We start from the raw sequence: 144,179 nt of genomic DNA, 5'->3' as shown, positions 1-144,179 counted from the left end.
GTTGACCCCCTGTGTGTTGTTCTGCTATTTTTGCTGTGTTTTCCTTTTGTTAAATTCCAGTCTCTTAATATACTGTTATATTCCCCTGCATTATTTATTATATACCAGTGGGCCTGACCTGACCTCGTCACTACTTTATCGAGGTTAGGCTTGGCACTTACTGGGTACCGTTGTGGTATACTTATGCTACTCTTCTGCACATGTTTTTGTGTGCAGATCCAGGTACTTCTTATCAGCCCTGCTATTAGCTGAGAGTGCTTGTTGTTATACAGAGACTTCAAGGTACAGTCCGCAGACCTCGGAGTGCCCTTCTATTCTCCCCTATGTCAATTACCTTCTGTACTTCTTTTATTAGACTCTGGTGTATAGAGATATTAGTTTCCTCCTGTAGCTTGTGACTTATGATGCTCCGGGTTTTGGGAATACTGTGTATTACTAGAGTGTTGGTTATTGTACATGCCGAGCGGTCATTGCTACCAGTTATTTAGTTATATATTGCAGTTAGTTGTTAAGTTTTACTTCCATTTTTGTTATTTCCGCATTTGATAGGCTTACCTAGTTGTAGAGAGTAGGTACCATCACGACGTTTTACGGAGGGAGTTTTGGGTCGTGATAGATGCCACTTTTGTGTTTTGCTGATGTGGGACTCTTTCTAGAGTCTGGGGTGTTACAGATGCAGACTGCTCCTTTCTAAAATAAGAAACAAATAATTTCCACTTCATATGAAGTACATCTTCAGCTTTCTTTGATACTTTGTAGTACTCTAGAACTTTCATGTAAAAAGTTTGACATCTTCCTTTCTTCTCTTTACTGTCTTTTTTTTAATTTTATCTTCTCAGGTACAATATTAAGTGTCATGATTCAAAATCCGTTAAAGGTCGTGATGGCGTCGGACACCACTGTCAGGCAAGCTAACACTAAATAGTTAATTAAATTCTCATTTTAATATTCTTGAAATCGTAAATTTTCTTCAATCTTACTAGTAAAAGATGAATTTACAGAATAATAACAATGTTTTCCAATTTCAGTACTGAACCTCCCATAATCATCCCAGAACCCGGTGTCACAAGTACATGAGCATTTTCTTGGAATTTAAAATAAAATAGAATAACTGTCCGGAATACAAATTTGGACAGGAAAGAAAGTACAATACTCTAAAGGAGACTCTGCTGGCTGCGGGTCGTACATAAGACGTAGCTCACCTAAGTCCCTGCAATAACCGTGCCTCTGCGCCCACAAGGCCACTAGTCATATATGTACCTGCACAAACGTGCAACAAATGTAGTATGAGTACGTAAATCAATGCGTACCCAGTAAGTGTCCCGTCTAACCTCGAAAAAGTAGTGACGAGAGGTCGACTCCGACACTTACTGTGGCCATCAATAATGTAAGGTAAAGTAAAGACAGAGTAAATATACGAAACAAACAAGGATAAAATGCGTGGTACAACATCCCGTTTAACAATTTGCTCAAGCTCTCAACTAACGAGTTCCCTCCGTAACCGGAGCATATATATATATATATATATATAGATGTAGTGGATCTCATCAAAGTGGTGGTTGTCATAATTCAAATTAGGGAAAAACCCTCAGATATACTAGCTTCTTGCCAAATGTTACACACGATTCCACGAGGATAATGTATATATAGGAAATGCCGAGGCGAACGGCCCAATCCAACATAAAAGTAAATTGTGCACTGCCGAGGGTCGAACGGCGCAAATCATAGATGCATATATTAACCTGCCTAGGAGAACACCCCGCTCCCATGAGAGTGTGGTACATAAATCCTGCCGAGGCGAACGGCCCGATCCCATAAGAGTGGAAGAAGGAAATACCCCACTCGCGAATCATACGTGCGACGCGGTCAAATATAAATTTAAGGAATTTCCCTGTTCGCGTATCATACTTGCGACGCGGTCAAATATAAATTTAACATTTAAAATCATATCTCTTTCGTGATTCTTTTCAAAATAAGGGAAATTCAACTTGTAGCTCTTTAAGGAAATTACCCCGCTCGCGAAACATACATGTGATGCGGTTACACATAGATTTCTTAAGTTATTATGGTGTTCCTCAATTCTTTTCAAAAATACGAAGTTCAAATGAAAACCTTTAAGTTCCCAACTTTTCCTCAATTTCAACTCATTTCGAAACGTTTAATAAGCTAATTAAATCTCGCTTCCTTTCAAGGCAAGCAATAAACATAAATTCAACAACAATAGCGACAAGGCATGATGTAAGCCTAAAACTATCCGGATATAGGCATAGTTAGTAGCTACGTACAGACTCTCGTCACCTCGTGCGTACGTAGCCCCCACAAATAGAATCACATAATAATTTTGTTCACCTATGGGGTTAATTCCCTCTTACAAGGTTAGAAAGGAGACTTACCTTGCTCCGAAATTCCATAACCAGCTCCAAAACTGCTCCGACAATTAAAACTGGTGCCCGTCGCTCCAAAACTAGTCAAATATGACGCAACCGAATCAAAATATACTCTAATACTCATAATTAATCATTTTATAACAATTCTCAACTTCGTTCGAAAAGTTGATAAAATCACTCTCGGGCCCAGGTGCCCGAATTCCGAAATTTTTTGAAGATAATCATCACCCATAACCTTATAAACTCAAATATATGATTTATTCCCATTTCCATGTCCAAATTCATGGGCAAAATCGAAAATACCAAATTCTAGGTTTTTCTTCAAAATCCCAAATTTCTACAAATTTTCATGTCTAAATCTGTGTATAATCCTTGTATGTAACTCACAACTAGTAAAAATCACTTACCTCATGCTTGATGATGAAATCCCCACTTCAAAAGCTCCGAAAATCACCCCAAGTCGTGCGAAAAATGGGTGAAATGAACTCAAACCCCGCTTAAAAACATTCTGCCCAGCCTAGGTCCGCCCTTCTTCGCGTTCGCGAAGGCCAAAGATTCCAGAACCAAAATTTCCTCTTCGCGTTCGCATCATACCCGTCGCATTCCTATCATACCGGTCGCATTCACGAAGGACAGCTGCCCAGACCCATCGCGTTCATGTTACCCTCTACGCGTTCGCGTAGGCCAAATGGCCTTAGGCCCAGCTCATCATTTCATCTATGCGTACGCGATTTGCCTTTCACGTTCGCGTAGTTTCCTCAGTCCACCTCTCCACATTCGCGACCTATACCTCACATTCGTGATGAGTAATTCCTCCAGCCCATAAATCCTTATTCGCAAATGCGATCTCCTCCCCGCGTTAGCGGTGAAGGATACCAGAACAAGCATCAGTAACAGAAAAAACATGGGAAAATGGACCCGAAACCAACCCAAAACACACCGGAAACGAGAGCTATATCCCCAATCCCCTATCTAACTACTTCTTCCATAATTATTTATGCTATTGTGACTTGCTGGGAGGTTTCGTTTTGGTTTTTGGAGTGTTTTGGGACACTTAGTCCCTACAATCAGAGCTTAAGTCTTAGGATTTTGACCGTAGTCGGAACTGTGCGAAGACGACTCCAGAATGGAGTTTCATTGGTTCTGTTAGCTCCGTTTGGTAATTTTTGGACTTAGGAGCGAGTCAGAATTATGTTTTGGAGGTCTGTCGCATATTTGGGCTTGGAATGGCGAACGTCGAATTTTTTGAGATTTGGACCGGTAGTGGAAATTTTTATATCAGAGTCAAATTCCGATTCTGGAAGTTGGAGTAGGTCTGTAATGTTGAATATGACTTGTATGCAACATTTGGGGTCAATCGGATGTGGTTTGGTTGGTTTCGTCATCGGTTGTCGAATTTTGAAGTTTCAAGTTCTTTAAGATTGAATCAGAGGATGATTTGTGATTTTAGCGTTAGTTGATGTGATTTGAGGGCTAGACTAAGTTCGTATGGTGTTTTAGGATTGGTTAGTATGTTTGGTTGAGGTCCCAGGGGCCTCGGGTGAGTTTCGAGTGCTTAACAGATCAAAAAGTTGGATTTGTGTTGTTGTTGAAGTCTTCAGGAATTTGGTATTTTTGCACCTGCGGTGGAGAGACCGCAGGTGTGGGATCACACGTGCGGAGAGGCAAGCGCAGAAGTGGAAAAGTGGAGGAGTGCCAGGGGTCGCAGGTGCGAGGTGAATTCCACATCTGCGATGCTTGCAGATGCTTTAGGTTTATCGCAGTTGTGCAAGGTCTGCAAAAGTGGAAGGTATTTCCGCAGGCGCGCACGCGCAGGTGCGGCCCTGTCATCCCAAGTGCGGAAGAAGAGGGGGTAAGTGATTTGCATAGATGCGCACATTTTTCCACACAAGCGCGCCCGCAGGTGCGAGCCTAGGCTCCGCAGGCGCGGAAATACCTGGGCAGTGGTTAAAACATTTTGAGAAAACGACCCCGGAATAGAATTTTGATGATTCCAACAGCTCTATATGGTGCGTTTTTACGTAGGAGCGTGTTTGGAATTTTATTTGGAAGTCTGTAGTTAAATTTGGCTTGAAACGGCTAAAATAGGAATTGAAGTTTGGAAGTTTGACCGGGGAGTTAACTTTTTTTATATAGGAGTCGGAATCAAGTTCCGAAAATTTCCATAGCTCCGTTAGGTCATTTATGACTTGTGTGAAAAATTTGAGGTCAATCGGACTTGATTTGATAGGTTTCGACATCGAATGTAGAAGTTTGAAATTTTAAGTTTCATTAAGCTTGAATTGGAGCATGATTCATGGTTTTAGCGTCATTTTATGAGATTTGAGGTTTCAAATAAGTTCAGATGATGTTTTAGGACTTGTTGGTATATTTGGTTGAGGTCCCGAGGGCCATGATCGAGGGCCATGATTGAAGCCACGATCGAGGCGGGCTCAAGGGTCATGAGAGAAGACCCATTCTCGAGGTCCATGATCGAAGCCACGATCGAGGCCGAGGATCGAGGCCATGACTGAGGGTCATGATCGAAGTCCCATGCTCGAGGGCCATGATCGAAGCCAAGATCGAGGGCGAGGATCGAGGCCATGATCGAGGGTCATGATCGAGGGCTGCCTGGGTAGAATTATAAAGGAGGGCATTCGTCCCATACGCCATTTTTAACAAATTGGAGCTTGAGCAGAGGTGACTTTTGATAGATTTTGAAGGTAAGACATTTGGGTAAGTGATTCTAACTCGGATTTGGTCAATATACACGAATATATCATTGTTTTCACCATTTAATTAGTGTTTTGAGATTGAAATTTTGAAAAATTATTAAAATTCTCATAGAAATGAATTTTTGAGATTTCGGTATCGATTCGGAGTCGGATTTGAGTGAAACCATTATGGTTGGACTAGTAAATGAATGGGTTGTCGGATTTCATAACTTTCGCCGGGTTTCAAGACGTGGGCCCCACGGACGAAGTTTTAATTAATTTCGGATTTTATTGAAAAATATAGTATTTTCTTATGAAATTGATTCCTATAATTTTTAGTGATTGTATCGAATTATTTTGGCTAGATTCAAGCCATTCAGAGTTGGATAATCGAGGAAAAGGCCTACTATTCAATTAAATCGTAGCAAGTTGAGGTAAGTCTCTTGTCTAATCTTGTGAGCGGGAAATTACCCCATAGGTAATTAAATTAATAATTGTTGCTAATTGTGGGGGCTACGTACGCATGAGGTGATGAGAGTCCGTGTGTACCAACTATTAATGCTAAAGTCCGGGTAGTATAGGACTCAAAGCATGAATTATTTGTGCAAGTTGTATTCTTTACTTAATTAAAATTAATTGATATATATTTATATATTATGAATTGTTAGGTAAAAATCTCATATGCTTAATTTTCTTTTTAAATTAATTAATTATTAAAAACAATTGTTCATCCTCTCAAATTGATCTTATAATAAATATACTCTTCTTCCGGAGGTACATAAGAAAATGTCATCCTTTCTTGTGGAGCGGGCCGAACGCCTCGACAAGATAGATGCATCTATGGATCGCGCCGCACGTCCCTCGGCAGTGTACACAACACTCTAGATCGAGCCGTACGACCTCGGCAGAAATCGTGCCTAATAATAATAATTACACGATACTTTGATAGTTTATTGCAGCTTGTGAAGCTAATTGATAAATTGAAAATCTTTGAAATTTAAAGAATTAATTATCTCTGCTTGTTAAGGAAATTATTGTTATTCCTGTAAATGAGGCTAATTGATAAACTGGAAATTTATTAGAATTGAAGGAATTTAATTAATATATTGAGAATTGTTGCATTTGAAGGAATTTAATTATTTATGCTAGTTAAAGACAATCATTGTAAATTCTATAAATCTTGTTGATCTGTATATTACTATTTTTATTTTATTTATTGTTATTGACTCTTAGTGAGTGACAAAGTCGGCCATCGCGTCTCTATCACTTCGAGATTAGGCTTGATACTTACAGGGTACACGTTGTTTACGTACTCATGCTACACTTGCTGCACTTTTTGTGCTAGATCTGAGACAGGTACTAGTGGAGGACCTATCATCGCACTTCCACGTTATCTAGAGAAGTAGTGGTGAGCTGTCTTGCTTAGCCGTTCTACCGCTACCAGTGCCTCTCCTTGTATTTTCATTCTGTCTATTTTTATTTCAGAAAGTATTTTGGAGTTTTGCATAATCTACTAGATGCTCATACACTTGTGACACCAGGTCTTGGCACACACATTGGTAGAATTTGGAATTGTATTATTTTCTTGGATTAAATTAATCAGTATCTTTTCTAATTTCTTAATATTGCTAGTAAAATAATAAAATTTCTTAGAAAATTATTCTGAAAATAATTGATATATGTTTAATTTATTTGTTGGCTTGGCTAGCTGTAGTGTTGGGCCATCACGACCTATAGATGAAATTGGGTCGTGATAACATGGTACCAGAGCACTAGGTTCATGTAGGTCTCACAAGTTATGAGCAGACCTAATAGAGTCTTGCGGATCGGTACAGAGACGCCTACACTTATTTTCGAGAGGCTATAGGTTGTTAGGAAACTACCTTTCTTCATATTCCATCGTGCAATTAATGTAGTACTAAATATCCTTCTCTTATTCTCTCACAGATGGTGAGAACGCGTCTAATGAGGTTCCAGACCAGGGAAGAGCTACCCCCCAGTTGCTTGAGGCCGAGGCAGAGGTTGAGGGAGGGCTCCAGCCCGTGGTAGAGGGCGAGGACGTCCCAGGACTGTTCCAGTTATGCCGCCAATGGATCCAGCAGAGAACCCCATTGTTGAGGAACAAGGTGAGGTGCCTGTGGCAGAGCCAGCTCCGGTGGATTTCACATTTGCATCGGGATTCCAGGATGTTATGGGTCGTATACTGCGGTTCATGAACAATATAACTCAGCCCAGTTTATTTCTGGCAGACCCAATCACATCCCAGGCGGGCGGGGGAGAACAAACCCCTACCACATAGGCTCATAGGCAGGCAACTGCTGTATATCAGACCCAAGGTACACTACCGGTGGGTGGAGCCCAGCCAGTGGCAGTAGCTACACCTGAGCCCAGGCCAGCTGCAGTCGCTGATCCTCAGAAACTATTGGATAGATGGACTAGACTACATCCTCCTGTCTTTGGGGGTGAGCGACATGAGGATCCCTATGATTTCATTGATTGGTGCAAGGATAGACTTTACAACATGAGGATATTGGAGTCTCATGGGGTAGACTTTGCTACATTTCAGCTAGAGGGCAGAGCCCGTAGATGGTGGCAGTCTTATGTTCTTGGTAGACCAGCAGATTCTCCTCCCATGACTTGGGACAGGTTCACCCGTATTTTCCTGGATAGGTATATTCCACCCTCTCGGAGGGAAGAGTTTCGGTTTCGGTTTGAGCAGCTCCAGCAGGGTCAGATGTCAGTGACCGATTATGAGGCAAGGTTCTATGAGTTATCTCGCCATGCACTTATGATACCTCTTACTGAGGCGGAGAGAGTACGGAGGTTCGTTGCAGGTTTACATACTGGCATTTAGGCCACTATGGCTCGAGAGGTTGAGATGGGTAATTCCTATGAGTTAGTCGTGGAGATAGCCCGCAGGATTGAGGGTGTACGTCAGCGGAGCTGAGAGCAGGTTATGTGAGATAAGTGGTTCAGGTATTCTGGAGAGTTCAGAGGTGGTCCGTCTGGGGGCAGAGCTCAGTTCGTGAGAGGGCAGTCCAGTAGGCCCCCATATCCATCACCACCGCCTCCTTGAGGTGCTCCAATGCGACCCTATTTCAGTGCTATACCAGAGAGTTCTTATCGCCCACCAGCTATTCAGGGTCCTCCTAGTTCTTATCGCCCACTCATGTGGGCGATTCTGTTGTTGTGAACCGGATCTACCGGTCCTGTATTATTACATTTTATGGTAACTAGAGTAGATCTCCTATTGCTTGATATGACCAATTTTGAAATTATTCTGGGCATGGATTAGTTATCTCCATATCATGCTATTCTAGATTGTCATGCCAAGACTGTTACCTTGGCTATTCCAGCATTGCCTAAGCTGAAGTGGAAGGGTTCGTCTGTTAGTTCATTTAATCGAGTTATTTCTTTTATAAAGGCTCAACATATGGTTGAGAAGGGTTGTTTGGCTTATGTAGCCTATGTTCGGGATACTACTGTAGAGACTCCGACTATTGATTCAGTGCCTGTAGTTCGAGAGTTCTCCGATGTATTTCCTTCAGATCTTCCAGGTATGCCACTTGATCGTGATATTGATTTCTGTATTGACTTGGCTCCAGATACCCAGCCTATATCTGTCCCACTGTATCTCATGGCTCCGAAATAATTGAAAGAACAGCTTGAGGAGTTACTAGCCAAAGGGTTCGTCAGACCGAGTGTATCGCTTTGGGGTGCACCGGTATTATTTATGAAGAAGAAGGATGGAACAATGCGGATGTGTATTGATTATCGCCAATTTAACAAAGTCACTATTAAGAACAAGTACCCATTACTGCATATTGATTATCTATTTGACCAGTTGTAGTGTGCTCTCTAAGAATTATATGGATTAGTCTATGTGATCAAGTAAGCAAAATATAACACAATGTGAATTGGTACAAATCTTAAGGACTATAAGGATACAACTATAACGGTCTATATTAGATGACTAAGTGTATAAAGAGAAAAGGGGGGTCCTAAGTTTTTTATCCTAAAGGATCACCCCGTGCAACATAAATAATACTTCACAATTCCTTTTAGATAGGAGTTGCTCATATTATTCAGCGGGCACAGACTATCATCTCCTGCTACCCGATTACTATGTTAAAGTGGTTACCTAAAAGCGTTCTAATTCAATTCTAAGTCGTACCCTATGCGTGCACTACTCGGCCCATACCTATGGTCCAGGAGGTATTGGACCTCTATTTGGGTGGTTCTAGACCTCACTTAGGCTGCTCAGGAATGTCAAAACTAGGCGACATAAAAAAACACATTGGACTGCAATAGTATAACATATATAAAGCCAACATGGCCTGCTATAGCGTGCAGCCCGATCCCAAAAATATCCTCAAAATCAGAACAACCCAAAATGATGATATGATGTATCAATAAATAATAACAGAGACTGAGATATGATATGTAATGACAGTGAGAGGATAGTAAGAAAAGGCCCCTAAGGGTCCAAACAGCACTGGCACAACGCCCAAACATGGCATTCAGACCAATTTACAGAAACTGTTTCTAAAACATATAAGTATCATATAGTTTCAACAAAATATGCAACTTTACAGTTGCTATGGGACGGACCAAGTCACAAATTCCCAACGGTGCATGCCTACACGCCCGTCACCTAGCATGTGCATCACCTCCCATCAATTCACGAAATACATATATTCAGGGTTCATACCCTCAACTCCGAGATTAGAAGAGTTACTTACCTTGTAAAAGCCAAATCCAATGTCGAGCAAGCTAAGCAATGCTCCAGAAATTCCATTATGTGCGTATAACTTCCAAATGGCTGGAATCTAGTCACAATAATTTGATTCAGCCCACAAAACAATTATAGGAATTAATTCCATGTCAAAATACTAATATTTTACAAAAATCCGAAATTACGCCCCAAAAATCACCTGTGGGACCCACGTCTCGAAATCCGACGAAACTTAAAAATACGACAACCCATCCAATTACAAGTTCAACCATACTAATTTCACTCAAATTCGACTCCAAATCGGTACTCCAACTTGAAAATTTCGTTTTGTAACATTATAGAAATTTCCTTCTATTTCTCTTGAAGATTCAATAATCTTACACCAAAAATGAAGATTAATTCATGGAATATAATTACAAGGGAGTTAAGAAAACTTACCCCAAGTTGTGTTTAAAGTTTCCTCTCCAAAATCGCCTAAACCGTGCTCCAAAATCCGAAAATGGGTGAAAACTTTGAACCCTCGAATTTAAGGTTCTGCCCCAGCGATTTCCGCATCTGCGGATAAGATTTGCGCACCTGCGCATCCGCTTGTGCAAGCAAAACATCGCATTTGCGGACTCCACTCGCCTGCCCAGGAAACCATCGCATTTGCGAGGAAACCATCGCATTTGCAAGGCCGCATCTGCAGGAAACACATAGCAGATGCAAAACTCCTCAGCTTCCAGCCATCTCGCTTCTGTGCGCAATCTTCCGCATCTGCGCTCACGCAGGTGCAGAATTTCCCTCGTACCTACATCCAATGCATCACAGTCCCTGCCCACATCTGTACTTGCCAGGCTCTCTTCTGCGAGCTCGCACCTGCGATGGAATTTCCGCAGGTGCGATTGCATCAGATGGCAGCAACTTCAGCTTTTTCTCCTAAGTCCGAATTGATCTGTTAGCCATCCGAAACACGTCTCAGCCCCTCGAGACCCAGTCCAAACATACAAACAAGTCCTATAACATATCATGGACCTACTCGAGGACTCAAGTCACACCTAACAACATCGAAACGATGAATTACGCCTCAATTCAAAATCAACGAACTTTGAACTTTCAAATTCTACATCTTGTGCCGAAACACATCAAATCAATCCGGAATGACTTCAAATTTTGCACAAAAGTCACATTTAACATTACGGACCTATTCAAATTTCCAGAATTGGATTCTGACCCCAATATCAAAAAGTTAACCCCCCGGTCAAACTTTCCAAAAATTTGACTTTCGGCAATTCAAGACAAATTCCACTACGGACCTCTAAAAATATTTCCTGACATGCACCTAAGTCCAAAATCACCATACGGAGCTATTGGAATCATCAAAATTAAATTTCGAGGTCGTTTACACATAAGTCAATATCCAATCAATATTTTAACTTGAGCTTTAGACCTCACCGGACCCGAACCAATTACCCTGAAAATTCACACAACAATTGTAAAGTACAATTTGATTAGAAAAATGGAGAAACGGGGTTGTAATACTCAAAACGACCGGTCGGGTCATTATACTTGGCCAGGTGGGAGCTGGAGAATTCTTCAAGCGTTCGCGTAAGATAGGTTGCATTCGTGAGGCTTTAGAGGTTGTGGTCATTGCGTTCTTGTGCCCAGTATCGCGAACACATAGAGTATTTTGGTTGCGGTAGCATTCATGTTCTTCACGATCGCGAAGGTATTCCTGCGACTGCGAAGGTATTCCCGCGATCGCAATGAGTATTTGATTATATTTCATGAATCTATCTTCAATTTTTGCATTTGGATTATGAATTTTAAAGAGAAAATTAGGGGTTTTATCTAAACTTTTCTAAAGTGAATTTTTAGTTTTGAACATCGATTCAGAGTTGGAATTGAGTGAAATTATTATGGTCGGACTCGTAGTTGAATGGGTTGACAGAATTTGTGAGTTTTGTCGGGTTCCGAGGTGCGAGCCCGTGTTTGACGTTTTAGTTGACTTTGAGTTATTGATTTAAGATTCATTCTTTATTGTTTAGGTTTGCTTCCTATGGCACTATTTGATGATTTTGAGTTCCTTTTGGCTAGTTTCGAGCCGTTCAGAGGTCGATTTGAGCGGGATGGCACTTCTAGTGTATCGATTTGGCTTGTTCGAAGTAAATGTCTTGCCTAACAATATTGGAGGAATTTTTCCTACTAATTAATATTTTTTGCTACATGCGAGGGTGATGCATATATGAGGTGACATGCATATATATATATATATATGTGTTAGGAATAATCATGCTTGGGGGTAGATTATACAATTATTTGTGCCTTGTAGGATTAAGTCACCTTCTTGTTTTGTGTTTTACTTGATTTCTAGAATAAGATGAATATGAAGTTAAATGCTAGAAATCATGATTTAGCTTATTATAACTTGATTAAAATTTTACTGACTTTTGTTGAAATTATTGATGTGCTAAATTTGGTCATCAATATACTTAATCACAAATACAACTCTATGACCGTTATTCTTGAGATATTGAATTCTATACTTTAGTTGAAGATCATTTTTTTAGAATGGTTGAGATACTTGAACAATTAGATTCTTGAGGTTTTTTGAATTGTTAATGGCTTGAAAGCTGTGATTTATGTTCGTTTGGAGTATTCGCTTAATCACTCTCCTAGATGTTATTCATGCTTCCTACCTTGGTTGTTATTGATATAGATGTGTTTGGTAAGGAAGAGTGTAAAGCACGAAGGGTGATGCCGTGCCATTTCATATATATTACCATGAGAGGAATAGTGTAAATCACGAGGGTGATTCCATGTCATGTGAGCTAAGCACGAAGGGTGATGTCGTGCCATTTTATTTACATTATCATGTGAGGATGAGAGTAAAGTCATGAAGGGTGACGCCATGCCATTATTTTTATATTATCATGTTTTCATGGCACGAAGGGTATTTTCGTGCAGGCGAGGATAAGAGACATGCATTATATTGTGATATCTTTTCCTTGTGTATACATTCATGCCTTTATCTTGAGCTGTTACTATTGCACCTATGTTTTCTTTGTGACTTATTGTTGTTGTTATACCTTTGTCCTCTACATCAATTGTTGTCGTATTATCCATGCCTTCTATCTGTTTAACTTGTAAATAGCATGCTTTCATTCTTGTTTGTCATATCCACATCTATGTCGTATCTCAATTGTTGTAATTTTCGTATAAGTCTTTTACCATGTTAGTTATCCATGCCTTCTATTAGTTTAGCTTATAAAGATCAAGCTTTCCTTTGCGTTTGTTATATCTACATCTAAGCCTTCTACCATGTTAATTATCCATGCGTTCTATTTGTTTAGCTTATAAAGATCATGCTTCCTTCGTGTTAGTTATATTTACATCTAAGCCTTCTACCGTGTTAGTTAGTGAAATTTATGTTCTTCCATATTAATTGATATCATTACTTCTACGCCTCCCACCTAGTCTGTTACCGTTATCCATATGTACTACCTTGTTCATTATTGCTACATGTGTATTTCCCACTTTGTCGTTACGGTTACTGAATTTCTTTCCCCTGGTTGGTACTGTTATACGTATATTTGGTGAGAATAAGATAAATGCACGAAGGGTGTTGCCGTGCTATTTGATTTGATATTTTGAGTACACTTCCCACGATATGAAAGTTCTGGATTTACTGCCTCAGGTTCGATTGTGATCGTGATAAGGAAATGATTGGTTGTGATATAGAGGAATATTGATCGTAATTTCTTCTAATGATTCTTTTACTACTTCACATATTTATTCTTGTACTCTTCTCTATTATATTTTAGTATTGTTTTTATTGCTAGTCTACTGCACATGTTATATCAGTGAGTATCTTTTAATTAAAAAGTCTAGTCACTACTTCACTGAGGTTAGACAATATACTTACAGGGTACATGGAGTCAGTTGTACTCATACTATGGTTCTGCACCTTGTGTGTAGATTTTGGAGCTGGAGTTGCTGTGTATGGCGGGAGTTGGCATTGAAGATGTATATACGTTCTAGTTATAGTTGCCACTTGTGCTTGGTAGCTTTAGATTTTGCAAATCTGTTTATGTATATTTCGAATAGATGATGTATTTATTTTGTACCAACTTTGTAAATTCCAAATCTTAGAAGCTCATGATTTGTACTACTAGTCCTTGAATTATTGTATAAAAGTTGAGACAATTCTTCATTATTTTCTTATAAATCTCATTTAAATTGTGTTTATTGTTATTTGGCTTACCTACCAGGTTGGGTTAGGTGCCATCACGACTAGTTGGATTTTGGGCCGTGACAAGTTGGTATCAGAGTACTAGGTTCATAGGTTCTACAAGTCATGAGCAAGTGTCTAGTAGAGTCTTGTGGATCGATATGATGAAATACCTATCTTCGAGAGGCTACATGGCATTTAGGAAAAACTTCTTTCCTTATCGTGTGGCCTTGTTTCAACTTGAAACCTATGATTTTGATTCTTCCTATTCATTCATATACGATGTTACACACACTCGGTATCTCTATGCGCCGATGGTTTGTGATGTTGCGGATAGGTTACCTTTGGATGCTTGATTATCATCGTAATGTGTTGTCTAGTCTTGCGTAGATGTTGTGATAGATCTTTCGGTCGTTCATTTTTGGTACAAAGCAGATTCTTGTATCTAGTTGGTAAGCACACACTTGGGAAGACTGGCGGGTGGCCTAGTTGTTGTTATTATGGTGGGTTCATGGTAAAGTGTTGATTTGAGTACATCCGAGGGGGTCATCTGCCACGTGATGCATTCGAAACATGTGTTTCGTATGAGGTTTCCATTCGGTAGAATCCATATATTATCATTTCAGAGCATTTGGAGATGTTTGCTTGACTATTCTAAGTGTTAGGTGTGCACTTGGCAGAGTCTTCAGAGTGTTCTCCGACTAGTATAACATGAGCTTATGAAGTATTCAGCAAATTCGCGGTGCGGGATTGGGGCAGCTATGAATATATGGTACTATGGATTACCGAAAATATGTTCTATGGCTTCGAGCAAATTGGGGGAGTCTGTTATTGACTATCGGATTGCTGGAACATATGTGGTATTAGTTTTCGAGCTGAGGTATTGCTTGGTTATTTTATTGAATCGTCATGTGCTGGTGAAGCGCGGTTGCTCGGTGCGTATTAGCCGTGTATTAAAGATCAGAGTAAGGTGAGTGGTTATCTAGAAGGTTCTGATGAGTTCCAGATCATATGTCATTTAAGCACTCATGAATATGTGAATGAATAGGGCTTGAGATCAGTGGTGAATGGTGACCGGATTTGCGATATTTCTATGTCAAGAATGATTCTACATGGCAATATTAGAGAGATGCAAGAAAAGGCTTCGAATATGAAGAAGGTACCTTCAGAGCGAGCATATTAGATTGAGTTACTTTTGGGTCGTTAGTCTGCGTGACTCGGTTGTGTTAGGGGACATCAGTTCTGATGACTTGATTATGTGTTAATGAGTTCCAAAGAATTTGTCATGGTTATGGCTATGGCTTGGAGTTGATGTTTTCTACAGGTATAGTAAATATATTGTGTGTGGTGATGCTGCCCTGCTTTAAGTTAACTAGAAAGTTCTCATTTGATAAGGTGTTCGTCCTGATTGTCATCTAGAGTTGATTATGAGATTTTCATATTTTCTCGAGTTAGCATGTTAGTGACAGTTGTTTTGAAAGTTGTGAGTTAAAGGTTGCGGTTTAGTTTTGAAGGGAAGGTATGAGTTCTTGATGGCACGAATGACTTCAGATTTTTAAGAGAATGCTGGCACTATTTAATGTCGCCAGAGGATAGGGCACATTTTGGCATGTGCATTATGTTTGGAAGTGCGGATATTTTCTTGTATGATGATGGAGTATGACTGACGTATCATCCATTTGATTAGCGGTGTTAAATTGAACATAGAGATTCTGGTATTCATGAGGTTTAGAGACTGAATGTTCTCGTAGGCAGACTATTCCTTGATTGTGAATTGTGAAGAAATGTTGAGGATTGGGTCATTGATGGTATGTGTTATGGAAAGGTTGCAATGAACTTTTGGAAGGATATTTACCTATTTGGGAATGATCGGAATTTGGTTTAGGGGTTATTTGTGAGCCTAATAAGAATGTGCATTCTGTATAAACATAAAAAACTCTGGACTCCAAAAAATATATCTAGAAGCCCTTTCCTCCGAGCGCGGCACCCAAGCCGATCCCAAAGTGGTTCGTATGCCTCACATCCCCAACTATAATAGGACCACATATCCAAGCGAGCATGTAAACTCATATACATGCACGATCAAAGGGAACGATTTGGAAGATGACGGGATCGAGTCGGTGTTGCGTAAAAAGTTTGGAGAAACTTTGTCCAAGGGAGAAATGATATGGTATCACAACTTACCTCCCAATTCCATTGACTCGTTTGCTATGATTGCACATGCTTTCGTAAAGGACTATGCCGGGGTCATCGAGGTCGAGACCAGAAAGTCAGTTCTTTTCAAGGTCAAACAAAGGCATAAAGAGATGCTGAGGGAGCTCATGTCAAGATTACAGATGGAGATGATGGACCTACCACTACTTGTAGATGATTGGGCTGTCCGGGCATTCACTCAAGGGCTCAACCCTGAATGTTCCATGGCCTCTCAACATTTAAAACAAAATTTGGTGGAGTACCCTGCAATAACCTCGGCAGACGTCCACGACAGGTACCAGTCGAAGATTAGGGTCGAGGACGACAAACTTGAGCCCCCTTCTGTGTCTGTTTATCCTGTAAGGATCAATGATAGATAAAAAAGAGCCAAGACCGGTCCGACATCGATATCAACCATACAGCATGGATCGAAGGGGAAATGGATCCGAGAGTCACCCCGCAAGGAACAAGAAGAGAAGTGATCGAGGGCCTAGTGGCCGGGCTTGATGAGCAAGAATGGGTTTGATAGGGCGCTTGGGAGTAGGGAAGCACCAAGATTATCGGAGTACAACTTCAACGTGGATGCTTCCACCATCGTGTCGGCTATAGGGCGTATCAAAAAGACCAAGTGGCCCCGACCATTGTAGTCCAATCCTACATAGAGAGATCCTAATTTGATGTGTAAGTATCAGGGCACTCACCGTCACAGGACCGAAGATTGCCAATAGTTAAGAGAAGAATTTGCTCGGTAATTCAACAATTGGCAACTCCAATAATTCCCGACTGAGCATGCAAAAAACTACTTTAGGAACAGGGACGCCAACAAACAAGTCGAACAAGAGGAGCCTTAGCACGTGATCAACATGATTATCGAGAGAGTCGATGTCCCCCAAGGGCCAACGATAAAATGCACTAAAATGTCTATCATGAGGGAACAACGCACCAGGATTACGTTCCGGAGGGAGCTATCTTATTCAGTGACGAAGATGCCCAGGGCATTGTATAGACTCACAACAATGCACTGGTAATATATGTACTTATCGATAAATATTTGGTTAAATGTGTACTTATTGACCTAGGTAGCTCGACCAATATCAACAGATCAAGGGTCGTAAAGCAATTGGATCATAAGATCAATTCATACCGGCAGTCCAGGTTTTGAATGGATTCAATATGGTATGTGAGACCACGAAAGAAAAGATAACTTTGCAGGTAAACACCACTGGGACAATCCAAAAAACAATGTTCTACGTGATTGAAGGGGATATGGGATATAACTCTTTATTCGAAAGGCCATGGGTCCAAACCATGAGGGCGGTACTTTCAACCTTGCACTAGGCGGTGAAATTTCCCACACCGGGGGGAGTCAAAATGGTTTACGGAGAACAGCTGGCCGCAAGGGAAATGTTTGATGTTGACAGAGTGATCCTGTTTTCTGCGCTCTCTACATCGAGAAGCGCTGAACCGACCAAAAAAGAAGAGATTAAATAGTAATAATTGATACCAGCCTCAGCCGAACCAGAGAAACAGGAAGAACAAGGAGCGGACGATGAGGGCGATTATAGCATCCCGAGGTCATTCATAGCTCCCGATGACACCACCGCCACAAAATCAACTGTTTAAGAGTTGGAAGAACTTATATTAATCGAGCATGTGCCGGATGGAAAGGTATACCCGGGCACGGGGTTAACTCTTAAGCTCAAGAAAAAACTTATTGATTTTCTCAAAGCTAACACCGATTGTTTTGCTTGGTAACATTTTTACATGACAGGGATCCCACCGGAGGTGACCACTTACAAGCTATGTTTGGACCCAAAGTTCCATCTAGTTAAGCAGAAGAGAAGGCCAAAGTTCGAGATGAAACACGCGTTCATCAAGGATGAGGTATCCAAACTCCTAAAAATAGGGTCCATCCGGGAAGTTAAATACCCGGATTAATTAGCTAACATAGTGGTAGTTCCTAAAAAAGGAAATAAATTAAGGATGTGCGTGGATTATAAAGATCTAAACAGAGCATGCCCAAAGGATTCTTTCCCTTTGCCTAACATCGATCGAATGATCGACGCGATGACAGGACACGAGATAGTCAGTTATCTTGATGCCTACTCCGGGTACAACCAAATTCGGATGGACCCAGACAATAAAAAAAATCTTTCATAACAAAATTTGGAACCTACTGCTATAACGTAATGTCATTTAGATTAAAGAATGTCGGTCCCACCTACCAACGCCTCTTAAACCAGCTATTCAAAGAACAAATAGGTAAATCAATGGATGTTTATATTGACGATATATTGGTCAAGTCCTTGCGAGCAGAGGACCATTTGAAACATTTGCAGGAAACCTTCGGCATACTACGGAAATACAACATGAAGCTAAATCCGGAGAAGTGCGCATTTGGGGTCGGTTCGGGAAAATTCCTCAAATTCATGGTATCTAATTGGGGGATAGAGATCAACCCCGACAAAATAATGGCCATCAAGGACATCACCATAGTCGACAATGTCAAGGCAGTTCAGAGACTGACTGGGCATATAGCCGCTTTGGGCGGGTTCATCTTGAGGTCGTCGGACAAGAGCCATCGGTTCTTCTCCCTATTGAAAAAGAAGAATATTTTTTCTTGAACTCAAGAGTGCTAGAAAGGTTAGGAAGAACTCAAGCGATACATGTCGAGCCACCCTTTGGTGAACACTCCAAAGGCAACCGAACAACTGTTCCTCTACTTGGAGGATTCCGAGGTGGCGGTAAGTGGTGTCTTAGTCCAGGAGGAAGAAGGTACACATGTTCCTATTTATTATGTTAGTAGAACCCTAGGTGATGCCGAAACAAGATATCCTCACCTAGAAAAGTTAGCGCTCGCCTTGCTAAGCGTTTCCAAGAAACTAAAACTATAATTTCAATGCCACTCCATATGCGCCGTAAACTCTTACCCGCTGAGGAATATTATGCATAAGCTCGAGCTCTCAGGCGGCTGGCCAAATGGGCCATGGAGATCAGCAGTTGTGATATCTAGTACCGACCCCGGACTGCCATAAAATCCCAGATCTTGGCGGATTTTGTGGCCGACTATACGCCGGCCTTGATAACCGAGGTTGAAAGGGAATTGTTTCTCACCTTGGGGACTAATTTGGGGATCTGGCCCTTATTCATGGACGGTGCGTCCAATGCGAAAACGTTTGGGCTCAATATCGTGTTAAAACCACTTGCGGGCGGCGTAATTAGACAGTATATTAAAACTATTAAATTTACTAACAATGAAGACGAGTACGAAGCTACAATCGCAGGTCTAGAACTGGCAAAAAGCCTTATGGCCAAAGTGATCGAAGCCAAATGTGACTCCCTCCTCGTCGTAAATCAATTAAATGTAACGTTCGAAGTGAAAATGGAACGAATGCGGAGATACTTGGACAAATTGCAGGTAACCCTGCACCAATTCAAGGAATGGACTCTGCAGCATGTTCCAATAGATCAAAATAGTGAGGCTGATGTACTAGCTAACTTGGGGTCGTCTGCCGACTCCGATGAATTCAACTCGGGGGCAGTGATAAAATTGATGAATTTGGTGGTAGAAGAAGGTCATGCCGAAGTAAACTCGACAAGTTTGACTTGGGATTGGAGAAACAAATACATTGACTACCTGAAGATAGGAAAATTGGCATCGGATCCTAAGGAATCGAGAGCCCTACGCACCAAAGCTGCCAGATTTAGCTTAGTCGAATAGGCATTATTCAGGAAATCCTTTTTCGGCCCACTGGCTAGATGCTTAGATCCGGGAGAGACCGAATACGACATGATAGAAGTTCACTAGGGAACTTGCGGGAACCATTCAGGGGCAAAATCCTTAGTTCAGAAGTTAATGAGAGCCGGGCCAACTACTACTGGAATGAAATGGAGAAGTATTCAAAAGACATCGTCCAAAAATGTGAATAGTTCCAAAGACATGCTCGATGATTCATCAACTAGGAGATATGTCTGATGATTCATCAACTATGAGACATGCCCGATGATTCATCAAGTGGGGAATGGACATCGTCGGCCCCCTGCTATGGGCACCCGGTAAAGTCCAATACATACTACTCATGACCAGTTATTTTTCTAAATGAGTTGAGGCCCAGGTGTTAGAGAAGGTGCGAGAGAAAGAAGTCATCAACTTCATCTGAGATCACATAATCTGTCAATTTGGGATACCAGCCTAGATCATCTGCGATAACGAAAAACAATTCGTCAGTAACAAGGTAAGTATGTTTTTTGAAGACCATAAGATCAAAAAGATATTATCAATGCCTTACCACCCTAGTGGGAACGGGTAAGCGGAATCAACGAACAAAACTATACTCTTAAACCTGAAAAAGAGGTTGACCGGTTCGAAAGGAAAGTGGAAGGAAATCTTGCCCGAAGTCCTGTGGGGAACCCCATTCTCTTTGGTATACAGAGTGGAAGCCTTAATACTAGTGGATGTAGTGGAGCCGAGCCTCAGGTTCTAGTATACTACCAAAAATTCAAACAGCGAAACCCTGACCATGAGCCTGGTATTATTGAATGAAAGGCGGGAAGTTGCCCTAGTCTGGTTGGCCGTATAGAAGCAATGAGTAGGGAGGTACTACAACCGAAGAGCCAACCTCAGACATTTTCAAGTCGGGGACACGGTATTGAGAAAGGTAACACTACAAACCAGGAACCCAAATGAAGGGAAACTGGTCCCTGATTGGAAAGGACCGTATCGAGTCATCGGAATAATTGGCAAAGGCTCGTATAAACTCTAGTCGGGAAATAGTATATAACTACCGAACAACTGGAACTTGGAACACTTAAAGCGTTACTACTGCTAAGGTACAAACTTAATTCCTTTTTAATTTATTTACATTACGGACTAACATACGCAGGTACTCGACCAAGGGAGAATATGACTATTAGGTTAGAAAGCACGTGTTGTACTCTTTTTCCCTTGATCCAAATATGTCCCGAAGTGGGTTTTCCAACAAGGTTTTTAACTAGGCAATAGTAAAATGTGCTACCGGCCTTGAACCAGAACTGATAATCGTTTCCATCAAATAAATAATATTTGAGATCGCACAAGTTTGGGCTTGAATACTGGGAGCCGTTACCCCTAGGTTATGAAAAGATTTTATATGTCAAAAGCCAAGGCTTAGTGGTTAGGATTCATTGTAAGGGTAAAACGGTCATGCAAATCGTGCCCATGTAGCCCACTCTAGCTATGACACAAGAATTATGCGCCTCCGATCATGTACCCTACATATTTAACTACGCATTTTGCTTCTTCGATCCTAGATCCTAAAGACCACGGGCTACCCTATTCTGGGAGTGTCGTCCGATAAAAAATTCGAATGGTCCGGGCTAACGAATCCCGAAGGCTCCAAGCCTATTAGGTAGTACCAAATAAGAAAGGCTACGACTACCCTAAAAATGGCTTGGAGACGTCCGAAATCTGTGCTCAGAAAGTAAGTCCCTTACGTATAGTCAAAACCTTTTAAAAGGTTACCCTCGGCAAAAACATTGTCTAAGACACTTGAGCATCTTAAAAGCATTCGATTCTATTGAAATCTCGAAGGCACGAGTAACCCGGAGTTGCCATCAAAATTGGGCTCGGACCTCCGCAGAATGGATACTCTATATTACCTTTCATTTTATGCTAAGGCATTTAAAACGATGCAAAAAAAAAAACAATTGCAAATAGATGCTGGAAAGTAAAGATACGGTATTGCGAAAGGGGGGAATTTTATATATTTTAAAAATTTTACAAAGGCACGATAAATCAACCTCAAAATAAACAAAAAAGAAAATATACAAGGGAAAACCAGAAAAGAACTAAGGCATTTACGCCTGGTCTTCATCGGGGCTCAGCTCGTCACCAGAATCATTGGAACCCTTGGAACCCTCGGAACCCTTAGAGCCTTCCGGGCCCTCAAGCTTATAGAGTTCTTTTGCCTCGGCCTCGAGTCCCTTGGCTTCTTCAATCTCGGTCGGCAGGTCAAAACCTCGTGCATGGATCTCCTCGAGCATCTCTCTCCGTGATAGCTACTTAACGTACTGGATATTCGTCTTTAAGCGGGATTCGGCTATTCCACATCAGCCTTATACTAGGCCAGCATTTCCTCGATGTCGGAGGAATCAATAGAAGTTTCCTCCAATTTGGACCTCAGCGTGTTAGATTCTTGGCTAAGGGCATCCAGTTCCGTGACGGTTGAGTTCAGTTATGCCCGTAGCTCATAATTTAGTGGAGACCACTTGTCTGCCGTGTCCTTTGCACCCCGGAGTTGGTCCTTCACTGATGCCATCTCCTCTTTCGCAGCCTCTTTTTTTGAAGCCAGTAGATCCATCCTGCCCTTCCACATCTCGTTTGTGGCCTTGACATCATCCATCTCAACCCGAAGCTAGTCGATCAGGTCTACCTTCTCTTGGACCTACGAAGTTGTGTTGTTAGTAACCACGAGAAGATTCTCATTTTTAGACTCAATGATCCTTACCTTCTCAACCAGGTCGGCGTGCTCCCGCGTCACAGACGAGGCATCCTTCTGAGATTTTTCTAGCTCGGCTTGGAGAATTGGGAGGTCCTTGAGGACCTCGTCGTGTTGTTCACTGGGAGCCCTATACATGTCCTTCTTATGCACATTCTCTTTGAGCTTGAACTGTAGGTGGCTGATTTCCAAGCGGGGCCAAAGAAAGCTTTCATGATGAAGCATTGAAGCCTGAAAAACTACGAAATCATTAGAATATGTAGAGTAAAAATCCACAAAGGATATACGTCTTATTCGGTTAAGTGCCTATTGCACCTCGTTTAATAGGCTTGACCTGCCTACTTCGTTCATCTTTGCCTGGTTCTCCTTGGTTACCAGGCAATGAAGGTAGCTGGCTATGCCCATTGGAGTGGACAAGGCCCGGGCGTCCGCTGGGATAGTAAGAACGACCGTTCTCGTACGGTCGGGATCCACACTCTAGGTAAGGAACTACTTTACTAGTTTTGGGATTGAGATCGGCTCGACCGCTCCCAATTTAACATCCTTTTTTGGGACCTTCGGGTGACCAAGCCCGGAGAAGTCCTCCAGTACGACCATGTCCATACCATCAAAGAACGTGTTCAATGCATCATCTGGGGTCCCCACCGTCTCGTTTGATTTCCCTTTAACATCTTGAGCCACTTCGAGCATGGACTCAGTATAGGACAGCATTTCCATGAATTCAATGATACCAGATACCTCCTTCGGGACAGGAGCAGCTTCTCAGGAGGCCGCGACCTCTGTCTCTCCGTATGGTTCCTGAGGTAGAAGGGGATCAACCTCGTGATCACTTTTCCCGGTTGCCGCCTGCTCCCCCTCATTGAGGGTCGACTCATGAGCAATGAACTCAAGGTCATCATCCTCGGGATAATCCCTGAGCTAGTAGAGAGAATCAGAGTCAGATACCCTAAACTTGGTGGTCTATTTGCTTTTCTAGACCCGGATCGCGACCCTCTACTTCTTCTTCACCTCGGCATCCGGGGAGCCCGAAGACTTCCTCTTCTTCATCTTTTTCTTCTCCTTTGCGGAAGCCTTGGACTGTCCCAAAGAGAAGGATTTGGTGAGCAAGGACAAACCCTCTTCCTCATCCAACATCCTAAGCTCGGTTGTCTTGGTCAAACCTATGAGAAGGAAGAAGACTTTGCTATATATAAGTCAAGTGTATGAATGTAATCATTCGGGAGAGAGCCTTACCATGGGAAAGGGCCACCCACATTCCCTTCGAGATCTTGCACCATGCGCGCTCGAAGTAGGACATCTATTTGCAGAAGAAAAAGACTTATGGGATGCATTCCATTTTTCGGTGGATGGTAGAAATTCAGAGGGAATGAGGTCTTCGATTTTTACCCAAACGAACGTCCCCCGCCAAGCTCAATCTCGGTCCTCATCAATGCTCGAGAACATAGCTTTACTGGCTTGGCGAATGAGCTTGATCAACCCCCATCGGAAGATTCAGGGACTGTAGATACAAAGCATATGGTCGAGGGTGAATCGAGGTGCTTCGGTGTTGTTTACAAAATGACGGAGGAGTAAGACGATCCTCCAAAAAAATGGGTGAATCTACCCGAGAAAGACCTCATACCTTTTGCATATGTCAAGGACTAAGGGGTCCACCAGGGCGAGCATGATGGGGTAAGTGTAAATACTTAAGTTCCCCTCCACGTGAATGGTGATGTCTTCATTGGGCGTGAGGACGACCACCTCCTTACCCTCCCAGTTACAATCTACCAGGACTGTGGGGAGTGTCTCTTCAGTAACGGAGCATATGTACCTCTATTCCCCCTCATCTCGGCCCTATTGACTAGAGGCCTTCTCAATGTTGAAGTCATTCTTAATAGAGCAAACCCCGGGGACAAAACTATTCAAGGGAGGCTTCTAGGCCACCTCGGGAATGGCCACTTCGGCATCTGTGGCCAGGTTGAAAGATGAAGGGGCGGTTTGCTGAGGCACGAATTTGGAAGTTTTTTCCATCAGATTCTAGAAAGTATGAAGGTTTGAAGAAAATATATGAATATTTGAAGATGGGATGAAGATATGAAGATCTGGGTTGAGGATTCAAAGAGAAAGTATTAAGATTCGAGGATGAAGATATGAAGATCTAAGGAGCAACGTATGAAGATTTGAAGAAGTGAAAGGTGAGTGGAGAATTCAAGGGTAAGTCAAAGAGTTTTGGAATCGGAAAGTGGAGAAGTGAAAAAGGGGTTAGAGTTTTTATAGAGGAAGAACAATTAATGCGCGACGTTTCACATTTAAGGACAGCCAACCGACGTCTGACACGTGTTCAAAGTCAGAACGATGCGACTGATGAGATGTTTCATTTACCCGTCAACTTGGTCGTAACGTACGAAGGACTAAACCGGGGTTCACTTTTTGCTTGCCATCTCTTCGATAAATCTACCCTCAAGAAAACGAGGGGACAATCTGTGTATGGGTAAAATCGGGGGCAATGTCTGCCGCGATTTTTCCGGTGAGAGAACGAAGGGAAAGCATGGATCTGTGAGTTTATAATTGAGGCCGGACACACCGGGCATGGTAAATTAATGGACTATATATCCGACATCAGGCATGGTAAAGCAATGCGCCCTGGACCGAGTACAACTTCTAGACCCCGGGAGACACGGTGGACGGTTATGCATGACGCATAGGGAGCCATAATACTCGCCCTCAACCGGATATTACAGCGCGAATCTTATGCAATATCAATTATGGATCAACAATTACCGATAAAAGAATATTTTTACCTTTTTTAGACTTATACTAAGACGGAAATTCTTCTACTATATAAAGGGGAAGTCCTTCTTTAGGCTGACAAATTGTGACACGCAATTCAAAGCAACAAAAGTTTTATTTTGTCTTCTAGCTGCTGTTAAAAGCACTACTCACTTGTTCTTTTCTCCATTATTGATCGGGCTTGATCCGAGGGTCCAATCGATGACAAGTACCACTGTTCAATCCAATATCATACTTGGTCATCGTATCATAACTGGTTTGATCGTTTATTTTGTCTTTAATCCATCTATCTATTATTCGTTATTATTTGAATTGAATTAAACCATGTATCTTTTAAACTGCGTATAATTTAATTGTTACTCATTTTTTGGGTAAACAGAATTTAATAAGAAAAGTAGTATAACATTCTTAATCAACAACTTTAGACACACACCATAATGTTTTAGGATTCTAGTCAAATAAAATTCTTAAATATTACAATTCTATCCAATGCCAAATAAAAAAATCGATTAATATTTTAGGGCTATTTGGTCTATCAATATTGTATTCGTGCTTTTATAATAATAAGTTCTATAATCGTGCGTTGCACGAATATCTCAAGTCATGTTGGATTTGAAATAAAATACCATATGTAGTGTTGGATTAGGTTTTTAAATTCTTTTTGAATCGTAAAACGTTGGTAGTTTGGGCTAAAATTACACCGACCTATTTTTTAGTTGGAATTCAAAACGAAAACTACCAGTGTTTCTCCAATTTTGTAAACTGGATTATTAAGTTGATAAAATTATAATAGGTGGAATATAGGCACCGAAAACTAACACACGTTTTCCTAAGATATACTAAATTTGAATGATTGAATGCAAAAGAAAAATAAAAAGCACTTTCTAGGGCAAAAACCGCTTGTGGCAGTACCTCTTTCACGTTCTTTTCGCAAAATAATAACTCGTAAAAACACATGTGATATCAACCTATCAATCAGCATAGCAAATCAAAAGAAATATGTAAATACAAAACATAGCATACATCAAATTTGTGTATAACCTGATATAAACACAAAATATAATCGATTGCAAATATCTACAACTTGTACGTCTTAAATAAACATTAACACTAATAATACTGAATGCATAAATTATTAACCTTTAGAAAATATTTTAATTAAAATTACATATACTATCAAGATGTAATACGAAACTTCATTTATGAGTTGTGTTGGAATTTTAATTGTAAAATTTCAGCGACAAAAATAATTTTATTGTGAAAGTCCATACGTTAAAACATTTGAAATAGGTAATTGACGATTTTCATTCCTAATGGTTAGTTTAATGGAGGTCTTGCCGCAAAGATGATTCACTCCTAGTGCCTGCTTTATGGTGGTCTTAGCAGTAAATAAATTGTTGGTCCAGCTTCCATTGTATTGTTCCATATTGATTCTCCTCAATCCTGCCCCACGCCAAGATTAACATACCTATGCAATAATACCAAACCCTAAATTTTAAACCTGTAAGTTTCCTTGCTTGGATACTGTTAGGGATATATTAGATATGCCCTAGATCCAATTTCATATTTGATGATTTGAACAAATTTTTCTGAATGTTATTTGATATAAAAATATATGGCATTTGATATTCGTTTATCATAGATATTATTGATTGCTTGATTAATTTAGTGAGGTCCTTGATTAAATTTTGAGACTTGTCATCATGATGGAGACCATAATAATGAGAGTAAAGTCTCTTACAACTTAATCTAAATTTTGTTCTTGATCGTATGATTATTAATTTGGATATTAGTAAACCGGTTAGATCAATATTTATGTGATCGCCTTTATGGGATAAAGATTAGTTGATCTCATTAACTAAATCACATATATAGATGATGCATATAGATATATGATCATTGAACTGATTCATTGGATAATTCCTAATGGTTAGAATTATCATAAACTGTCAATAGGATATTCTCTTGAAGAATATGATGTAAGAGTTTCCTTTGACCTGATGTCATCATAGTAATTGACAAGTTATTTATTGTGCTTTGATACTAGACACCTATGGCCCTAGGGCTATAGTTGAAATGATATTGAGTACGATTAAATACTTGTAGAATTAGTGATTGATCAAGATGGAATCTATCAACTCTTGGTAATGAGTTTTAGCTCCATGTTGTCATGAATTATAACCGAACAAATTAAGACCTTGACCAGGGCGGTTGAATGAAAGTAGAAAAGAGTTTCTTAGGTCATTCAATGATCAATTATTTTTGACATGAACACATAGTTGGTCGCCTAGTAGGATTTGACAGTTGAACCATATCCTAGGGTGACCCAGAGCTATAAAGACAGAAGGAATTAATGCATTATTCTTCTACGGGTTCTTGAGAGTAAATTGTATACTTCATGCTATCCGGTCTTTGAGGAGTGTTGCTAGACGCTACCCTTGATTAGTATAATGATGCGATCAATTTACTACCGATTTAGTATTGAACCTATGGGGTCGCACACTAACAAGTGTTCTGATCTTTGCAAAAGGTTGAATTACTTTATTATTTGATAATTAAATTAAAGAATTTAATTTAGTTAAATAAATTTAGTTATTAGTCCAAATGAAATATTATTATATTCTTTGCTAGCACAGAGAATATAATTAATATTGTGAACTAATTGAAGATTTCTATTTTGGAATAGAAAATTAAATTATATCTCTTGATTGAAATATATATGTGTGTATATATATATATGTGTGTGTGTGTGTGTGTGTGTGTGTGTGTGTGTGTGTGTGTGTGTGTGTGTGTGTGAGATATATATTTGGTACTTATAATTAATATTTATTTATATATGAAATATATATTAAATGTTAATAAGGAGACTAATTCAAAGCCCACAAAACACCATTTTAATTCTTCCTTGGAATTATTTTTCTATAGTTCAACTTTGACTTGGAAAGGAATTAAAAAACTATTTTAATTCTTCCTTGGAATAAATTTTCTAAAGTTCAACTTTGACTTGAAAAGGAATTAAAACACCATTTTAATTCTCCCTTGGAATTATTTTTCAAAAGTTCAACTTTGAATTGGAAAGGAATTAAAACACCATTTTAATTCTTCCTTTTCCATTCACTTATATATAGAGATATATTTGTGAACTTGAAGAAGATATGATAACCTATAAGGTGTATCTGTGCCCCAAAAAGTCATGAGAAATTATTTTTGCGAGAAAATAATTTCTTGTTCTTCTACCTTTGAGTTGAGATTTTTGAGAAAATTTCAACATAATATTTTTTGTTTAATTTGTTCGTGATTTTCATTGATCAAATATTTGATAGTAAAGATCGGTCTTGGTGTGGATACGCATTGTCACGGCCCAAAATCCTAACCTGTCGTGATGGCACCTAACATGGTACTAGGCAAGCCGGTTTCTCACAAATATTTCCGACACTTTTAACAAGAATGAATTTAAAGCAGTTTTAGTAGTAAAAGTTCTAATAAACGGAATAGAAAACCCAAAACATAATGTGGAATTCCCAACTATCGGGGTGTCACAGAGTACATGAGCATCTATACATCACAAGTCTAGAAAACACGGTCTATAATAGTCTGATACCAAATACAGTAACCAAGAAGATAAGGAAAGAGAGACAAGGTCTGCGAAACACTGGCAATTACCTCGAAATCTCCGGATAATCAACTGTGCGAAGAAATCAACACCCACTGTGTCTGGGAATACCTGGATCTGCACACGAAGTGCAGGGTGTAGTATAGTACAACCAACTCAGCAAGTAACAATACTAAATAAAGAACTAAAAGTAGTGACGAGCTTCACAGCTGAGTCCAATTACAGTAATTTCTAACATAATAAGGTAGACATACTTTCAAGTTCAACATTTAAGGCCAAACAGTAATTTCATGTCAAGTTCAACTGAAACATAAGATAATATCTCTCAGAAATTTCCAAAGCAGTGATATATGACAGCTGAAGTGCAACAAAAAAGAAATCAAATGCATCCTCTCAAGACCACAGTCACTTAGCCATTCCATTTACTCAATACTCAGCACTCGCACTAAGTAGGTACCTGCGCTTACTAGGGGTGTGTACAGACTCCGGAGGGGCTCCTTCAGCCCAAGCGCTATAATCCGCACGAACAACTAATGTGCTGCACAGACAACTCACGTGCTATAGTATCAATATCTGGATCCGCACGGACAACTCACGTACTATAATATCAATATCTAAATCCGCACGGACAACTCACGTACTGCACGGACAACTCACGTGCTATAGTATCAATATCTGGATTCGCACAAACAACTCACGTGCTGCACCGACAACTCACATGCTATAGAATCAATATCTCACAATTAGGCCCTCGGCCTCACTTAGTCATAAATCTCTCCAGACTCTCGGGCTCTCAATAACCATGAAAATCAGCCCAAACAACAATGATATGATGCATCAATAATGAACAATAGAGACTGGGATAAAATAAACAAGTAAACTGTGACTGAGTACATAACAGATAATTTAGCAGATAATTTAACATGTGCATGACCTATGTGGTCCCCTACAGTGCCAACACATAATCTAAACATGATTTGTGGTTTAATTTCTCTACTACATAGAGAATGTACATATAACAACAGATTATTCGAATACACACTTCTATGGAATTTGACCAAGTCAAATTCCTAAGGTGTACGCCCACACGCTCGTCACCTAGTATGTGCGTCACCTCAAAATCGATCACATAACACAAAATCTGGGGTTTCATACCCTCAAAACCAGATTTATAACTATTACTTACCTCAAACCGTGTAATTCTTTACTCTGCTATGCCTTTGCCTCGCAAATTGGCCTCCAAACGCCTCGAATCTAGTCACAAATAATTCAATTCAGTGGGGCTCACGTCTTGGAACCCAGCAACAGTTACAAAATATGAACGCACATTCAACCACGAGTCCAACCATACAAATTTTACCAAATTCTGACATCATCTCGACCCTCAAATCTTCAAATTAAACCAAGTGTGTTTTCACAAACTTTCCAACTTAAATCACCAATTAAATGTTAAAAACAACCATGGATTCGGGTAATTTGACCAATATTGAATTAAAAATACTTACCCCGTTATTTTTCTTGAAAATCTCCCAAAAATCGCCTCTTCCCAAGCTCCAATTTGTCAAAAATGGAAAATGGGATGAAGTACCATTTTCAGAACTTAAACTCTCTGCCCAGGTTTTTCTTATTCGCGAACGCGGCCACTGCCTCGCGTTGGCGAACCACATTTTGTGCTGCCAAGAATTTCCTACTTCGCAAACACGGCCCTTGCCTCGCGTTCGCGAAGCACAAAAATCTACGGCCCCAATTTCATTTTCGCGAACGTGAGATCCCACTCGCGAATACGATGGTCAACGACCTCAGGCCTTCATGAACGCGAAGCCTCTCACGCGTACGCGGAGGCCAACGCGTTTGGTCCAACCCTAGCTCCCTCTCTTCTTCGCAAACACGACAACCCTCTCGCGTTCGCGATGCACAACCTGCCCAACCCTTCACGAATGCATCCTCTCCTTCACGAACGTGAAGAGCAAATCTTGCCTTCCCCTCAGTTCCTCTTCGCAAACGCGAGACTCCTCTCGCTAACGCGATGAAAGAAACTTGATGGTGCATCAGAAAAATTCCAGCAAAGTTTCAAGTCCAAAAATTGATCCGTTAACCCTCTGAAACTCACCCGAGGCCCTCGGAACCTCAACCAAATACACCAACAAGTCCTAAAACATCATACAAACTTAGTCGAAACCTCAAATCATATCAAAGATCACTAAAACCATGAATCATAATGCAATTCAATCCTAATGAAACTAAGAATTTTCAACTTCTACATTCAATGCCGAAACCTATCAAATCAAGTCCGATTGACTTTAAATTTTGCACACAAGTCATAAATGACATAATGGACCTATTTCAATTTTCAGAATTGGATTCCGGTCCCGATATCAAAAAGTCAACTCCCCGGTCAAACTTTCAAACTTAAATTTCGATTTTCACCATTTCAAGCCTAATTTAGCTACGGGCTTCAAAATAATTTTCCAGACACGCTCCTAAGTCCAAAATCACCATACGGAACTATTGGAATCATCAAAACTCTATTCTGGGGTCGTTTACACATAAGTCGACATCCGGTCACTATTTTAAATTAAACTTTAAACCTTGGAACTAAGTGTTCCAATTCATTCTAAAGCCTCACGAGACCCGAACCAATCACCCCGACATGTCACATAACAACTATAAAGCATAAATTGAGCTGTAAATAGGGTAACGGGGTTGTAATACTTAGAACGACCAGCCATGTCGTTACATTCTCCCTCTCTTAAACAAATAGGTGTGGATATTTGCTCCGCATCTCCCGCTCAGTCTCCCAAGTAGCTTCTCCGACTGGTTGGCCTCTCCACTATACTTTCACTGAAGCTATGTTCTTTGATTTCAACTTTCTAACTTGCCGGTCTAAAATGGCCACCCTCTCTACATCATAAGTCAAATTACCATCCAACTGCACTATGCTGAAATCCAAAATATGAGACGGATCCCCGACATACTTCTGGAGTATAGATACATAAAACACTGGATGAACACTCAATAGACTAGGTGGCAATGTAAGTTCATAAGCCACCTCTCCAATCTTCTTAAGTATTTGAAAAGGCCCAATATACCGAGGGCTGAACTTTCCCTTTTTCCCGAACCTCAAAACACCATTCATGGGTGAAATCTTGAGCAGAACTTCTCCCCAACCATGTAAGAAACATCATGTACCTTCCGGTCGGCATAACTCTTCTGTCTAGACTGCGCTGTACGAAGTCGATCCTGAATCAATTTAACTTTTTCCAAAGCATCCTAAACTAAATCAGTACCCAATAGCCTAGCCTTACCTGGCTCAAACCAACCCACCAGAGACCAACACCGTCTCCCATATAAAGCCTCATACGGAGCCATCTGAATACTCGATTGGTAGCTGTTATTGTAAGAAAACTCTACAAGCGGCAAAAATGGATCCCAAGAACCTCCAAAATCTATAACACAAGGCGATGGACACTGTCATACAGTGCAGGCGAACAATCTCGCGGATATAAATCTCATCCGACCACTCCGAAGAATAAGTAGTACCAACTGGAATAAAATGCGCGAACTTTGTCAACCGATCCACAATCACCCAAACAACATCAAACTTCCTCAAAGTCCGTGGAAGTCCAACTACGAAGTCCATGGTGATATGCTCCCACTTCCACTCTGGAATTTCATGTCTCTGAAGCAACCCGCCCGGTCTCTGATGCTCGTACTTCACCTATTGACAATTTAAACACCAAGCTACAAACCCAACTATATCTTTCTTCATTTGCATCCAGCGATAGTGCTGCCTCAAATCCTGATACATCTTCGCAGCACCCAGATGAATAGAGTACCGCAAACTGTGAGCCTCCTGGAGAATCAACTCACGCAAACCATCTACATTAGGCACGCAAAACCTGATTTGCATCCATAATACACCGTCATCCCCAATAGTGACTTCTTAGCATCATCGTTCTGAACTGTGTCCTTAAGGACAAGCAGATAAGGGTCGTCATACTGACGTTCTCTGATACGATTATAAAAAGAAGATTGAGAAACCACACAAGCCAAAACTCAGCTCGGCTCGGAAATATTCAATCTGACAAACTGGTTGGCCAAGGCCTGAACATCTAAGGCTAAAAGCCTCTGCTACCGGTAAGTATGTAAAGCTGCCCAAACTTTCCGCCTTACGACTCAAGGCATCGGCCACCACATTGGCCTTTTCGGGATGATAGAGAATGGTGATATCATAATCCTTAAGCAACTCCAACCACGTCCACTGCCGCAAATTACGATCCTTCTGTTTAAACAGAAGTTGTAGACTCCGGTGATCGGTATAAACCTCACAATGGACACCGTTCAAATAATGCCGCCAAATCTTCAAGGCATGAACAATAGGTGCTAACTCAAGGTCGTGGACCTGATAATTCTTCTCATGTACCTTTAATGGTCTGGATGCATAGGCTATCACCCTACCATCTTGATTCAGCACTGCATCGAGACCAATACGCGATGCATCATAATACACAGTATAAGACCCTGAACCTGTAGGCAATACCAACACTGGGGCTACAGTCAAAGCTGTCTTGAGCTTCTGAAAGCTCTCTTCACACTCATTCGACCACCTGAACGGATCACCTTTCCGGGTCAATTTAGTCAAAGGCGATGCAATAAATGAGTAACCCTCCACAAAGCGACGATAATAACTGGCCAAGCTGAGAAAACATCGAATCTTAGTAGCTGAAGATGGCATGGGCCAACTCTGAACTTCCTTTATCTTCTTTGGATCTACCTTAATTCCTTCACCGGACACTATGTGTCCCAAGAATGCCACTGACATAAAGTCTTTCCTCTCTCAACCTCTGTAATACAATACCCAAGTGTTGTGCATGCTCCTTCTGGCTACGTGACTACACAAGGATATCATCAATAAATAGTACGATAAATGAATCAAGGTATGGCTGGAATATACTATTCATTAAGTGCATAAATGTTGCTGGGGCGTTAGTCAGCCCAAAAGACATCACGAGAAATTCATAGTGACCATAACGAGTCCTGAATGTCGTCTTTAGAATATCTGAATCCCGAATTTTTAACTGGTGATACCCGAATCTCAAATAAATTTGGAGAATACCCTCGCCCCCTGAAGCTGGTCAAATAAATTATCAATACGCGACAAAGGATATTTGTTCTTGATTGTAACTTTGCTCAACTGCCTGTAGTCGATGCACATCCGCATAGTACCATCCTTCTTATTCACAAACAGAATCGGTGCACCCAAAGGTGACACACTAGGCCTAATAAACCTCTTATCAAGAAGTTCCTAAAGTTGCTCTTTCAATTTTTTCAACTCAGCTGGTGCCATATGATATGGAGGAATAGAAATGAGCTGAGTGTCGGGCACCAAGTCAATACCGAAATCAATATCATTGTCGGGTGGCACACCCGACATGTCTGCAGGAAATACATCCGAAAAGGCTCGCACTACCGATACTGAATCAATAGTAGGAGTATCTGCATCAACATCCCTCACAAAGGCCAAATATGACAAACACCCCTTCCTAACCATACGTTGCGCCTTCAAATAAGAAATTACCCTGCTGGGAACATAATCTAGAGAACCTCTCCATTCGAACTTCGGCAACCACGACATCGTCAACATCATAGTCTTTGCGTGACAGTCCAGAATAGCATGACATGGAGACAACCAATCCATACCCAAGATTACATCAAAATCAACCATGATAAGCAATAAGAGATCAAATCTAGTCTCTAATCCCCCAATAGTTACCACACATGACCGATATACAGGGTCCATAATAATAGTATCGTCCATCAGTGAAGATACACGAACAAGTGAAACTAAAGACTCACGGGGCATATCCATATAATGAGTAAAGTACAATGATACATACGAATAAGTAAAACCAGGGTCAAATAATATAGAAGCTTCCCTGTGGCACACTGAGACAATACCTGTAATCATTGTATCTGAAGCAACAACATCTCGCCTGGCAGGAAAAGCATAGAATCGAGCCTGACTGCCACCTGATCGGCCTCCCCCTCTTGGGCGACACCTAACTGGCTGATCCCTACCCCGAGCTGGCTGGGCGGGTGGTGTAACTATTGGTGATGGTGCCCTCAGCCGATAACTCTGCTGTGGAGCCCTACTTTACGGCCTAGGACAATCTATCTTGAAATGACCAAATTCTCCACACTCGAAACAAACCCTCATATGATGGAACCACTGCTCCTGATAACCCGAGGAATTACCTGTAGAAGCCTGAGCGGATGAGGCATGATGAGAACTCTACGCTGGTAGTGCACTGAATGAAGACCGGCCTGAATGAGCATTGTAAGAACCGTGGCTAGCTGATGCACCATGATGAGAAGTACGAGTCATCTGAGCGGGCCTATAAGGGCAACCCCTGCTGTGGTAGGATTGGCCCAAGAAGGTACCCCACCAAAACTGCCCGAACCTTGAGGGCTCTTGACCTCCCTCTCACCATGCTCCTAGATACAGACCACCTCTATCTGCCGAGCAATGTCAACCATCTCGTCAAAAAGTGGCACCAGATACCATCTCCCTAGTCATAAGCAACCCTAGCTGATACGTGAGGCCATCAATAAACCTCATAATCCTCTCCCTATCAGTGGGAACCAACCAAACTGCATGACGAGCCAACTCAGAAAACCTTATCTTGTACTGGGTCAGAGACATGCCATCCTGCCGAAGCTGCTCAAACTGTCTGTACAACTCCTACCTACGAGACTGCGGCACGCTCTTCTCCAAAAAGATAATTGAGAACTCCTGCCATGTAAGTGGTACTGCACCGACCAGCCTACACCTCTCATAAGCTTCCCACTATCTGAAGGCAGCCCCAGAAAACTGAAAAGTAGTGAACGAGACCCCATTGGTCTCCGAAATACCCGCTGTCCGAACCATCCGCTGGCACTTATCTAGAAAACCCTAAGCATCCTATGACTCACCACCGCTAAAAGATGGAGGTCGAAGCCTCCCAAATATCTCAAGTCTCCTCTGCTCATCATCTGCCATAACGGGGATTACCGGGGCCTGAGCAGTTGCAGCCTGCTGGGCTGGTAGTGCCCCTGGTATCTGAAGCCCCTGCACTACTTGCTCTGGAGTACGGGCAATAGGGGTATGAGTACCTCCCATAGACTGAGAAGAGGCTGGTGTGGCCTAAGCCGAAACCACCTGAGCAAGGCCAGTGCAAACTATCAATATCTGGGCCAAAACCTCTTGAAGGCCTGGAATCACAATAGGCACAGCTGGTGACTGAGCTGGTCGCGGCGGCTCAACTATAACTCGAATCTGCTCATGCGCTGGAGCAACTAGTGGTGCTACAAGTTTTGCTCAAACTTCTATACGAGCTACACCTCGAACTCTACCTCGGCCTAGCCCTCTACTAGGGCCCCGACCTCTCACAGCCCTAACTGGTGGCACTAGTGGCTGACCATCCGATCCAGTAGTACATGTCCTCACCATCTGTGAGAGAATAGAATAAAAAAAATTTAGATTCTGGAATTAAGAAAGTGAAATTTTTCTAAGGGTTCGATAGCCTCTCAAAGATAATTACAGACGTCTCCGTACCAATCCGCAAGACTCTACTAAACCTGATTATGACTCGTGAGACCTATGTAACCTAGGCTTTGATACCAACTTGTCACTACCCAAAATCCCAACCTGTCGTGATGGCGCTTAACGTGGTACTAGGAAAGCCGATTTCTCACAAATACTTCCAACACTTTTAATAAGAATGAATTTAAAGAAGTTTTAGTGGTAAAAGTTCTGATAACCGGGATAGAAAACCCAAAATATAATGCGCAATTCACAACTATCGGGGTGTCATAGAGTACATGAGCATCTATACATCACAAGTATGGAAAACACTTTCTATAATAGTAGACCAAATATAGTAATCAAGAAGATAAGGAAAGAGAAATAAGGTCTGCGAAAAACCGGTAGCTACCTCGAAATCTCCGGATAATCAACTGTGCGAAGAAATCAACACCCACTATATATTGGAACACCTGGATCTACACACAAAGTGCAGGGTGTAGTATGAGTACAACCAACTCAGCAAGTAACAATACTAAATAAAGAACTAAAAGTAGTGACGAGCTTCACAGATTGAGTCCAATTACAGTAATTTCCAACATAATAAGTTAGGCATGCTTTCAAGTTCAACATTTAAGGCCAAAACAGTAATTTCATGTTAAGTTAAACTGAAACATAAGATAATATCTCTTAGAAAATTCCAAAATAGTGATATATGACAGCTGAATGCAACAATAATGAAATCAAATGCATCCTCTCAGGACCACAGTCACTCAGCCATTCCATTCACTTAGCACTCAGCACTCAGCACTCGCACTCAGCAGGTACCTGTGCTCACTGGGGGGGTGTGTACAGACTCCGGAGGGGCTCCTTCAATCCAAGCTCTATAATCCGCACGGACAACTCACGTGTTATAGTATCAATATCTAGATCCGCACGGACAATTCACGTGTTGCATAGACAACTCACGTGCTATAGTATCAATATCAAGATCCGCACGGACAACTCAAGTGCTGACGGACAACTCACGTGCTATAGTATCAATATCTCACAATCAGGCCCTTGGCCCCACTCAGTCATAAATCTCTCCAGTCTCCCGGGCTCTCAATAACCATGAAAATCAGCCCAAACAACAATGATATGATGCATCAACAATGAACAATAAAGACTGAGATAAAATAAATAAGTAAACTGTGACTGAGTACAAAACAATAATTTAGCAGATAATTCAATATGTACACGACCTTTGTGGGTCCCTATAGTGCCAACAAATAATCTAAACATGATTGGTGGTTCAATTTCTCTACTACATGGAGAATAAACAAATAACAACATATTATTCGACTACACAGTTCCATGGAATTTGACCAAGTCACAATTTGTTACGACACAAAATCCCACCTCAAGCGTCGTGATGGCAATTAGTCTCTAAAACTAGGTAAGCAGATTTTAATTACCTTTTGAAGACATTTTTTTGAACCTAACAGCGAAAATAATTACAATATACAACCTCCCAAGACTGGTAGTACTGAGTCATGAACTCTAACTGAATACATGAAATGATCAGGAGGATCGAATATACAATACTGTTTGATTACAAATTAACAGTACAATGAATTAAAAAGACTCCAAGGGACTGCGACGGAAATAAAAAGACTCCAAGGGACTGCGACGGCCAAGCAGCTCTACCTTGAATCCTTATGATCGCGCTTTAACTCTGTTCAAGTTCGATATCTTCAATACCTGGCTCTGCACAAAAATATGCAAAAGTGTAGTATGAGTACGCCACGGTCGGTACCCAGTAAGTATCAAAACTAACCTCAATGGAGTAGAGACGAGGTACAATCAAGACACTCACTAGTCTAATAACCTGTGCAATATAATATATAAAATAATAGGAAACAAATAATAATAGGACAACATGAAACAACCAGTGATATGCATAGCAGACAACAAGAATACCATTAATATCACTCAACAATTAATAAACACAACTACACCCAATTAAATCAAGTCCTTCAAATAAATGTCTTTCACATATAATTCTTCCAGATAATTCTCTTTCAAATATCATTTTCTCAAATAATTATTTTTCAAATATAATTCTTTCAATAAATCTTTTCAAATATAATTTCCTCATATAAATATCTTTCAAATAAAATTCTTTAATATAATACTTTCTAAGTAAAAATCCTTCCAAATAAATATTTTGAATATAATTCTTTCAAATAAAAAGTCACCATGTAACACCTCATTTCGAAATCATAAAAATACGGGTCTCAACCCATTTTCATATTTCAACGGCACCTCGTGCCCATAATTAAATCATCATATTTTCCCGGTACCTCGTGCCCACATTTCATTTTATAATCCGCCTGGCAATAGCCAGCGGCTCTCATTTTCAACATAAAATCAGATTGTTATCAATTTACCCACAACAAGACAAGTTGCACAAGGTATAGAAATAAAAACAAAAAAATTACAACATCACATGAAAATTATCAATACCACAACCCCACATCATCACATATCGTCCCTGACAATAGCCACCCTTATCGCTCCTATTGCCACCCTTATCACTCCTATAGCCACCCTTATCGCTCCGCCCAGACAATATCAATAGCCACCCTTATCGCTACTATTGCCACCCTTATCGCTCCTATAGCCACCCTTATCGCTCTGCCCAGACAATATTCCAACATACAAAACAACAGTGAAATGCCACCCTTATACCCACATAATATCAACGGTGAAATATCACCCTTATCTCCCCAAAATAGTAACTCACACAACACAACAATTTACACGAGAAATTAACCCGACAATATAATAAAATCAATTCATATCACAATATGCCCAATGACCACAACCAAATTCCAAAGATATAACAAAATCAATTAATTTCACATCAAATAGCCAAAAGCTCCACACAATGTGTATAACACCCAAAAGCAATCAATAGAGATATAAATTACTCAACATAAAGTAAAGTCTTCATAAATATTAAATTTTCAATAATTATATAAACACCTCTTCTTAAGCTCATTTAATTAATTATTTGTAGAGGGAAAAATCCAAAATGAAATTAAATTCTAATAATTATCAAACCAGCAAATTCACGAAATTTCATAATTAATCAAATAACAATCACATCACATTGTCATATAACAACAGAGTCAACAACAAGGATTTAGGTACAACAAGTAGATGATTAAATATATGCCAACAATTATTAAATTTACTACACAATATGCTCAACACATTAACTCAATAAAATTTGCACATATAAACTAAGTATGTACTCGTCACCTCGCGTATATGATATTCAATTACACAAATTTCACATAAGACTCAATGCCTAAGGGAAAATTCCCCCACTCGAGGTTAAGCAAGACACTTACCTTTTTGAAGTTAGGCCGATATTCCAAAATAGCCTTCTTGCTTGAATTGCCTCCGGATAGCTCATATCTATCCAAATTAATTGTATAACTCCATTAAAATTCGTCGGAAATAATTTCAAATAATAATACGTCGACTTAAAAATTTATTCCAAAAAGTCAACAAAAGTCAACGCGGGACTCGCCTCTCGGAACCCGACATAATTTTCATGAAATCCGAACACACATTCCGATACGAGTTCAACCATACCAATTTTATCGAATTCCAATAACAACTTGACTTCCAAATCTTAAATTTTTGTTTTTGGAAGATTTTACAAAAAATCTTGATTTTTCCTCCATTAAATCCGAATTAAATAATGGATTCAAAGACATAATCATGGAAATTAATCAAAACTGGATAAGAATCACTTACCCCAAACACCCACGCAAGAATCTCTCCAAAAATCGCCTTCTACCGTGCTCCAAATTTGATTTTGAGTTATGAACTCAAATCCCCGTTTTTGGGACTTTTAATTCTTCACAGATAGGCCTTCTTCGCGTTAGCGAAGCACAAAAATGTGCTGCCCAGATTCCTTCTTCGCGTTCGCGATATCCTCATCGCGTTTGCGATGCCTTCCGACCTCTTCCCTTTGCGTTCGCGAGACACGAGTCGCGTTCGCGAAAGCTTAACGCCAGGCAGGCCCCCAAATCCCTTTCCTCTTCGCGTTCGCGTTCGCGTCTGCCCACTCGCGTTCGTGTAGGCTTTCCTCATCTCCTTCTTCGCATTCGCAGCTTCTTCATCGCGTTCGCGATGGGCAAAGCCCAGCCGTCCAAAATCATTCTTCGGGAACGCGTGAGATCCTTCGCGTTCGCGAAGAACAATACCAGATATCAGTTCCAGCAGTTGCAAAACAAGGAGAAATGATCTGAAACCATCCCGGAACTCACCCGAGCCCCCCAAGACCTCAACCAAACATACCATAAAGTCCCAAAACATCATACGAACTTAGTTGAACCTTCAATTCACCTCAAACAACTCGAAAACCACGAGTCATACCCCAATTCGAAATCTATGAACTTTGAACTTTCAAATTCTACAACTTGTGCCGAAACACATCAAATCAATCCGGAATGACTTCAAATTTTGCACACAAGTCATAATTGACATTATGGACCTACTCAAACTTTTGGAATCGGATTTCGACCCCGATATCAAAAAGTTCACTTTCGGTCCAATTCTCAAAAAATTCGACCTTTGCCATTTCAAGCCCAAATTGGCTACAGACCTCAGATTCACAGTCTGCACACACTCCTAAGTCCAAAATCACCCAACAGAGCTAACGGAACCGAAAGAACTCCATTCTGGAGTCGTCTTCACACAGTTTCGACTATGGTCAAAATCCTAAGACTTAAGCTTCCGTCTTAGGGACTAAGTGTCCCAAATCACTCTGAATCATTCGTAAATCAAGCTCGACCACACACGCGGGTCATAATACATATTGCGAGGCTGCTCAAAACCTTAAGTCACTAAACAGGGCGTAAATTCTTAAAACGACAAGTCGGGTCGTTACATTCTCCACCTCTTAAACAAACGTTCGTCCTCGAATGTGCTAAGAATTATTCTGCGGTTACCAAATTGATGATTTTACTTTTACCCATATACTCACGGTTGATTCCACGCTACCACATTTGAGATAAGCGTGACAACATCATCTCATTTGAGATTATTTGTTTTATCCATACTTGAAAACTTTAAGGCCATTTTCTTACGCTCCAATATTTTCAAAAGGCCTGATTTCTCACAACAACGCACAGTATTAGTCTCAACTGGCTATAGCAACTCGTCCCTATGCACACATCAATTTTCTCGATAGTGTTGAAGTAATTCAAAACTTTCTCTGGGGTGCTACATTATTCCCCGCTTAGGATCATTCGCCCTAAAACACATAACATATTTATCTCTTCTTTTGCAATTCTCAATCCTTCAAATTTTACTAACTCCCAAATCTTTCAGAAATTTTAGCAGAGTCTCCCCTGTAATTGGGCCTATCCACCTGCTAGAGTAAGCCAAAACAACTTCTAATAACACATCCACAACCCAATAAAATACCTCAAGGTATATATGAATAATACCAATCTCAGCATTACAAGCACTGCATTATCATTATGATATCAGTACATGAAGCACATCATATGCATGCTCATCACCACATCTCAGGTCTTAAAAGCTGTTCATAATTAATTCCAGCATCATCAATCAATCTCATATTAACCACCAACTCATTCCGAATTTTCACAACACTGACAATAGAATGTGAGGCATGCAGACCTCATGATTGCTTACTCGGATTAATGAGTCACATTTAACGCCACCTGGGCACTCATCTCATAGGTCAATACTCAATGTTTACAGCACCAAAATGGCTGAATATGCACAGAAAAATATACAAGAATTATCAAATAAGCCTAAAAGGCATGACTCCCCATTAATACTATTGTAAAATTAAGTTTCACAAAGGGAAAATTTTAAACCCATAAATATTTCACCACAAGGACCTCGTCCTTATATAACTTCCATCGTGGCTTGCAGCCCGGTTTAAATATTTTACACCATATCAAAATACGAGGATATCGTCCTCAACTCCGAATCACAAGTATTTTGCACATTGTGCCAACTGAAATTTCAATTTCCTTTCTTTCTTCTTTTCAATAAATTTCATAAATAGTTTTCACAACACATAATGAACCCTCATACCGGTAGGGCGTATAATTCATAAAAATTGGAATCAATTATTCTGAAATACATTAAACCTACTGTAATGAATAATAAAGAAATTACTTTTGGACTTATAGGCCTCAATAGTGTACAAAAATAAATGACAGTCACGGGCTCACACCTTCAAATTTCCCAACAGGGATAAACATATAAGTGGGTCACAAATTGACGAAGCTCACCCATAAGTGGAGCATAATAGGAGGACTCACCTCAATATTCAGAACCGAATCAAATTAGGGAAAATATCTTTTTTTTAATAGAATCAGGATCGTACCCGTAACGACACCATCTGGTGTATTGGCCTCATCCAAATCATAGCGATTATATCAACGGGTCGGGTCTCTATCTCTTAGGCGTCCACTACCCGCCCGTCCTCCGCCTCTAGCTGACTATGCACGTGGAGTATCAACTGGAATGAAGCTTGTAATTGGGGTGTTTTGATGAAATCCATCCCTCCCAAGTCTTGGACAATCTCTCATGATATGCTTAGTATCACCACACTCATAACAACCCCTCTGAGGTCGCGACTGCTCGTACTGAGTCTGTGCCGAATAACTGGAATAACCACTGTAAGAATCTCGTGTCGGTGGTGCACTGTAAACTGGAGCACTCTGAGTAATCTGATGTGCGGACTAAACTGGAGCAACAAATCTCCATTTACTGGAAATGGAGAAAGAGCTACTGAATTATTAGGACTAATTCATATAGATGTTTCTGGGCCCATGAAAATTCAAGCTAGAGGTGGATATTCTTACTTCATCACCTTCACTGATGATATGTCAAGATATGGATTTGTGTATCTTATGAAACACAAATCTGAATCTTTTGAAAGTTTCAAAAGGTTTCGTAGTGAAGTTGAGAAACAGACAGGTAAAAGTATCATGGTACCAAGGTTTGATAGAGGTGGAGACTATCTTAGTGAATATTTTACTAGGTATTTCAAAGAGAATGGGATTCTCTCAGAGTGGACACCTTCAGGAACACCACAACATAATGGTGTGTCTGAAAGGAAAAATCGAACCTTATTAGATATGGTGAGATCTATGATGGGGTTCACTGGTCTTCCAATATATTTATGGGGATATGCTTTGGAAGCATCAACATACTTACTTAATAAAATTCCCACTAAGTCAGTCTCTACAACACCATATGAGATATGGAAAGGACGTAAGCCTAACCTTAAGAATATTAAAGTTTGGGGTTATACAGCTTATGTTAAGAGACTGCAATCTGAACAAATTGACTCAAGATCTGATAAGTGTAGGTTCATTGGATATCCCAAAGAAACAATGAGATATTATTTCTATCACCCTTCTAACTATAAAGTGTTTGTGGTTAGAGGAGTAACCTTTTTGGAAAGAGAATTTCTTTTAGAAGGAAATTATAGTAGAGAAATAAAACATGATGAAGTTCAAGAAACCAATGAATCAACACAATATCAAGATCATGAGAAACAAGTTGAAGAACCTTTATTGGATGTTTTGAATTTGACAAGGAAGTTTCCATCTTCAACAGTTGAAGTTCAAGAAGTAAATGTAGTTCAAGAACAGGTTAATGAACCAGTTCCAAACCAAATAGAACAACAATCAAATCCAACACAAGGTGAGCAAGTTATACAAGCACCTCTTAGAAGGTCTACACGATAACGTCATGTACAAACTAGATTAAATCTAATGGTACAATATGATGTATCAAATGAGGTTGATCATAATTATGATGACCGTAAGACCTATGAAGAGGCTATAAAAAGTTTTGTCTATGAATGATGGAAAAGTCCATGGAATCCGAAATGAAATCCATGAAGGAAAATAAATTATGGACTTTAGTTGAACCTTCAAAGGATATAAAATCTATAGGTTGTAATTGGGTTTTTAAGAAAAAGATTAGAGCAGACGGAAAGGTGAAGACCTACAAAGCATGTCTTGTTGCCAAGGGATATCGTTAGAAAGAAGGAGTCAACTATGATAAGACTTTCTCTCCTGTGGCAATGTTCAAATCAATTCGGATTTTGCTTGCTATAGCATCATACTACGATTATGAAATATTGCAAATGGATGTGAAAACAACTTTTCTTAATGGTGAGCTAGAATAGGATGTGGACATGACACAAATTGAAGGTTTCATATCACCGCCTGATCATTATAAAATTTGCAATACATAGATCCATTTATGGACTAAAGCAAGCTTCTCGGAGTTGGGATATTCGCTTTAATAAGACAATTGAAAAGTTCAATTTTGTTAGATGCGAAGAAGAGCCTTGTGTGTACAAAAAGGTTAGTGGGAGCACAATCATATTCTTAGTATTGTATGCTGATGATATATTTCTTATAGGAAATGATATACCGGCATTGCAAAGTATCAAGATTTGGCTATCTGAACAGTTCTCCATGAAAGACTTGGGAGAATCACCTTATATATTGGGAATAAAGATCTATAGAGATAGATCTATGAAGCTTCTTGGTCTTTCCCAATCATTGTACATTGATAGCATCTTAAAGAGGTATAATATGGATAATTCCAAAGGAGGCTATCTACCGATAGGCACTGGAATTACTCTCAGTAGGGAGGATTGTCCTAAAACACCTGATGAGAGAGAACGCATGAGTAGGATCCCATACGCTAGTGCAATGGGAGCTATCATGTATACCATGACATGTACACATCATGATGTGGCTTATGCACTACCAGTGACTAGCCGATATCTATCACGACCCCAATTTCACTCTGTAGGATGTCGTGATGACACCTAGTCTCTAAGACTAGGTTAGCCTAAGAAATTGTGGAATAAATGAATAATAAACTAAACTCCAATCTCAACACTGGACATATAAATATAAAACTACAAATTCGTAATTACAACGCCCCAAAACCCGGTAGAAACAAGTCACAAGCTTCTAATAGAAATACTAAGTGTCTTTATGCATCAAGTCTAAGGAGAATCAGGGAAATAACATAATAAGGATAGAGAGGGACTCCGAGGTCTGCGGACGCTGGCAGATATACCTTGAAGTCTCCACATGCGGTCCAACTCACTAGTATCTGGTCTGGTGGGAAGAACCTGGATTTGCAAAAAAAGATGTACAGAGTGTTGTATGAATACGCCACAACGGTACCCAGTAAGTGCCAAGCCTAACCTCGGTAGAGTAGTGATGAGGCCAGGTCAGGGCCCTATTGGTTTAAAAGAAAAGTAAGGCAGAAAATATAATAATATTTTGAAATGACTGAGAATTTAAACAATAAGAAGTTTCAGAAAATATCAGCACAATAAATAGAGATACACAGTAGGGGCACTCCCGAGGTACTGCCTCGTAGTCCCAAATGTAAAGATGCAGTACATGGGGGATCTCTTGAGGAAACGCCTCGTACTCCTAAAGTAAATATGCAGTACATGGGGATCTCCCGATTAAACACCTCATAGTCCCAAAGTAAATATACAGTACAAGGGGATCTCCTGAGGAACCACATTGTAGTCCCAAAGTAAATATGCAGTACAAGGGGATCTCCCGAGGAAATTCCTCGTAGTCCCAAAGTAAATATACAACAGGTAATCGAACGATAACACAAAGTTTTTATCAAGAATCTTACAGTTAAAGATTATATTCAAATCAAGGAAAGTGGGTAATTCAACTAAGCATGTTGCACAAATTGCAGGTAAGAGTTAAGGCACGTAGACATACGATGCTAGACTAAACATGATCACTAAAAATGCTAAGGCAACCCAGTTAATGTATTTTAAAAGAAGTCAACTCAATTAATGTATTTTAAAAGATGACAAATCAGCAAGAACTAAATTTTCTATAATCAGTCTGTTACGCACTCGTCTCCTCGCGTACACGGCGCTCATATATCACAAATTGTTACAACGGTACCATATCCTAAGGGGATTTCCCCCACATAGGGTTAGACAAGTCACTTACCTCAAATGTCGCTCAATCAGTCAGTCAGAATGCCTTTCCCTCGATTTTCCGACTCCGAATGGCCCAAATCTAGCCAAAAGCAATTTCATAACATGAATACAATTACAAGAAACTAATTTAAATCATAAATCTACGACTTTAACAAGGAATCGAAAAATTGCCCAAAACAGTTGATGCTGGCCAACGTCTCGAAATCGGGTAAAAGTCACAAAATACAAACACCCATTCAATCACGAGTTCACCCATATCAAAATTATCAAAATTCAACACCAACTCACCACTCAAATCCCCAAATTATGCTATCCAAATCCCTAGCCTCAAACTCCCACATTCCACCTTAAACACACATAATCTAGGTGGGTAAATCAATGGGGAAACAATATTATTGATCAAAATTAGGCACAAGGGACTTAGCTCAAGAAATCCCTCGAAAATGCTATCAAAAATCGCCAAACCAGAGCTCAAATGTCCAACAAATGATAAAAATCTCGAGCCTTTGAATTTATAGAATCTGCCCAGGCTTTCCGTTTTTGCGGAACAAATTCCGCTTATGCTGTAAAGTCTCCGCATCTACGGAGTTCACTTAAATCCTCAGGTTAGGTTTCGCACCTGCGCGCAAATCTCCGCATCTGCGGATGCACTTGTGTGGTCCCTTGTCCGCTTCTGCGGAAGCCTCCCCAAGAACTCGTTCGCTTCTGTGATCGATTCCCCGCAGAAGAGACTCCGCTTCTGCGGCCCTCTCACTACACCTGTGACCACTGGCCAATTCCCTTAGCCCCGCACCTGCTCCCCATTGCTCGCACCTGCGGTTAACCTTGCGCAGGTGCAATTACACCAGAACCAGCCCAACACCAGAAAATCTTTTAAGTCCAAAAATGATCTTAGTCGAGCCTTTAAATCAGATCAAACAATGCTAGAAACACTAATTACACATCAATTCAAGCCTAATTAACTTCAAAGTTTCAAACTTCTACATCCGACGCCGAAACCTATCAAATCAAGTCCGGTTGACTTTAAATATTGCACACAAGTCATAATTGACATTACGAACCTACTCAGACTTTCGGAATCAGAATCTGACCTCGATATCAAAAACTCCACTTCCGGTCAAACTTCTCAAAAATCATCCTTTTTCCAACTTTCGCCAATTAGCTCTAAAATGTCATATGGACCTCCAATTCAACATCCGAACACACTCCAATTCCTATGACTTGAATCTCCATTTTAGGGACTATGTGTCCCATTTCACTCTGAAACCAAAAACAAATCCTCCCGGCAAGTCACAAAACCCAAAACTACATTAGAGGGAACAGTAAATAGGGGTTCGGGGATAAAATCCTCAAAACTACCGGCCAGGTCATTACAATATCAAGCAAATCCTGGTGATAAACATTGGAAGGTGGTAAAGACCATTCTTAAGTACTTAAAAAAGGATTAAAGACCAATTACTCATTTATCGAGATTCTGAGTTAAAACTTGAAGGTTATATTGATGCAAACTTCTCTTTAGATAGAGATGATAGAAAATCTATTTCTAGTTATATATTCACCTTAAATGGTGGTGCAGTGAGTTGGAAAAGTTCCAAACAAGCTGCAGTAGTTGATTCAATGACTTTAGCAGAATATATAGCAGCTAGTGAAGCTGCTAAGGAAGCTGTATGGATTAAAAAGTTCTTAACTAAACTTGATGTGGTTACTTCAATAGAAGGTGCAGTTCCATTATTGTGTGACAATACTGGAGCCATTGCTCAAGCAAAAGAACCAAGATCACACTAAAAATCCAAACACGTTCTGCGAAGGTATCAGTTGATAGGAGAGATCATTGAATGTGGAGACATCGAGATTCAAAAGGTTGATGGAAAGGAAAATGCTGCAGACCCATTCACTAAAGCTCTTGGAGCAAAGGAGTTTGACAAGCACAAGTGGAAATTGGGAATGAAGTACAAGAGCGATTGGCTCTAGAGCAAGTGGGAGATTGTTACGGATATATTAGATATGTCCTAGATCCAATCTCATATTTGATGATTTGAACATATTTTTGTGAATGTTATTTGATATAAAAATATATAGTTGTCACGACCCAAATCTCCCTCTGTAGGATGTCATGATGGAACCTAGTCTTAGGTACTAGGTAAGCCTAACATTTACTGAAATGACAACAATATTAATTAACGAGTGACAAATACGAAATATGAATCTCTATACAATACTTAGAATCCAAAAACCGGTAGTACTGTAACGATCCGGCAGGTTGTTTTGAGTATTACAACCCCATTTACTGCTCAAATTGTACTTCACAGTTGTTTTGTGAATTGCCGGGGTAAATGGTTCAGGTCCGGTAAGGTTTTGGAATTAATTGGACCATGTAGTTTCAAGGTTTAAAGATTAAGTTAAAATAATGACCGGATATCGACTTCATATGTAAATGACCCCGGAATAGAGTTTTGATGATTCTAATAGCTCCGTAAGGTGATTTTGGACTTAGGAGCATGTCCGAAAAATTATTTGGAGGTTCGTAGTGGAATTAGGCTTGAAATGTCGAAAGATGTATTTTTGGGAAGTTTGACTGGGGGGTTGCCTTTTTGATATCGAGGTTAGAATCCAATTATGGAAATTTGAATAGGTCGGTAATGTGAAATGTGACTTGTGTGCAAAATTTAAGGTCAATCGAACGTGATTTGATAGGTTTCGGCGTCGTTTGCAGAATTTGGAAATTTATTAGGCTTGAATCCGTGTATAGTTCGTATTTTAGAAGTTGTTTGATGTGATTTGAAGCCTTGAGTAGGTATGTGGTGTGTGTTAGGACTTGTTGGTTTATTTGGACGGGGTCCCGAGTGGCTCGGGTGAGTTTCAGATGGTTAACAGATCAAATTCAACTGGAAATATTTCTGGAACTGTTGCCTACTGGTGTGATCGCACCTGCGAAGCTTTTGATTGCAGGTGCGAAGCCACATGTGCGCGAAATCAGTCACAGAAGCGGCCAAGTGTGGAACTGGGCAGTGCTCGCAGGTGCGAGGAATTTTTCGCATCTGCGAGGCCGCAGGTGCGAAGGGGAATGCGCATCTGCGAGCCTGCAGATGCGAGAAGGCGCCGCAGATGCGAGATTTAAGAAGGCCGGCTATTTCCAGAGGCGCGCAATTTTGTCCGCAGAAGCGAGGGTCGCAGGTGCGACCCCTAGTCCATAGATGCGGAAATCGCTGGGGACAGAACCGTAAATTCGAGGGTTTGACATTTTGACCCATTTTCGGATTTTGGAGCTCGGGTTGGGCGCTTTTGGATAGGAAATTTTCCACACATTTTGGGGTAAGTGTTCTTAACTCCTTTGTGATTATATTCCATGAATTAATATTCATTTTTGGTGTAAGATTATTGAATCTTCAGGAGAAATAGAAGGAAATTTCTATGTCACAAAATGATTTTTTCAAGTTTGAATACCTATTTGGAATCGGATTTGAGTGAAATTAGTATAGTTGAACTTGTAATTGGATGGGTTGTCGTATTTTGTGAGTTTCGTCAGATTTTGAGACGTGGGTCCCACAGATGATTTTTGGGGCGTAACTACGAATTTTGTGGAAAATATTAGCATTTTGATATGGAATTAATTCCTATAAATTGTGTGGACTGAATCAAATTTATTATGGTAGATTCAGCCATTAGGGAGTTGATACGCGCATAATGGGATTTCTGGAGCATTGTTTAGCTTGCTCGACATTGGATTCGGCTTGTTCGAGATAAGTAACTCTTCTAATCTTGGAGTTGAGGGTATGAACCCTGAATATATGTATTTCATGAATTGTTGGGAGATGACGCACATGCTAGGTAACGGACGTGTGGGGGTGCACTATAGAAATTGTGACATAATTATTTTTGTGAAATTTTATAGTTAAATGATCTTGGCATTTTCCATGCGATTTTATGAGTTAAAGAAATTAACCTGACAAGCATATTAAAAATCATGTTGAGACTATGTGCTAGTATTATTGGGACCCACATAGGTCATATTTCTGTGAATTATTTGTTTTAAATTAAAAATTCATACTCAGTCATATTCATTTCATTGCATATCATATCTCAGTCTCTGTTGTTATTTATTGATACATCATATCATCATTTTTGGGTTATTTTGATGACATTGTGAGCCCGAGAGACTGGAGATATTGATGACCGAGTGAGGCCGAGGGCCTGATTGTGAGGATTATTATGTGGATCGGGGCTGCCCGCCTGCAGCATGATTTATATACTTTATTATTATAGCACGTGAGTTGTCCGTATAGCACGTGAGTTGTCTATACAGCACGTGAGTTGTCCGTGTAGCACGTGAGTTGTCCGTGCAGATTATAGCACTCGGGCTAAAGGAGCCCCTCCGGAGTCTGTACACACCCCCAGTGAGCGCAGGTACCTGCTGTGTGCGAGTGCCGAGTGCTGAGTGACTGGGAGGCATGAGTGATTGTGAGGTATGCCCTAGTAGCATGAATGCTGGTGAGGTATGCCCGAGAGGCATGAGTGACTGTGAGGTTTGCCCGAGGGGAAGTATATGAGTGATGTTCTGCCCGAGGGGTTGTTTATGATTTTATCACTGAGTTGCATCATATTGGCATGCACACATGACATACAGGCATAGAGATGTATTTTTCTCATGTTGTACAACATCACATCATTCATGATTTCTCACACATTTTTACAGATGGGCATAGTGATGCATTTGTTTTACACGGGTTATCCTGAAGAAAAATGAAACATCTTATTTATGAGAAATTATTGTTTTCAAACTAATCATATTTTTGGCAACTTCGACAAACGGTTTGGGTTTTCACTGATGTATTTGAAAGGAAGAACTATTTTTTTGAAATCATGATTTGGCTGTGCATTTTAGCTCTGAGTTACTTCTGGTATTATTTACTTTATGTTGTTCTAGACTATTGTGGACTATTGGTTATGGACCCGACCTTGGTAGAAGCTCGTCACTACTTTCAACATACGGCTAGGTTTGTTACTTACTTAGTACATGGGGTCGTTTGTACTGATATTATACTTCTGCACATTGCGAGCAGATGTTGGCTGTTGTTGTTGTTGTGCTCGATGGTTGCGGGACTTGAAGATGTACACGCGTTCCTATTGTAGCTGCCTCTTGTTCAGGGTAGCCTTAGATTTATAAAATCTATGTTATGTATTATTCAAACAGACTATGTATTTATTTCATTTCCTCTTTGTATACTCTATTCTTAGAAGTTCATGATTTGTACTACCAGTTCTTGGGGATTTTATAAGATTAAGATATTTATTCACTTAAATTGCTTTAATAATTATTATTGGAATTGGATAATTGAAAGTTGGCTTACCTAGCGGGTTGGGTTAGGTGCCATCATGACTAGTTGAATTTTGGGTCGTGATAAGGTGGTATCAGAGCTCTAGGTTCATAGGTTCTACAAGTCATGATCAAGTGTCTTGTAGAGTCTTGCGGATCGGTATGATGACGTCTATACTTATCTTCGAGAGGCTACAGGGCATTTAGGATTTATACTTCCCATCTTTCTTTCCTTATCATGCGAGATTGATTCAGCTTGAAATATAACTCTTTGAATTCCTTCCACGTATTCGTATGCGCACATGAACGCTCGGTGCCAGTAGTGCATCACCGGCTTGTGATTCCATGAACAAAGTTTGAGATGAGTATTCTATGTTTTGGTGATGGGCCAGTCTGGAGGACTTGAGGCCAGGTTTAGACCGCAACTTAAGTTTGGTAGGTTCAGTTGTAACTCGTACAATTGGACTTATATATCCGGTAATGACCCTACAGTGGAATTTGTGGCTCGATGAGTAGTGGAATGCGGTGTGATGGGTATGATGTAACTGCAGGATGTGTTAAGACGATTGGAATATGACGATTGGGTGTTTGATTTTCGATTTGATGTGATGAAAAATCTCGATTAATGAATGTTTTGAAGGATCTTTCACATTGTTAAATTTTGGGATAGACCAAACTCTCATGTCTAGTTAATGAGTTTGGACTCAGATAGACTAAGTGATTGCATAGTAATTATGACTACGAAAGGGTATAACAAGATACCAGTTTGAGGCTAAGTAGGTGGGTTATACCCTGCGGAGTAATCTACGTAGGTGTATTTCTTATGACGTGAGTAGAGAGTTTCTTTTCTGTCGACGTGGTGTATGGGTGGAGATTTGAATTTGAATCTAGTTGAGAAAGTTGACTTGTGTGTCAAGAGGATGAATATGAGCTTAGCGGATGATTAAGGTATTTTTATGATTGGCGTTGTATGAACTTGGGAAGAAGTTTCGTTGAACTGACTGTGGCATTATGGCAGTAAGAGAGTATTGATATTGTGAGTTATGGATTGTTTTAATCTACGACTTTGAGCCAAGTGGGGGAGTCTGCTATTGACAATTTAATTTCATGGTTAGGTGTTAAAGTTTTATTTTGGTCTGAGGCTACTTGTGGGTTGGTTATTACTTGCAGAAGTTGAGACCGAGGATGACTCGAATAAGGAAATTCCTGGTTAAGGATTATATTGCATGTATGAGTATATGAAATTCGTAGGATAAGTGAGTTGTTATTGGTGAATGATGTAGTGCACACGGAGTATGAATTTGATATGTGGTGTTAAAGTAGAGTTACTTCTTTGAGTGTTGTGGTGCTAATGGAGCACGTGTCTTTTGGCCCATTTGGGCATGTAATTAGATTTGAGCAAAGTGGGTGACTCCCGAGAAAATTCCAATGGGTTTGAGAATTATATATAGCAATTGAGAATATTTCCGGACTTGTGTATGGATAAAATCCGAGATTTGTGTTTGATGGTGCCTAGAATTGCATAAATTCTATATGACTATGGATTCTACATTTTTGTTTGAGGAAGGTAAGAAGAACAATTTCAAATTCACATAAGGTATTCTTAGAGTGAGTGTTATAATTGTGGTATTTTTTTTGAAGTTGCTTAAGAAGAATACAGTTGCTTATGGGTCGTAGGGTGTTGTGGTTCTATGCTAAGGTTTGTAGGGTGAGTTGTGGCTAAAGATCGTGGTGTTTTAGCAAGAAGAAGTATCAATCTGAAAACAAATTCGGAAGGGACTCGGAGAAAGTAGGACAACTGGGTATTAGGTTGGATCAGTATGGTAATGGATATGATCGGTTCTTTGGGTGCTTATGATGTGGGGGTTTTCTACAGGAGCTTTGTGGCAATACACCTGGGCTTGGCGACCTACGTGACTTGGTTGATTTAGAGAGATTCAACTCTGATGGCCTGATTATGTGCAAATGGATTCCAAAGCATTCTCGAGGATTCCAACCACGATTTGAGATGGGTATTTTCCTACTGGCCTGAGAAGCATGTTGAGTATTATGATTTTATACCGGATGGGATCAAATGTAAGGCTTCTGGCTGATCAGATATGTATTTTACTTGTGACTCAGAATGATTATGAGGTTCTCGTATTTTTCAAATGATGGCATGATAGATGCGGTGTGTTGTGTGGGATTAAGGTTGGCGTGTGCAAGGTCATGGTTTAGCTTTGAAAGGGAGGTCATAAATTCTTAGAGGGCATAAACAATTTTTGATGTTTAGATGAATGCTATAACTATTTGGTATTGCGTGAGTAGAGTGTACATTTCAGAAGGTGCACTATGTTTTGAATTATGGATATCTCATAGGTATTGCGATATTTTCCTAGTTGATCGACTGCTGATATTCAAATTTTGCCAAGCTGCACAGAAGAACTTTTAAAGCATTTCTCGTGGGATGATTGTGTATGAGAGAGATGTTAGGCATTCAGGCAGCGGATATGGAATCAAATATGATAATTCGAGTGTTCTATGGATTTGGAGATTGGGAGTTCTCATGAGTAGATTGTTTCATGGTTGTGGATTGTGAAGTTGTGGACGGAGTTAGCCAGATGATAAAATGTGTTATGATTCAGTCATTATGGATTTTTGGAGGGATTTGTATCTATTTGTGGGTAACCCGAGTTGATTTGGGGGTCCATAGGTAGGCCCAATTAAGATGTGTATTCTACACCGAGCCGGAATGGTTGGCTTCATACTGCTATTATTGAGGGATGTGTCATTCGGTTGATATTGAACTTATTCGTGTTCTGAAATTATCTGTGAGCTACTCCTTTATGCTACGAGGAGTTGTGATTCATTGGTTATGTGCACAGATGTTGCGGTTCTATTTGATCCTTATAGCGGAATTTGAGCGTGATAAGTATTTGGGTATTGCATGATTGATTGCGTAATGGCTATGTTCTTTCAGGTTTTGTATGGCATTTTTGTCATTTGCCTCTCTGTGGTTATTGATTTTGAGCGGGGTGGCTTGAGGTATATATTATGGACCAGCGTTTGGATGGAGTCATGCACTGCAGCGGAGTTATGTTAAGGTATGAACCTTGTGTTAGGATCGGGTGATGGTTCTATGGTGTGTATTGAATTTTTAGCATTTCGTTGTAGCGATACTTGTTAATCTGGCGGGGCAGTTCTCTCATTTGAGTATTTTTTTTCATGACTGAGTACATTTGAATGGTTGTGTATTGGTGCACGGATGGCACGGGTTATGGTTCCGAGTTATATTGGTGCGGTATGTTTGTGGAATAGTTATGTTTAGTAATATAAGGTCATTGGACCTGGAATGGGTACTATCCGGTTTAATTTCGGTATATTCGGGAGTATAATATTGAAAGTCGGCTCAGAAAGTGATTATGGTTCTGGTTGGGGCGAGAGAGCTTCGTGACTTGTTGATCTGGTGAGTGGTCATGAAATTTCGCGTGTTTCTTTTATTATCAACAGTGTACGAAGGTTTTGGGATGTGGTTTGGTTCGATATGGGTCTAATACTAGTATGTTGGTTAATTATATCCATGGTTATAGTTATAGCTCAATTCAACTTGTTCGAACTTATACGGTGTGTAAATGTAAGATTTGTATCTTGAAAGAAATTATAAAGGTTGGAAATTAAACTCCAAGTTTTATGGGATAAGGTTAAATTAATGATTTTCAGTTGTATTGTGTAGTCAAGCCTATGTGGAATAGGGTGACGTGGGTTCACCCCCGGGTACGTGTGTGGTAAGATGAAACAATGATTTGATGGGTTGGAAACAACTCTTGGCACGTTCGAGGATGAACGTATGTTTAAGTGGTGGAGAATGTAACGATCCGGCAGGTCGTTTTGAGTATTACAACCTCGTTTACTACTCAAATTGTACTTCACAGTTGTTGTGTGATTTGCCAGGGTAAATGTTTCAGGTCCGGTGAGGTTTTGGAATGAATTGGACCATTTAGTTCCAAGGTTTAAAGCTTAAGTTAAAATAGTGGCCGGATGTCGACTTATGTGTAAACGACCCTGAAATGAAGTTTTGATGATTCCAATAGCTCCGTACGGCGATTTTCGACTTAGGAGCATGTCCGGAAAATTATTTGGAGGTCCGTAGTGGAATTAGACTTGAAATACCGAATGGTGAATTTTTGGAAAGTTTGACCGGGGGGTTGACTTTTTGATATCGAGGTTGGAATCTGATTCTGGAAATTTGAATAGGTCCGTAATGTGAAATGTGACTTGTGTGCAAAATTTGAGGTCAATCGGACGTGATTTGATAGGTTTCGGCGTCGTTTGTAGAATTTGGAAATTTCAAAATTTATTAGGCTTGAATCCGTGTGTAGTTCGTATTTTTTAGGTTGTTTGATGTGATTTGAGGCATTGAGTAGGTTCGTGGTGTGTGTTAGGACTTGTTGGTATTTTTGGACAGGGTTCCGAATGGCTCGGGTAAGTTTCGGATGGTTAACGGATCAAATTCAACTTGAAACATTTCTGGAACTACTGCCTACTGGTGTGATCGCACGTGCGAAGCTTTTGATCGTAGGTGCCAAGCCGCATGTGCGCGAAATCAGTCGCAGAAGTGGCCAAGTGTGGAACTGGGAAGTGCTCGCAGGTGCGAGTAATTTGCCGCATCTGCGAGGCCGCAGGTGCGAAGGTGTTGGCGCAGATGCGGATTGGGGCTGGCGTGGGGGCGAACGCTGGTGCAAAGGGGAATGCGCATCTGCGATCCCGCAGATGCGAGAAGGCGCCGTAGATGCGAGATTTGAGAAGGCCGGCTATTTCCGCAGGCGCGCAATTTTGTCCACAGAAGCGAGGGTCGCAGGTGCGACCCCTTGTCCGCAGATGCGGAAATCACTGGGACAGAATCTTAAATTCGAGGGTTCGACATTTTCACCCATTTTCGGATTTTAGAACTCGGGTTGAGCGATTTTGGAGAGGAGATTTTCCACACAACTTGGGGTAAGTGTTTTAACTCCCTTGTGATTATATTCCATGAATTAATCTTCATTTTTGGTGTAAGATTATTGAATCTTCAAGAGAAATAGAAGGAAATTTCTATAATGTCACAAAACGAATTTTTCAAGTTTGAATACCCATTTGGAATCGGATTTGAGTGAAATTAGTATGGTTGAGCTTATAATTGAATGGGTTGTCGTACTTTGTGAGTTTCATTGGATTTCGTGACGTGGGCCCCACGGGTATTTTTGGGGAGTAATTTCGGATTTTAGGGAAACTATTAGCATTTTGATATGGAATTATTTCCTATAAATTGTGTGGACTGAATCAAATTAATTGTGGTAGATTCGAGCCGTTCAGGAGTTGTTCGAGGTAAGTAACTCTTCTAATCTTGGAGTTGAGCTTTGTCGATATTGGATTCGACTTGTTCGAGGTAAGTAACTCTTCTAATGGGATTCGACTTGTTCGAGGTAAGTAACTCTTCTAATCTTGGAGTTGAGGGTATGAACCCTGAATATATGTATTTCGTGAATTATTGGGAGGTGGCGCACATGCTAGATGACGGGCGTGTGGGCGTGTACTATAGAAATTGTGACATAATTGTTTCTGTTGAATTTTATAGTTAAATGATCTTGGCATTTTCCATGAGGTTTTATGAGTTAAAGAAATTGAGCTAAAAAGCATATTAAAATCATGTTGAGGCTATGTGCCAGTATTATTGGGACCCACAGAGGTCATATTGCTGTGAATTATTTATTTTAAATTACAAATTCATACTAAGTCATATTCATTTTATTACATATCATATCTCAGTCTCTGTTGTTATTTATTGATACATCATATCATCATTTTGGGGCTATTTTCATGACATTGTGAGCCCGAGAGATTGGAGAGATTAATGACCGAGTGAGGCCGAGGGCCTGATTGTGAGGGTTATTATGTTGATCGGGGCTGCCCGCCTGCAGCATGCTTTATATACTTTATTATTAGAGCACGTGAGTTGTCCGTGCAGCACGAGAATTGTCCGTGCAGCACGAGAGTTGTCCGTGCAGATTATAGCGCTCGGGCTGAAGGAGCCCCTCCGGAGTATGTACACACCTCCAGTGAGCGCAGGTACCTAATGAGTGCCGAGTGCTGAGTGACTGGGAGGCATGAGTGATTGTGAGGTATGACCGAGTGGCATAAATGATGGTGAGGTATGCCCGAGAGGCATGAGTGACTGTGAGGTTTGCCCGAGGGGCTACATATGAGTGATGTTCTGCCCGAGGGGCTGTTTATGATTTTATCACTAAGTTGTATCGCATTGGCATGCACACATAACATACAAGCATAGAGATGTATTTTTCTCATGTTGTACAACATCACATCATTCATGATTTCTCACACATTTTTACAGATAGGCATAGTGATGCATTTGTTTTACACGGGTTATCCTGAAGGAAAATGAAACATCTTATTTATTATTGAAAAGATTTTGGGAGAAATTATTGTTTTCAAACTATTCATATTTTTGGCAACTTCTGCAAACGATTTGGGTTTTCACTGATGTATTTGAAAGGAAGAACTATTATTTTTGAAATCATGATTTGGCTGAGCATTTTATCTCTGAGTTACTTATGGTATTATTTGCTTTATGTTGTTGTGGACTATTGTGGACTATTAGTTATGGACCCGACCTTGGTAGAAGCTTGTCACTACTTTCAACCTAAGACTAGGTTTGTTACTTACTGAGTGCATGGGGCCGGTTGTACAGATACTACACTTCTGCACATTGCGTGCAGATGTTGGCTGTTGTTGTTGCTGTGCTCGATGGTTGCGGTACTTGAAGATGTACATGCGTTCCTGTTGTAGCTGCCTCTTATTCAGGGTAGCCTTAATTATATAAAAGCTCTGTTTATGTATAATTCAAACAAAGTATGTATTTATTTCATTTCCGCTTTGTATACTCTATTCTTAGAAGCTCATGATTTTTATTACCAGTTCTTGGGGATTGTATAAGATTAAGATCTTTATTCACTTAAATTGCTTTAATAATTATTATTGGAATTGGATAATTGAAAGTTGGCTTACCTAGCGGGTTGGGATATGTGCCATCAGGACTAGTTAGATTTTGGGTCGTGACAAGTACAAGTCATAAGCTCTACTGAGTTACTAGAAAGCTTATAAATACAACTATTTTGATATAGAGATAAAACAGTACAAGTACAATATCAGAAGGTGACTCTGAAGCCTGCAAACGCAGAAACATGTTTACCTTGACTCTCCATAACAAGATCCGTACTGCTAGCGATCGGTCAACTAACTCCACATTACCTGGCTCTGCACAAAAATGTGCAGAAGTGTAGTATGAGTACACCACAGTTGGTACCCAGTAAGTATCAAGACTAACCTAAGTGGAGTAGTGACGAGGTACAGTCAAAAAACTCACTAGTCAAATAACATGTGCCATACTAAAATAATCGAAAACAAATAGCAGTGGTAGCAACAATAATAAACTAGTGATATAAACAGTAAGACAGCAAGAACACCATAATTATTACTCAAACGAATAAGAAAACACAAGTACAACCAATTAAACAAGTCTTTCAAATATAAATCTTTCACATATAATTCTTTCGAATTAATACCCTACAAATATATTTCTTCAATTAAGTATCCTTCGAATATAAAATTCTTTCAAATAAATATCTCACATCATAATCATAAAATACGGTTTTCAGCCCCCTTTCATATTCTCACGGCACCTCGTGCCCATATCTCTATCACAACCGCACGGACAACTCTCGTGCCAAATATGTCAATACATAAAATCCGCATGATTAATTTATTTTCAATAAAGTAAGGTTATAATTTTTAAACCAAGTAAGAATTCGACAAAGAAATGAGTTTATTTTAGAAATAATTTGATTAAAAAAAATGACATTTCAATTTAAATAAAACATCAAATAATCTACTGATTTGGATGCAAAACTTATTAAATTAAAATATAATAGTATTTTATTTTATTTAAAACAACTCCATCATTAAGAACAAGTACAAACCAAAAATACAAATCCTCAGAGTCTCGTATGAAAAAGCCAAAGCCAACATAATACTAATAGAAATACAAGTCACTTAATATTAATTCAAATAATACATCACGGAGAACACATGAATTTACATATTACGAAAAAATAAAATAACCAAAGGCAAGTACAAACATAGAGAGATGTCAATATAAGGCACTCCCGAGATACCGTCTCGCAGTCCCAAAAGTAAATGCTCAACAGGGGATCTCCCGAGGTACCCCCTCGTTGTCCCAAAAGTAAATATACAAGACAGGGGGATCTCCCGAGGTACCGCCTCGTAGTACCAAAGTAAATATGCAACAACAAAAATAATGCCCCCAGGCCATCACAAGTCATCACAATTCAATTCCCGACATAGCCCACCTTGTCTCGCCACGTGTGCAATAATAAAGTAAATGTCTGCCTTGTCTCGCCACACGCGCATAATAATACTTCCCACCTTGTCTCGCCACATGTGCAAACCCATATATATATATATATATATATATATATATATATATATATATATATATATATATATCCCGCCTTGTCACGCCGCATGTGCATAAATCAATAGTAATAATAGCACGACAGAAACCTCGTGCAAACACCCGAACAAACCTCCCAATAATATAACGTGCCAATATCACATATTATAATTTGCACCTCAAGTTCTCAAATATTATCACTTGCCACAAAAATCAACAATACATTATTTTCCACTATAAGGAGCTCATGGCTCGACCATAATGTGCACAAAAATCTTAACAAAATAGCCCGGACTGAACAACTCAACAAAATAATATTTCACAAAAAAATCAAAGTGGCAATCACACCAAATCATTGTATAAAAATAATTTTAACAAACAAGGATCTAGGCATGACAAATAGAGGATTTAATAAGTGCCAATAATTTCCAATTTAATACATAAGGGCGTCTAAGGATTTTAACGAATGTAATTTGCACATATAAACCAAGTACGTACTCGTCACCTCGCGTACATGGTTTTCAATTACACAATTTGCACATAAGACTCAATGCCTAAGGGGTATTTTCCCCACTCAAGGTTAGGTAAAATACGTACTTTTTTTTTGAAGTTATGCCGATATTCCAAAATCGCCTTCTTGCTTGAATTGACCTCCGGACCGCTCAAATCTACCCAAATTAATTGTATAACTTTATTAAAATTCATCGAAAATACTTCGGATAATAAAATGTCGACTTGAAAATTAATTCTAAAAAGTCAACAAAGGTCAACGCGGGGCTAGCCTCTCGGAACCCGACATAAGTTTTACGAAATCCGAACATCCATTTTGATACGAGTTCAACCACACCAATTTTATCGAATTCCAATAACAAATCATCCTCCAAATCATGAAGTTTCATTTTTGAAAAGTTTTTACAAAAATTTTCATTTACTCCATTAAACTCGAAGTAAACGAAGAATATAACCATAGATTCATGAAATATAATCAATTTAGGATATAAAATACTTACCCCAACCATGCTTGTGAAAAGTCCCTCCAGAATCGGCCAAATCCGAGCTCTAAAAATCCAAAAGAAAAATGGCGAAATGACCATTTTTGGTCCTTAACATTCTGCCCAATTTCCACTTCTGCGGACATATTTTCGCATCTGCGGCCTCACTTTTGCGAGCCAAAATGCGCACCTGCGCTGCCTCCGCTTCTGCGAGCACAGCGGCTGCACCTGCGCTGCCTCCGCTTCTGCGAGCACAGCGGCTGCACCTGCGCTTGCGCTTCTGCGCAAACGTTGCCGCTTATGCGGCCTTCTCCACCATCCTTTCCCATCTCCCCTTCACTCGCCTCTACGAGAAGAACCTCACTTCTGCGAGGTCGCTTCTGTGACCAGGACATCGCAGAAGTGATTGCATCAGCTGTCCAGAATTTCCAGCATCTCCAAACGTCCAAAAATCGATCCGTTAACAATCCGAAATCCACCCGAGTCCCTCGGGACCTCAACCAAATATATCAACACGTATCAAAATATAATACAAACTTAGTCTAGGCTTTAAACCACGTTAAATAATACCAAAAGTATGAATCGCACATCAAATCGAATTATGAGTTTTCAAATCTTCCAACTTCTATATTTTGCGCTGAAACGTATCAAATCAATCCGGAATGACTTTAAATTTTGCGCACAAGTCATAAATGACATAATGGAGCTATTCCAATTTCTGGAATCGAAATACAACCTCATTATAAAAAATTCAACCTTCGGTCGAACTTTACAAAAATCTTCTATTTTCCAACTTTCGCCAAAATGCGTCGAATTGTCCTACGGACTTCCAAATCCAAATACGAACATACGCCTAAGTCTGTAATCATTATACGAAGCTATTGCCATCATTGAAATTCCATTCCGGGGTTGTTTGCTAAAAAGTCAAATCTCCGGTCAACTCTTTTCATTTAATCTTCAAAAGTGAGAATTGTTCTTTTAATTTAATTCTAAATCTTTCAAAAATCAAACTCGACCACACCCGCGGGTCATAATACATATTACAAAGCTGTTCTAGACCTTTAGTCACTGAACAGGGCATTAATTCTTAAAATGACAAGTCGGGTCATTACAATGGTATTTGATATTCGTTTATCATAGTTATTATTAATTGCTTGATTAATTTAGTAAGGTCCTTGATTAAATTATGAGACTTATCATCATGATGGAGACCATGATAATGAGAGTAAAGTCTCTTACAACTTAATCTAAATTTTGTTCTTGATAGTAGGATTATTAATTTGGATATTAATAAACCCGTTAGATTAATATTTATGTGATTGTCTTTATGGGATAAAGATTAGTTGATCTCATTAACTAAATTACATAAATAGATGATGCATATAGAGATATGATCATTGAATCGATTCATTGGATAATTCCTAATGGTTAAAATTACCAAAAACTGTCAATAGGATATTCTCTTGAAGAATGTGATGTAAGAGTTTCCTTTGACTTGATATCATCATAGTAATTGATAAGTTATTTATTGTGCTTTGATACTAGACACCTATGGCCCCAGGGCGATAGTTGAAAGGATATTGGGTACGATTAAATACTTGTAGAATTAGTGCTTGATCAAGATGGAACCTTTCAACTTTTGGTAATGAGTTTAAGCTCCATGTTGTCATGAATTATAACCGACCAAATTAAGACCTTTGCGAGGGCCATTGAATGAAAAATTTCAACACAATATTTTTTGTTCAATTTGTTCACGATTTTCATTGATCAATGAGTTGATAGTAAAGATCGGTCTCGGTGTGGATACGCATAGAGTCTTCGCATTATCGAAGAAAACTCTGAAATGAAGCTCTCTTCACAAGGTACGTCTTAGATCTGATCTTTGACATGTAAATAAATTTTAAACACGATAAGTTCTGCCTAGGATTGTTATTGTCTTCCGCTGCGTGTTATGAACACCTATATGCAATCCAACAGATACAACACCCTCACAACTTTACCTCTTCAAAAGATACATCCTTCTTCAAGTATAATTTTTCCTAAGAAAGTGTTGATTTCTCACTTATGTCCATCCTTGTAAGTATTTATTTGAAATATTTAAGTGCATAAAAGTCGATCAACATTTTGGGATTATTTTAGTCGTTCAATATTTAGCGTGGTTATTTTAGTCGTTCAATATTTAGCGTGAAACATTCGTACTTTAATAATATATATATAAATATAGATATAGATATAGAAGATGTAGATGTAGATATAGATTGTATGCAGGTCGAGGTACATATTTGTTGTGAAACAATCACAAACGAAGAATCATCAAAATATTAATAAGTAACTATATTTTCCTTCTCTTTTTCTACATTTAACTTTTTATATTAAGTATCTTCCATATTACAAGATATATACCAAAAAAGTACTTGAAAATCAATAGTTCGCTGATCCAGCACGAGTATTTTGTTTGCGAAAGAGAAATCATTTAAAGATAATGTATTCGATTGAATCACTAAAATTCGTTTTAAATCTGCGTTTGAATGCATATATAACGAAAAAATTTGGTTTAAGAAAAAGTAAAACATCACTTTCAAGTGGCATATATTGCATTGTGAATGAACTAACACAAAGATTTCGTGTCCCCTTTTCAAAAAGGGTAAAGATTACGTACATTCGTTGTTTTTACTAAATTGAATAATTTAATTTTTGAAAATTAAAGTGAAACTATATGATTAAGTGATAAATATGTGTATGAAAGATATATATTTTGCATTCATTAGTTTTACGTAAATATAAAGTTGTAATCATGTACATTAATTTTACCTTTTGAAAAACTACTTCCAGAGCTAATTTAAAATTTTGTCAAGTAAAAAAAACTAATAATTTTACATATTTGCTCATACTTTAAAGAGTTACCATATACTATTTTCATTCCATTCCTAGATCTCTTTACTTTATTTTCAAGTAACAAAATTAAGTAGTAATCTTTTGATCTAATTAAAGATTGGTAAGTAATTTCCAAATAGAATTAAAAAAATTGACATACCAATTAAGAAAGTTGGTTACGAACATAATAGGCGGCAACTTATAATGATATATGAATGCTCGCATTGACTTAAAATAATTAATAATAAACAAATGCAAAGATATAATTGGACGGATATAATCCTTTAACTCTTAATTTTCTTTTGCGAGTTCGAATCTCTTTAATGGCCGTAGCTGACGAATCTGAATTAATAGAGCTAATATATTTCAAATACCAAACTATTTTCTTAAAGGGTCCAAAATTGCTAGAAGGTTTTACTATTTTTGTTGAATCATTTCAATTATGCTATGTTATTCGTTTACTTCAAAATATTGTCACACTCAGTGTCAGATTCTAAAAAAAATAATACATAATTTTGGAAGATTCAACAAGAATAAAATGGATTTTCCAAAAATCTGAGCAACATAGCGATTATGAAAAATAAAATTCAAAATACATAATATAAATTTAATTTTTGAATAAAAGTGGAGCAGAAAATAAAGAAAGGGCAAGTTAGTAGTTATACCAACTCGGTTGGACAAATTAGGATGAAATAGAAAGTTATTGTATTGATTTCAAACTCTACTTCTCTCTTGGGTTTGCTGTTTCTTGTGCACATCGCATAATAAAACAGACTGCGACTTACTTATCAAAGCAGAATCCAACAAACAAATTTGATTTCATTCATGTTCTAAGTTTTCTTTAACTTTAAACCCCCCACACTTCTAGCTCACCATCTCACTTCTCTCTGACATTTTTCTGAACTTATACTAGCTGCCATTTGACCCCCTTTATTTCTTTTTTTCTTTTTTATTCTTTGAATGTTTTCCCACAAAGTTTCTTAAATATATTTTTATTTCTAACAATTTTTTATTTGGCTATTTATATTTGGATTTTATTATTCTGAAAATTCAAAAAAGATTAAAAGTAAAGCTTGACCTGATTTATTAGAAATACTTTATCTTTTCAGTGTAATTATTGAATGATTTCACTAAGTAATATTAATTTTTTTATGATTTTTCCTTTATGAGTTTTTTAATTCTTATATTTTTTGCCTTGGAATTTGAGCATGTTATTACGATATCACTTTATTATTTATCCTGAAATTACCAATTGACTATCCAAGTGAAATTTTGTTATCACAGGGGTTCCAAAAAAAGATTAGGAAGAGAAAGATCCAATCATAAAAAGTGAAAACTAAAGTTCCCCGAAGAAATAATATATTTCTTAAATTTTTATTATTCATATGGGAAAGAGAAAAGAATTGAACTTTTGGTCTTTTTTCTTCATTTTGGTTTTCAGGTCTCCAAGAAACTATTGGATAAATATAGTTCAAAAAATATTCTTGATACACTAATTATTGAGGTCTTTTCGACTCAAACGTTACCCTTTTATCATCTTCAGTGTTTTTGGTAAATCCAGTACTGAAATCATGTCACGACCCAAAACCTAACCCGTCGTGATGGCGCCTATCGTGGTACTAGGCAAGACGACCTTCCCAAAACACTTTAAAAAATTTAACAATGAATTAAGATATTAAAAATAACCGGAGTTTTTTATAAAACAGTGGTAAAACCCAATTAAAACATAAGTGCGGAAAAGAAAATAGCCCAACATCTGGGTGTCACTAAGTCACGAGCATCTAACAACCAATTTAGAAACAGAGTCTACTACAGTCTGTGACAAATGCCAATACAAGAGAGAAAAGATAATAATAAAGGAGAAACAAGGACTGCAGCTACCTCGTAAGTCTCCGATAATCAGCCCGCGCACGAACTCAGCAACTGTCAGAACCATACACACCTGGATCTGCACATTAAGTGCAGGGTGTAGAATGAGTACAACCAACTCAGTAAGTAACAGATTTAAATAAGGAACTGAGAAGCAGTGACGAGCTATAAAAATACAGTTCATTTCAAAAGTTTTCAGTAAATAGTGAACATGCTTTTAATTCCAGTGGTGTAAGTCAAATCAGTTCAAGCTCAAGTAAAACAGATATGAATCTTCCAGAAATTTCACCACAACAACAGATAACAACTAAGTGCAACGATAAATAAAAACAAGTACAGCCTCTCAAGGCAGTAGTCACTCAACTCATCACAACAACTCATACTCTCGGCTCTCAGCCCTCAATACACACTCTCAATAGGTACCTCCGCTCACTGGGGTTGTGCAGACTTCGTAGGGGCTCCTTTCAGCCCAAGCGCTATATCGCTGCGACATGCAGCCTGACCCAATCATATAAGTAGCCATAAGGCTCGTTGCTGCATGCAACCCGATCCACAGTCCATAAATAGCCATAAGGCTCGTTGCGATGTGCAACCCGATTCATATAACCTCACATAGCTCACAGATCGACACTCAGGCCCTATCTTAGTCACTAACCTCTCCATCCCCTCGGGCTCACAGAATATCATAATAATAAGCCCAAATAGAGAATACAACAAGTATCAACAAGAACTGAGAGGGAACAGAGATGTAACACAGAAGTAAGACTGTGACTGAGTACACAACAATAATTAGCAGTCAATTCAACAAGTATACGACCGATGCGGGTCCCAACAGTGATATCATATAGCCTAAGCATGGTTTCTAACACGAAAGGCAGTCAATTGCTCAAAGACGAGGAAAACAAGTAATAACAATGGCTATTCGACTTTACAGTGTCACGGGACGGACTAAGTCACAATCCCTCGCGGTGCACGCTCACACGCCCGTCACCTAGCATGTGCGTCACCTCCAAATACTCATATCATACCAATTCTCGGCGTTTCATACCCTCAAAACCATATTTAAGACTATTACGTACCTCGAACCGAGCACATCTCTACTCCGAAATGCCTTTGCCTCTCAAATCGGTCTTGAAACTTCCCGAATCTAGCCACATGTAGAACAATACCATCAATATAGGCTAAAGGGATTAATTCCGCAAGAAAAGTACTAAATTATAGCCAAAAATCCGAAATTGGCCTGAACCCGGCTCCTGGTACCACGTCTTGAAATCCGACAAAAGTCACAAAACCCGAAAGCCCATTCACTCACGAGTCTAACCATACCAAATTTACTCAAATCCGATTACCAAATTCCATTCAAAACCTTAAAATCCTAACTCAAGAGTTCTTCCTCTTTTTCCCCAATTTCTTACCCCAAATCACAAATTAGGTGATAAAATTAAAGATGAAATCATGGGATTTAACCCAAACCAAGTAAGAATCGCTTACCCCAATCAACTCCACAAAGATCCCTTCAAGAATTGCCAATTTCGTGTTCTCTAGCTCAAAATATACAAAAATAGGTTCAAACCCTCATTTTTGAAATTAATACTGCCTGCCCTGATATCCTTTATCGCGATCGCGGAACATTCCTCGCGATCGCTTAGCACAACTACGCTGCCCTACATTTTTACCCTACGCGATCGCGGAATCACTCACATGATCGCGGATCACTACCTCTCATACCTGCGTGATCAAATCTTGTTTCACGCGATCGCATAGAGCATTGGCCATACCTCCCCTCCTGCTCAAATCCTTCAACGCGAACGAGACCTTAGCCACGCGTTCGCGAAGCACAACTTCGCACACATACGCGATCGCGTTCCTAACTCTGCGATCATGTAGAACAAACTCACCTCTGCCCCGAATAAGCTTACGTGATCGCAAATGAATCTCTGCGATCGCGTATAAGGAAACCAGAATCTGCTGCAACCAGACTTCAGCTATCAAGCGAAGTCCAAAAATGATTCGTTAACCACCCGAAACTCACCCGAGGCCCCCGAGACCTCAACCAAACATACCAACACATCCCAAAACATTATAAAAACTTAGTCGAGCCTTCTAATTACTCAAAACAACATCAAAATACCAATTATACCTCAATTCAAGCCTAAAGAACTTTTAAACTTTTAAAGTCCACAAACGACGTCGAAACCTACCAAACCAGGTCCGATTGACCTCAAATTTTGCATACAAGTCATATTCAATTTTATGGACTTATTCCAACTTCCGGAATCGGAATCCGACCCCGATATCAAAAATTCAACCCCCCGGTCAAACTTTCCAAAATTTGACTTTCGCCATTTCAAGCATAAATTAGCTACAAACCTCAAATTCACAGTCCAGACATGCTCCTAAGTCCAAAATTACCCAACGGAGCTAACGAAACTGACGAAACTCCATTGCGGAGTCATCTTCATACACTTTCGACTACGGTCAAACTCATGAGACTTAAACCTCCATTTAGGGACTAAGTGTCCCAAAACACTCCAATAACCAAAACGAAACCTCCTGGCAATTCACATAAGCAGAAACAGATACGGGAAAAACAGTAAATAGGGGATTGGGGCTAATACACTCAAAATAACGAAGGAAAAGGAAATAACGAAGACAACTTTGGAGAAGGGGTAAAGCTCAAGTTTTTGACGAGAAATGCAAGGCTACAATTATAAAGAAGCAACATGTATTTTCTCTCAAAGATATGAGAAAATAGTAAGAGAACACGTATTAATTAGTTGTCACGACTCAAAATCCCAACCCGTTGTGATGGCGCCTCACACTTTCTAGGCAAACCAGATATAACAATAAAGAATCAAAAATAATGGAAATTTGTAGAAATAGCATAAGTCTGAAATTTTAACATAACCAGATACCGCTAATACATGATAAACTCTCTAGAAACTGGTAAATACAGAGTCATGAGCTCTACAACGGAATACAAGTCTGAAAATTAAATAACAATACTGTCTGAACTAAAGCAACAGTACATAAGGAAAGACAAGTCAAGACTGTGGGCGGAAATGCAGCTCTACTTCGTCTCTCGATACTCCGCTAAACAAGCAACTCTTCTACTGATAGCTGGTTCCAACACCTAAATCTACACAATTAAGTGCAGAGTATAGTATGAGTACAACTGACCCAATGTACTCAATAAGCATCGTAACTAACCTCGGCCAGGTAAAAGAAGAAAGAATTACATGTAATACCTACTATAACCTGTACAGTTTCATAAATTTAACAAGTATGGAACAAAGATGTGATCAAGTATAAAGCACAAAAGGAATTATCTCTCTCTACGTGTGTGTGTGTGTGTGTGTGTGTGTGTACGATTACTGTCATGACCCAAAATTACACCTGTCATGATGGCACCTATCTTAATACTAGGCAAGCCGACAACCTCAATAAATCACGATTTCCTTTAAGTTTGAAAACATAATATTTAAATACAATACAAAAATCTCGCAAATACCGATACAAACACTCCCAAAACCCATTGTCACTATGTACATGATCATCTAAATGATAACAATGCCTGACTCATAAAACACTGTCTGAAAATATAGAGCAGTACAAAAACTAAAAGGAAAGAGAGTCAAGGTCTGCAGACATCAAGCAGCTACCTCGATAGTCTACAACGGATAAAGCTTCGAAAAACTAGCAACCGCCGTGTCCGGAAGTACCTGGATCTGCACACAAGGTGCAGGATGTAGTATGAGTACAACCAACTCAGTAAGTAACAATACAAAATAAAGAGTTGGAGATAGTGACGAGCTTCACAGCTAAGTCCAATTATAGTAATTTCCAACATAAGAAGGTAGGCATGCTTTCAAGTTCATCATCTGAAACTCAAACAGTAATTTCATGTCAAGTTCAACTGAAACAGAAGATAATGTCTTTCAGAAATTTTCAAAACAATGATATATGACAGCTGAAGTACAACAATAATGAAATCAATACATCCTCTCAGAGCAAAGTCACCCAGTCCTCCCATTTACTTCAACCTCACAATCACTCTTCCCTCACAGTCACTCATTCCTCTCAATCACTCAACGCTCTGCACTCGGCACTCGTTGTAACGACTGTGCCGGTCATTTTGAGTTTATTAGCCCTGATCCCCTATTTACTGCTTTTCTCGTATCTTTTTCTACTTATGTGACTTTCCGGGAGGTTTGGTTTTTGGTTTCGGACTGTTTTGGGACACTTAGTCCCTAAACGGAATCTTAAGCCTTAGGATTTTGACCGTAGTTGGAACTGTGTGAAGACGACTCCGAGATGGAGTTTCGTCAGTTTTGTTAGCTCCGTTGGGTGATTTTGATCTTAGGGGCATATCCGAATTGTGTTTTGGAGGTCTGTAGCAGATTTAGGCTTGAATTGGCGAAAGTCAAATTTTTGGAGATTTTTGACTGGTAGTGGGCTTTTTGATATCAGGGTCGAAATCCGATTTTGGAGGTTGGAGTAGGTCCGTAATGATGAATATGACTTATGTGCAAAATTTGAGGTCAATCGGACGTGGTTTGATAAGTTCCTACATCTGTTGTGGAAATTTGAAGTTTCAAGTTCATTAAGTTTGGATTGGAGGGTGATTCGTGTTTTTGTTATTGTTTGAGGTGTTTTAAGGACTCGACTAAGTTCGTATGGTGTTTTAAGAATGGTAGGTACGTTTGGTTGAGATCCCAGGGACCTCGGGTGAGTTTCGGATGCTAACGGATCATTTTGGACTTGTGAAAGATAGCAAATTTTCTGATATTTTTGTTGCAGACTTTTCTTCATTGCATTCGTGAGAGAGGTCTCGCGATCGCGTAAGGCATTTGAGAGGCCAGCTGGAGTTTTGCTTCGTGTTCGCGAATATGGGGATGCGTTCATGAAGGTTTGAGGATCAGTTCATCGTGAATGCGAGAAAGACATCGCGTTCGCGTAAAGGAAGTGGAGCAGCTGGGAACCCCAAGGATTTGTTCTACGCGTTCGCGTAGTGGGTGTCGCATTCGCGAAGCATCAGGAAGTGAAAGGTATGCATTCGCGAGAGGTCTCTCGCATTCGCGAGAGGTCTATCGAATTTTTTTATGCGCGAACGTGAGGGTGTGGCCGCGTTCGCGAAGAAGGATTCACCTGGGCAGAATATAACATTTCAAAAATGAGGGTTTGGCCATTTTTATCATAACATCAGTTTGGGAGCTCGGATTTGGATGAGATTTTGAGAAATTTTCAGAGACATCAATTGGGTAACGATTCTTCACTTGATTTTGGTTATATCCCACTAATCTATCACTAATTTACTCTTTTAATTTCGGATTTGGGGAAAATGGGAAGAAGTTTTTCAACTAAGGTTTTGGGTTTTGATTGGGATTTTGACATCGGATTTGGATAATTTTGGTACGGGTGAACTCGTGAGTGAATGGGTGTTCATATTTTGTGACTTTTACCCGATTCCGAGATGTGGGCCCGGGTCGACTTTTTGGGGTGATTATCTAATTTCTTACTTTAGCTTTGATTTCATTAATTAGATTAGTTTCTTATAGTTGTATTTATGGTATGTAATTGATTCTGGCTAGATTTGGGCCATTCGGAGTCGGATATTCGTGGAAAAGGCATTGTTACCGATTGATTGAGCTTGGTTTGAGGTAAGTGGCTTGCCTAACCTCGTGTGGGGGAAATCCCCTTAGGATTTGGTACTGTTGTGATATGTGAGCGCCGTGTACGTGAGCTGACGAGTACGTACACGGGCTATTTGTTGTAAAACTCGATTTATTTTACTGAGTAGTAATCTGTTTTTCCTTTAATTTGAGTTATACCGTTTAAATGAGTATTAGTTTGTTTTCATTCTTAATTGAGCTATTCCAATATGTGTAGCTATCCTTTTTAGTCTAATATCGCATGTCTACGTGCTTTAATTGCTTATTTGAACTCTGTGAAGCATGCCTAGTTGATTTCCTGCTTTTCCTTGTTCTTTATCAGTATAACTATAGAAATCTTGTTGTTAACTATTGTACTTATCGGTTTGAGCTGTGTGTTTACTTTTGAGACTACGAGGCGGTACCTCGGGAGTTCTCCCTGCATATTTACTTTTGAGACTACGATGCGGTTCCTCGGGAGTTCTCCCTGCATATTTACTTTTGGGACTACGGGTCGGTATCTCGGGAGATCCCCCTGCACATTTACTTTTGAGACTACGAGGCAGTAGCTTGGGAGTTTTCCTTGCACATTTACTTTTGAGACTACGAGGCGGTACCTCGAGAGTTCTCCCTGCATATTTACTTTTGGGACTACGAGATGGTATCTCGGGAGATCCCCTGTTGTTTATTTTTGCGTGTTGTACTGTTATTTCATTGTGTTTTCCTTTGTTGAATTCTAGTCTCTTATTATACTGTTATATTCTCGTGCTTTATTTATTATATACTAGTGGGCCTGACCTGACCTCGTCACTACTCGACCGAGGTTAGGCTTGGCACTTACTGGGTACCAATTGTGGTGTACTCATGCTACTCTTCTGCACATGTTTTGTGTGCAGATTCAGGTGCTCGTTATCAACCTCATTACCAGTGAGTTGAGACTGCTTTGGAGACATCAAGGTATATCTTTTCATTAGACTCTGGTGTAAAGAGATACAATTTTCGTTCTGTAGCTTGTGACTCATGATGTTCCGAGTTTTGGAAAGACTGTGTATTTATAGAGTATTGGTTATTGTACATGCCGATCGGCATTGTTACTAGTTATTTAGTTATCCACAGCTGTTAGTTGCTAAGTATTACTTTCGTTTTGTTATTTTTCGCAATTTGTTAGCCTTACCTAGTCGTAGAGACTAGGTGCCGTCACGACGTTATACAGAGGGAGTTTGGGTCATAACACTCGCACTCAGTAGGTACCTACGCTCACTGGGGGTTTGTACAGACTTTGGAGGGTCTCCTTCAGCCCAAATGCTATAACAAGCCAATCATGGTATAAATCAATGAAATATGCTGCGACATGCAGCCTGAACCCATAAATATCCTCACAATCAGGCCATCGGCCTCACTCAATCATTAACCTCTCCAGTCTCTCGGGCTCTCAGAAATCATGATAAGCAGCCCAAACAATAATGATATGATGCATCAATATTGAGCAATAGAGACTGAGATGTAATATGCAAGTAAAATCATGATTGAGTATGAAACAACAATTTAGCAGATAATTCAACATGTACACGACATCTGTGGGTCTTAACAGTGTCAACACATGGTTTAAACATGACTTATAGATCAATTTCTCTAATACGTGGAAAATATACGGATACAAACAGATTATTCAACTACACAGTTCCATGGAATTGACCGAGGTCACAATTCCTACGGTCGACGCCAACACGACCGTCACCTAGCATGTGCGTCACCTCATAACCGATCAATAACACAAAATCCAGGGTTTCATACCCTCAGAACAAGATCTAGAACTGTTACTTACCTCAAACCGTGAAATTCTTTATTCTGCAATGTCGTTGCCTCGCGAATCGGCCTCCAAACGCCTCGAATCTAGCCACAAATAATTCGATTCAGTAAATACAAATTATAGGAATTAATTCCATATGAAAATATTAATTTTCCAACAAAAATCCGAAATTTGACAAATATTGAGTTAAGAACACTTACCCTATTCTTTTCCTTGAACATTTATCGAAAATTGCCTCTTTCCGAGCTCCAATTTGTCAAAAATGGAAAATGGGATTTTCAGAACGCAACCTTTGCCTCGCGAACGCGATGCTTCACCGGGATGCTCAATCGCGAACGCGTCTTCTCCGTCACAAACGCGAACACCAATTTCCCCTAGGCCGACTTTCCCCTTCACAAACGCGAGGCCTCAATCACGAATGCGTAGCTTTGGCCCCTGAACTTGCACGAACGCGTAGCTTTGCCCCTGAACATTCGTGAACGCGTGCCCTCGGTCGCGAACATGAAGAACAAAATGGGCCAATCCAAATTTTCCCTTTGCGAACGCGTGAGTCCCTTCGCGTTCGCGAAGAAAAACATCAGTACCAGCAAACCAGTAGCAGTAACCCAGCCAAACATGGTCCGAAACCACCTCCAAACACACCCAAGGCCCCGGGGACCTGAACTAAATATATTAACAAGTCCCAAAACATCATACGAACTTAGTCGAAGCCTCAAATAACATCAAATAATATTAAAAACACAAATCATACCCCAATTCAAGCCTAATGAAACTAGGAAATTCCAACTTCTACATTCGACGCTGAAACCTATCAAATCAAGTCCGATTGACCTCAAATTTTGCAAACAAGTCATAAATGACATAACGGAGGTATTGTAATTTCCATAATCGGATTCTGACACCGATATCAAAAAGTTAACTCCCCGATCAAACTTCCAAACTTAAATTTTTATTTTAGCCTAATTGAACTACGGACTTCCAGATAATTTTCCGGACACGTTTCTAAGTCCAAAATCACCATACGGAGCTATTGGAATCATCAAAATTCTATTTCGGGGTCATTTAAACATAAGCCGAAATCCGGTCACTATTTCAACTTAAGCTTTAAACCTTGAAACTAAGTGTTCCAATGCATTCCAAAACCTCCCCGGACATGAACCAATTACCCCGAAAAATTACATAGTAACTGTAAAGTATAAATTAAGTAGTAAATGGGGAAATTGGGTTGTAATACTTAAAACGACTGGTTGGGTCGTTACAATTACTCAAGTAGTCTGCTCAGTAAATGATACATCATGTAAGGGTGATATGCAATGAATCAGGTAATTAACCACGGAAATTGCAAGTAGAGATGAAATGAAAATTCAAACAAACAGTAGATAGATTTTCCTCAACCTTTCCATTTCCGTACAAAATCACTGATTCATTTTCCTTAATAACTGCGTGAACACCATCAAGAAGGCACATGAGAGAGTGACCGTAGGGGGATGGATCCATATCCACATGCAAGCCCGGCTAGTTCAACATGCTACCAGCCAACGTGGTCAGAGGCTCAATATCATAATTCGCCCGGTGTGGTCACATGCATAACAGTACAATCCACCCGGTGTGGTCACATGCATAACAACACAATCCGCCCTGCGTGGTCGTAGGCATCCAGTCCAAATCATATCACATAGGAGGAAGTGTACAAGAATACATGTATTTGATGAATGAATAACAGATCGCATGCTCCTGGAGTGGTGTAAATAACATGCTAAAGTGTAGGCATGTGGGCATGTGCAAAGTGTGGTATCATAGCTAAAATCGATAATTTCATCATGGAAATAGCAATTATCATGTTCATTCAGGAAATTAGTCTCTATATAACCTCAAACATGACTCAAATAGTTCATAACAAGGTGCACACCCTTGTAGTTTTTATACGGCGGGTGATAGATTTACATCAAAGGCGGCAATGCACCACGACTTTTAAATCTTGGTGACTTTAAATCTTGTGTCCATCTCTGTCTGTGTCGCCCTTTTGATGTCAAGGCTTCACCCTTGTCTTGCTGTCAGATATACATGTGGCACTTTTTATTGATTCTTGCTTGTGTTTAAATGTTATGAGTCTCTATTAGTATACATTTTTACTTTGAATAGCAAAATATAAAATATGCATGTATATTATGTTTTAGTTTTAGTTATCCATCCTCGAGTCAGATGATAGCTAGCTTTAGAATATGAAAACTCATTGAGGAAAATTATAAATGAATGACATATTATTATTTATATTAATGGTATTATTTAATTTTTAAGCTCTGCTCCAAGTTGTCATAATTATTATTCCCTCCGTTCCAATTTATATGAACCTGTTTGATTGGGCACGAAGTTTAAGAAAAATAAAGACTTTTGAAATTTGTGGTCCTAAACAAGTCAAAACAGGGTCCAAAATATTGTGTGATTATAAAAGCTTCTCATTAAGGGTGGAATTGGATATTTAAGCTAAATTGTTTCTAAATTTAGAAATGGGTCATTCTTTTTTGAACGGACCAAAAAAGAAATAGATTCACATAAACTGGAATAGAGGGAGTAAGTTATTTCGTTTGATTGGTTTGTCTATATAAACAAAAAAGACGAATAGCCTAAATAAAAAAAGTTCAAAATATGGTTAAACCAAGCCCAAAATAGTTAGTGCCCGGAACCTCCAAATTCCAGATCCGTCTCTGATTGTACTATTAGTTGATTGTACTTGTTTGTATGTACTAGGGATTGAGTGATAAAATCATTTTTCATTTACTACTTAATATATTGGTGAGCGTCGTTTTAACCAATTCCTTAACCTATGGCCTCATCAATCTTTCATGATGTCATGCATGGGCTGTTTCTTGCCCCATGACTCTTTAGTTGTGCCCCATAGCACCCTAATAAGCCTCTTGGCACCGAGTGTCATGGAGGATGTTCCCGTGGTCTTGGCTGCACCAAGCAACTAGTGTGCATGTGCCTATGTTTCCCCACCGGTAGTCCGCGCCCAGCAACAAGCGATACTCAAAAGCGCCCGTCAACAAGCAGCGTTAGCCAGCATCTTGCGCCTACAAGCAGATGACCACAACCAGCACGTGCTCATGTCCTGCGCACTGATGCTATTGACAAGGACGCCGCCCCTACAAGTGCTGACCACTGGACCAGCTTTTCCTTTGTATAAGCCTAGGTCTCTTTCCATGTAAATATAGAGTAGTTTTACTTCTTGTATTTGCATTATGATTTTCTAGCTTATTTATGTCTACTCCTATAACTTAAGTTTTTATTTTTATGACATATATAAGGAGGGTATAGCCGTTGAAGTTTTTTACAAGCAATCAAATCTCTACATAAGTGTCTCCTCCCCTCCTGGCACCGCGTTGGCTTTCTTTCAATCATTGTTCTCTGTTAATACAAGCAAGCTTTCATTGAGTTTTCTCGCTGCAAATTGTGATCCTGACATTGGCTTTCTCGCACGGCACTGACAGTCTAGTCTAGCATGCAGAGGGGTCCTTCCGTTGGCGAAAAGTAATCACACGGAAGTCAGTTGCTTTTCCGTACGTCGCCCTTCCCAGATATCTCAGGAAGGAATTGCACAACAATACCCAAGTCAAACGTGTGATATGGATATTTTAAAAAAATGATTTTATGCGTACAACTTTTTAAATAAAATATACTAAAATTTAGCAGAAAAGGGCATGCACACGAAAGGTGTGATACATCAAGAATGTCTAATTTCTTCACAATACATCAGATATTTAAAGACGTGCTTTTCTAGCCTAGGATACAAGGAAACTTCAGTAATTCTCTTTGAAAGTTTACTTATGACAAAGACTGGACCGAATGAATCGCACACACTGATTGCCATTAAATTCCACTTTTAAAGAACTAATAAGAATACCACAAAAGAGGAAGCAAGTATCCATGCATGGTTGCTGAGTAGCAAAATTGTTTTACTCGGGATCCTACTTTTTTCAAACAAGTTCAAGGTGTAGGCAAATTTGAGAGAGATGCATAATTAAATAATTGGGGTTTGTCGGGGCAAATGTTGCGAGCTTCATGGATAAGTGAGAGAATCTGTATGCAACTACATGTAATGCATAAATTTTCCATAAACACCGATTGTGGATAAAGTTTTACCCTCTTAACTGTCACGACCAAGAATCCACACGTCGTGATAGCGCCTATCTCAATACTAGGCAAGTCGACAACCTCAATAAAATACAAAATCTTTTAAGATTGAAAACATAATATTTGAGTTCAATAGAAAACATCACAATTACAGATTCAAAACACTTCCAAAACCTGGTGTCACTGAGTACGTGAGCATCTAAATGATAACAAAGTCATACTGATAAAAACACGGTATGATCAATGTAGAACAGTTCAATAACTGAAAGGAAGAGAGTCAAGGTCAGTGGATGCTAAGCAGCTACCTTGACAGTCTCCAATTGATAACACTCTGAGATCTAACAGTCTCCGTGTCCGGAAGCACCTGGATCTGCACACGAGGTGCAGAGTGTAGTATGAGTACAACCAACTCAATAAGTAACAAGAATAATATTTGGGCTGAAAGTAGTGATGAGATCAACAGGTATAGTCCAGTAGAGAAACAACAGTATGGAAATGTAGGCATGCTTTCAAGTTCAATAGTTAAACTTAGTATAAATAAAATAGATCAATACTGCATTATATGAGGAATATGACATCTCAGTGGAAAGCCTCATGTACCAACGATCACTAATTACTTGGTCACTCAGTATGGTATATGACAAATCCTGTCCAAGGAATTCCATCCCGTATATATATACATTGACTGACAGTTAGTCACTCAGTATCGTATAAGGCCAATCCAACCCTGGGGTTTTTTATCCCCAAATATGAATTATTTGGACAAGATCCATGTCTAGGGAATCCATCACAATTATAAATAAATAAGTAAAGTTCATGCCCTAGAAAATCCATCCCGAATATATAATCATCTACGCTCATTGTGTGTTTAGGGGGGGGTGCAGACTCCGGAGGGGCTCCTTCAGCCCAAGCGTGATATCAAGTTGATATGGCCTGTTGCAGGCGGGCATCCCCAATCCATATAATAATAAAGCCTATAAGGCCTGCTGCAGGCGGGCAACCCTGATCCATAGAATAATAATATATATAAATCCAATATGACCTGCTACAGGCGGGTAGCCCCGATCCCATCAATATCCTCACAATGGATGAACATGACCGAGCATGAAATGTATATTTTTAAACAATTAAATTCAACAACAACACTACCTTATGGGTCCCAAAATATTGGCACGTAGCCTAAACATGATCTTTAATACAAGTCTCAACTCAATTTCCCTAACACGCGGAGAATATTCGGATAATAACATGATTCTTTAATTTTACAACTCCACAGAATTTATTTACGTCATAATTTCTATGGTGCTCTCCCACACGCTCGTCACCTAGCATGTGCGTCACCTCCAACAACACATGGGCTCAAACCTGACATATATGTGTACTTATAGCACGTAGCTATCACAAATAATTTACGCAACTAGTGCCTTCATTGAGTTTAAATAAAATAGTCACCTCAAATAGGTCGCAACCACGAAACAATATGCTTTTGAGAACTCCCAGTCTCCAGATTCATAGAACACATGAATCATCCTAACTGATCCAAACTCCAACACTCGAATGACTAATACATCTTTCATGCACGATCATCCCACGAGGAATACTTTCATAATTCTTCTTAAACACCGCAATAAATACCACAACCGTAATACTTACTCTGAAAATACATTATGTGAATTTAAAAATTATTTATCATATACATGTGTACTTATTTGATTGCTCATGCATGATATGCTTGGACTGGAGGCCTGTGACCATGACAGGCGGATTATGTTATTGGCACATGAGTTGTCCGTGCGGATCTATATACTGATGTTATGGGCACGTGAGTTGTCCGTGCGGGTCCAGATATTGATACTATAGCACGTGAGTTATCCATGTGGTTGATGTTAGTGTGAGCTCTAGAATAGTTGGTTACCGTTATTAGATTCATATGTCTTGGTTCTACTATATATGATGAGATTATAGCATTGCAGTTGTGGTGGTGCTTGTTAAAATTGCAATACAGTTTTCTTCTTTAAGACATTTTCCATTTTCGGGTACATGGATTGTGCAGTTGTGGCTTCAGTTATATTGGTGTGATATGTCTGTGGGATAGTTGTGTTTAATAATATATGGTCATTGGACCTAGAATGGGTACTATCAGATTTGATTAAGGTATATTTGGGAGGATGGCATTGAAAGTTGGCTTAGAAAGTGATTATGGTTCTGGTTGGGGCAAGAGAGCTCCATGACTTGTTGATCTGATAAGGGGTTATGAGATTTCGTGTGTTTCTTTTATTATCAGCAGTGTACGAAAGTTTTGGAACGAGGTTATGTGGAATGTGGGGTTTAATATAGTACTTGGTTGGTTTGGAGTAGTTACCGAGATCGGAAATGGTGCTGCGAGTGTGAGAGTTGTAGTATATATCATGTGATTACATCTTGAGTTATGGTTATGGCTTGATACAGTTTGTTCGGACTTATAAGATGTGAGATTCATGTCTTGAAAAGAAATTCTGAATGTTGGAAATTGAATTCCAAGGTTTATGAGCCAAGGTTAAATTAATGATCTTCATTTATGTTATGTGGTCAGACCTATATGGAATAGGGTAACAAGGGATCACCCCCGGGTATGTGCGTGGTAAGGTGGAACAGTGAATTAAGGGCTTAGGAGCAACTCTTGGCACATTCAAGGATGAACGTATGTTTAAGTGATGGAGAATATAACGACTTGACTTGTCATTTTGGGTATTTACGCTCCTTTAAACTACTTGAAATCTTGAATAGTATCATATGATGTATTATGACATGTGTGAATTGTTGGTTTTGATTTTCAGGTGTTTAGGGATTAGTTCAGAAGAATGAATTTCATGTTGGAAACTTAAATGAGAAGGGTTGATCGGAGTTTGACTTTTGAGAAAACGACTCCGAAATAGAGTTTTGATTATTCCAATTGCTCCGTATGGTGATTTTGAACTTGGGAGCATGTCCGAAAAATTATTTGGAAGTCCGTAGTTAAATTAGGCTTGAATTGGATATAATAGAAATTTAAGTTTGAAAGTTTAACTTGGGAGTTAACTTTTTGATATCGGGGTCGAAATCCAATTCTGAAAATTGAAATAGGACCGTTATGTCATTTATGACTTGTGTGCAAAATTTGAGATCAATCGGACTTGATTTGATAGGTTTCGGCATCGAATATAGAAGTTGAAAATTCTCAGTTTCATCAAGCTTGAATTGGGGTATGATTCGTGATTTTAGCATTGTTTGATGTGATTTGAGTTTTCGACTAAGTTCGTATGATATTTTAGGACTTCTTTGTGTATTTGGTTGAGGTCCCGGGGGCCTGAGGTTGATTTCGGGTGGTTAACGGATCGAGTTTGGAACTTAGAGAATTGATGAAGTTGGAAGCTGCTGGTGTAATCGCACCTGTGGAAATCTCATCGCAGATGCGGCTAGGTGATTTTTGAGCGAAAAATCTCGGGAACACTTGAGGTAAGTCACTTGTGATCATTGTTAGTGAATAATATTGGATTATCATTGAGTATTTCGACTAGCTTACGTGTTTTTGAGGTGAGATTGGAGGATTTGAGCCTAGGGATATAAAAATAAGATTTGAGGATTTGAAGGTCGAGATGATGTCGGAATTTGGTAAATTATATATGGTTGGACTAGTGGTGGAATAGGCGTTCATATTTGTAACTTTTTTCTGGTTACAAGACGTGGGCCCCACAGACGATTTTTGCGTTACATTTATGATATTATGGAAAAATTAGTATTTTCATATAAAATTAATTCTAATAATTTATTTTGACTGAATCGAATTAATTATGGCTAGATTCGAGGCGTTCAGAGACCGATTTGCGAGGCAAAGGCATATTGGAATAAAGAACTTGCACGGTTTGAAGTAAGTAACATTTCTAAACTTGGTTCTGAGGGTATGAATCCCCAAATTTCTGAAGAGATGACGCACATGCTAGGTGACGAGCGTGTGGGCGTGCACCATAGAAATTGTGACTTAAATAAATTCTGTGGAGTTGTAAAATTAAAGAATCATGTTATTATCCGAATATTCTCCACGTGTTAGGAAAATTGAGTTGAGACTCGTATTAAAGATCATGTTTAGGCTACGTGCCGATATTTTGGGACCCATAAGGTCGTGTTGCTGTTGAATTTAATTGTTTAAAAATATATATTTCATGCTTAGTCATGTTCATCCATTGTGAGGATATTGATGGGATCGGGGTTGCGCGCCTGCAGCAGGCCATATTGGCTTTATATGTATTATTATTCTATGGATCGAGGTTGCCCGCCTGCAGCAGGCCTTATAGGCTGTATTATTATATAGATCGGGGCTGCCCGCCTGCAGCAGGCCATATCGGCTTTATATCACGCTTGGGCTAAAAGAGCCCCTCTGGAGTCTGCACTCCCTAGTGAGCGTAGATGATTATATATTCGGGATGGATTTCTCATGGCATGGACTTGCCTTATTTATTTATAATTGTGATGAATTCCCTGGACATAGATCTTGTCAGAATCATTTATATTTGGGGATAAAATACCCCAGGGCTGGATTGGCCTTATACGGTACTGAGTGACTGACTGTCAGTCGATGTATATATATATATACGAGATGGAATTTTTCTGGGCTGGATTGGCCATATACGGTACTGAGTGACCGAGTAATTAGTGATCGTGAGTACCCGAGGTTTTCCACTGAGAAAGCATATTCCTCATATCATGCAGTATTGATCAATTTTACTTGTATTGAATTTAATTATTTGACTTGAAAGCATCCCTACATTTCCGTACTATTATTTCTATACTGGACTATACCTGTTAAGCTCGTCACTACTTTCAGCCCAAAAGTTAGTCTCGTCACTTATTGAGTTTGTTGTACTCATACTACACTCTACACCTCGTGTGCAGATCCAGGTGCTTCCGGACACGGAGACTGTTAGATCTTAGAGTGTTATCAGTTGGAGACTATCAAGGTAGTTGCTTGGCGTTCACTGACCTTGACTCTCTTCCTTTCAGTTATTGAATTGTTCTATATAGTTCAGACAGTGTTTTATTAGTCAGACTTTGTTATCATTTAGATGCTCATGTACACAATGACACCGGGTTTTGGGAGAGTTTTGAATCTGTAATTGTGAGGTTTTCTATTGAACTTAAATTTTGCACACAAGTAATAAATGATATAATGGTCCTATTCCAATTTCTAGAATCGGATTCCGACCCCGATATCAAAAAGTTAACTCCCCGATCAAACTTCTAAACTTAAATCTCCATTTTAGTCAATTCAAACCTAATTTAACTACGAACTTCCAAATAATTTTTCGGACACGCTCCCAAGTCCAAAATCACCATACAGAGCTATTGGAATCATCAAAAATCTATTCCGGAGTTGTTTGCACAAAATTCAAACTCCGATCAACCCTTCTCATTTAAGTTTCCAACATGAAATTTATTTTTCCGAACTAATCCCGAAACACCTGAAAATCAAAACCGACAATTCACACACCTCAAAATACATCATATGAAGCTATTCAAGACTTCAAATAGTTGAAAGAGGCGTAAATACTTAAAATGACAAGTCGGGTCGTTACATTAATACTTATACCTGAGAAGATAAAGAAAAAACAAACAAAGAAAAATGAAGAAAAAAACAAAGATCTCAAATCTGTAGCATTAAAGTATTAGTACTAGAAAGTAGAAAGTATCATGAATTTAAAGCTCGAATTGGAAAATGTACTTCATAAGATAAGAAATTTGTTTCTGTTCCTATTTGAGAAAGGAGCTCGTGTCAGTATGCACTTCTAGGAGGATTACAACAACAACAACCCAATGGGATCGCACAAATGGGGTCTGAGGAGGGTAATGTGTACGCAAATCTTACCCCTATCCTGGAGAGCAGAGAGGATTAATGCTTCAAATATCAGAGTACTTGCACTTTTTAAGCTGGAAGGATGAAAAATGAGTGGGAGTTACGTATTAAAAGTTTGTCATGACCCAAAATCCGTTAAAGGTCGTGATGGCGCCGGACACCACTATCAGGAAAGCCAACACTAGATAGTTAATTAAATTCTCATTTTTAATATTTTTGAAATCGTAAATTTACTTCAATATATCTAGTAAAAGATGAATTTACAAAATAAATAACAATATTTTCTAATTTCAATACTGAACATCCCATAATCATCCAAGAACCCGGTGTCACAAGTGCATGAGCATTTTTTATGAATTTAAAATAAAATACAATAACTGTCCGTAATACAAATTTGGACAAGAAAGAAACTACAATACTCTGAAGGAGACTCTGCTAGCTGTGGGTCGTACATAAGATGCAGCTCACCTAAACCCCCGTAATAACTACGTCTATGCACCCACAAGGCCACTAATCATGTATGTACCTGCACAAAACGTGCAGCAAGTGTAGTATGAATACGTAAATCAACGCGTACCCAGTAAGTATTCCGCCTAACCTCGAAGAAGTAGTGACGAGAGGTCGACTCTGACACTTACTATGACCATCAATAATATAATTAGTCGTGGATTTATTAAAAACGACAATAAACTCAAGAAAATCACGAATCAAGTAAACAATTCCTTTGATAATAAGAGGTTTCCATATTACATTTCATCATTTATCAATTTATCTAAGACCAGGGAGGCAGTATCATTATTTTATAAATTTCAAGGCAAGCAATACAAGCATGCACAAATCATATCGATGTCGTACGACCCGATCCAATAAATATTTAAACTGTGCACTGCCATAGGGTCGAATGGCGCGAACCATAAATGCATCTATTTAATTTGCCGAGACGTTCGGCCCATTCCACAAAGATAAACACATTCAAACAGTCAATCGAGAATTCATCAAGGGGGAATTATCCATGAAAATAGGCAATTGCTCTTTTAACAGTCAAGAAACGATGTTTAGTTTTTTAGAAAATTTTATTTACCAAGTTCGATATGATTTAAGCATTTTGAATTGACAACAAGGTTGCAGATATTACAAGTAGAGCATACTTTTAGGTCGTAGACTACCCGGACTTAAGCACAATAGTAACTACGCACGGACTCTCGTCACCTCGTGCGTACGTAGCCCCCACAAATAGGAGCATATATTGATTTATTTCAACTATGGGGTAAATTCCCTCTTACAAGGTTAGAAAGGAGACTTACCTCGCTCCGAAGTTCCATAACCGGCTCCCAAGCCATTCAATCAACTCAAATTGATGCCAAATGCTCCAAAACTAGTCAATAAATGAGCAAATCCATAAATATATACTCTAATACTCATTATAATCCAATTTATAACAATTTCTAACTCCGCTCGAAAAGTCGATAAAAATCACCTCTGGCCCACGTGCCCGGATTCCGAAATTTTTCGAAGATAATTATTACCCATAGCCTTATGAACTCAAATATATGATTTATTCCCAATTCCATGTCCAAATTTCGTTGAAAAAGTACAAAATACCAATTTCTAAGTCTTCCTTCAAAATCTCAAATTTCTACTAGTTTTCATATTTATATCCGTATATAAACCTTGTATTTAGCTTGCAATAGGTGAGAATCACTTACCTTGATGTAGATGATGAAGATAGATCTCCAAAATAGCTCCAATACCGGCTCCCAGGGAGGAAATGAAGTGCAAATGAGCCAAAACCTCGATTTTAAAAGAACACTGCCTAGGTCTTTCCCCTTCGCGATTGCGGAAATCAACTCGCGATCACGAAGGCCAATCAACAGCTACCTAAAAGATTCCCTTTCGTGAACGCGATGCTCAGAACGTGATTGCATTGCTCAACCCCTTCAACTTTCGCGATCGCGAATACCTCTATGCGATCGCATAGAACAACGTTCACCAAACGGGCTAGCCCCATTAACACAGCGCGTTCGCGATAGCCACGACGCAAACGTGAATAACCTCCCGCTCGACCCCTCTGTCAATGCAAACCATTATACGTGATCACATAGAGTAAAAATCCCACCAGTCCACTTAACCTTTTGCGATCGCGGCCCTTTCTTCGCGATCGCGGAAGAGGAAACCAGATGCCCAGAAACCAGCAATTCCTCAGAGTCCAATATCCGTCTGAACTCGATCCGAGACACACCCGAGGCCCTCGGGACCTCAACCAATTATGCCATCATGTTCCAAAATACATTACGAACTTAGTCGAGCCTTCAGATCACATCAAATAATACCGAAATAATGGATAGCAACTCAATTCAAGCTTTATGAACTTTAAAATTTCAACTTCTTCCTTCGATGCCGAAACCTATCAAATCACGCCCGATTGGCCTCAAATTTTGCACACAACTCACATTTGATATTACAGACTTACTCTAACTTCCAAAATCGGAATCCGACACCGATATCAAAAATTCTACTTCCGATCAAACTTCTCAAAAACCTTCAAATTCTAACTTTCACCAAATGACCTCGAAATGACCTACGGACCTCCAAATCCACTTTTAGATGCGCTCCCAGACTCGGAATCCCAAACGGACATTGATAACATTGAAAAGCACTTCAACTCAAATTAATGAAATTCTTCCAAAATGCTAACTTCCACAATAGGTGCCTAAACGCTCCCGGGACATCCGAAACTCGATCCGAATATACGCTCAGGTCCAAAATCATCATACGAACCTGCTGGAACCTTCAAATCTCGATTTGAAGACCATTTATGCTAAAATCCAATCTTAGTCAATTCTTCCATCTTAAAGCTTTTGAAATGAGAATTTTCTTTCTGATTCAACTCCGAACTTCCCGAAATTCAATCCCGATCATGCGTACAAGTCATAATACCTGAAGTAAATCTGCTCATGGCCTCAAACCACCGAGCAACACGCTAGAGCTCAAAACGACCGGTCGGGTCATTACAACGTTAAAGCCAAATGGGTATATAAAATGCTGAAAATGATGAGTTAAATTTATTTAGCTAACTCAATAAAAAAGAAAATGATGACTATTACAAATTTATATGAAGAATAATAAATTGGCAATTGCCTGTTTATTTATAAAAATATTTGTTTGGGTTGTACAATATTTAGAAAATAAAGAACACATAAGTGAACATGAAAATATGACGTTGAGCCTGAAAGTTTTAAGTTTTTGGAATTTGTCTAATCCATAAACATTATATTATACGTTAGAAAAGAAAAATAGAACACTAACATTATTCAGAATTGAGAATTGAGACAAACAAAATAAAGCGAGAATTAAAATTATTCACAAAAGAAAATAATTTTTCAATTCATAAGTGAAGGAAGTTATTTCTTCTCTTTTAGAGATAATGTTTTTGATAAAGTAGATTTCTTAAAGATGTATTCTGCCAAATACTTACTCTCTTAATATTGTACCTGAGAATAGAAGAAAGAAAAAAAGAAAGATTTCAAAGCTGTATTTGAAATGGAATTTATTTTGTTCCCATATTATAAGGAATATCGTGTCAGCATGATGCATTTACTGAATACAACAACAAAAACCCAGTGAGTTCTCACAAGTGGGGTCTGGGGAGGGTAGAGTGTACGTAGACCTTACCCCTACTCCGAAGAGTATAGGAAAACTATTTCCGAAAGACCCTCGGCTCAAGAAGCCAAAAAGAGACATTATATTAGTACCATCATTAGAACCATAGGAAATGCATTTACTGAATATATTTATGAAAAAAGAGGTAAAAGTTTGGCTTCACCAATTCTGATTTATCTTTAGCCTTGTGAGGAAATATTGAATGGCTGTGTCATAATGAGGGCTCAAGTCAAGTTTTCAATTTCCAAAAGTGAGTTGTGCAGAAAGCTGTAAGCAAATTTGCAAGTAGATGAAAACACCGGTTGTGGTAATATATTACCCTCTTAATATTGTACCTGAAAAGATAAAGTTTGAAAAAAGACAGTAAAGAGAACAAAGGAAGATCTCAAATCTTTTACATTAAAGTTCTAGAGTACTACAAAGTATCAAAGAAAGCTGAAGATGTACTTCATATGAAGTGGAATTTATTTGGTTACTATTTTAGAAAGGAGCAGTCTACATCATTATGGAAAGGAGAAAGAAAAAGAACAAGTTAAATAATACAACTGGAAATTCAGAGTTTTTCATCTCTGATTTATCTTTAGGATAGGAAACACACCAATAATTAAGAAGAGTTGTAGGGGACGCATATATACCAAGAACTCTATATATATGCACCAAGAACCATTTCTTTCTTACAGACACTATACAAATTCAAAACAAAAACAAAAGAGAGAGAATTAGAGTTTGAAAAAAGAGAGAAGCATAACAGAATGAGCGCTTCAAGTTCATCGAACATTTTCAATGAAGATTACTTGGAAATTGTTCCATGGAATGTCAATCACTTTAATGAGGAAAATACATTTTAAAAAAAGGCTATAGAAGCGTATTTGCAGATGCACAAACCTCACTTGGTAATACCGCAAGAATGCGAAACGCACATCGAATGGAAAACTAGCTGTAAACATGAAAACTTGGTGTTACTATGGGACAAATATATTTTGGAAAATAGGATAATATGTGATATATCTTTTAGATATCACAAATAAAACCTCAGAGGGATTGACAAATATATATCGGCAAATATTCAGCTGCTCCAATATCCATCGGTTAAGGTCAAATTTCATGGACTTTATGTAGATCCAATATATGGTCTAGATTTAGGACAATTAAAATTGAAACCACATCCTAAATCACGTAATAAGTTATATGATACATCATGGCTTATGATGGGGGATGTTAATCTAACCCGCCCATCAGAGAGAAGCATCACATCTCCAAATACAAAAGAGCAGATAAGAAACTTCGTCAATTTTACGGATAGCCCCGGTATTTTAGATTTAGATTTCAGCCCCTTTACATTTGGAGATAGCAAATCACCACACAGATTATCCAAAATTGATAGGACAATCTGCACTGAGAAATTTTACAGTTCATTTCAACGTGTAACAGCAACGAGTGTAGGAAGCGACATTTTGGACCATAAACTGATAACGTTGAGGTTGGCATGCCCAGTTGAAGTTGCACAAGTGGATAAGAAAAAATTAGTATCCAGATATGCATTCTGTGAGAATTACGTCCAATTGCAGTTGTGTTGGTTTTGAGAAACTACGAGATTGGCAATTCTCTTCTCTTCAACCACCCCCCCCCCCCATTTTTTCTTTTTGGTCCATGAACAGTGGACTTCTACTAATGCTTTCAATCTCAAATGCAGAATAAGTGCATAGAGTACTCATTTTATCGAATGCTGCTAATATCTTTTCAATATATGTTATTTTGTTACCTTCATTCTTTCCCTTCTTTGAGACAACAAATAAGTGAAAGGTCAATAACACAAAACTATGCAAAACAATAAAATAATGCGAACACAACATAGACCTCTAATAGACCTAGACAAAACTCTATCAGACTACCCGGTACAAAGAGAGAAAAACTCTCGACTACCCCTAGCCTACAGCCCTAATGCTCGACCTCCACACGTTCCTATCAAGAACCATGTCCTCGTAAATCTGAAGTTGCACCATGTCCTGCCTGATCACCTCACCCCAATAATTCTTAGACCGCCCTCTACCTCAGCTCGTACCTGCCAAAGCCAACCGTTCGCACCTCCTAACCGTGGCATCTATGCTTCTCCTCCGCACGTGCCCGAACCACGTAAACCTCGCTTTCCGCATCTTGTCATCCATGGGAGCAATGCCCACCCTCTACCGAAAATCTTCATTCCTTATCTTATCCAATTTAGTATGCCCGCACATCCATCTCAACATCTTCATTTTGGCTACTTTCATCTTCTGGATATGTGAATTCTTCACTAGCCAACACTCAACCCCATACAACATATCTGGTCTAACCACCGCTTTGTTGAACTTACCTTTGAGTTTTGGTGGCACCTTCTTGTCACACAAGACTCCAGACACTAACCGCCATTTCATCCACCCCACCCCAATATGATGTGTGACATCGTCGTCGATTTCCCCATCTCCCTGGATAATTGACCCTAGGTACTTGAAACTTTCTCTTTTGGGGATGACTTGTGAGTCGACCCTCACTACCCTGTCTGCTTCCCCTGTCATGCTGCTGAACTTAAACTCCAGATATTCCATCTTAGTCCTACTCAACTTGAAACCTTTGGACTCCAGGGCCCGCCTCCAAACATCTAGTCTCTCATTAACGCCGCCTCGCATCTCATCAATCAGAACTATTTCATCAGCGAACAACATACACCATGGAACCTCCCCTTTAATATGGTGTGTTAGAGCATCCATCGCTAGGGAAAATAAAAATGGGCTAAGCGCAGATCCTTGGTGCAACCCCATAACCATCGGAAAAAACTCTGAGTCACCTCCTGCATTCCTGACCCGAGTCTTAGCTCTATCGTACATATCCTTTATCGATCTAATAGATGCTTCAATACCCTCCATTGTATGATATTGGTTAAACTTATTGGATCCGCTAGAACACGTTTTATTTTAAAATATAGTACATTTAAAGAAATTACCAATGCATCGTTGTGCGATAGCAATAATCCATTTGCGTCCTCCTCCGTGAAAGTGTTGTCGTCTTCAGCGACTTCCAAGAGTCTCTTGATATGGGTTATTAATATCTTCATCTTTTTTGCTGCCGAGAAGGTGACTCCGTTGATCTCGTTCCCCCGACGATCATGTTGATCATCTGGTGCGGGGGATCTTCTCCTGCTTTCGAGGGTTACGCGTTATCACGGTTGCGACCGTAGTTATTCTTGGCCCGGTCACTTAAGAATTCTCTGAGATGCCCATTCTTTAATAGTATCACAACTTCTTCCCGTATATGTCGGCAGTCCCCAGTCCGGTGGCCATTCATCTCGTGGTACTCATACTACAAGTTGGTATCCCTCAGGCTGGGATCGAACCTCATCGGCTTTGAGAACCGTGCTTCTTTGATGTTTCTCATAGCTGATACCAACACCACTACACTGATGTTGAAATTACATTCTGACAGCCCGGGGTGGGAAGGATCCCGCATACCCGATGCTTGTTTGCCCAGCAATGATCTATTGTTTCGGCTGCGATCAGTTCTTTTATCGATAACGAACCTATCTGTCGACCGAAAACCTTTCTCGCATCATTCGTCCCGTTTGTAGGGAAAAAATGGCCCCTCAAAGACCGTCTATTTGTGTCAAAATCTTCTTTTGATTTTTCTTTATTCTTCTCCCGTTCTTTTGCCGAAGACGGGAAGCCAGCTTGATCATTTTCGATTTTTATATTAGACTCGTACCGATTGTGGACATTCGCCCAAGTCATCACTTGGAACTCGAGCAAGCTTTTCTTCAGTTTCCGTGAAGCGTCTGAACTTCACAAATTCAGACCCTTGGTGAATGCTTCAGCCTCCCATTCATCCAGAACACCCGGGAGCAACATCCTCTACTTTTGGAACTGGGTGATGAACTCCCACAGCAACTCCGATTCTCCTTGTGCAATTCCAAACATGTCGGCCTTTTGGGCCTGCACCTTTCTAGCCCTGACATAGGCCTTAATAAAAGAGTCTGCAAGAATCTCAAAGGAATCTATGGAATGCTTGGGTAAGAGCGAATACCAAGTGAAGGCAAACATATTCGATCTCTTGTGGAGCTAAATCGTTCCCCTTCACCGCTGTTGTATAGGTGGTAATATGCTCCTGTGGGTCTGAGGTTCCACCATACTTTGGCACGTCGAGCATTTTAATATATTTCGAGATTAATTGTGGTGTCGCGCTTGGTTTGTATGGCAACTGAGTATACTTCTTTGAGTCTGGCCCTTTCAGCACCGGTGGTTCGCCCGAGATTTGGTCCATACGGGCGTTCACTTTCCTCATAAAACCATAATAGTTCGCTCTTGAAGGGAATGTTCTCATTGTTGGGGCGGAATTCGCTCCCCCCAGCCCCATCAGAGCCAACCTCACCCCTCGGGGTATTGTTGTCGACCCTCTGCGTTGCCTGATTCGCGGGAGCACTGGGAGGAACTGGACCTCATCCATTCACACTATTGGAAGCCCCCGGCAACGCCTACTTCAAATCCGTCATAACCTTATCCTGCTGTGTGAGATGACCTAGACTGGTCATCTGCTGCTCTTGCAGGACCCTTACCACTTCAACGACTTGCTCCTCTTCAGCATCATCGAGAGTCGCTTCCCGAACATGTCGTGAGTACCTCCTGTCGTGGATCCGCGTGGCATCATTTTCCTTATTACGTGTGTCACTGACTGAATCCTCGTGATGAGGTTGATCTCCTTGGGCCTCAAGATTGTATGTGTTATTAACATTGTTATCTGCCATTTTCTGTGATATTTTCTAGGACAAATAATCAAAACACGTTAGTAAAAGAGGCAAAGATCAACTTAATTACACGGTTGTCTAGGCCCCATGTTGGACGCCAAACTGTTTACCTGTAAAAAAAGTACAGTTAAATTTATACGTGGTTTCTAGATAAGTAAATTAATTCGATCCTGAAATAATAAAATAATTGAAGTAATATGCAATATTTAGCCTTGAAGTGAAGATAAAATAACAGAAACAGTAATTCCGGGAGCAGGGTTTCCGGGCACAAGAACAATAAAATCAAGGAATAAGAAGATAAAATTGTATAAAGATTTGAATCGGTTGTAGCATAAGTTTGGCAGAAAATTCATGTCCTTTACAATGATAACAAAGCTCACTATCTATAGCTGCACCTAGGAAACAAGGTCCTAGGATCATACCCTTCATTAATGTCAATTATGAGGGTCATTAATGAAGGTGTAATAGTGAGCATAAATGACAATTTCTGTAACGGGTTGTGAAATATTCTCCATTAAATGCAACCAGAAGGAGGGTATTTATTGCATCTTTACGAGTGTCATCCTTTCCGGTGACAAACGGGACAGTTGCCTTTGGTTTTAACTGTCCCCCGCATTAGGCTCCACGTGTCACTCTCTTAAGCGGTCACTTAGAATAACATATTTTACCGTATATAGTGTATTAATTTGTTAAGAATATAAAATCACTTACTACATGATTTGTGGTATGGTGTGGAGTGACTTCGTGTCATGATGTTGAGTCGTTAGAAATTATTTCTTCAATGTCGTAATATATTTGGGACATTATATATGCTGCCGTGGTAGATTTGGAGCATTGTGTATGTTGTCGTGGACTCGTCGAGGTGTTTGGTTAATTTCCTTCATTGCCGCTATGACAACTCCTTAGTATAGATTATGTTGAGATAAATAGTGTTGTTGTTGAATATTTGTTTGGAACTTATTGAGTATTATATGGTGATATAATTTTTGTGTATATTATATTTGTGCTCATTATGTATTTGTATTTTCTAACACTTGTTCCAGGAGTATTTAAAGTGGCTGATCGAGGATCTTACTAGTTATATTTACATATAACTTACTCCTTACTTGCACGTTATATTTACTAATATTTTCCACAAAATCTGAAATTACGCCCCCAAAATTCCCGTGGGGCCCACATCTTAAAATCTGATGAAACTCACAAAATACGACAACCCATCTAATTACAAGTTCAACCATACTAATTCCACCCAAATCTGACTCCAAATCGGTATTCAAACTTGAAAAATTCGTTTTGTGACATTATAGAAATTTCCTTCTATTTCTCTTGAAGATTTAATAATCTTACACCAAAAATGAATATTAATTCATGGAATAAAATCACAAGGGAGTTAAGAACACTTACCCCAAGTTGTATGGAAAATTTCCTCTCCAAAATCCCCCAACCCGAGCTCCAAAATCCGAAAATGGGTGAAAATGTCGAACCCTCAAATTTAAGGATTTGTCGCAGCGATTTCCGCATCTGCGGACAAGGGGTCGCATGTGCGACCTTCGCTTCTGTGGGAAAAATCTCGCTTATGCGAGAACAGCTTGGCCAGCCATAATCGCTTCTGCGATGCCAAGGACCGCACCTGCGGTCGCGCTTCTGCGCTCAAAGGTTCGCACGTGCGAACTTGCCTCTCCCTCAACTCCGCATATGCGGAGCCTCGCTCTCACCTGCGGGCTCGCAGATGCAGTTAACTCCTGCGCACATGCGCCCTGTCCAGGGTAGCCCAGCTCCACTTCTGCATAAAAAGGGCCGCATCTGCGGCACCGCACCTGCGGCCAATTCCTCGCAGGTGTGATCACACAAGAAGACAAATTTTTTCCAGATTTCTTCTAAGTCCGAATTTCATCCGTTAACCATCCGAAACTCACCCGAGCCCCTCAGGACCCCGTCCGAACATACCAAAAAGTTTCATAACATAACACATACCTACTCGAATATATTTTACCGTATACAGTGTATTAATTTGTTAAGAAAATAAAATCACTTAGTACATGATTTTTGGTGTGGTGTGGAGTGACTTCGTGTCATGATGTTGGGTCGTTAGAAATTATTTCTTCAATGTCGTAATATATTTGGGACATTATATATGCTGCCGTGGTAGATTTGGAGCATTGTGTATGTTGTCGTGGACTCGTCGAGGTGTTTGGTTAATTTCCTTCATTGCCGCTATGACAACTCCTTAGTATAGATTATGTTGAGATAAATAGTGTTGTTGTTGAATATTTGTTTGGAACTTATTGAGTATTATATGGTGATATAATTTTTGTGTATATTATATTTGTGCTCATTATGTATTTGTATTTTCTAACACTTGTTCCAGGAGTATTTAAAGTGGCTGATCGAGGATCTTACTAGTTATATTTACATATAACTTACTCCTTACTTGCACGTTCATGCAAATACTGTTGCTGAAGATGAAGCTAACAATTGACGACGAACCTAGAATTGATCCAATTGTTGAGATGATCCACCGATAGAGTCTTTATTTATTTATATTTATTTCAATTGGGATTTGTGCACATAACTCTAAGCCTTTATGTAATTCTTTAGATGCTTAATGGTCCAATGTGAGAATTGGGAAAGAGTTTTAAATATTTATTTCGAGATATTAATCGTTCATAATTAATTATTGGCTTGTTTGGACACGTATTTAAATTATTAAATAATGTAAATTAATGGTTAATTTATGAAAATTTGATTCGTCTGTCGTATGACGTGTGCTGGGTGTTAGCCACGTCTTGGGGTAGTTTGGGACAGGACAATTCCGCTTGATTTATGATTGAAAATTGACCCACATACACCATTGTTAACAATTATTGACAATGTATTAGCCAAAAATTAGGCTTAGCAACTGTAGTTTAATCAAATTGGTACGGATAGACAAATTCTCCAAACTCGGCGAATATACAAGAGATCTTGGTATTTTCGTGGAGTTTTTATGAGATCTTGGATATCCCGGCCCCTTGTTTCTAGTTCATTAAAATTTAATAGATAAAGCATCTTACACTACAACAATAACGACCCAGTGTATTCTCACAAGTGGGGTCTGGGGAGGGTGAGATATATTCAACCTTACCTCTACCCTAGACGGGCAGGGCAAGACAAATCATCTTAAACTGCTTATAATAATTTACATCATCATAAAATGTAATCTCACCATAAAAAACTCACCTGAAACATCAATTCAAAATCTAAAAATTTTGAGTAGTTTTTTTTAAGTAGGTGTGATTGGAGTTTTTTGGAACCACCTAGAAAAAGTTATACACAAAGTTGAAGGAGATTAAAGGTGATTTGGACTGCTTTTGAGACAAAATTCAGAGCTGACATCGACTTGGAAAACTTGAACAAAAAACAAGAATCAAGAAAATTAACCTGTGAGAGAAAAAGGCCACTGAAAAGCTCTTCCAGCACTTCTCAAATGTATATGATATACATGGAAGATATACACATGCATGTATATAGGGTATATACACAATTATATATACACCTCACTTCAGCTCGTCCTTTTCGAGCTTGTCCAGCTCGAAATTCCGACTAGCAGCTTTTTAAATCCACCCACAAGTGTTTTCAAATCAACGTCCCACTCTTCGATTGAGCTTTAGTTTTAGTCCAAGCTTCACACAAGTGTTATCAATAAACAATTTGAACATAAACTTCAAATTATAAGATCTTAGAGCTTCAAGCTTGATCAATTGTCATGACCCAAAATCCAACTAGTCGTGATGGCACCTAACCCAACCCGTTAGGTAAGCCAATTACCAACTATCCAATTCTAATAATAATTATTAAAGCAATTTAAGTGAATAAAGGTCTTAATCTTATACAATCTCCACGAACTGATAGTACAAATCATGAGCTTCTAACAATAGAGTATACAAAGCAGAAATGAATTAATTACATAGTCTGTTTGAATAATACATAAACAGAGCTTTTATAAATCTAAGGCTACCATGAACAAGAGGCAGCTACAACATGAACGTTGGTACATCTTCAAATCCCGCAACCATCGAGCACATCAACAACAACAGCCAAGATCTGCAGGCAATGTGCCGAACTGTAGTATCAGTACAACCGACCCCATGTACTGAGTAAGTAATAAACCTAGCCTTACGTTGAAAGTAGTGACGAGCTTGTACCAAGATCGGAGTCCAACTTCCATAACCAACAATAGTTCATAACAATATTAAACAAGTAATACCAGAAGTAACTCAAAGAATAAATGCTTAGCTAAATCATGACTTCTTAAAATAATTCTGCCTTTCAAGTACATCAATGAAAACCCAAATTGTTTACCGAAATTACCAAAAATATAAATAAGTTTGAAAACAGTAATGTTTACAAAATCCTTTCAATAATAAATAAAATGTCTCATTTTCTTTCCAGATAACCAGTGTAAAACAAATGCATCACTATGCCGATCTGTCAACATGTGTGAGAAATCATGAATAATGTGATACCATACAGCATGAGGAAAACACATCTCTATGCATGTATGTCATGTGTTCAGGTCAATGCAATGCATCTCAGAGATTGTACTCATGTACTCACACTCTCAGAGTTCTCAATCTCACTGTCTCGCATTCTCTCTCACTATGTTCAGCACACTCAATCACTCAGCGCTATATAATATCTACTGCGGCGTGCAACCCGATCCCTGTTTATAGTCGACTGCGCTCACTAAGGGTGTGTACAGACACATGAGGGGATCCTATAGCCCAAGCGCTATAAGCACGGACAACTCACGTGTTGCACGGACAACTCACGTGCTATAATATCATATCTGGATCCGCACGGACAACTCACGTGCTGCATGGACAACTCATATGCTATAATAATATTTTGATCCGCACGGCCAACTCACGTGTTGCACGGCCAACTCACGTGCAATAGTATAATATATATAAAGCCAACATGGCCTGCTGCGGCGTGCAATCCAATCCTAAAAATATCCTCACAATCAGGCCCTCGGCCTCCCTCAGTCATTAATCTCTCCAGTCTCTCTCTCTCATGGGCTCACAATGTCATGAGAATAGCCCAAAAATGATGATATGATGTATCAATAAATAACAATAGAGACTGAGATATGATATGCAATGAAATGAATATGACTGAGTATGAATTTTCAATTTAAACAAATAATTCACAGCAATATGACCTCCGTGGGTTCCAATAATACTGGCACATAGCCTCAACATGATTTTTAATATGCTTTTCAGCTCAATTTCTTTAACACATAAAACAGCATGGAAAATACCAAGATTATTTAACTACAAAATTCCACAAAAATAATTATGTCACAATTTCTATAGAGCACACCCACACGCCCGTCACCTAGTATGTGCGTCACCTCCCAAATATTCACGAAATACATATATTCATGGTTCATACCCTCAACCCCAAGATTAGAAGCATTACTTACCTCGAACAAGCCGAATCCAATGTTGAGCAAGCTAAACAATGCTCCAGAAATCCCTTTATGCGCGTATCAACTCCCGAACGGCTCGAATCTACCACAATTAATTTGATTCAGTCCACACAATTTATAGGAATTAATTCAATATCAAAACGCTAATATTTTCCACAAAATCTGAAATTACGCCCCCAAAAATTCCCGTGGGGCCCACATCTCGAAATCCGATGAAACTCACAAAATACGACAACCCATCTAATTACAAGTTCAACCATACTAATTCCACCCAAATCCGACTCCAAATCGGTATTCAAACTTGAAAGATTCGTTTTGTGACATTATAGAAATTTCCTTCTATTTCTCTTGAAGATTTAATAATCTTACACCAAAAATGAAGATTAATTCATGGAATAAAATCACAAGGGAGTTAAGAACACTTACCCCAAGTTGTGTGGAAAATTTCCTCTCCAAATTCCCCAACCCGAGCTCCAAAATCCGGAAATGGGTGAAAATGTCGAACCCTCAAATTTAAGGTTTTGTCCTAGCGATTTCCGCATCTGCGGACAAGGGGTCGCATCTGCGACCTTCGCTTCTGTGGGAAAAATCTCGCTTATGCGAGAACAGCTTGGCCATCCATAATCGCTTCTGCGATGCCAAGGACTGCACCTGCGGTCGCGCTTCTGCGCTCAAAGGTTCGCACGTGCGAACTTGCCTCTCCCTCAACTCCGCATCTGCGGAGCCTCGCTCTCACCTGTGGGCTCGCAGATGCAGTTAACTCCTGCGCACATGCACCCTGCCCAGGGTAGCCTAGCTCCACTTCTGCATAAAAAGGGCCGCATCTGCGGCATCGCATCTGCGGCACCGCACCTGCGGCATCGCATCTGCGGCACCGCACCTGCGGCCAATTCCTCGTAGGTGTGATCACACCAGAAGACAAATTTTTTCCAGATTTCTTCTAAGTCCGAATTTGATCCGTTAACCATCCGAAACTCACCCGAGCCCCTCGGGACCCTGTCCGAATATACCAAAAAGTTCCATAACATAACACGGACCTACTCGAGGCCTCAAATCATATCAACCAACATCAAAACGATGAATTACACCTCAAATCAAAATCTATGAACTTTGAACTTTCAAATTCTACGTCTTGTGCCAAAACACATCAAATCAATCTAGAATGACTTCAAATTTTGCACACAAGTCACATTTCACATTACGGATCTATTCCAATTTCTAGAATCGAATTCCGACCCCGATATCAAAAAGTCAACCCCCTGGTCAAACTTCCAAAAAATTCATCTTTCGGCATTTCAAGTCAAATTCTACTACGGACCTCCAAATAATTTTTCCGACACGCTCCTAAGTCCAAAATCACCATACAGAGCTATTGTATTTATCAGAATTCGAATCTGAGGTCGTTTACACATAAGTCCACATCCGATCCCTATTTTAAATTAAGCTTTAAACCTTGGAACTAAGTGTTCCAATTCATTCCAAAACCTCACCGGACCCAAACAACTTACCCCGACAATTCACACAACAACTACAAAGTACAATTTGAGCAGTAAATGGGGAAATGGGGTTGTAATACTCAAAACGACCGGCCGGGTCGTTACATTCTCCCCCACTTAAACATAAGTTCGTCCTCGAACGTGCCAAGAGTTGTTTCTAAGACATGAAATCACTATTCCATCTTACCAAACACATACCCGGGGTTGAACCCACGTCACCCTATTCCATATGAGCTTGACAACACAATACAACTGAAATCATTGATTTAACTTTAGCCCATAAACCTTGGAATTTAATTTCCAACCTTTAGAATTTCTTTCAAGACACGAATCTTACATTTACACCCTGTATGAGTTTGAACAAGCTGTATCAAGCCATAACCATAACCATAACCACAGACATAATCACCTAACATATTACACAACCTGCATGCTCATAGCACCATTCCTAACCATAGTGACTACTCCAAAACCAACCAAATACTAGTATTAAACCTATATTGAATCAAACCTCATCCCAAAACCTTCGTACACTGTTGATAATAAAAGAAACATGCGAAATTTCATGACCACTTACCAGATCAACAAGTCACGTAGCTCTCTAGCCCCAACCAGAACCATAATTACTTTCTGAGCCGACTCTCAATATTATATTCACGAATATACTGAAATCAAACCCGATACTACCCATTCTAGGTCCAATGATCTTATATTACTAAACACAACTGTTCCATAGATATGCCGCACCAATATAGCTTAGAGGCACATCCCGTGCCATCCGTGCACCAATACGCAGCAATTCAAATGTACCCAGTCATGGAAAATGACTCAAATGAGAGAACTGCCCCGCCAGATTAACAAGTACCGCCACAACGAAATGGTGAAAATTCATCATACACCGTAGAACCATCACCCGATTCTAACACAAGGTTCATACCATAACATAACTCCGCTGCAGTGCGTGACCCCCAAACGTTGGTCCATAATATATACCTCGAGTCACCCCACTCAAAATCCATAACCACAGAGAGGCAAATGAAAAAAATGCCACACAAAACCTGAAAGAACATAACCATTACGCAATCGATCATGCATTACCCAAATACTCATCACACTCAAATTCCGCTATAAAGTTCAAATAGGACCGTATCATCTGTGCACATAACCAATGAATCACAACTCCTCGTAACATGAAGGAGTAACTCACAGATCATTTTAGAACACAAATAAGTTCAACATCAATCGAATGACACATCCCTCAATAATAGCAGTATGGAGCCACCCATTCTGGCTCGGTGTAGAATACACATCTTAATTGGGCCTACCTATGGACCACCAAAAAACTCGGGTTACATAACATTCCCTCCAAAAATCCATAATGACTGAATCATAACACATTTTGTCATCTAGCTAGCTCTGGCCACAACTTCACAGTCCACAACCATGAAACAATCTGCTCCTGAGAACTCCCAATCTCCAAATCCATAGAACACGCGAATCACCATATTTGATTCCATCTCCACCTCCCAAATGCCTAACACCTCTCTCATACACGATCATCCCACGAGAAATACTTTAAAAGTTCTTCCGTGCCACTTGACAAAGTTTGAATATCAGCAGTCGATCAACCAGGAAAATGCCGCAATACTTATGAGATATCCATAATTCAAAATATAGTGCGCCTTCTGAAATGTACACTCTACTTACGCAATACCAAATAGTTATAGCATTCAACTAAACATCGAAAAATGTTCATGCCCTCTAAGAATTTATGACCTCACTTTCAAAGCCAAACCATGACTTGCACATGCCAACCTTAATCCCACACAACACACCGCATCTATCATGCCATCATTTGAAAAATACGAGAACCTCATAATCATTCTGAGTCACAATTAAAATACATATCTGATCAGCCAGAAGCCTTACATTTGATCCCATCCGGTATAAAATCACAATACTCAACATGCTTCTCAGGCCGATAGGAAAATACCCATCTCAAACCGTGGTAGAAAACCTCGAGAATGCTTTTGAATCCATTTGCACATAATCAGGCCATTAGTGTTGAATCTCTCTAAATCAACCAACTCACCCAGATTGCCAAGCCCAGATGTATTTCCACAAAGCACCTGTAGAAAACCCCCACATCAAAAGCACCCAAAGAACCGATTATATCCTTTACCATACTGATCCAACCTACTACTCGTTTGTCTTATTTTCTTTGAGTTTCTTCCGAATTTGTCTTCAGATTAATACTTCTCCTTACTAAAATGCCACGATCTTTAGCCACAGCTCACCCCACAAACCTAGCATAGAACCATAACGCCCTACGACCCATAAGCAATTGTATTCTTCTTAAGCACCTTCAAAATACCACAACTATAACACTCACTCTGAGAATACCTCATGTGAATTTGAAATTGTTCTTCTTACCTTCCTTATACAAAAAATGTAGAATCCCTAGTCATATAGAATTTCCGCAATTTCGGGCACCATCAAATGCAAATCCCGGATTTTATCCATACACAAGTCCGAAAATATTCTCAATTGCTATATATAATTCTCAAACCCACTGAAATGTTTTCGGGAGTCACCCACTTTGCTCAAATCTAATTGCACCGCCCAATGGGCCAAAAGACACGTGCCCCATTAGCACCACAACACTCAAAGAAGTAACTCTACTTTAACACCACATATCAAATTCATACTCCGTGCGCACTACATCATTCACCAATAAAAATCACTCATCCCACGAATTTCATATACTCATACATGCAATATAATCCTTAACCAGGAATTTCCTTATTCGAGTCATTCTCGATCTCAACTTCTGCAAGTCATAGCTAACCCACAAGTATGCCTCAGACCAAAATTAAAATTTAACACCTAACCATGAAATCAAATTGTCAATAGCAGACTCCCCCACTTGGCTCAAAGCCATAGATTAAAACATTCCATAACTCACAATACCAATACTCTCTTACTGCCATAATGCCACAATCAGTCCAACGAAACTTCTTCCCAAGTTCATACAACGCCAACCATAAAAATACTTCAATCATCCACTAAGATCGTATTCATACTCTTAAAACACAAGTCAACTTTCTCAACCAGATTCAGATTCAAATCTCCACCCATACACCCTGTCAGCAGAAAAGAAACTCTCTACTCACATCATAAGGAATACACCTACGTAGATTACTCCGCATTGGATAACCCACCTGCTTAGCCTCAAACTGGTATCTTGTTATACACTTTCGCAGTAACAATATTCAATCACTTAGTCTATCTGAGTCCAAACTCATTAACTAGACATGAGAGTTTGTTTTGTCCCAAAATTTAACAATATGAAGATCCTTCAAAACATTCATTACTCGAGATTGTTCGTCACATCAAATAAAAAATCAAGCACCCAATGTCCTTTTCTTTACATTTCAAGGAAATACTTCTCTTCATATTTCAATCGTCTTAACACATCCCGCGGTTACATCATACCCATCACACCGCCATTCCACCGCTTGTCGAACCACAAATTCCACTGTAGGGTCATTACCGGACATATAAGTCCAATTGTACGAGTTACAACTGAAGCTACCGAGCTTAAGCTGTGGTCTAAACTTGGAATCATAAGCCGGTGATGCACAGCTGATACCGAGCACTCATGTGTGCATACGAATACGTGGAAGGAATTCAAAGAGTTTATGTCTCAAGCTGAATCAATCCCGCACGATAAGGAAAGAAAGATGGGAAGTATATATCCTAAATACCCTATAGCCTCTCGAAGATAAGTATGGACGTCATCATACCGATCCGCAAGACTCTACTAGACAGTTGCTCATGACTTGTAGAACCTGTGAACCTAGAGCTCTGATACCACATTGTCACGTCCCAAAATCCAACTAGTTGTGATGGAACCTAACCCAACCCGTTAGGTAAGTCAATTACCAACTATCCAATTCCAATAATAATTATTAAAGCAATTTAAGTGAATAGAGGTCTTAATCTTATACAATCCCCACGAACTGGTAGTACAAATCATGAGCTTGTAAGAATAGGGTATACAAAGCGGAAATGAATTAATTACATAGTCTGTTTGAATAATACATAAACAGAGCTTTTATAAATTTAAGGCTACCGTGAACAAGAGGCAGCTACAACAGGAACGTTGGTACATCTTCAAATCCCGCAACTATCGAGCACATCAACAACAACAACCAAGATCTGCACGCAATGTGCAGAAGTAGTGACGAGCTTGTACCAAGGTCGGAGTCCAACTTCCATAACCAACAATAGTTCATAATAATATTAAACAAGTAATACCAAAAGTAACTCAAAGAATAAATGCTTAGCTAAATCATGACTTCTGAAAATAATTCTGCCTATCAAGTACATCAATGAAAACCTAAATTGTTTACCGAAATTACCAAAATTATGAATAAGTTTGAAAACAGTAATTTTTCAAAAATCCTTTCAATAATAAATAAAATGTCTCATTTTCTTTCCAGATAACCAGTGTAAAACAAATGCATCATTATGCCCATCTGTCAACATGTGTGAGAAATCATGAATAATATGATATCGTACAGCATGAGGAAAACACATCTCTATGCATGTATGTCATGTGTGAATGTCAATGTAATGTATTTCAGAGATTGTAATCATGTACTCACACTATCAGAGTACTCAATCTCACTGTCTCACATTCTCTCTCACTATGTTCAGCACACTCAATCACTCAGCGCTATATAATACCTGCTGTGGCATGCAGCCTGATCCCTGTTTATAGTCGATTGCGCTCACTGGGGGTGTGTACAGACTCATGAGGGGCTCCTACAGCCCAAGCCCTATAAGCACGGACAACTCACATGCTGCACGGATAACTCACCTACTAATATCATATCTGGATCCGCACGGACAACTCACGTGATGCACGGACAACTCACGTGCTATAATAATATCTGGATTCTGCATAAATTATTCGTGCTTTTATAATAATATATATATATATATATGCAATAGTATAATATATCGACTCGCACGGCCGATTCACGTGCTATAGTATAATATATATAAAGCCAGCATGGCCTGCTGCGGCGTGCAGCCCGATCCCAAAAATATCCTCACAATCAGGTCCTCGGCCTCCCTCAGTCATCAATCTCTCCAGTCTCTCTCTCATGGGCTCACAATGTCATGAGAATAGCCCAAAATGATGATATGATGTATCAATAAATAACAACAGAGACTGAGATATGATATGCAAAGAAATGAATATGACTGGGTATGAATTTTCAATTTAAACAAATAATTCACAGCAACATGACCTCCGTGGGTTCCAATAATACTGGCACATAGCCTCAACATGATTTTTAATATGCTTTTCAGCTCAATTTCTTTAACACATAAAACTGCATGGAAAATGCCAAGATTATTTACTACAATATTCCACAGAAACAATTATGTCACAGTTTTTAAAATGCACACCCACACGCCCGTCACCTAGCATGTACGTCACCTCCCAACGATTCATGAAATAAATATATTCAGGGTTCATACCCTCAACTATTAGAAGAGTTACTTACCTCAAACAAGCCGAATCCAATGTCGAGCAAGCTAAACAATGCTCCAGAAATCCCTTTATGCGCGTATCAACTCCCGAACGGCTCGAATCTACCACAATTAATATGATTCAGTCCACACAATTTATAGGAATTAATTCCATATCAAAACGCTAATTTTTTCCACAAAATCTGAAATTACACCCCCAAAAATCACCCGTGGGGCCCACGTCTCGAAATCCGACGAAACTCATAAAATACGACAACCCATCCAATTACAGATCTATTCCAATTTCCAGAATAAGAATTATGGATCTATTCCAATTATGGATCTCACATTTCACATTACAGATCTATTCCAATTTCTAGAATCGAATTCCGACCCCAATATCAAAAAGTCAACCCCCCGGTCAAACTTCCCAAAAATTCACCTTTCGGCATTTCAAGCCAAATTTCACTACGGACCTCTAATTAATTTTTCGTACACGCTCCTAAGTCCAAAATCACCATACAGAGCTATTGAAATTATCAGAATTCGAATCCGAGGTCGTTTACACATAAGTCCACATCCGGTTACTATTTTAAATTAAGCTTTAAACCTTGAAACTAAGTATTCCAATTCATTCCAAAACCTAACTGAACCCGAACCAATTACCCCGGCAATTCACACAACAACTGCAAAGTACAATTTGAGCAGTAAATGAAAAAACGGGGTTGTAATACTCAAAACGACCGGCCAGGTCGTTACATCACTAGTTGTGGGTTTCAATATCTTCTCCAAATTCAGTGAATTCAATGAATTTTTGATGGTGCTTTAGTGAATGAAGGTGGCGGAAGTGTTAAAAATGGCATTGACGAGGTGGTACTATTACGTGGTAAAGGAATGCTGAGGAAGAAGATGAACTATTTTGACCTTTGCTAATTGTTTTACTAAAATAGTCGAATTGGGCTAAATCATGCCAATAATGATAAGTTGGGATATTTCATGCCATATGTTTGTCCCGTTGGCCATAGAGTGCCAAATTTCCTTTTATTTTAGAGTTGCTTAAGTTACACATATAAGACGTTGTAATTTTTTTAATTACACTTAGAGCAATTTTACAAGTTATCATATCAAAGTAATTATGATTTGTGTTAGAGGTCAACTTAACTTAATATGTAACAACTTCTGACATAATTAGAGGGCAAAACATAAACTCTTCATTTTATACCAGGAAGTCCTTTAAATAAGCTTTATTTTGTATATTTATATTATTAATAAAAAGAGTGTGTTATAAATTTGAATGAAGAATTATCTTAATTATAAGCTTGGTCCAAACCTAGCGATGACTTCTTCAAACACGGGCTTGGGTATAGTAGAGTGGAATAACATATGGACTGGCCTGTTTATATATGGCTTTTAACATTTTGACCACTTGTGAATCCTACAGATCACAAGTATTTAATGGTAAGTAGGTAATGCCAACAATACTGAAGTCCAATTTACAGAAAATAGGATCATATTTCAATCAAAAGGTCATTTGAACAAAGTGATCTAGTAATTACAGATTGCTATTTTAAATTAGAATGCACATTAACGCAAATACAATCATACTTGGATGGAAAAATATTAGTCCTCGTATACAAGACATGATTAAAGCATTTACAACTAATAAAGTATCAAGCATCATTAACTAAATCAAAGAAGGAAATGAATGAAAAGTAACAAAATAACATAAACTGAAAAGATATTAGCAGCATTCGATAAAATAAGTACTTTATGCACTTATTCTGCATTTAAGATTGAAAGCATTAGTAAAAGTCCACTGTTCATGGCCCAGAAAAAAATAGTGTGGGGGGGGGGGGAGGGGGAGGGGTGAAAGAAAAGAGAACTATCAATCTCGTAGTTTCACAAAACCAACACAACTGCAATTGGACTTAATTTTCACATAGTGCCTATTTGGATACCAAATGTTTCTTCTCCACTTGTGCAACTTTACCTCGGCGTGCCAACCTTAACTTTATCGGCATATGGTCCAAAATGTTGCTTCCTAGAATCGTTGGTGCTGCACGTTCAAATGAAGTGTAAAATTTTGAAGTGCAGATTATCCTATCAAGTTTGGATAATCTTTGTGGTGATTTGGTACCTCCATATGTAAATGGGCTGAAATCTAAATCTAAAATACCAGGGCTAGCAGGTAAAATTAATGAAGTTACTCATCTGCTCTTTTGTATTTGGAGATCTGATGCTTCTCTCTAATGGGTGAGTTAGATTAGCATCCCCTGATCATAGGTCATGATGCATCATATAACTTATTACGTGACTCAGGATGTGGTGTCAATTTTTATGGTTCTAAATCTAGACCATATGTTAGATCTCCATAAACTCCATAAAATTTGAACTTAACCGATGGGTATTTAACCAGTTGAATATTTGCCGATATATATTTGTCAATCCCTCTGGCATTTTCTTTGTGATATCTAAAATATATATCACAGTTGGTGCGTTCTTTGTCCCATAGTAACACCAAGTTTTCATGTTTAGTACTAGTTTTCCATTTGATGTGCGTTTTGCACTCTTGCAGTATTACCAAGTGAGGTTGTGCATCCGTAGATACGCTTCTATAGCCTCTTTTCTAAATATATTTTTCTCATAACAGTAACTGACATTCCACGAAATAAATTCCAATAATCTTCATTGGAAATGTTCGATGAACTTGAAGCGCTCATTCTGTTATGTTTCTCTCTTTTTTCAAACTCTAGTTCTTTTTTTTTTGAATTTGTATAGCGTATGTAAGTAAGAAATGGTTCTTGATGCATATATATAGAGTTCTTGGTGTATATGCGTCCCCTACACCCCGTCTTAATTATTGGTGTGTTTCCTATCCTAAAGATAAATCAGATATGAAAAACTTAGAGTTTCAAGTTGTATTATTTAACTTTTTTTTTCTCCATTCCATAATGATGATGTGACACACCAGACATTAGATAGAGTCCCACATCGGAAAAATACAAGAGTGATGCTGGGTATATAAGTTAACAAGCCTTAGACCTTATTGACGCATTTTAAATCCGTGAAGGCCTAGGGCCGGAGCGGACAAAATCACTAGCATGCTGGTCTACTACAAATGGTATCAGAGCCACTATTTTGTCAGCCATGTTGATGGTGGGTCAGAGTTCAACTGAGTTTAGTTAAATCCCAGTTAGGCGGGGAAAACCTCAGTGCTGAGTCTAAGCGAATCCCATGCGGTGAGGCAAATCTCAGCGATGACGCTGAGTCTATAAGAGGCGGTGTATGTAACACCCTAGACTATAGACAAAGTCCCATATCGGCAAAAGATAAGAGGGATTATGGGTATATAAGTTAACAAGCCTTAGACTATAGTGACGCATTTTAAACCCGTGAGGGCCTAGGCCTAGAGGGAACAATATCACTAACGGACTGGTTTGTTACAAATGGTATCAGAGCCACTCTTGTGTCAGCCTTGCCGATGTTGGGTCAGAGTTCAACTTAGTTTAGGCAAATCTCGGTTAGGTGGGGCAAACCTCAGTGTTTAGTTGTAACGACCCGACCGGTCGTTTAGAGAGTTATAGCCTCGTTTTCCCCATTTCGACTTCTTTTTGTGTTATTCAGCTATATTGTTTATGTCGGGTTAGTTGGTTCGGGACCGGAGTGGTTTCAGAGTGAATTGAGACACTTAGTCTCTTAAGTAGAAACTTAAGTTGGAAAAGTCAACTGGATGTTGACCTATAAGTAAACGATCTTGGATTTGAATTCTGATGGTTCCGTTAGCCCCTTTAGGTGATTTTGGACTTAGTAGTACATCCGAAATGTAATTTGGAGGTCCGTGGTAGAATTAGGCTTGAATTGGCAAAATTAAAAATTTGGCGATTTCGGTCGGCAGTGGAAAATTTGATATCAGGGTCGAAATGGAATTACGGAAGTTGGAGTAGGTTCGTAGTGTCATTTGTGATGTGTGTGCAAAATTTGAGGTTATTCGGACGCGGTTTGGTTGGTTTCGGCATCGGTTGCCGAATTTGGAAATTTAGAACTTCTTAGGCTTGAATCTGAGGGTAATTTGATGATTGGATGTTGTTTTGAGTGATTCGAAGGTTCGACTAAGTTTGTATGTTGATATATGACTTGTTGGTATTTTTGGTTGAGGTCCCGAGGGCCTCGGGGTGATTTCGGGTGGTTAAAGGATTTGTTGAAGTTGGAATTTGCAGCTGGAGTTGCTGCTACTGCTATTTTCGCACCTTTAGAAGAAAGCCTCGCAGGTGCGAGGCCTTTGGTACGCGTGGGGAGTGCGCAGGTGCGGGAAACGCTGGGCTAAGGCTGGGAACTTGCGAGCCCGCAGGTGCGAGGCCTTGAGCGCAGATGCGGAGATGAGAATTTTAGGCTGGTTTCGCAGATGCACACCAGGGACCGCAGATGCGAGTTCGCAGGTGCGAGAAAGGTGTCCGTAGGTGCGGAAGCTGGGGGATTAAGTGATTTGCACAGGTGCTGTTCCTTGGACCGCAAGTGCGGTCGCGCGGGTGCGAGAAAATGGCCGCAGGTTCAAAAAATCTGGGCAGAAACCATAAATAGAACCCTTCGCGATTTTGGTGCATTCTTCACCATTTCTATTCGGTTTTTGGAGCTTTTTGGAGAGATTTGAAGAGGGAATCAAGGGGGTTTCGTTTAGGTAAGTTTCTTGAGCCCTAATACTTGTATATATGGTGATTTTCCGTTGTTTAATCATGGTAGTTAGTGAAAATGAGGGGTTAGGGCTTTGAATTTATGGAAAGTAACTTAAGGATTTGAAGGACCAAACGATGTTGGATTTTGATGAATTTGGTATGGTTAGACTCGTGAGTGAATGAGATTTCTAGTTTTGTAAATTTTGTTGGATTTCGAGACATGGGCCCGGGGGCCGGGTTCGAGCCAATTTCGGGTTTTGGTTTTATTTTGAAGCTTTTCTTGTGGAATTCATTCCATTAGCGTATATTGATGGTATTGTACAGATTGTGAATAGATTTGGAGCATTTGGAGGCCTAGTCCAGAGGCAAGAGCATTACTGGGTAGAGATTTGACCATTTTCAGGTAAGTAACGATTGTAAATCTAGTCTTGAGGGTATGAAACCCCGGATTTTGTATCATTCTACTATTTTTAGTGACGCACATGCTAGGTGACGGGCGTGTGGGCGTGCACTGTTGGGGATTTGTGACTTGGTCCGTCCCGTAGCAACTGTAAAGTTGCATACTTTGTTGAAACCATATGATACTTATATGTTTTAGAAAGAATTTCTGTAAATTGGGCTGAATGCCATGTTTGGGCCTTGCACCAATGCTGTTTGGACCCTTAGGGGCTGTTTCTTACCATCCTCTCATTGTTTTCGATTGAAAATCTATACTCAGTCATGTTTATACTTGTTTACCGCATAACTCAGTTTTATGACTCTATTTTGATGCATATAAATATTTTGGGCCGAATACCCTGTTTTACTGAAATGCCCGAGTGGCTTGAGAGGTTTATGACTGAGTGAGGCCGAGGGCCTGATTTGTGAGGATGAGTGTGGATCGGGGCTGCCCGCCTGCAACATACTTTATTATTATGGCACGTGAGTTGTCCGTGCAGATTATAGCGCTTGGGCTGAAGGAGCCCCTCCGGAGTCTGTACTCACCCCCAGTGAGCACATTTACCTACTAAGTGCGAGTACCGAGTGACTGGGAGGCATGAGTGATTGTGAGGTATGCCCGAGTGGCACGAGTGACTGTGAGGTTTGCCCGAAGGGCTGTTTATGAGTGATGTTTTGCCCGAGGGGCTGTTTATGATTTCATCATTTTTGCTCACCTTTGCATTTTTCCTTTGTCTGAAAACTATTGAAAAATATCTTTAAATGATTTTTACTACAACTGGGTTAAACGAGATGTTTTGATTCAAATCCGGATTTTTAAAAGCATGTGGTATTTTACTGAGATTTCCCGATATGAATGTTATATGTTTTATTGCTCGTCACTACTGCTCAGTCTTTATTTATTGTTGTTACTTACTGAGTTGGCGTACTCACGTTACTCCCTGCACCTTGTGTGCAGATTCAGGTATAGCTGGACACGGTAGCAGTTATTGAGTGTTCTGGTTGCAGGTTTTCTTGGAAATAGCAAGGTAGCTGTTTGGCGATCGCAGCCCCTGCTCTTCTCCCTCTTATCTTCCTCTAGTTGTATTTAGCTATTTTCCAGGCTGAGTTAGCCTTGATATTGTTAGACAGATTGTAGTAGATGCTCGTGACTAGTGACACCCCAATGTCGGGCTTTTCCTTCCGCACTTTTATTTTGATTGGAACTCCTTTACGAAGGGTTTTATGTTAAATAAACTTGAAATTATCTTTAAATTTAAAATATCGGTTTGTTTTGGAAATGAGTCGGCTTGCCTAGTTCCACGATAGGCGCCATCACGACAGGGGTTAGTTTTGGGTCGTGACATGAGTGTAGGCGAATCCCATGCGGTGGGGCGAACCTCTGCAAGGACGCTGAGTCCATAATAGGGGGTATATTTAACACCCCATACTTTAGACAGAGTCCTACATCGCCAAAACACAAGAGGGCTCAGATACCACTCTTGTGTTTTGCCGTTGTGGGACTCTGTCTAAAGTATGGGGTGTTACAGATGCAGACTGCTCCTTTCTAAAATAGGAACCAAATAAATTCCACTTCATATGAAGTACATCTTCACCTTTCTTTGTTACTTTGTAGTACTCTAGAACTTTAATGTAAAAGATTTGAGATCTTCCTTGGTTCTCTTTACTGTCTTTTTTTAAACTTTATCTTCTCAAGTACAATATTAAGAGGGTAATATATTGCCGCATCCGGTTTTTTCATCTACTTGCAAATTTGCTTACAGCTTTCTTCAGAGCTAACTTTTGGAAATATGAAAACTTGACTTGAGCCATCGCTATGACACATCTAGGGTGTTCATAGTTCGGTTGGGGTCGGTTTTCCCTAAAAATAAACCAAACAAAGTAAGTGAGTTTTTCAAATTTTGGAACCAAACCAAACTAATTGAGTCGGTTTTTATCGATTCGGTTTATGTCGATTTTTGTCGGTTTTTCGGTTTTTTCATTTATTTATCATTTTCTTCTTAATTATGAGACATACATTACGAAACGCATATTCCGGCGACTACATTTTCAATGTAACACTAACAATTCAATTGCTCTTTGAGAAATCTATCATTTTTAAGATATATTGATGATAATTGAATCAAATAGTGACGAATAATTTAAGTACTCAATTAAAAATAGATTATTTTTAACATGAAATAAATTCTTATACTTAGTAAAAGAAAACTACCAATAAATCTAGAATGTAAAGGCAAAGAATTAGATTATTATAATAGCTAAGAACTAGACTAAAAATACAAATGACTAATATGTACCATAAATTTTAGAAACATTATATAAAAATACACACACACACACACACACACACATATATATATATATATATATATATATATATATATATATATATATATATATATATATATATATATATATATATATATATATATATATATATATATATGTAATAATAAATTTAAATAGCTACTTTTATAGTCGGTTTGGTTCGGTTTTTTCGGTTATTTTTTGATTAAAACCAAAACCAAACCAAATTTGATCGGTTTTTAAAATTCAAAACCAAAACCAAACCAAACCTAAAATGTATTGGTTTTTTTGGTCGGTTTGGTTCAGTTTTCAGTTTGGTTCGATTTTTCGGGGTCTTATGAACACCCCTAATTGAAAGCATTAGTAGATGTCCACTTTTCATGGCCCAGAAAAAAAAGGGGGGGGGGGGGGTAGAAGAGAAGAGAACTGCCAATCTCTTACACAAAACCAGCACAACTACAATTGGATTTAATTCTCATATAGTGCATATTTTGGATACCAAAATTTTCTTCTCCACTTGTGCAACTTTACCTCGGCATGCGAACCTCAACTTTATTGGCATATGGTTCAAAATGTCGCTTCCTAGAATCATTGGTGTTACACATTCAAATGAAGTGTAAAATTTTGAAGTGTAGATTATCCTATCAAGTTTGGATAATCTTTGTGCTGATTTGGTATATCCATATGTGATGGGGCTGAAATCTAAATCTAAAATATCGGGGCTAGCCGTAAAATTGATGAAGTTACTCATCTGCTCTTTTGTATTTGAAGATCTGATTCTTCTCTCTGATGGGCGGGTGATAAGTAGGGATTTTATCCTATTAATTTCTCTCTTTTACTTGTGTTTTGGGCCAAAAATACGTGGAGGTATTCCTGAAAACTAATTTAATATGCTTGCTTGCAGGGATTGTTAAAAATGAGCCAAAGGATCCATAATCAACTTATAAAGGAGTCAAAACCTGAACAAAAACCAAAATTGGGCCAAAAGGTGTGGAACGCGGACCGCGACAAAAAAGTGAGGCAGCAAAAGTATCAACGCGGACGCGGCTATTATTTCAAGGTCCGCGATATGAAGAATTAGAGAGATGGTTTTTTGGGCACAAACATGAACGCGAACCGCGAAAAGAAGATGCGGCCGTGAAAGTACCAGCACGGCTGCGATGGGAATTCCGCGGAACGCAGTTGCTAAGGTTAAGAGAGTGCATTATTCAAGCAAAAATAAGATTGGCTGCGAAAGTTTCACACGCGGACGCGGTGGAAATAACGCGGTCTGCAAAACAAGGTTCAACCCAGGTCCAGATGTGAAGAAACGTGAACCGTGATCAGAATTACGCGGCCGCGAAAGCAAGTGTGCGACCGCGGTCAAAATTATGTGGCCACGAAACTTTTGCAGGGGTATTTTTGTCCGTAAATTTTAGCTTAGTATAAATAGCTTAGTATTTTTGTCCGCGAAACTTCCTTTTTGGGCAAGTTTGTACAAGATTTACCTTATAACATTAGATTTTCATCTTTTAATTTAGTATTATGGATTATATCTTCTCTTTATCTTTGAATTCTGCTATTATTATGAGTAGCTAGACCCATAGCTAGGTTGTGACTCAACCCTAGTGTGGGTATTTAATGGGTCATGAATTTTAGGGCTTGAATGTTTATGTGTTAGTGATATTTAGCCTAGTTCTTGCTAGAATTATATAATTAGTGGTTACAAACACTGATTCATGCCCTTATGATTTGGTCTCTTCTTCAAAAAAAGGGATTAAGTCTGGGAAAACTAGGCTAACAAGGAATTGGGGTGAAATCAAGAAATTGATAGCCCCAATTAAAGGTTTAAACCTAGAAATAGTAATACCCGACTTGAGATAATATCACATGACTTGCATGAATACCCAGTTGGACTTGAGAAAGTCAAATTGGGCAAAATCACTCAAACTATCGAGAGATATAGAGTGAGTACTTGGGTGTGATAGCTATATTACGATCCAAATTTAATCAAGCTTTCCCTAGATTCTTACTACCTGTTAGATGTCCACCTAGGCGGAAGTCTCTACCCTAGTCCTTTTAAACACTTGAAAACCAACATCAAAAATATTGTACTTAACTTTAATCTTAGCATACAATAGAAATAGAAATAGAAGTAGAATCAACACCTTCATGTTTGGAAGTGCAACTAGGAACAAAACACGCATCTAGACTTAGATATAAACCTAATTCCAAATCAATTAACTCCCTATGGATTCGATCCCGACCTTGCTGGGTAAAATTGCATCGACCATCCTCGCTACTCAATAGTAGTGCAGGCTTGGACCCGATCAATTTTTGGCGCCATTGCCGCGTGACACACAAATCCTCGCTATAATGTTATAACGATCAATATTTGGCACAGTTACCAGGGAGTTAGACGGTTTTAGCTATATATCTAACTATTTGTGTGTTTTGTTTTTCTTTCCTTCTGTTTTTCTAATTTTTGTGTGTCAATTGCTTTTAGGTACCAAATGGCTCTTAACGAGGCCCTCAGACATATTCCTCAGGGGGGGAGGTTGATGAAAATGAAGTGGACAAGGTTCACCTTGAACCTCAAGTACAAAGAAGAGGCCGCCCGCCTCATGACAACGTTCCAAACCCTCCCCCACCTCCTCCAAGGGCATCACACCGAGTGTTTCCCAATGAAGGCTATGCGAGTGCAATTGTCCCGCCCCGGATTCGGGCAGGCAATTTTCAAATAACCAATGTCATGCTTACTTTATTGGAACAAAGGGGTTTCTTCACCGGAGCTCCACATCAGAACGCATATAAGCATCTCAAAGGTTTTGTAGACACATGCTGGGGGAGCAAGCAGACGAATGTATCTGAAGACGCTTTGAGGTTGAGTCTTTTCCCTTTCTCACTTAGAGGGAAGGCCTTGGATTGGCTTGAGAGGCTACCCAACCATTCCATCACCACTTGGGATAAGTTGGCCGAGACGTTCATAGCGAAGTTCTTTTCTTCGGGACATATGGAAATGTTGAGAGATGAAATCCTTGCTGTTAAACAAGATCCAAATGAACCGTTACATGAGATTTGGGAACGGTACCTGGCAGTGGTGAAAGAGTGCCCCAACAACGATATGACTGAAGCAATGATCCAGCAAACCTTTTATAAGGGTATCAACACAACTAACCAGTGTGTGGTGAATCAGCTCGCAGGGGTAACTTCATGAACACGCCATATTCAGAAGCATGTGAAATATTAGATGAGATGGCGGACACCTCTTCAGCTTGGCAAAGTCGGGCCAACATTCCATAGGGTGACCCTAATGTTATCCACCTTCACAAGGAACTCCATGATCACGGACAAGCCATAGAAGAGTTGATAACTACCATGAATTAGTTAGCCAAGGCACAACTTCAGCAGGTTCAGGGGCCAAAGCAAGTAAATGCCATGGAAGGAGTGAATGTAATGGTTAGCAAGAGGAGACAAGGAGGTCAACAAGTTCAACACAATCAGGATCCATTTGAGCAAAGTGGTAGTGGGTACAACCAAGATAACTCTTATGACAATCAAAGTGAAGAGGTTCAATATGTGAACAATTACCAAGGTCAACGGAGCAATGCACCAAATCAACAAAAATGGAGATCACAGGGAAACAATCAAAATTGGGGCAACCAAGGCCAATGGAATTGGAATAGTGGCAACAACAGTAATCCGAACAATTGGGGGAACAATAATCAAAAATAGGGGAATCAAGGTAATAACCAAGGCAATTGGGGTGACAACAATAATAGTAATTGGGGAGGCAATGGAAACCAAGGGGGTTGGAACAACAATAATCAAGGGAACCGGTGGTCTGGCCCTCAAAGGCCCCCGATGTATCAACAACCCAACAACCCACCTCCATATCCGTCACAAGGGAAAAGTTCTTCCAATAATGAGATGGGATGGATAGAAAGTATGTTCAAGCAAATGATGAAAAGAAACGCCGACTCTGATGCCTAAATAGCCTCCCACAATACTTCTATCCGCAACTTGGAAGTACAAATGGGTCAAATTTCTCAAGCATTGAATACTCGCCCTAAGGGGGCACTACCAAGTGATACGGTAGTAAACCCGAAGGGTGGGAACAATACAGGCCATGCTATGGCGGTGACCACAAGATGCGGTAGAGGTGGAGATGCAAGTACCTCCAATCCAAGAAAGATTGTGAATGATGATTTGGTTGTGCAAGAAGATGATGAGATCTAAGCCAATGATGAGAATGTGAATGATGAAGTGAGGATAGGCACTGATGACACCGTGAATGAGACACAAAATGATGTGAACCCGTCTAGGGAACACATGATAGACATACCGGAAATGGTAGTGCCCAAAGCCAAAGCCCCTTTGCCAAGGCCTCCTCCAACATATCCTCAAAGGTTCGCAAAGCAAAACAACGAGAACCAATTCAATAAATTCATTGATATGATGAAAATTTTATCCATAAATGTACCTTTGGTTGAAGCTCTAAAACAAATGTCGGGATATGCCAAGTGTTGCGCCCCTTCTTTTCTCGCGAAGTCGGGCTTAAACACGTGACAACTCTTTTAAACGAAGGTGTTAAAAGAGAGAGTCACCACCTAACGGGTTTGAGGTGCGTTAGGGAACCTATTTGCAGATAACTCTGGATTAACCAGTTGCGTCACCAAAGATCGGGTAAGGGCTCAGGAGAATGTGTTAGGCACTTCAAGGTCAACAACTGTGGGTCCCGGCCGAACTCGAATTATATGAATTAGTCTATATGATAAAATAAACAAAGAGAGAGCACATAAATTTAAGAAGTTTATTATAAACAGATTTTGAACAGAGGGTACAACTATTTTTCTATTCTAATAGGAAAAGAAAGAAAATATGGGGGGGAGGGGGGTCCTAAGTTTTTTAGCCTAAAGGATCACCCCGTGTAGTATAAATAATACTTCGTAACTCCCTCCAGATGGGGTGTTACTCCTATTATTCAGTGGACACAGACTATCATCTCCTGCTACCCGATTACTATCTTTAAGTTGTTACCTAAAGTATACTAGTTCAATTATAACTCGTACCCTATGCGTGCACTACCCGTCCCATGCCTACGGTCCAGGAGGCTTTGGACCTCTATTTGGGTAAGTCTAGACTTTACTTAGGCTGCTCAAAATGATAAAACTAGGTGACATACCAAAATAAGTTGGACTTCATGTCAAGGCAATTAAGGGCTCAAGTTAGCCTCCACACACAAACAAACAAATGCACGCGGGCAGTTTAGGCAATACATAGTTTCAGAATTTGATACTTAGAGTCCTATATGAATGGATTCTAGGTGATGCCGAATTCAATATCGTATATGTGGTGCTGTTGTCCCAAGTTAACTGATTTGTAGATTATGGAGGTCATGAAACCTATAGACATGATTTCTAAGAGACTATACAGTTTAGGAGCATTTGGTATTACACGCTGATCACTAAGACCATAGGTTATAAGTTATTAAACCTATAGACATAATCTCTAGGTGATTTACGTAGTAGGGACAATAAAACTTATTGGAAATGATCAAAATTACTTATGCCTCTTAATAATCGCGTGGATAACCGCATTTGAAGAGCGAGTAGTGATGTCCTATAGGCATGATTGCTAGAGACTGTCGATTGGGACTGATTCTCATATATTTTGCTCCTATAGGCATGCTTTCTAAAGGTTGACAGTTTGAGCTGATTTTATACATATTTAGCTCCTATAGGCATGCTTTCTAGATGGACAGTATGATGCAATAACGAACTTAAGTAATTAAAATCCTACAGGCATGATATCTATTGGGTGTGGTGCAGATTGAAAGGGCTGTTATTAGCATTCATTCCCTATAGGCATGATATCTAATAATCGGACAGAAACAGACATAAGAGCAGGTAAAATATTTAGTCAAACGATCATGCTTTTGAATAATGTGCAGATATTAGATAAGTTAAGTGAAGTGTGTGATTTCCTATAGACATGGTTTCTATGTCGACAAAGCAGATATTATACATCCTATAGGCATGCTTTCTAGTGAATAACTGAGTAGTCATGCAAAGTGCTCTACTTCATATGGATATGCTGTCTATAACCACACAACAATAGACATAGCGTCTAAAGAGTAAACAAGTAAGGTGTGTGTGTGTGCTTCTCCTAATATCATAATTTCTATAGGGCTCATGTAATCGAACATATAGCAAACACATTGTCAAGTCCTACAGGCATGTTATCTACCCATGGCATGTAGATATAGAATCCTACCCATTCCCTTTTCACTAACACCCCAATTGCTTATACAAAGTATTATTACAAGCCCAAATTAACAAGTAAAATAGTAATATTACATGGCAATAGACAGGCCTATAGCAGGCCCAAATAAATAACTAAATACCCAGCCTTGCCGGGCCTTCAACATTTTCGGGCTAGCATACCACACGATCACAGGTCCATAGGAGAGTTCAGACCCCTTTAGTAAGCCACAACACCAAATATTGCATCACTTGGAATCAACACAATACATGATAGGGAGGTAGGGTATTAGGGATAGTTTTTTTTTAGAAGTTGAAGAATGACTAGAGCCTAACCCTAGTGTGTCAGAGTTCACGAGGGTCTCAATTGGAATTCGAGCAGTGCTCACACTAGGAAGGCCAACAACATAGCCTAGATAGTCTTGGCTTTCAGCCGGCTAAGAATTGGAATTTTGAATGTCAAAGTAACAAGTAAGAAGGGTATATAGAGATCACTGAACTGAACACACAACACAAATAGTCAAGCAAGACAGTAGGTTTAGCAAGGTGCACATAACCGAGTAAAACATCATAGGAACTAGGAGAAGAGACAGGTTTGCAAGCATACATAGGTTGCACTAGTGAACATCTGAGGGTCTAAATTAAACATAATCTAACCTAATGTCACATTAATAAACACTTGAACACAATAGAGGGATGCACATGTTGATAACCACATAAAGGAGAGAACAGCAAATAGATCAAGACATACTAGGAAACATGTTATCACAAGAGTCTTAAAACAAATAGAGTTAGAAATCCAGGACAGCATGAAACGAATTTGAACAGGTCTTAAAACACTCTATTATACACATGACTCATTGAAAGTTCATTCAAGTAATTGGGTTCTCATAGAGCTAGGGAATTATCTAAGCATTACATGCAAAACAGCATACAACCACAATACTGAAGTCTAAATTAACATGTCAAGATGCAACATAGGTATAGAATTAATACTAGGAGATAAGAGATCACAGGGTGCAGATTATAGTGAAGCATGACATGAACAGTAGACTATTCTCAGACATTAATTAACACAGAATAATATTAAAGATGAACACCATCACAATTGAACCAAAGTTCAGATACATGTGCAGAAAGAAGGAAAAACATTATGAAGGTTTAAACACTAACCAGTAGCAGAAATAAAAGAGTGTAGAGTGTAGTAGCAAAAACCCCAAATCCACGATGCTTCGGAGTTTACAAGAGCCTCGAGAATGGGCTCCGAGCGGTGCTTGCAGCGGAGGAGGTTGTTCAACAATTTAGATAGCCTTTGAGTGTGCCAGTGAGTGAGTAAGAGAAAGGAGTAGTGATAACAAAGTAAGGATTCAGAGGTTCCAATCCCTGTTGAGGGGTTTTATGAGAGGGGTTTATATAGTATAGGAATTGAACACATAAACATGGAAAATCTTCAATCAAACACTAGAAAGGAAAGCACTCAAAATCAGTAAGGAAAGGAGAAAATTTAAAACCTTAATTTTAGGTAAAGTACACAAATCGGCAGAAATAAAATCACATGCTGCATAGAATAAGATGAACAAAGACAATAATACTATTAAAAATCCAAGAATCGAACTAGATTTGGTTCGATTTAAAAGAATCCGAAACCTTAATTTTAGGGTAAGTAAATAAAATCGGCAGAGAAAAACAAATTTACACATAATAGGGCGAATATAGACGAGATAACACTTAAAATCAAAGGGTTGAACCAATTTTTGTTTGAATCAAAAAAAAATTGTAAACCCTAGCTTTAGGGTTAAATACGAATCAGCAAAATATGAACAAATTAGACTCACACGGTGTAGAATAAACGTGTGTGGACGAAATATCATCCAGAATCAAGAAGTGGAAGTCAATCGGACAGAATCAAAGTAAGAGTACTTGCCATGTTTAGGCAAGTACTAGGTAATACCATAGAGAATCACCTAATAATAGAAATATACGGATATTGTAACTGAATGGGAAGAAAATCCCATAAGAAGAGTGATTAGGAGAGGGGTTTACGAGAGACGGTGGGTTAGGGTTCTTCAAAGGTGAGAGAGTGGAGAGGCAGCGGGTTTAGAGGGAATGGGGTTAGGGTTTGGGGTCGAGTGATATAAGGAAAAGGGGGGAAGGCATTGTGAGCTGTTGATCATTTTTTATCAACGACTGGGATTTGAGAAGGGTTGGGTCGGTTTAATTAATTGGTTGGGTTGGGGAGTCATTTGGTTTGGGCTCAGGTATTATTGGGCTGGGGCTGGGGTAGTTTAGGTCCGAAATTAGGATGAAATTAGGGGCAGAGTTTAAATACCCAATTTTAACAAATAAATAATTTATAAAAAATAATAAATAAATAACAGAGATTTCATTTATGCATGAAAATGATTAAAACAATTATTTAACATTATAAAAATATAAAAAGTTATTTTCTGCATAAATAATGTAATTATACATGCATATGGGCTATTATTGCAAAATGTGCAATTTAGCCTTGAAAAATGCAAATCTAATTATAAGAAATGCCCTGAAAATATTCAAAACCTCATATTGATATAAATGATAAGTTTAGATGATTAAATCATCATAAAAATTTTGGAGGGTAAATATTAGTTATTTATATAATAAAAATGCAGAAATAAATTAATTTAAAGTCTTTAAATATTATGAAAAATTATGAAAAATACTCGTGTATGCTTGCAAATCAAATGATGATGCATATGCGCTATTTTGAAGGTATATATATATATTTGGAAAAATATGAGGGAAAAATTGGGTATCAACACCAAGTTCATGAAGGACTTGGTAACAAAGAAGTGGTCAATGAACTGTGAGATGATCAAAATGACACATCAAGCGAGTTGCATTGTGCATTCCATGGCTCCAAAGCTAGAAGATCCTGGTGCCTTTCAAAATTTCATGCACTATCGGTAGTGCCAATTTCGCCAAAGCCTTGTGCGATTTGGGAGCGAGCATTAATTTGATGCCATATTCTGTGTTCAAGACATTGGGGATTGGGCAACCAAGACTTACTTCCATGAAGTTGCAAATGGAGGACCGAACAATGAAGAGGACATTGGGGATAATTGATGATGTGCTAGTTCGGGTCGACAAGGTCATACTTCCTACAGATTTTGTGATACTGGACTGTGAGGTTGACTATGAGGTGCCAATCATATTGCGGAAACCTTTCCTAGCAACAGGGAAGGCATTGGTTGATGTGGAAGCTGGGGAGCTCACTTTCCGGGTGGGCGATGAAAAAGTTGTGTTCCACGTGTGCAAGTCAATGAGGCAGCCTAATAGCAACGAAGTATGCTCTTTTGTGAATCTTGTGATGGAGGTGATTGTTGATGACACGAGTGCTATGATCAATGTGGAAAACCCTCTGGAAGTTGTGTTGTTAAATCATGAGGATGATGAGAAGGCAGGCTTGATAGAATGTGCAAATGCTTTGCAAGGAATGGGATCCTACACATATGGACCCCGTAAACTTTCCTTGGACTTTGAGAACCGGAAGACTCCGCCAACAAAGCCCTCAATCGAGGAGCCACAAACATTGGATTTGAAGCCCTTGTCTTCACACCCTAGGTATGAGTTCTTAGGCCCTTGTTCCACATTACCTGTTATTATTTCTTCGTGCTTAACTAATGTGCGGGTAGATTCCACCCTTTTGGTGCTTCAAAAAAGGAAGAAGGCAATAGGTGGGATATTCGCGGATATTCGGGGTATAAGCCCCGCCTTCTTCATGCACAAAATCATATTGGAGGATGATGCCAAACCCTATGTGGAACATCAAAGGAGGTTGAACGAGGCCATGCAAGAGGTAGTCAAGAAATAGATCATCAAGTGGCTAGATGCAGGAGTTGTGTACCCCATTTCTGATAGTTCATGGACTTCACCGGTACAATGTGTCCCAAAGAAAGGGGGCATGACTGTGATCACAAATGATAGAAATGAATTGATCCGCACAAGAATTGTCACCGGTTGGAGGGTATGCGTGGATTATAGAAAGCTGAACAAAGTGACTCGCAAAGATCATTTTCAATTGCCATTTCCTTACCAAATGTTTGATAAACTTGCCGGGCGTGCTTATTATTGCTTTTTGGATGGGTACTCCGGGTACAACCAGATTCTCATTGCACTGAAGACCAAGAGAAAACCACATTCACCTGTCTGTATGGCATATTTGCATTCTCACGGATGCCGTTTGGTTTGTGTAACGCACCGGCTACCTTTCAGCGGTGCATGATGGCAATATTTACGGATATGGTGGAGGACTCCCTCCAGGTGTTCATGGATGATTTCAGTGTTGTGGGGGATTCCTTTGAAGAATGTTTGGATAATCTTGATAAAGTGTTACCAACTTAGTGCTTAATTGGGAGAAGTGCCACTTTATGGTCGAGGAGGGAATTGTCCTCGGCCATAAGATCTCCAAGAACGGTATTGAAGTGGACAAAGAAAAAATTGAAGTTACATCAAAACTCCCTCCTCCGACTTCCATCAAGGGAGTGAGGAGATTTCTTGGTCACGGAAGGTTTTACCGTAGGTTCATCAAGGATTTCTCAGAAGTGATGAACCCCTTGTGCAAGTTGTTGGAAAAAGATGCCAAGTTTGTGTTCAATGATGATTGCATGAAAGCTTTTTAGCTACTTAAGTATAGGTTGACTACCACTACCATCATTACCGCACCAAATTGGAGCTTACCATTTGAGCTCATGTGCGATGCTAGTGACTTTGCGATAGGAGTGGTACTGGGGCAAAGAATCAACAAGATATTTCATCTGCTCTATTATTCAAGCAAAACAATGAACGATGCCCAAGTCAACTATACGGTGACCGAGAAAGAGCTATTAGCCATTGTCTTCACCATGGAAAAGTTTTGCCCGTACCTCATGGGTACCAAAGTGATTGTGCACACCGATCACGATATGCTTCATTATTTGATGAGTAAAAAGGACTCTAAGGCTAGATTGATGAGATGGTTTCTTCTTCTACAAGAGTTTGAACTTGAAATCATAGACCAAAAAGGGAGTGAAAATCAAGTGGCGGACCTTTTGTCCCGCTTGGAAGAGGAGGGGCGGCCCCTTGATGGCCTCGAGATTAATGATTCATTTCCGGATGAACAACTCCTCTCCGTGTCTATGATTGGGATACCTTGGTTCGCCGATGTGGCTAACTTTCTTATGACCGACATTGTCCCGAATGCGCTCTCTTCAAACCAAAGGAAGAAGCTCAAACGGAGTTGCTTGGATAATTATTGGGACGAGCCATATCTTTTCAAAATTTGCAATGATAGTGTTATCCGGAGATGTGTTCCGGAAGAAGAGCAATTGAGTATTCTCGAAGCTTGCCATTCCCTGTCCTATGGTGGTCACCATGGTGGGGCGAGAACTGCTACAAAGGTCATATGCTGTAGATTCTATTGGCCTACCTTGTACAACGATGCTAGCGAGCTTGTTAGGCGTTGTGATGAGTGCCAAAGAGCTGGTGGAATTTCCAAGAAGAATGAAATTCCCCTCACCACTATTCTTGAGATTGATATTTTCTATGTGTGGGGCATCGGCTTTATGGGGCCATTTGTGAGTTCATGTGGGAACACTTTTATTCTGGTTGTTGTTGATTATGTTTTCAAATGTGTTGAAGCTGTGGCTTTGCCCAACAATGAGGCACGGAGTGTGGTGGCTTTCTTAAAGAAAAATATCTTCACAAGGTTCGGCACCCCAAGGGCTATCATTAGTGATGGGGGTTCTCATTTTTGCAACAAAGACTTCGACACTTTACTTTCTAAGTATGGTGTCAATCATCAGGTGTCAACCCCTTATCACCATAGGCTAGTGGACAAGTTGAGGTCTCCAACAGGGAGATCAAGAGCATATTATCCAAGACTGTCAATGCAAACCGAACTGATTGGTCAAGGAAACTTGACGATGCTTTATGGGCCTATCGTACAACTTATAAGACTACACTTGGTATGTCTCCGTACCGGTTGGTATTTGGGAAAGCATGCCATCTTCTAGTTGAATTAGAGCACAAGGCCATGTAGGCGCTGAAGAAGTTGAACCTTGAATGGGATGTAGCTGCAAATCTCCAGGTAGAGCAACTAAATGAACTTGATGAGTTCCGGTTCCATGCTTATACCAACTCGTCCTTGTATAAGGACAAGGTGAAGTACTTACATGACAAATACATCTAGAACAAAGAATTCAAGGAGGGTGACTTGGTTCTTCTATTCAACTCTCGGTTACGGATGTTTCCGGGAAAGCCAAGTAAAATTGGAGTGGCCCTTTTGAAGTGGTGCATGTAACTCCGTTTGGTGCTCTCGATTTGAAAAACAAAATGGTGAAATCTTTAGAGTCGATGGGCACCGAGTGAAGCATTACCTTGGCAAGATTGATCATAGCCACGTGGTGGCCTTGATCCATTTCAAATGATGATGGTAACATGCGTCGTGCCGCGACGTTAAATCAGGCGCTTCTTGGGAGGCAACCCATGGGTTTATCTTTCTTTCTTTTGATTTTCTTCCTAGATTAGACATTGTTTTGGACTAACTTATTGTGAAGTGTATGCAGGAATTGGTTGTGCAGTGCAGGATTTTTACAGGGAAAAATTTGGCTAAGTGTTGGAAGTTCACGGACCGCGCCCAAAATTTTGCGGTCTGCGTGTGCATTTTGCGGCAACACATTTTTGTCCGCGGACGCATACTTGAAAAGAGCAAAATGCCAACTCTCTGAAGTTGTACTGTCAAAAATCCTTCATAGATCACGGTCACGTTCCAATTTTCACGGATCGCGTTGAATTTCGCGGGCGCGGCCAATATTCCGCGGACCGCGCCCATGTGCTTTATGCTGGTCAACATAAGGTAACATAGCACGGACCGCAATAGAATTTTGCAGACGCGCTCAGGTAAGGCGGTGGGTTCCACAGTTGATTAGTATAAATAAGGGTTCCTTAAACATTTTACACTTTTTGAACCTTAACATTTCACCGCACAAAAAGAATTGTTCATCTCATCCTGCACTCAATTTTCATCTCATTCACATTAAGAGTTCATCTCCTACTACAATTTTACAACTGGTATGTTCAATTCCATGATGTGATTTTATATTTTTCTTTTGTTTTCTCTTTGTTTTAATTTTTCTTTGTTAGTTAGGGTTAGATGCATGCCATGATCTCAAATTAATGCTTAATTAATACTTAAATACATGTGGGTAGTGTGTATATGCCTAATGGGGGGCTGGGGTTAGTAACTTTGCATGGTTATTTGAACTAATGTTTGCACACTTAGTGAAACCCCTAGTTATCAGTGTTTTTAGTACCGATCTTATTGGAATTTCGCGGCCACGGTCCATTTTATGCGGTCCGCGATAGTGTAGGCGGCCGCGTTCATTTTGTTCACGGTCCGTGCTACCCCAGCTTTTGTACTACCATGTCCTGAGTCCAGTCATGTCCTGCGTCCTGCCATGGCCATGTCCTGCCACGTCCGACGTCGTGCCATGGCCACGCCCTGCCATGTCCTACGTCCTACCATGTCTTGTGTCCTGCCATGTCTTACAATGTCATGCGTCCTGCCATGGCCATGTCCCGCCACGTCCGACGTCCCGCCATTGCCACGTATGACCACGCCTTGCCATGTCCTGTCATGTCCTGCGTAGTGCCATGGCCATATCCTGCCACGTCCAACGTCATGCCATGGCCACGCCCTGCCATGTCCTATGTCCTACCATGTCCTGTGTCTTGCCATGTCTTACAATATCATGCGTCCTGCCATGGCCATGTCCTGCCACGTCCGACGCTATGCCATGGCCACGCCTTGCCATGTCCTGCGTCCTGCCATGTCATGCAACGTCTGACGCCGTGCCATGGCCACGCCCTGCCATGTTCAACGTCCTACCTTGTCCTGAGTCCAGTCATGTCCTGCGTCCTACCATGGCCATGTCCTGCCACGTCCGATGTCGTGCCATGGCCACGCCCTGCCATGTCCTACGTCCTACCATGTCCTATGTCCTGCCATGTCTTACAATGTTATGCGTCCTGCCATGGCCATGTCCTGCCACGTCCGACGTCCCGCCATTGCCACGTACGACCACGCCCTGCCATGTCCTGCGTAGTGCCATGGCCATATCCTACCATGTCCGACGCCATGCTATGGCCATGCCTTGCCATGTCCTGCGTCCAGTCATGTCCTGCGTCCTGCCATGGCCATGTCCTGCCACGTCCGACGTCATGCCATGGCCACGCCCTGCCATGTCCTATGTCCTAACATGTCCTGTGTCTTGCCATGTCTTACAATATCATGCGTCCTGCCATGGCCATGTCCTGCCACGTCCGATGTCCCGCCATTGCCACGTACGACCACGCCCTGCCATGTCCTGTCATGTCCTGCGTAGTGCCATGGCCATATCCTGCCACGTCTGACGCCATGCTATGGCCATGCCTTGCCATGTCCTGCATCCTGCATCATGCCATGTCTTGCCACGTCCAACGTCAAGCCATGGCCACGTACGACCACGCCCTGCCATGTCCCGTCATGTCCGACATCATGCCATGGCCATGTCCTGCCACCTCCGACACCGTGCCATGGCCATGCCCCGCCATGTCCTACGTCCTGCCATATCCTGCGTCCTGCCACGGCCATGTCCTACCACGTCCGATGCCATGCCATGGCCATGCCCTGCCATGTCCTGCATCCTGCCATGTCCTTCATTCTGCCATGTCATGCGTCCTGCCATACCCTGCGTCCTGCCATGGCCATGTCCTGCAATGTCCGACGTCGTGCCGTGGCCACGCCCTACCATGTCCTGCGACTTCTGACGTCATGCATTGACCGAGCCCTTCCATGTCCAACGTCCTGGCATGTCTTGAGTCCTGCCATGTTCTGCGTCCTGCCATGGCCATGTCCTGCCACGTCCGATGTCATGCCATGGCCATGCCCTTCCATGTCCTGCCATGTCCTACGTCCTGCCATATCCTGCGTCCTGCCATGGCCATGTCTTGCCACGTATGATGTCAGGCCATGGCCACGTACGACCACACCATGCCATATCCCATTATGTCCTGCATCATGCCATGGCCATGTCCTGCCACGTCTGATGTCATGCCATGGCCATGCCCTGCCATGTCCTGCGTCCTTCCATGTCCTCCGTCCTGCCATGGCCATGTCCTACCACATCCAACTTCAGGCCATGGCCACGTACGACCACGCCCTGCCATGTCTCGTCATGTCTTGCATCATGCCATGGCCATGTCCTGCCACGTCCGACACCGTGCCATGGCCATGCCCTGCCATGTCCTGCGTCCTTCCATGTCCTGTGTCCTGCCGTGGTCATATCCTGCCACGTCTGACGTCGGGCCATGGCCATGTACGACCATTCCCTGCCATGTCCTATCATGTCCTGCGTCGTGCCATGGCCATGTCCTGCCACGTCCGACACTGTGCCATGGCCATGCCCTGCCATGTCCTGCGTCCTGCCGTGGCCATGTCCTGCCAAGTCCGACGTCGGGCCAGGGCCACATACGACCACGCCCTACCATGTCCCATCATGTCCTACATCATGCCACGGCAATGTCCTTCCACGTCTGACGCCGTGCCATATCCTGCGTCCATCCATGTCCTGCATCCTGCCATACCATGCGTCCTGCCATGGCCATGTCCTGCCACGTCCGACGCTGTGCCATGGCCATGCCTTGCCATGTCCTACGTCCTTCCATGTCATGCGATGTCTGACGCCGTGCCATGGCCATGCCCTGCCATGTTCAACGTCCTACCATGTCCTGAGTCCAGTCATGTCCTGCGTCCTGCCATGGCCATGTCCTGCCACATCCGACATCGTGCCATGGCCACGCCCTGCCATGTCCTACATCCTACCATGTCTTGTGTCCTGCCATGTCTTACAATGTCATGCGTCCTGCCATGGCCATGTCCTTCCACATCCGACGTCCCGCCATTGCCACGTACGACCATGCCCTGCCATGTCCTGTCATGTCCTGCGTAGTGCCATGGCCATATCCTGCCACGTCCGACGTCATGCCATGGCCACGCCCTGCCATGTCCTACGTCCTACCATGTCCTGTGTCTTGCCATGTCTTACAATATCATGCGTCCTGCCATGGCCATGTCCTGCCACGTCCGACGCTATGCCATGGCCACGCCTTGCCATGTCCTGCGTCCTGCCATGTCATGCGACGTCTGACGCCGTGCCATGGCCACGCCCTGCCATGTTCAACGTCCTACCTTGTCCCGAGTCCAGTCATGTCCTACGTCCTGTCATGGCCATGTCCTGCCACGTCCGACGTCGTGCCATGGCCACGCCCTGCCATGTCCTACGTCCTACCATGTCCTATGTCCTGCCATGTCTTACAATGTCATGCGTCCTGCCACGTCCGACGTCCCGCCATTGCCACGTACGACCACGCCCTGCCATGTCCTGCGTAGTGCCATGGCCATATCCTACCATGTCCGACGCCATGCTATGGCCATGCCTTGCCATGTCCTGCGTCCAGTCATGTCCTGCGTCCTGCCATGGCCATGTCCTGCCACGTCCGACGTCATGCCATGGTTCACAGCTGGTTCTTTGCGGCTGCATTCAAGTTTTCACGATCCGCTGATGGTCCTTTGCGGCTGCGTTCAAGTTTTCGCGGTCCGCGCTTATGAACTTCAAAGAGTCTGTTAATTGCTTTCACGGTCACGTTCATCTGTTCACTATCCGCGATTGGTCATTCGTGGCCGCGTCTAATTTTTTGCGATCCGCGTATATCTAAGATCAGAGAGTCAGTAGTCTGAACCTGACCTCTTCGCCGCCGCGTTCACTTTTTCGTGATCCAAGATGGGCATTCTACGGTCGCGTCCACTTTTTTGCGGTCCGTGATGCCTTGTTTTGAGAAGCACTACTGTTCATTTCATCTATACTGCTTTAAGGCATGATTGAACCCCAATTCTAATTATCTTTCACTAATTGTGTGTTGCAGAAAATAGTGCGATCTCGTGGAGGAGCAGATAAATCAAAAGGGAGGGCAGAATCCTCCCGAGGCCGGGGCAAAGGAAAAAAGGCTTTGCCCTTAGCAGCTCAAAGAATCATAAGCAAAAAGAAAACCCTCACTAGACCTCCTACCGAATCATCAAACACAAGTGAATATCTCCCATCCCGGGAGATTTCTGAGGGGGAATCTACACAACCTCGACAAGAGGCCCAATCACAACACTCTCGCCTAATCAATAAAGCTACCTCTTCTTCTGGGTCGTCTGATGGCCCAGAGGGAGGTAGTGAGGCATAGGAGCCATCTTCCCCACTTGCTACAACTCCGGCCTCAACAGTTGCTCCTATCAATGTAGATGAAGATGACGAGGTCCCGGATGATGGAAGAGGGTGTGATACCAATGTGGGTGGTCTTGCTAGATCAAGGAAGCCCGAGGTGTGGGCGGATAGATTCGTGAGCGAGAAAGCATACCTCAAATTCCGGGAATTGTGGAACCAAAGGTCGCTCACCCTTGAGCGACAGTTTATAGAAAAAGATCTCCTTCCTCACAATTCAAACGTCAAGAGACAGTATGAGGAGAGAAAAGAGTGGAAGTACTTCACCAGCAAGGTTCCAGATTCCAATGAGTACCTTGTCAAGGAGTTCTATGCAAATGTTTCCCATATGAAAAAGGGCACCACTGTGACAAAGGTACGGAACTTGAAGATATGGTTTGATGGCGACACCTTGAACAAATATGCTGGTTTTGAGGATGTGGAAGTTGTATAGTATTTTGAGAAGATGGACCTAGATAAAGTAGCCCGTCCTTGTCTAGAGGAAGTAATAGCCATCGCAGGAACAACACCGGCCTGGCTCGCAGCTGGAGTCCCAATCGCCAGAAACACACTCAGCTTTGAAGCCAAAGGGTGGCGCATATTTGTATGCAGCCGGCTTGATCCTAGCCACCATGATAGTGTCATCCCACTCTCCCGGGTGATCCTAATAGCTTCCATCATGGCGGGGTATCCAATAAATCTGGGGAACCTCATATCCCACCACATCTCTAAAGCAACTAGAAAAGGATAAAGTTCCTACCCCTACCCCAACTTCATCACTATGTATCTCGAGGACCAAAGGGTAGAGGGGAGGCACTATGACACGAAGGTGAATCCGAAGAAACCTTTCTCCTAGTATAGCCTCCAAGGACCAGACAACCCTAAAGCAAAGGGTAAATCTACTACCTCCACTGGCCAGTCTGAAGAGCCAAGTGTAGTGGCCACCGGGTCAGAGCCTTCCACAACAGAGGGATCTTCAGTTGCCATGCCTCCTCCTTCATCCGGGCCATCCATCACTGTGCCACTATCTGTGTCCTCATCTTCTGCTTACCCGCAGACTGCACTGCGGGTTTCTCAGACCTTATCCAGCATCAACAACTGGATGCAGGCAGCCACATCAAAGCTGTCTATGTTATCCAGTGCATTAGCAGCACAGTCAGCCCCATCATAGCTTCAGGTACCTCCATCAGTGGAGGATTCACTGAAGGAGCTTCTGGACAACTAAAAGAAGATCCTGGAGACTTTGGATACTCATGGAAAGGCGATCAAGAATCTGGGCAAGCAGGTAAAGAAGATAAGAAAGACTCAAGCCTCAAAGGAGTCAGTGGAGAAGCTGAAGAGGGAGGTAGAGAAGTTCACTTCTGCTGGAGATATCCCACTTGACTTGCTTATGGAGGAGATTGCCCCAGCAGCACAGGTAGATAGAGCTCCAGTTAGAGGATTTGTGGTTCCCCAGTCAGAGGATTTGGAGATCCAGTTAGAGGACCCGGAGGGAGCTGATGATCCTATGCAATCCGAGGACCCCACTCATGTGCCTGACCCCATGCAGACAGAGACCACATAGGGAGTTTTCTTTACTCTCTAACCCTTCCCTGATCTTATTTTGATATTAGCATTGAGGACAATGCTATCTTTTATTTGGGGGGTGGTCCATTTTGATTTGGTTATGATTTGATGACATTGGTATGTAATAACTATGATACTATTTTTCTTTACCTTTATTTATCGTTATTTTCACTTTCGTTATTTTTCACTTTTGGTATGTATATAACTTTACCATTCGATAGATATATTCATTTCCATTTTGTACATATTCGTTTCACTCCATTATTGTACATATTCATTTTACTTTCCGTAGTTTACTTCGTATTTTTCCTTAATAGCTTAGCTTCTTATTTCCTTTATTAGCTTTTTTTTTTTGAGTTTTTAGCTTCTTTTTACATTCTGCGTGATCTATAAGCCTTTGGTTTTTTTAATGCCACGGTTCATTCCAAAGGTGGATGTTGTGTGAACCAGGTGGCTCTTCCCAACGATGGATGGTGTGACAACCTTCTTAAGGGATCAAGTCCGTTTTTTTTTTGTTTTGGTGTATATAGTAGTAGTAATTAATAAAAGTGTCTCAAGAAGGCTTCACTTGGTACTAACACATTTACCTTCGACCTCATGGTTAGAGACAAATTGATTGGCAAAGATTAGCTCTAGTTGTGACCTTTAGACTCTTGTGTTGGCTAAAACAATCATCGAGTGTTTTCTTTGAGCCATTTGTAATCTTCAATCTTAGCTAGGGTTGTTGTGGTCCCTCGACTCTGTTCTCTTTAACAATCCAATAGCTTGAGAGGTGAGCTGTTGAATTTCAAGTCCAAGTCCCGTGCCAATAAGTCTAGAACTTGCCCTGAATGTTTGTCTAGGCGAAATACTAAGTGTAGCTCAACTTGAGAAATGACTGTAGGCTCTCCTTGGTCCAAGTTGAACTTTGAAAGCTTCAGTAGCCTACCAATATGATATCCCTAATCAACTCCTTTGACTCTAATCCTTTTTCATTCAATAGCCACATTACAAGCCTTTATTCGTTCTATAATGATCCTCTCTTGGCACCCAATCTTTCCTTAGCATTCATGATGAACAATTGGAAAAAGCATAAGTTTGGGGGAGAGACGAGTAATTTGAAAGTGATAAAAGGTTCAAAGAAGAAAAAGAATTGTTGAAAAGGAAAGGCAAAGAAAAGGAAGAAAAGCCAAAAAGAAATACGTCAAAAAGAAAGAGAAGGTTGAAGGGATTCGAAAAACATAATGATGAAGGTCAAGGAATGATGAGAAAAGGAGAAAAATGATTGTCATGAGTAAGAAAGAGTGACGAGTTGTCTCTCTAGTTCCCCTAAGGAATAAGAAAAATGACTCAAAGAGTCAAGAAAGCATGAACCGAAATGAGAAAATGGAGTGCTTAAGGAAAGATGAAACCATCATAGTTCGTTATGTCCTACCTTGATCCAAAAGCCTTCATTACATCCCTGCTAAAGCCCTATATGATTTCAAGTTAAGTGAGCTTACATTAGTGGTGATTTACATAAGGGGCAAGCTTATGGTACTTAGAGCCGGACTTGTGGCATTCTTTTGAGAGTGATGAGCACACTTCTTCTCAATCCTTGTTTTGAGTGTTACATTCTAAAAAGCGAGATTTTCTCACGGAGAGTAGAGGAGGAGGAGTTTGGGATCCACAATGACCTACGTGAGAAAGCGAGCTTCCTTGATGAATTGAGTCAACTCTTGATGCTCTAGTGTCACATTAGAACTATGGAACTGAAAAGGTCATAAGATGACATTGTTGATAATTCATTTGTGTTGAGGGTAATTGTTAGTCCCAATTGATTCTTGATGAAGTCACCTTAGGCCAGTTAAAATATCCTTTTCTTTTTCTTGTGGAGGTGAGAATTACCTTATTTGCTTGAGGACAAGCAAAAACGTAAGTTTGGGGGAGTTGATAAGTAGGGATTTTAGCCTATTAATTGCTCTCTTTTACTTGTGTTTTGGGTCAAAAATGCGTGAAGGTATTCCCGGAAACTAACTTAATATGCTTGCTTGCAGGGATTGTTCAAAATAAGCCAAAGGAGCCATAGTTAACTCATAAAGGAGTCAAAACTTGAACAAAAACCAAAACTAGGCCAAGAGGTGTGGAATGCGGACCGCGACAAAAAAGTTCGGCCGTGAAAGTATCAACGCGGACGCGACCATTATTTCGAGGTCTGCGATATGAAGAAGCAGAGAGATGGTTTTTTGGGCACAAACATGAACGCGGACCGCGATAAGAAGATGCGGCCGCGAAAGTACCAGCACGGCCACGATGGGAATTCTGCGGACTGCGGTTGCTAAGGTTCAGAGAGTGCATAATTCAAGCAAAAATGAGAATGGCGGTCCGCGTCAAAGTTACACGGCCATAGAAGTCTCTCGTGCGGACGCGGTGGAAATTACGCGGTTCGTGAAACACGGTTCAACCCAGGTCCAGATGTGAAGAAATGCGGACCGCGATCAGAATTACGCGGCCGCGGTCAAAATTACGCGGCTGCGAAACTTCTGCAGGGGTATTTTTGTCCGAAAATTATAGCTTAGTATAAATAGATCTTTTTGTCAATTTTAGGTTATGTTATGTTTTTGCAGAGTACGTGAGACGGCTAGGTTTTCCTTTTTGGGAAATGTTGTACAAGATTTACCTTATAACATTAGATTTTCATCTTTTAATTTAGTATTATGGATTATATCTTCTCTTTATCTATGAATTCTGCTATTATTAAGAGTAGCTAGACCCATAGCTAGGGTTGTGACTCAACCCTAGTGTAGGTATTTATTTGGTCTTGAATTTTAGGGCTTGAATATTTATGGGTTAGTGATATTTAGCCTAGTTCTTGCTAGAATTATAGAATTAGTGGTTGCAAACACTGATTCATACCTTTATGATTTGGTCTCTTCTTGAGAAAGAGAGATTAAGTCTGGGAAAACTAGGCTAACAAAGAATTGGGGTAAACTCAAGAAATTGATAGCCCCAATTAAAGGGTTAAACCTAGAGATAGTAATACCCGACTTGAGCTAATATCACATGACTTGCATGAATACCCAGTTGGACTTGAGAAAGCCAAATTGGGCAAAATCACTCAAACGATCAAGAGATATAGAGTGAGTACTTGGGTGAGATAGCTATATTACGATCCTAGATTAATCAAGCTTGCCCTAGATTCTTACTACCCGTTAGATGTCCACCTAGGCGGAAGTCGCTACCCTAGTCCTTTTAAACACTTGAAAACCAACATAAAAATATTGTACTTAGCTTTAATCTTGGCATACAATAGAAATAGAAATAGAAGTAGAATCAACACCTTCATGATTGGAAGTGCAATTAGGAACAAAACACACATCTAGACTTAGATATAAACCTAATTCTAAATCAATTAACTCCATGTGAATTCGATCCCAACCTTATTGGGTAAAACTGCATCGACCATCCTCGCTACTCAATAGTAGTTCAGGCTTGGACCCGATCAACGGGTTAGATTAGCATCCCCGATCATAGGTCATGATGTATCATATAACTTATTATGTGACTCATGATGTGGTGTCACTTTTAATGGTTCTAAATCTAGTCCATATGTTAGATCTCCATAAACTCAATGAAATTGGAACTTAACCGATGAATATTGAACCAGTTGAATATTTGCCGATATATATTTGTCAATCCATCTGGCGTTTGCTTTGTGATATCTAAAAGATATATCACAGTTGATGCGTTCTTTGTCCCATAGTAACACCAAGTTTTCATGTTTAGTGCTAGTTTTCCATTTGATGTGCATTTTGCACTCTTGCAGTATTACCAAGTGAAGTTTGTGCATCTGTAGATACGCTTCTATAGCCTCTTTTCTAAATGTATTTTTCTCATAACACTGACTGACATTCCACGAAACAATTTCTAATAATCATCATAGGAAATGTTCGATGAACTTGTAGCGCTCATTCTGTTATGCTTCTTTCTTTTTTCAAACTCTAGTTCTCTTTTTGTTTTTGAATTTGTATAGCGTCTGTAAGTAAGAAATGGTTCTTGGTGTATATATATAGAGTTCTTGGTGTATATGCATCACCTACACCTCTTCTTAATTATTGGTGTATTTCCTATCCTAAAGATAAATCAGAGATGAAAAACTCAGAATTTCCAGTTGCAGTATTTAACTTGTTCTTTATTTCTTCATTCCATAATGATGCTGTAACACCCAGACTTTAAACAAAGTCCCACATCAGCAAAATACAAGAGTGATGGTGCGTATATAAGTTAACAAGCCTTAGACCCTAATGACGCATTTTAAATCTGAGTGATGGCCTAGGCCCGGAGCGGACAATATCACTAGTGGGATGGTCTACTACAAATGGTATCAGAGCCCCTATTGTGTTATCTATGTTGATGGTGGGTCAGAGTTCCACTGAGTTTAGGCAAATTTTAGATAGGAGGGGGAATTCTCAGTGCTGAGTCTAAGCGAATCCCATGCGGTGGGGCAAACCTTAGAGAGGATGCTGAGTCCATAAGAGGTGGTGTATGTAATACCCCAGACTTTAGACAGAGTCCCACATCGCCAAAACATAAGAGGACTCTGATACCACTCTTGTATTTTTCCGATGTGCGACTCTGTCTAAAGTCTGGGGTGTTGCAGATGCAGACTGCTCCTTTCTAAAATAGGAACCAAATAAACTTCACTTCATATGAAGTATCTTCAGCTTTATTTGATACGTTGTAGTACTCTAGAACTTTAATGTAAAAGATTTGAGATCTTCCTTTATTCTCTTTATTGTCTTTTTTAAAATTTTATCTTCTCAGGTAGAATATTAAGAGGGTAATATATTACCTCAATCGGTATTTTCATCTACTTGCAAATTTGCTTACAACTTTCTTCAGAGCTCACCTTTGGAAATATGAAAACTTGACTTGAGCCCTCGCTATGACACAGCTAGGGGTGTTCATGGTTCGGTTTGGGTCGATTTTTTCCTAACAAGAAACCAAACAAAGTAAGTGGGTTTTTCAAATATTGGAACCAAACCAAACCAATTGAGTCGGTTTTTTATTGATTTGATTTATGTCGGATTTTGTCAGTTTTTCGGTTATTTATCATTATTTTTGGTTATTTATCGGTTTTGTTTCTTAAATATGAGACATACACTACCAAACACATATTTAGGCAACAACATTTTAAACGTAACACTATCAAATCAATTGCTCTTTGAGAAATCTATCATTTTCAAGATATATTGATGATAATTGAATCAAATAGTGATGAAGAATTTAAGTACTCAACTTAAAATTAATTATTTTTAACATGAATTAAATTCTTGTACTTAATAAAAGAAAACTACCAATCAAACTAGAATGTAAAGGCAAAGAATGAGATTATTATAATAGGAAAGAACTAGACTAAAAATACAAATGACTAATATATACCATAAAATTTTAGAAACTTTATATAAAAATATACATATATATAGGTGTAATAATAAATTTAAATAGCTACTTTTATAGTCGGTTTGGTTCGGATTTTTTGGTTATTTTTTTATTAAAACAAAAACCAAACCAAATTTGATCGGATTTTAAAATTCAAAATAAAAATCAAACAAAACCTAAAAAGTATCGGTTTTTTGGTCTGTTTGGTTTAGTTTTCAGTTTGGTTAGATTTATCGGGTTCTTATGAAGACCGCTAATTGAAAGCATTAGTAGAAGTCCACTGTTCATGGTCCAGAAAAAAAAGGGGAGGGGGGTGAAGAGAACAACTTCCAATCTCGTAGTTTCACAAAACCAACACAACTATAATTGGACTTAATTCTCACATAGTGCCTATTTGGATACCAATTTTTTCTTCTCCACTTGTAAAACTTTACCTGGGTGTGCCAACCTCAACATTATCGGCATATGGTTCGAAATGTCGCTTCCTAGAATCGTTTGTGTTACACGTTCAAATGAAGTGTAAAATTTCGAAGTGTAGATTATCTTATCAAGTTTGGATAATCTTTGTGGTGATTTTTTATCTCCATATGTAAAAGGGCTGAAATCTAAATCTAAAATACCGAGGCTAGCCATAAAATTGATGAAGTTACTCATCTGCTCTTTTGTATTGGGAGATCTGATGCTTCTCTCTGATGGGTGGGTTAGATTGGCATCCCTCGATCATAGGTCATTATGTATCATATAACTTATTACGTGACTCAGGATGTGGTGTCAATTTTAATGGTTCTAAATCTAGACTATATGTTAGATCTCCATAAACTCCATAAAATTTGAACTTAACCGATGGATATTTAACCAGCTGAATATTTGCAGATATATATTTGTCAATCGATCTGGCATTTGCTTTGTGATATCTACAAGATATTTCATAGTTGATGCGTTCTTTGTCCCATAGTAACACCAAGTTTTCATGTTTAGTTCTAGTTTTCCATTTGATGTGCGTTTCACACTCTTGCAGTATTACCAAGTGGGGTTTGTGCATCCATAGATACGCTTCTATAGCCTCTTTTCTAAACGTATTTTTCTCAAAATAGTGTCTGACATTCCACGAAACAATTTCGAATAATCTTCATTGGAAATGTTCGATGAACTTGAAGCTCTCATTCTATTATGCTTCTCTCTTTTTTCAAACTCTAGTTCTTTTTTTCTTTTCTTTTTTAAATTGTATAGCGTTTTGTAAGTAAGGAATGGTTCTTGGTGCATATATATAGAGTTCTTGGTTTATATGCATACCCTACACCCCTTCTTATTATTGGTGTGTTTCCTATCCTAAAGATAATTCAGAGATGAAAAACATAGAATTTTCAGTTGTATTATTTACCTTATTTTTTTCTCCATTCCATAATGATGTAGTAACACCCAAACTTTAGACACAGCCCCACATCGGTAAAAACACAAGAGTGATGGTGGGTATATAAGTCAATAAACCTTAGACCTTAGTGACACATTTTAAATTCGTGAAGGTATAGACCCGGAGCGGACAATATCACTAGCGGGCTGGTCTGCTATAAATGGTATCAAAGCCACTATTATGTCAGCTATGTTGATGGTGAGTCAGAATTCAACTGTGTTTAGGCAAATCCTGGTTAGGCGGGGCAAACCACAGTGTCGAGTCTAGGGGAATCCCATGCGGTGGGACAAACTTCAGCGAGGACGCTGAGTCCATAAGAGGGGGTGTATGTAACACCCCAGACTTTAGACTTAGTCCCATATCGCCAAAACACAAGAGGGCTCTGATACCACTCTTGTGTTTTGCCAATGTGGGACTCTGTCTGGGGTGTTACAGAAGTAGACTGCTCCTTTATAAAATAGGAACCAAATAAATTCCACTTCATATGAAGTATCTTCAGCTTTATTTGATACGTTGTAGTACTCTAGAACTTTAATGTAAAAGATTTGAGATCTTCCTTTATTCTCTTTATTGTCTTTTTTAAACTTTTATCTTCTCAGGTACAATATTAAGAGGGTAATATATTACCTCAATCGGTATTTTCATCTACTTGCAAATTTGCTTACAACTTTCTTCAGAGCTCACCTTTGGAAATATGAAAACTTGACTTGAGCCCTCGCTATGACACAACTAGGGGTGTTCATGGTTCGGTTTAGGTCGGTTTTTCCCTAAAAAGATACCAAAACCAGGTAAGTGAGTTTTTCAAATATTGGAAAGAAACCAAACCAATTGAGTCGGTTTTTTATCGATTCAAGTTATGTCGGTTTTTGTCATTTTTTCGGTTTTTTTGGTTATTTATTGTTTTTTTGGTTATTTATAGGTGTTTTTCTTAAATATGAGACATACACTACCAAAGGCATATTGCGGCGATTATATTTTTAACGTAACACTATCAAATCAATTGCTCTTTAAGAAATCTATCATTTTCAAGTTATATTGATGATAATTGAATCATATAGTGATGAAGAATTTAAGTACTCAATTAAAAAGGAAATATTTCACATAAGAACAACTGGGCTCCCTACTTTTCAATTTTATAGCCCATATTTTAATTTACAAGCAACTAGCCCAAAAATAATAGGTTAAGATTAAACATTCAACTTCAATAGGTTCTCAAAATTACTATTTAATTTTTAAAAAAGATTTCTCAACTTTTAAGTTTATTTTCGAATCAATAACCGTGACTCAAATATTAGTTCAACAAACCAAATCCATTTGGGTGGTGAAAATTAGATTTTTAACAAGTTTAAATATGTGGGTTTAAATTCCGAATTTGATTTTGTGAGAAATTTGGAGTGGGTATTATTTAGACTTGTTATAAATAGTATAAGTAGGTTGTATATAAAATTTGAAGTCATTTAATTGAGATTTGGACTGGTTTTGAACAAGAATTACAACTGAAAATCGTTGAAGAAGTTCGTCTACAGACTCTTGTATAAAGGTGTATAAAAGTGCATAATAGTGTATAAGATGTGTTTATATACTCATATACACTATTATACAAGATTATACATAACTATACAAAAAACTGACTTCGTCTTCTTCCTTGCGTCTTTTCTGAAATTTAACTCAAATCTTGCTCAAATCTACTCCAAATCACTTCAAATTTAAATTTTGCGTTCCTTTTGATATTTTCAATCAATTGGAACAACACCCAATCCAAACAACTAACAAACTCAAAAAAATCCTATTTTCGAAAGCAAAACTTTGAATGGCCTTCAATGGTGGACTTCTACTCTTCAATTTTCTTACATTGCAACCAGGTGATACAGGGGGAGAAGTAGTAATGTCGGACGACCCCTTGAAGCATATGTAGAAGATGTGAGAAGAAGAGAGAGTGAAAGCAATAGTTGTTAGAACACATATTTAACTCCATAGCTTTTAGAAGCAATGGCTGTAAGAACACAGATTTTAAATACGCAAGTGCTTTCAAAATATGTACAATATGGGCTAGGTCGGGTAAAACCTAAAAACATAGGCTATTTTATTGATGATAATTGAATCAAATAGTGATGAATAATTTAAGTACTCAAGTAAAAATCGATAATTTTTAACATGAAATAAATTCTTGTACTTAACAAAAGAAAACTACCAATCAAACTAGAATATAAAGGCAAAGAATTAGATTATTATAATAGCAAAGAACTAGACTAAAAATAAAATGACTAATATGTACCATAAAATTTTAGAAACTTTATATAAAAATATACATATATATAGGTGTAATAATAAATTTAAATAGCTACTTCTAGAGTCGGTTTGGTTCGGCTTTTTCGGTTATTTTTTGATTAAAACCAAAACCAAATCAAATTTGATCTGTTATTAAAATTCAAAACCAAAACCAAACCAAACCAAAAGTGTATCATATTTTTTGGTCTGTTTGGTTCAGTTTTCAGTTTGGTTCGATTTATCGGGTTCTTATGAAGACCCCAAATTGAAAGCATTAGTAGAAGTCCACTGTTCATGGCCGAGAAAAAAGGGGAGAGGGTGAAGAGAAGAGAACTGCCAATCTCGTAATTTCACAAAACCAGCACAACTGCAATTGGACTTAATTCTCACATAGTGCCTATTTGGATACCAATTTTTTCATCTCTACCTAGAAGTCTCCATGCACGGTCCAACTCACTGATATCTGGGCTGGTAGGAAGAACTTGGATCTGCACAAAAAGATGTGCAGAAGTGTAGTATGAGTACACCACAACGGTACCCAGTAAGTGCCAAGCCTAACCTCGATAGAGTAGTGACGAGGTCAAGTCATGGCCCTACTGGTTTAAAAGGAAAGTAAGGCAGAAGATATAATAATATTTTGAAATGACTGAGAATTTAAATAATAAGAAATTTCATAAAATATCAGCATCGTAAATAGAGGTAAACAATAGGGGCACTCCTGAGGTACCGCCTCGTAGTCCCAAGTATAAATATGCACGACAAGGGGATTTCCCTAGGTACCGCCTCGTAGTCCCAAAGTAAATATGCAAGATAGGGGGATCTCCCGAGTAAACACCTCATAGTCCCAAAGTAAATATGCAGTACATGGGGGTCTCCGGAAGAATCGCCTCGTAGTCCCAAAGTAAATATGCAGCGGCTAACCGAAGGAACACTGAGTTTACAGCAAGAATCTTATATTTAAAGATTTAATTCAAATCAAGGGAAGCAGGAAATTCAACTAAGCATGTTGCACAAATTGTAATTAAGAGTTAAGGAATGTAGACATGTGATACTAGGCTAAACATGATCACTACATATGCTAAGGCAACTTAGTTAAGGAATTTAAAAGAAGACAACTCAGTAAGAACCGAAATTTCCATAATTAGCCCGTGTACGCACTCGTCACCTCGCGTACACGGCGCTCACGTATCACATATTGTTACAATAGTATCAAATCCTAAGAGGATTTCCCCCACACAAGGTTAGACAAGTCACTTACCTCAAATCTCGCTTAATCAATTGGAAAGAATGCCTTTCCCTTGACTTTCCGACTCCGAATGGCCCAAATCTAGCCAAAAGCAATTACATAACATGTATACAACTACAAGAAACTAATTTAAATCATAAATCTAGTATTTTAGCAAAGAATCGAAAAATCGCCCCAAAAGGTCGACCCGGGCCCATGTCTCGGAATCGGGTAAAAGTCACAAAATAGGAACACCTATTCGATATCGAGTTCACCCATACCAAAATTATCAAAATCCGACACCAAGTCTCCACTCAAATCCCCAAATCAAACTTTCCAAATCCCTAGCCTCAAACTCCCAAATTCCACCTTAAAAACACACTAACTAGGTGGGAAAATAAATGGAGAAGCAAGATTATTGATCAAAAATAAGCACAAAGGACTTACCTCAAGAAATTCCTCGAAAATGCTCTCAATGTGCAACTTTACCTGGGCATGCCAACCTCAACATTATCGGCATATGGTTCGAAATGTCACTTCCTAGAATCGTTGATGTTACACGTTCAAATGAAGTGCAAAATTTTGACGTCCAGATAATCATATCAAGTTTGGATAATCTTTGTGGTGATTTGGTATCTCCATATGTAAAGGGGCTGAAATCTAAATTTAAAATACCGGGGCTAGCCGTAAAAATGATGAAGTCACTCATATGCTCTTTTGTATTTGGAGATCTGATGCTTCTCTCTGATGGGCAAGTTAGATTAGCATCCCCCGGTCATAGGTCATGATGTATCATATAACTTATTACGTGACTCAGGATTTGGTGTCAATTTTAATGTTTCTAAATCTAGACCATATGTTAGATCTCCATAAACGCCATGAAATTTTAACTTAACTAATGAATATTTGACCAGCTGAATATTTGCCGATATATATTTGTCAATCCATTTGGCGTTTACCTAGTGATATCTAAAAGATATATCACAGTTGATGCGTTCTTTGTCCCATAGTAACACCAAGTTATCATGTTTAGTGCTAATTTTTCATTTGATGTGCATTTCGCACTCTTGCAGTATTACCAAATGAGGTTTGTTTATTTGTAGATACGCTTCTATAGCCTCTTTTCTAAATGTATTTTTGTCACAACCCAAAATCCACCTAGTCGTGATGGCACCTAACCCAACCCGTTAGGTAAGCCAATTAACCACTTCCAACTTAATGAAATTTATTAAGATAAAAAATGATAATACATTGCTTTTATACAAATATTTTCCAAGGACTGGAAATACAAATCATGAGCTTTTAAGATTAGAATTTCCAAAACTGGTATGAAACAAATATATCATCTGTTAGAAATGTACATAAACAGATTCTAATAAATCCAAGGCTTCCATGAACAAGAGGCAGCTATGACCGGAACACAGGTACATCTTCAAATCCAGCTCCTGTCGAACACAGCAACATCAACATCCAATATCTGCACGCAAGGTGAAGAAGTGTAGTCTCAGTACAACCGACCCCATGTACTAAATAAGTAACAAACCTAACCTTAGGTTGAAAGTAGTGACGAGCTGGAACACACATCGGGCTCCAACACCAATAGCCAACAATATTTCTTAACAATATAATTTAAAGCAGCACAAGTAATAATTCAACAATAACATGCTCAACTTAATCATGATTTCTGAAAATAGCTCTGCCTTTCAAGTATATCAATGAAAACTCAAGTCTTTTACCGAAATTGCCAAAAATATGATTAAGTTTGAAAACAGTAATTTTTCAAATATTCCTTTCAACAATAAATAAGATGTTTCATTTTCTTTCCACATAGCTAGTGGAAAATTCATCAATATGCCCATATGCCAATATGTGTGAGAAGTCATGAATGACGTGATACTGTACATCATGAGGAAAATGCATCTCTATGCCTGTAAGTCAAGTGTGCATGTTAATGCGATGCAACTCGGTGATAAAACCATATGCATACTCTCAGAGTATCATTCCACTCAGTCTTCCCAGTCACTCAGTCCTCATAGTCACTCAGTCCTCATAGTCACTCAATCCTCCCAATCGCTCGGCACTCGCACTCGTCAGTCGTCACTCATACTCAGTAGGTATCTGCGCTCACTGGGGTTGTGTACAGACTCCGGAGGGGCTCCTTCAGCCAAGCGCTATAAACCGCACGGACAACTCACATGCTGCACGGATAACTCATGTGCTATAGTATAAATATCTAGATCTGCACGGACAACTCATGTGCTAAACGGACAACTCACATGCTATAGTATCAATATGTGAATCCGCACAGACAACTTACGTGCTGCATGGACAACTTCCGTGCTATAGTATCAATATCTGAATCCGCACGAATAACTCACATGTTGCACGGACAACTCATATGCTATAGTATCCATATCTGGATCTACACGGACAACTCACGTGCTATAATAAGCCAATCTGGCCTGCTGCGGCGTGCAACCCGATCCCATAATAATAAAGTATATAAATCTAATATGATCTGCTGCGGAGTGCAACCCGATTCCATAATTATCCTCACAATCAGGCCCTCGGCCTCACTCAGTCATCAATCTCTCCAATCTCTCGGGCTCAAAATGATGATATGATGAATCAATAAATAGCAATAGAGATAGAGAGATGATATGAAATGAATGAACATGATTGAGTATGAAATTTG

The sequence above is a fragment of the Nicotiana tabacum genome, chromosome 23, assembly GCF_000715075.1.
Source record: "Nicotiana tabacum cultivar K326 chromosome 23, ASM71507v2, whole genome shotgun sequence".
NCBI lineage: Eukaryota > Viridiplantae > Streptophyta > Magnoliopsida > Solanales > Solanaceae > Nicotiana > Nicotiana tabacum.
This window is presented reverse-complemented; position numbering follows the sequence as displayed.